The sequence below is a fragment of the Saccostrea echinata genome, unplaced genomic scaffold (genome assembly GCF_033153115.1).
Source record: "Saccostrea echinata isolate AGI-Se365-2 ecotype Australia unplaced genomic scaffold, CSIRO_AGI_Sech_v1 ptg000009l, whole genome shotgun sequence".
NCBI classification, from domain to species: domain Eukaryota; kingdom Metazoa; phylum Mollusca; class Bivalvia; order Ostreida; family Ostreidae; genus Saccostrea; species Saccostrea echinata.
Window position 1 is genome coordinate 17,227,378 of NW_026889758.1, and position 144,179 is coordinate 17,371,556.

At 33.6% G+C, this 144,179-nt stretch overlaps 6 protein-coding genes and 2 long non-coding RNA genes across 8 annotated transcripts in view; 3 read left to right on the forward strand and 5 right to left on the reverse strand.

Moving 5' to 3' along the window:
• Window positions 1–1,665: 1,665 nt before the first annotated feature.
• On the reverse strand, window positions 1,666–74,817 carry LOC133181907 (uncharacterized). The gene is made up of 15 exons (XM_061316562.1): window positions 74,690–74,817; window positions 74,167–74,289; window positions 73,964–74,074; window positions 73,797–73,874; window positions 72,451–72,575; window positions 72,204–72,290; window positions 71,682–71,774; window positions 71,371–71,484; window positions 70,994–71,204; window positions 63,104–63,256; window positions 7,023–7,108; window positions 4,225–4,295; window positions 3,969–4,072; window positions 1,985–2,285; window positions 1,666–1,875 (listed from the first exon to the last, which is right to left on the reverse strand). Exons 1-15 carry the CDS (start codon window positions 74,748–74,750, stop codon window positions 1,779–1,781), a joined length of 1,815 nt encoding a protein of 604 aa, XP_061172546.1. The 5' UTR covers window positions 74,751–74,817; the 3' UTR covers window positions 1,666–1,778.
• LOC133181909 (uncharacterized) lies at window positions 16,328–18,246 on the forward strand. The gene is made up of 3 exons (XR_009720502.1): window positions 16,328–16,478; window positions 17,243–17,402; window positions 18,149–18,246. It is a non-coding gene; the product is annotated as an uncharacterized LOC133181909 (long non-coding RNA).
• LOC133181908 (uncharacterized) lies at window positions 25,257–26,256 on the reverse strand. Its single transcript, XR_009720501.1, has 2 exons — window positions 25,940–26,256; window positions 25,257–25,355 (listed from the first exon to the last, which is right to left on the reverse strand). It is a non-coding gene; the product is annotated as an uncharacterized LOC133181908 (long non-coding RNA).
• LOC133181906 (uncharacterized) lies at window positions 44,526–56,738 on the reverse strand. The gene is made up of 13 exons (XM_061316561.1): window positions 56,630–56,738; window positions 53,809–53,886; window positions 53,492–53,619; window positions 53,293–53,379; window positions 52,964–53,056; window positions 52,762–52,875; window positions 51,524–51,725; window positions 49,554–49,697; window positions 49,315–49,400; window positions 46,654–46,724; window positions 45,762–45,868; window positions 44,871–45,612; window positions 44,526–44,690 (listed from the first exon to the last, which is right to left on the reverse strand). Exons 1-13 carry the CDS (start codon window positions 56,721–56,723, stop codon window positions 44,609–44,611), a joined length of 2,028 nt encoding a protein of 675 aa, XP_061172545.1. The 5' UTR covers window positions 56,724–56,738; the 3' UTR covers window positions 44,526–44,608.
• A 4,174-nt stretch (window positions 74,818–78,991) lies between the features above and the next one.
• Window positions 78,992–80,194, reverse strand: LOC133183391 (rhomboid-related protein 4-like). The gene has a single exon (XM_061318354.1). The coding sequence runs from the start codon at window positions 80,090–80,092 to the stop codon at window positions 79,163–79,165; it is 930 nt and encodes a 309-aa protein (XP_061174338.1). The 5' UTR covers window positions 80,093–80,194; the 3' UTR covers window positions 78,992–79,162.
• Window positions 80,195–98,739: 18,545 nt separating this feature from the next.
• Window positions 98,740–105,982, reverse strand: LOC133182473 (NFX1-type zinc finger-containing protein 1-like). Its single transcript, XM_061317320.1, is given in 3 exon segments — window positions 98,740–99,541; window positions 99,687–102,445; window positions 102,447–105,982. Coding segments are annotated over 3 exon segments (6,849 nt in total). The 3' UTR covers window positions 98,740–98,987.
• Window positions 105,983–117,290: 11,308 nt separating this feature from the next.
• On the forward strand, window positions 117,291–123,273 carry LOC133181905 (lysM and putative peptidoglycan-binding domain-containing protein 3-like). The gene is made up of 2 exons (XM_061316560.1): window positions 117,291–117,644; window positions 118,868–123,273. Exons 1-2 carry the CDS (start codon window positions 117,366–117,368, stop codon window positions 119,444–119,446), a joined length of 858 nt encoding a protein of 285 aa, XP_061172544.1. The 5' UTR covers window positions 117,291–117,365; the 3' UTR covers window positions 119,447–123,273.
• Window positions 123,274–140,586: 17,313 nt separating this feature from the next.
• Window positions 140,587–144,179, forward strand: part of LOC133183392 (synaptotagmin-4-like) — a 12,231-nt gene continuing 8,638 nt past the window's right edge. Inside the window, exons 1-2 of the mRNA XM_061318355.1 lie at window positions 140,587–140,861; window positions 142,060–142,856. Of these exons, the coding sequence (XP_061174339.1) occupies window positions 140,816–140,861; window positions 142,060–142,856 (843 nt within the window). The 5' untranslated portion in view covers window positions 140,587–140,815. The remainder of the gene's footprint in view (window positions 140,862–142,059; window positions 142,857–144,179) is intronic.

Genomic DNA, 144,179 nt, shown 5'->3' on the forward strand with positions numbered 1-144,179 from the left:
CTGAATTTTATGTCTTATTTAAAACACAGAAATTAATACAAGTGAACTTATCTGTAATCTTTCTTACCTATAAAATAAAGTGTATTAGCTAATCCTCTTACATGGTCACCTTATTATGGAAATCAGACCTGAGTACATTTAAACTTTAACGACAACTCGTGATTCGTAAAAAACAGTCGTTTCACTTTGCTGAAGAAGAGAATGTCTTTACCAATCAAACGCACAACATATATGTTTTTAATTTTGATGTCTCCGGAGTCCAAAATGCTTCATTTACGATATGCAGAGGCCTAATTCTTTCCAAACAAAAATTGTCTTGGTGATCTTAATTCAAGGTCAAGATTATTGAGTTAGAATATCTCCGCAGCCGAAGCAAAAGTCTTCTGACTTCAAATGACAATATACATTTATTGACTGGGTTCGAGAGCAACATGCATTTTGTCGAACCCAAGAACCAAACTTTGCCTGAGGCCGTTAGGCCGAAGGCAAACAATTTGGTTCGAGGGGTCGACAAAATGTATTTTGCCCGAGAACACAGTCAATAAATGTTTTGTTATACCTTATATTTATTTATTTATTTATTCTATTATTTTTTTTTGACATACATGTCGACCACCAACGAATGCAAATGAGATCTAGCTGACCCATTATGTGACGTAAGCGGTCCAACATCTCATCGACAGGTCCAATATCTCACTCTGCGGTCAAATCGAATTTTTTATGCGCGCTCAGTAAAACATCGGAAATGTTAGAAATTTATTAGTATTAATTTATATAGGAACAATTTTTTAAAGGTATAACAATTAATATTGCTTACACAGTGAATATGTTGGCTCCTGCAATGTCATTTTCAAAAGGTCACTACATGTGTATTGTCTATAAATAAATAGAAATATATATATATATATATATATATATATATATATATATATATATATATATATATATATATATATATATATATATATATATATATATATATTTAACGTCAAAATCATTGTATTATCGAGTCTGAAGCACATCAATGTCCGTTCCATATCACTGAAATTATAAAAATGATTTAATGTCCTTATACGTCACCAATGGTTAAACCGGGTTTTACATGACGAGTTACATTCTTGTCATAAAATAAATTCATACCTGTGATATATACATGTAGTAATGGTTGCTCAGTCGATAGAGCGCTCGCTCCGTGATTGTAAGGTCGTGGGTTCAAACCACGACTGCGACTGACTCAAGTCGATAAAAAATAGGCAGCTACTGTTCCTTTGCCAAGCGCTCGGCACTTTGAAGTGAAAATTGTGGGTCTTTCGGGTGAGACCTTAAAAACTGAGGCCCCGTGTTAGGGCAACCAGTGGTACGATAAAGATTCCTCACTGCTCAAAGGCCCGCAGTGCCAATTACACAAATATTAGGACGCGTCTATATAAGTGAAAAATCCTCGAATAGGACATTAAACAGCATACAACCAACATATTAATTTTCAGAAATATAAGGAAGACAGCTCAATCGAGTTCCTTTACATGGGTCAATGTAGGAGGAAGTTAAAACTTGCATAGAACATATTTTATACATGTATATCATCGGAAAACAGAAAACATCAACTTTTGCATTCTAAAATAATTTATAATGCATAAGCTATTAATATGTACATCTTATATTTTCTTCGTGCATATTAACTGCAAAATTCAGAGAAAAAAATTGTAGTAGTCTATAAATTACAGACAATAATGATTTCTTTATTTCATGATCATGTCCATGGTATGCTTTGAATTAACTCATGGGAATGGATGCTCTCTTTTAAGAAATCTGATATCTGTGGTTTGTCTTGTCTCGATTTCAATCTTTTTCATCTTTGATAATACAATTCTAAACCTGTAAGATAAAATAATAAATTGAAAAATAGTATGGCTGAAGAGATCTTATGTAAGATCCAGAAGCTGCTGAACATCTCTAAAACGAAACAAAGGGAAACCTTCCATACCAAGAATCATTCATGTTAACCAGGACTGTAGCTCTATTGTTTTTCCTGTAATTTGTGTCAATTTTCTGATGAATTTCCTCTGGAAAGTTTTCCCACTGACCGTCTTCCCCTTTAAACTGCCACTTATCTGTTGAAGGACACTCGGTCTCTAGTTCATCATGATGCTCATCTCCCTCGTACTCAGTTTTACAGAGTGGATTATTGCCTCTCTGACTACTGAGTCTAGAAGCTGTGCTCTGACTCTTTGCCGAGGGAGATGAAAGTTGGGAGTTGGTAGTGTTTGTCTCATCCTGACTCGATTCTGCAGCATGTGTTTGCAATCACATACAAATGAAAAGAGTACAACTATGTATATAATGGCTGAAATAACTCCTTTGTGGATGACTAGATACGAGTAAGTTAGGAACATAATTGTTTTATAATATGTATTACGAGGGTCATTAAAAAAATACGTAGACAAAGTCGCTCTTCGTCGTATTATTTTTAGAAAATTTAACATTAACACATTTTATATGTAAAAACATTTATTTTTCATTCTTTTTGAATGGTACTTATGTTATTATAACCACCCCCGCGTGAAAAGCGGCGGTATAAACTTGATGGAGGTGTCCGTAACAATTTGGGGGTACACATTTCTTATCCGCAATTCCTCATACACCACTGAATAAAATTTATTGATTATTTCACAGATTCTTTATTATAGAAAGTGCAATTGTGCACCTTCTATTTTATGTTCTGATCGGCAGATATTTTGGGGTTTCCCATAGCAAAATCACGGACACTGCTATTGTTTCTATGATAATGGGGGGTGTCCATCTATTATCCGCAACTCCTCCCAAACTATTGAGTGAAATATATTGAGATAACGAACAGTATTTAAGCTCAAAAGTCCATTAAACAATACAAAATAGGAGCAGAGCAAACACGGACCTCCAAAATTAAATGGCACTTTTATATGCAGAATCTTTATTACAAAGTGCCATTGTACATCCCATTTTTTTGTTCTGATCGGACAGATATTTGAGGTCTCCAATAGTACAAAAATTAAAGTGCCATTCTTTCTATTTTATGTTCTGACTGGACAGTTATTTGGGGTTTCCCATAACAAAAAGAGGACTTTTCCATTATATTCATATGGGAGCAGGGGTGTCATTTTGTAAGTTCAGTGCTCACAGTACCTCTAGTTTGATTCTAAAACCAACATGTTTCTTCACCACGGAGCACACCTAAGAACAATGCGACGTCAAAAACAACGTAGTGAAAGTTTCTCAAATATACTCACCCTCGATAGTCATTTGTCACATGGTCTGTATCGCCTTACCCATTAAAAACGTCCACATAATACTTGACCCTTAATTTACTTCACAATTATTCGAGTAACAGTTTGTCATTGTTTTCAAATTATTTGCAGCGTAACCCTGCTTTTAAAAGGTCCAAAACTGTGAAGCGCACAGTAGTTTTCATTATTAACTCTTTTGACCAGATTTTTAACTGTAATATGTTCCTCGCAGACGTGTTTTTGCCATTTATATGCAAATGCACAGGCCGTTTTTGATATATTTCCTGGTTCCTCTAACATTTTCAGAATTTGTTTTAGAGGTTTACCTAGTGCAAAATAAAATTGGATAACTACTCGCTGCTCCATGACGTCCTTCAACGTCATCTTTTAATGCTTTTTTCAAAGAGGACTACCTATTTTTTAAAACTATTGATTTTATATTTTATTTCGTTTAAGCGCCGTTTATAAGAGATACGACTATAGGCATAATATCATTATATAAATTTATGATTTTTTTTTTTTTTTCAAAAATGCCAATTTTTGGATTTATTGTTAAAATATTTCTACCAAAATATGACGTTATATAAAAAAGTATGAAAAAAGTCTACGTATTTTTGGAATGACCGTCGTTCAACATTAATACTATAATAGATATAAGAGGAGACGACGCAAAGTAAAGCCTTGTCACAGTAATTTAAGATTTACCCTTTCTGATGTTGACGTCACTTGCAGTTTTAAATGGTAGCTTTCCAGCAGCTGCTCTTTTTTGTTGCTGGAACCTTCTGACTACATCTGTTTCGAATGGGTCACTAACAAATAGAAATATACTTACTGAAAAATATAACAAATCAAAATGTATATATATTTTTTTGAAGGAAAGAGAATGAATGTATTAATTGTTTAATGTTATCGGCCACAGAAAATCCCTGTTTCTATGAATATAACATCAATATCTACGTACCATAGTCTGACATCAAACTTTCCATCATAACCATATCTGTAATTGCTTTTGTTAGAATTAGACCATCTTACCTAAAATACACATATATAACAATCAAGAATATTGTTTATAATAAATACTCCTTAAGGACGACTGATCTAATTCGAAATTTCATGCCACGGCGCAGAAAACCGCGCATATGCCTTGAATCAAATTGACTCTATTATGGATTGCAAAAGATAAAAAATATACATTTTTAATTCTTTTAAAAGATATTCAAATGTTTCCTCTCAATTCAAAAATATTGTAAATATTTCGATTTATATTCATAAATAAATGATTTATTTGGCAAAGGTATTTTCATTGAAAATTTCCCCCAAAATGTGCCCTACACCTGAGTTTGACATCCCCCCCCCCCCTGAAAAATGTAAGGCGATGACCCATTTATTTTTTGGCATAATTTGCTGGTAAATTGTCTCGTTAACATTGTCCTTTAATATGAATAAAAATTCTATTGCAGAATTTTTTCAATGATCACTTTTATACCCTAAACTGGCAATTTCCCATTACTTCCTATAGTAATTATCGAATTCCATTGCCAACTTTTGAAACCGCTCCCCATTAAAAATCTACATCGATGACCATATGATTTCTTTTATTGATTTTAACTCACCAAAAGTCACATTACCTCATATCAAAATTTGAATAAAAAATCTATTGCAGAAATGAATTAGGCCCGTCGTCGTTAAATACAATAATTTCACAATGTAAAGCAAATATTGACATCCCTATTTTTTTTTTATTTTTGATTAAGGTATGTCACTCGTCAGCTTTTGAGAAAAGTTTTGTCAGAACCTCTAAATTCAAAATTATTTATTATAATTCAATTTTTATGACATATTTGACACATTTGAAATAAACAATACAAATTATACAATACTCAATTTAAAAACTGCTCACAAAATTGTAAAGAAACAAGAAAACAAGATTTATGGGGGACTATTTCTTGTGGTGGAAGGATATTTAGCAGAAAATTATTCAAATCTACACATTTGTTTGATTTAACGAGGTTCGCTCCTGAGCATATTTTTGTCTTAACCTATATTTCAACAATTTTGCATAATGTTTTAGTTCTTACAATAAATTTGAATTCTACAATACCAATTAAACGATATTCGGTTAAAACCCCATGATTAAATTCCATAACAAAAGCATTAAGTGATGAACTATATCTTGTGGCGGATGGATTTTTAGAAGAAAATGATCATTTTTTTCTCTTTCGAAGTATTTAAAATATGTTAAGTTTGGATTCCTATTTTTCCATGCAGCCTGCACACAGAGTTATTCTGTGCCGTGAACTGTTTCATGCTGGTCCTAAATTATATATTAAATAAAGTATCATGAATTCTATCATCATATTTGATAAATATAGCAAATATATTGCGAAAATCCAGAAAAAAATAGCCCTAACCTTTGCTTAAAATTAGCACTATTTTAGTAATATCTAGAAATTAACATCACAGACCCCTACTTTTTATTTTATTTTCTGAATATATAAGGTATTTTTAACCATTCTTCTTAAATTCAGTAAAATGTCATTACTTTCAAATGATTTTATTGCTTTAAAATTCTTAATGCCAGAAAAATGATATTTTTGAGTGCAAAAAGGTCAAATAATAAAACATGCCAAGTAATTTGAAAATTTTTTGTTGTCACAAATTTTAATGTATCTATTCAAGATTAAATAAGACTAAGTGTGTTCCCATAATTTATTTGAATAAAAAATATTGGAAGAAAAACTTTAAAAATTGAATCATTTGTCAGATGTTTTACAGTGCAAAAAGGTCAAACTAAATGCTCTGTAGCGCCAAAAGAAGTGCATTGACCCCCATTTTTTGTTTTGATTAAAATTTAAATAGCTTATTTTGGCCTAAAAATGCACACTTACCCTCCGATTTTGAGTCATAATAACACATGGTCTATGTGTTTAAGGAGTTGTCTTAATAACTTAGGGTTTTCTTATTTAACAAATTTTAATATGTCATTGAACCAGTTCTTGGCATTGTTAAGCAACGTATTCATGATCAAATATTACAAGAACAAAATGCAAGTATTATGAACTCCTCAAAACTATCATTTTATCGAAACTTCTGTTTTAATAATAAACGTGCACATTATGTTGCCAAACTAGAGTCACTGCATGATAGATCTTTTGTAGCAAAAATTAGGTTAAGTGCACATAATTTAGAAATTGAAAAAGGTAGATATGTTGAAATTAATAAAAATGATAGGTTGTGTAAAGTCTGTCAAAACCTTGATATTGAGGATGAAAAACATTTCATTTTGCTCTGTCCGAAATATGAAGCACAGAGAAAAAATATTCAAAACAAAATTATATACTTTCCCTAATTTCAACCAAACAATCCATAATAATGACAATTTGTTAAAATCATTGATGAAAACCAGGTGTAAAAGGGTTCTTAAAATATAATCTTCATTTTTATTTCAAATATCTGATATTAGAAAAAATGTTTTAGCTATAAATGAGTAACTACATTGTTATGAATTATTTAGTATCGGATGAGTACACTACATTATTTGTTACACCGATTGTTTGTATTCTAGTTGTGTTCTACTGTATTATTATGCTTATTATTATGTTCTGTATGGGCCTTTACCAATTACTGTAATTGTGTTTGTGCCAATAAAATATTTGTATTCGTATTTGTAATATATGAGAAGTTATCTAAAATATAATTGATATAACTCAGTCACTAGTGACATACCTTAAGTCTAATTTAATGCTAAAATTAATTTACGTAAACAATGGCGTTGCGTTTGACTTTATATACGACGCCTAGATTTCCTATCCCACCATCTTGATCTCCCCACCTCCAGTCTGGGCCTTTACAAAGTAAGAGAAAATTTGTTAAGAATGAGTAAATTGTCTTTTATAATAATGAAAATCATCATGTGAACATTTCAAAACACCTAAGTCAAAGAACATGGAAAGCTTAACTTTTTGAGTGCATTCATTAATAGAATGAGAATAATTTTACTGCATGGAAGATAAACTTCTTTCAACTATACAGCCTTCAGCTATTAAGTCGTCCTTTAATATTCGAGGTTCACCACATTCAACCACGTCATAGCTCTCAAACAATCCATTATTTCCGTATCGGTAGGGAAGACTCATTCCCCCGTCCCATTTCACTTGTAACACGCCACCTGAAAAGATTAACAAGAACGCTCACAACGCTCAACTTCAGGAGTGGTACAAAACTATGTAGGCTTGTACAAAATTGTACTTTTGTTCTTGTAAACATTTATATTGTTGCTGTCTCTCCAACAAATCTATGTAAAATTTGGATCTCCTCTTATGGCCATTTCAATCAACACAAATAAGGGCGGCTGCACGTTTAAAAATAACATAACTAAATGTGGTCCTGCTTTTCTTGAAAATATTTAAAAAAAAATTTTCTAAATAAACAAGATGTGTTTGTGAAACACTGATGCCTCCGTATAACAACTTATACCGAAGGTATCACTTTATCAAATGCAAATCAAATATGTTGGTACCCAAAGTAAGGTCTTGTCTCGAGGAATATACCTGTGAAATATGAAAACCCTAGCAGCAACCATTGAATAATTATGGCAAACGAGAATTGAATCCAAGCCTACCGATCACGAAGCGAATGTCCAACCACTAGGCTACCGTGACCTGTCATGGCATTAAGATGCTTGTATATTAAGGTAGTCCGATCCTCAGGTTCTGAAAATCAGCTTTTAAGTAATTGAAAATGCTCACAAAAATGTCTTTGATTTCACAGAATAATATGAATTGACCCATGGTATTTCTTCAAAGTTCATCGTTATAGTAATCATATTATATAGGGAAAATTATGAAAATTCAAATATATTTTTGTGAAACGCGAATAAAAGCACCAGCTTTGCATTTTCTAAATGAAAATTAACCAACAAATATATTTTAGGATGAAAAAAATATTATAGGTATCAAGGCATTAGTACATGTAGAAAATTGCATCTTTTATGCTTATACAGTATTTTAGTTCTTCTATTTACTTAAATTGTTACCGGTCACAGCAGCGGTAGGGCGCTCGCTTCGTGATCGGGAGGCCTAGGTTTGATTCTTGTTCGCCGCGCCGCATCAAACATAAGACGTAAACATAGGCAGTGACTGTTCCTTCGCCAAGAGCTCCGCATTAGAAGAGAAAGTCACAGGTCTTTCGGATGAGTCCTTAAAAACCGAGGTCCCGTGTCACGGTAGGCGTTGGCACGATAAAGATCCCTCACTGCTGAATGGCCCTGAGTGCCGTTTATAGGTCTTAATTTGAAGCCCTTCACCGGTTTACGTTAACGTCTCTATATGAAAATTTCTCGAATGGGACGTTAGATAAACACACACACACACACACAATCAATCAATACTTCAATTGTTATTAAATACCTAGAGTAAAATCGTGTGCCATCACTGCTAGATATCAAATATCATCAAATTTCAAAGCATGCTAATAAGCATTGGTATCCAATGCTAGATTAAAAGAAATTCGATTTCTCTAAAAATGAATTAATTTTTTTCCTTTTATGTCATATAAATGTTAAATTGTCATACAAATGTTAAAGGAGATGGGCGAACATAGTCTGCAGAAAGCCTATAGCTTCAGATATATAAAAATCATGTTCAGTTTGTGAATTTAGTATTTAGAGTAAAGTTCTCATTATTGAAATTTATGAAATTATGATAAACAAAACTTTTCTGAGGAAAATTTTCTCGGCAAAATTTATTCTTTTATTAAAAAAATTAATGTGGTATTCGTGTGATTCGAATCCTAGCAATAAAAATCCTGAATATCATTTTCTTTCGAGACTAGCACGCTAACCAATAGACTACACAAGTTCTGATGAAGTGTGGCATTTAAATCATGTTTGTGATATGACCCTTGACTTTATGGACTTCAAGTATTTCTAGAAAAGCTGCGAATGTTATGTCATAAAAGTATATTTTTAATGTATAGTGGGTTATTGCTTCATATTTTTGGTAACCAAAAAATGTATTTTTTTATGCAAACTTTGAAGATTAACTTTCAAAAAGGTGGAGCGAAGACCCACTCAAATCGAAAAATAGTATTATAGTTTGAGAAAATGACTCTTTTAGCCCGCTTTTTGTGTGTCTAATATTTCACAGGCAAATAATTTCAATCTTTGCGGGATTTTTGCAAATTGTAGAAATTTTACATAAAGTATATTTTATGTTAGACGAAATATCAAGGAAAATTTAGATATAATTGAAATTTAATTTTTCATCTTCATGTTTGTCACACTATAGGCTTATCGCTCGTCATGTTCACCCATCTCCTTTATTTCCCTAATTTTCCTCACGTCATACTATCCCCGAGGACCGTAATTTGAGAAACTTAAATTTCCACTCAGTAAGAAAGTGTCAATTTTTTTTTCTTGGGGTAGTTCTTGAAAACATTTTTAAATGATCTCACCCTATTTTCCATATTTCTTGATAAGCCTCTATTGAAAGAGGGTGATCCTTAATTTAATTAAATTTAAATCCAAATTTCCCAAGGATACCTTGTGACGTTTGGTGAAATGCACACTCACACACCCTCACACACACACAATTGTCGATGCTTCTGACTCAGGTGATCCAAGAACGAGAGGAAAAAAATATAATTGCCAATTTTCAAGGCCATCATTAAAAATATCTTTGTTTCCCTAACCCGACCCAAAAATCTCAAGTTGGGTAGGTAGGTAGGCAAATAATTTTTTTTTTTGACAGCAGCTTTGAAAATACATTTCAAACTTAAATGAAATGATACCTTTATAAATAAGTTAAGTACAAAAGAAAGCGATTTGTAAACAGCTAGAATACCATACAACTTCTGAATACCCATGAATAAAAGGCATGATGAAAGGACGTTTGAATTCTATTCACGAGGATGAAATATGCAGGCTTATTTACAACTCTTATGGTCCCATATACATTTAGTAAACATAGGAATACTGATGAACTGTTTATAAGATCAAAACTCAAATTAAATAAAATGCAGTGAAATAGATTGGTTTGTTCACAAGGTGGGCCCCTTGTCTGCTCATGAGGGGTATCATGAGGAGGGCCTACGGACCTAAGCATGCTCTGTACGTACTTAATTTTAAGACAGGTTGGTAAATACAACCGAAACATGCTTAATAGGTTATTGTATATTTCATTTTATTAACAAAGTGTTTCAAGAGTGTAGGATTCTTATATGCAAAAGTCGCCCGCGTGGCGCAGTGGTTAGAGCGTCTGCTCTAGAGTCGCGACGTAAGGAGTTGATCCTTATGTCGCGGGTTCGAATCCCACTGTGGGACGTGGAGACCGGTCCTTCGGATGAGACCGTATAAACCGAGGTCCCGTGTCGCAGTAGGTGCTGGCACGAAAAAGATCCCTCACTGCTCAATGGCCGTAAGTGCCGAGTATAGGACAAAATTTGCAGCTCTCCACCGGCAAATGGTTGCGTCTCATATGAGTGAAAAATTCTCGAGAGGGACGTTAAACAACATACAAACTTATATGCTAAAGGCATAAGGTTGATACGTCGTCTTTCGTTTAAAACGTGAACTAACCCTCCATGACCGAGACATGTTTTGGGCGCCATTTTGTATCCAACAAACGCTTGAAAATCACAGAACAAAATCAGTCGTTCTGATAAAAACGGACTTTGATGAAATTTTATGTTATGAAAGTTGATAAACATAAAAAAAAATATTGAAGTAATCTTACGAAAAAACTTTCCAGTCGGTCGCGTTAGGGGAAACAAAGGTATTTTTTATTTTGGCCCAAGCCTTCCTTTTTTAAATCATTATAAGTCTAAACGAAAAATCCTATTTTACGACTTTCCTTATCTAATAGGATTACTATGGAAACAGTTTTAAAAAATTCTTTTTGTTTAAAAAAAAACTTACGCATTTCACTGTGCTCAACAACAGTTCCTGGACCAGCACAGTCTTGGTCTCCCCAGACCCAGTCTGGTCCCCTTTTAACTCTGGTTCCTAGCGGGAGCATCTGTGGATCATATTCAAAATTCTCAGCTTCTTCGTTGTCTTCTTCGTCAGATTCTGACTTGTAACTTGATCTCTCATTTATGATTTCTAAAACGTCAGCCTAGAAAGTCACATTTTCCATGTTAATTAACTTTACCAAATGTTAATTTTTAAAAAGTCATTTCATTTCAAAAGAATTCTTGAAGATATTTCATATTTCCCGATTTCTATTATTGAATGAATAAAAGAGCAAACATTAACTTTGTCAGTTAAAACACCAATACTACTCAAAGCAACCAAATTTGTAGTTTTCATGAATTTATTTTCGATATATTTTAGAAATTAGAATTTATCCGAATTTTTACCATGTCCTCCTCTGATGATTGATTCATTATTCCGGATGAGCATATTGCTTGTTTTTTATCTACATGTGAAATCTCCAACGATGGCATGCTACGCAAAATCTGTGAAGCTTTTACCTATAAATACCGGAGCATAATTTACTTTTGCAAATTCCTGCTGCCCTCTTTCTGTTTAATACACTGTATATTATATTTTGATTAAAGTGATGTGTACTGTAATTTTACATATTACATGTATTGACTTTGTAATTAGTAAAATTTAGTTGATGTATATTAAAAACTATTTTTCTCAAGGAAATATTCTTATGTATGAATCGAGATATGAAAATTGTTAGTAAAAATGAACGCGAGTCAACAAAAGACCTGGAATTACCAGACGTAACATCTGACGGCCATAAGATGACTGTTGATGTCTCCAAACTTTGATCTATTTTACTTTCTTGATACATAAGAAGATATAAACTTTGTTTTTTATGTGTACTTACACTTAGATTAAAAATAATGAACACTAAATCGCAACATGAAATTAAATACAATGTATTTGTTATTTTTTGCATTTGACTCAAATATAAACAATTAATAAGATTTTCGACATCAATCCACACATTCAGTCATACTTAAGGAGTTTGCAACCTGAGTAGCCTGTTATATTGGATCAAGAGGCCATAATTGATACGATCAAAATTCAGCTTATCAAGTAATCAAGCATTAAGTTAATATTAGTAAACTTCATTTCATTGAATTTTGCAAAGTTATAATGCAAGAACGATTAATAATCGAACCTAAGTAACCTTTAAGTCAGGACCCTTATTTTCATGTTCCTATACAAAAAATAATTTTATTTTAATTCAGCAGGTTCAATCGAAATAAATTATATTAATTTTCAGAATCACTGTAACTTTTTCTATGAAGGAAAAAATACATCATGAAAAAGTCATAGAATAAGGTAAAAATTTCAGTCACTCGTAAAATAAAAATTTATTATAACTCAACTCTTATAAAATTGACATGAAACACGTGAAAAATAAACGATTTTAAATAATTGTTTTATATAAGAAACTCTGACACAGTGTAAAAATTCTGACTTTAAAACTACTTCATGATCCTGGGGCCTGAATATCAAGTACAAGTACTTTCTCCTTCAAAACGTTCGCAAAGTTTTACACAATTACACATTGATGTGCCTTCAAATCTAAACTAAAACAGTGTTTTAAATAAATACTAGTATGGCAAGTTGACCCTAATAAATATGACATTTTGCATATCTAAGGTATCATATACCGAAATATGGAACATATTGCTAGAAAGACTTACTGACCATGTTAAGGTGATATCTTCCGTACTGTCTGGCTTGTTGGGGTTGTATTAGTTTACCTCCGCGTGAGGAATATGCAATTGATCCCAAGAGACACTACAATAAGATTTAAAATTGTTCTTTTTCATATCCTTTCGTTGCTATTTCTTCTAAAAGAATAAAAACTAGCTTTTTGTGAAAACTTACAAAATCAGGATCATTACCAACAGGGATACAATTCAAAGATGTGACTCGTCCGATGGTACCTGTCAAGTTCATCAAAGATTTTCTTGTCTGGAAGTTGAAAGCTAAGATTAAGTTTGTTTAAAATTAAAAATCCAGAACTACATTTTTTCAAAAAAAGAGAGCGATAATAAACTTTCTAAACTCGCAGGTAATGTAAAACAACAACAAACAAACAAACAAAAAAAAAAAAGAAAGAAAGAAAGAAAAAAGAAATATAATTCCAAGTCTCTTCGAAGAATTTAAAAATATTATATCTTTAGTAGTGTTCGCTGAAAGATGTAAATATGGCGTATATATATTTTAGCTATCAACATTTCAACCTCAACAGGGTCCAATACGTCCTGGTCCTCCTCTCCTCCTAACACATTGGACGTCGTGGGTTTGCCATCAGTGATTAAGACAAGTTTGGCTCTCACCTCAAACATAGCAATGCCTTGTGTGTGTCCTGACCATAATTTATTTATAAAAGAAAAAAAAATGAATAAATGAAACATACATTTGCTTCTTTGCTGCTCTGTCAAAGCAATTTTTATGTTCAGCATAATATTTACAACTTTATTCTGTGTGACTAACCTTGCATACTAAACACCATAGAAACACACAACCAAATTCCTTTCAAAGGTTAGAATAAAGATAGAATACTTAAGCGAGGTTTTATATATTATGATTTAAACAATAATGAACAGGAGAGTTTTAACATATGTACATTCAGTAGACCTATCAAATAAAACAGTTATTAAATATTGTTTTAGCGTGCGAAATACTTTCCTCATAATTGTTAAAGTTTTCCAAGAGTTTAGGAAGGAAATATTTGGTTATTTTTATGATGGGTTGATTATGTGACAATTGACTTGGCTTACTTTTGGTACACTATTCTTCAAGCCTGTATAACAAATTAATGGTCGGTCAAGAAGATGGGTGAACAAGGCGTGCAGAATGCCTATAGCTTCAGATATTAATAAAATCATATTCAATTTGTGAATTTAGAATTTAAAAAAAAGTTCTCATTATTGAAATTTATGAAATTATGATTAACAAAACTTTTCTGAGAAAAAAGATCTCGGAAAAAATTATTCTTTTATTAAAAGAATAAAATGGTATTCGTGGGATTCGAACCCCCAATCAATAAAAATCCGGAGTATCATATTGTTTCGAGACTAACACGCTAACCACTACTCCACGCAGCTCCTGACGAATAATGGCATTTAAATCATGTTTGTGATATGACCCTTGACTTAATGGACTTCAAGTATTTCTCGGAAAGATGCGAATGCTTTGTCATAAAAGTGTACTTTTAAGGTATAGTGGGTCTTTGCTCCATGTTTTTGTAAACCAAAAAATGTATATTTTTATGCAAACTTTTAGGATCATTTTTTCAAAAAATGGAGCGAAGACCCACTCATATCGAAAAATTTTGCTAAAGTGTGAGAAAATGATCCTTTTTGTCCTCTTTAGTGTGTGTATGCTATTTCGTAGGCAAATAATTTCAGTCTTTGTGAGATTTTTGAAAATTGTAGAGATTTAGCATAAAATATACTTTAATGTTAGATGAAATATCAAAGAATTTTTTTTATATAATTGAGGTTTTATTTTTCACTTCATGTTTGTCGCACTATAGGCACTTCGCCCGCCTTGTTCACCCATCTTCTTTATTATGCCAGGATATAGTCGGCTGAGGGTGGCAATACAAGAGCGATCTGATAATACCGAGAAAACCGTTTAAAGTCATACAACACGATACCATATAAATATGAGCAAATAGGGATTACTGTTTACTTTCACGTATTTTGGGCCTGCTGGCTAGTAACCTGCATAAAACTTTCACAATGCTTCAGGAGCAGAACAAAGATACCAAAGACATCTTAACAATCTAAGAGTATTCTATACTGAGCATCCACAAGCAACCCTGTTCACATTTTTCAAAACTTTCTCAATAGTCTTCGATTTTTTTTTTATTCTGCCATGATCGTAATTTTTTGTCACCTGCAAATCAGATTGACACTGTCAGGGTCTATCTATCTTTTAGTCCAACTGTGTGTCTACCTGTGCTTGTCTCTCTGTCTTTCTTATACAACATGTATTTTAAACCATAATCTGTTATAGAATGATATCGCAGATGAGGATTGTGCTAAATATGCATCATGATCCGGACAAATGGCCTTCGGTTTGATCACAACAGGATTTTACTGTTATGACCAAAACCTTAGACTTAAATATTTCGACGCCCATGTCCTTAAGCTATGATGTGATCTTTTAAGGTCAAAGTTGATAAGCAATGATATAGCTAACATGTCCAGGCCATCACTTTGGTCACCATTGACTGGAAAGAATTAAAAAATGTCACTGCCTATGATATTTGGACATGAAATCGTATTTTTAATTCGGACAATACGCAATATGTTTATCATCTTGTTGGATGAACTCATAATTTTTTTTAAATAATTATCAATAAATATCAAACCTCCACCAAAGTGCAAGCCAGACAGACAAAGTGTGATCGCTGCCTCGATTGGCGATGGGCCGCAACATCTGACATCCTCTATGGACAAAAATCAAACATATAAAAAGAAACATATAGAAAATATATTCCAACTTTAACAATATGTGCCTACATATTGACTGCTATTGTTGTTTTCAACAAATTTCTATTTAACATGCATGGACATAGCTTGCATTATACGTATCTCAACGTGAGCACATGCATGTAAATATGTCGAAAAGTTAATTATTCTGACCATTAAATACATAATATAAATGGCAGTAGTAAAACAGGTTCGAATAATCGAATTTTCTTCAACAAAAACTTTCAAATAATTAAGCAAGAAATTAACTCAATTTGATATCCCTATTGTTTTGTTTTAATTTTTTTTTACCTAGACATCTTTTCAGTGATTGATAGTTGTTGGAGTAATAATGACGAAATTTAACCTCCTCCCCAAACGTTAAAACAGCTACGTTTTCGTCCATTGGACCCTTGGCGTATTCTTTCAAAGAAAATGTGATGAATCATAAGTAAGTAATAATTTAGAACTAGGCAGTTTTGAGTTGCATGGACCCTGAGGTCCAAGCAGAAAATATATTAGCGGAGTTAAACCGGATGCCATGGGCTTACGTCAGGCTACGCATGCGCGAGGATGCTAGAGAGTTCGCCTCTAAGATAGTCTTGTCCCATGATCCCTTGCACTTCGTTATTGGGGTCATGTAACGGCTGTATCCATGTTTAATGGCGGCGCCCATGACGCATCTAAACGTGCGAAATTCGTAGCCTGTGGAAAAAAATGGAAAGCCGTCGAATACACAATTTTTCACATAAACTGCTTGTAAGTATTGATTTTCCCGGTCTCTGGTTGTCTTTTTCTGAGTTTATTAGGACGTGACAAGCTTTAGTTACTTAAATTACTTAAAAATAAAAATGTAAACAAGTTTTGCTCTACATTTCGTAACAGTTCAAACAAGTGTTTAGAGGCGTAGCTTAGTTTTCCTTTTATCATGTAAAGAAGTACTTTAGGATGCTTTTTAAATTTTCAGTGCCCAAATTTCCAAGACATTTCGAAATAAATCATTTTGGGGCTACACTACGTTCGAATTTTCTCCAAGATGTCGTTGCTCGCGTGTATTGACATATTTTTGGCAGTTCCAAAGTACACATACATGCAGCGAATTTTATTAACATTATTTTATACTCACATATAATTTATTATGTCATTTAAGTTAACAAGCAAAAATCTGATTAAATCAATCAGCATTTTTAACAAATATTTGAGGCATTCTTGCCTTTCTCAGCTGTTTCTGTTCATATGAAAATACTTGTAGCTGAATTCGTGAATTGCATTATTAACAGAAAAGGATCTCTCTCTCAGGAAAAAAATGCATGTAGACCCCCATAACTGATAAGAAGAACCAAGTCTGAGTTCCCCCAAATCCACTGCAACCCCTAATAAAACATTTTTCAGGCACTCTTTTTATCCCTTATTGTTGTACTTTTAGATAAATTAAAACTAAGAAATTAAATACCTGTCTACAGCATAAAATGGAATACATAGTGTCATACTACACAAAAGATGACATTACTTTTTTGTAATAGGATTAAAGTCTGAAAAATATGCTTTCTGAAGATATTCATTCCTGAAGCCAAAGAAGTGCCATAATCTGGAGCCAATGTATTTTGGAATGATTCTGCTCGAAAACCTTATGAACCCTGTGGATCATCTGTAACTGGAATTTTAATGAAGATTTTTATACTGGTATGTGCATATAAATGATGAATTTCAGTGCAACTATGTTTGTTTTATTTTGATATCCTTTTGCAAATATGTTAAAGTATTCCTTAATATATGAGAAAATTACGTACATTTGTGTTGTTATAAAATACATGTACTTTACCTTGCATTTCAATTTTTTTTATGCGCCCGGATCGATAGATCGGGGGGGCATATTGTTTTTGTCCTGTCTGTCTGTTGTCAACTTTAACCTTCACCATAACTTTTGAACCATGAGAGATAGAGACTTCATATTGGGTATGCTTACTCCACTAATTAAGCTCTTTTAAATGACACCAAGGTCAATGACCTTGTGACCTTGACTGTGACCTATATGCTAAAAATAGCTTTTTCGAACTTTGTTGCCACCAGGTGCATAGTGTTTCACAAACACATCTTGTTTTTTACATAATATTAGAGCTTTATTTTTGTTTCAGTTTTACATGCATTTTCATTTTGGCACTTGTTCTCTTTTCTGGTTTGAAGATGTTATTAATTTCTCTTAGTTTTTTTTTTTTTAAAGCATTATTAGCGATAAAATGCTTAGAGTGTTAATTGTAAATTATAGGGTCGTAAACATCAACATGGACACTGAATTATAAAGATATCATGTTGAGATCATCTACAGGATGAAAAGTAATATGTTTTGATAAGAGATTCAAAACATATGTATTTTATTTTATTCATTAAAATCAGGAGTATTTATACTGATTTCCTTCCATTTACTCCAGGTCATCACTGGTCACTACTGTAAGGACACATGAAAGAAGAATGGTGTTGCAGCTTTATCTATAACTTGTCTATAAGCTGTAATAAAGTATTAAATCTGTATTGTTTTTTTTCATTTTAAAAATGAATATATAAGGATTGCAAAGAAGCAGTTGCATTCAAACCTTCCATATTAGAAAGTGGGCCAGCTAGGACCAGTGTTCAATCATTTTACTTGTCTTTGGCCACCCCCTATTTCTAATTACAAAAATGAACAGTATTGGAGAACCAAGACTGGTTATATGCTATTCACCATTGCTTGATTTAGCTAAAATATATTAGACAAATCTTAAAAGTCACAACAGTGTTCAAAATAAAGCAAATTTTCTGCTGTGGCATTTTGTTTCTTTAATTTAATTGTTTTAAATTGGAATTTTGGAAATAAAATAGAAGGTTCAGTTCTAAAATAATGAACCTCTTTTGGATGCTGAACATAAAATGGCAAGGGAAAAATCATATGTGTTCAGAATAATAGAAGGAATGAACAGCCTTTCCAACTCCACTCCAAAGCCATACAAATGTGAGTTTATATTTTACAGTGTATTTGTTTGTTTGTTGTTTAATGTCCCTCTCGAGAATTTTTCACTCATATGGAGATGCCACCACTTGCTGGTGGAGGGCTGCAAATATTGGACCTATACTTGGCACTCAGGGCCATTGAGCAGTGAGGGATCTTTTTGTGCCAGCACCTACTGCTACACGGGACCAGGGTTTATACAGTCTCATCCGAAGGACCGGTCTCCACGTCCCGCAGTGGGATTCGAACCCGTGATGTAAGGATCAACTCCTTACTTCACGACTCTAGAACAAACGCTCTAACCCCTGCGCCACGCGGGCGACAATATATTTTACAGTGTGTAGCTCTCTTAAATGTATGAATAAAATGGGGGTGGTTGGATGGGTCATACACATCTGCAGGCATTCAAAACACTGTCCTCCTACTTGCTAAAGGCTTTCTCTTGCTGATGAAAGTATGAACACAACTTGTGATTAATTTGCAATCAAAAACACAATGGGTTTCATCTATAACAATGAAAGTGCCTTGAACATTTCTTGCTGCCTGCAACATGTGTTGAGAAGAACTCAAAAGATCCCCAGCGTGTCCAAAGTATAATTCGTTTGTCAGAAAAAGGCCAAACATGATCATATCTCTATCTCATATTAATTAGTTAATGTTAACAACTGGTTGATGTCCCAAAGAACTAAAAAGACAACCAGGCTAATAATACTACCTCACCCCCCTCCATTACACACACAGAGTATTTCTGCAAGCATGGTAAGTGTGTGTGTGTACATTGTATCTGTCAGATATATGTCGATACACGCGAGCAACAACATGTTGGAGAAAATTCGAACGTAGTATAGCTTCAAAATATATTATATCGAAATGTCTTGGAAATTTGGGCACTGAAAATTTAAAAAGCATCCAAAAGTACATCTTTACATGGTGAAAGAAAAACTAAGCTACGCCTCTAAATATTTGTTTGAGCTGTTACGAAATGTAGAGCAAACTTGTTTACATATTTATTTTTAAGTAATTTAAGTAACAAAGGCTTGTCACGTCCTACTACACACAGAAAAAGACAGCCAGAAACCGGAAAAATCAATACGTACACGCAGTTTACGTGAAAAATTGTTTATTCGATGGTATTCCAATTTTTTTCACAGGCTATGAATTTCGCACGTTCAGATGCGTCATGGGCGCCGCCATTAAACATGGATACAGCCGTTACATGACCCCAATAACGAAGTGCAAGGGATCATGGGACAAGACTAGCCTCTAAGACAACTTGCCCGTAGAACAATTCACCCTCTTCGAATTAGAATATGCCAATCATTGGCAAACCTCGCTCTAAAATCTGCACATCGTATTTATGTATTCTTTGGCGTAACCAAGATCTGAATTTCTCTTTAACACATATATCCTTATATACAAACTAAATTCTATGGTACAAGCATTTTAAATAAGTAGGAAGAACTTATAGAGATAGCTTAACAGAATTAAAACACTAGGTTTCAAAAGATAGTCTTTGCCATGTTTACCGGCATTAGTTTTGTGCATCAAGGTTTGCAAAATAATTTGATAGACAGCAATCCAAATATAGCTTGATAAAGGCATGTAGCAATGTTTTTCCATGTGGGGGAGAGGGAGAAACATCCAAAAAAAAAATTCTGCGTACTACAGATCTGTGCTACACGTGTACCATCTATCTTTCCAATGATAGGATACTTCCGTATAAATCTAGTACAGATGTCAAGTCCCAGCCGTTAAGCATTACAGGTATCGAAATAACCCGATTTTTTTTTTCAGTTAAATGACAAAACTTATAGGCCAATCGGGAATAAAATTTAACAACTTTGCTATGAAAGTACAATCACTCAGAGTAAGCAGATCATTGTAGAAAATGTTAACGAAAGGTAAACCTATGCCACCTTTCAGAGTAACCAATGAACTCGCTCATGGATGCATTGACGGTCGTTGTAACAAGAATAGATATGGGTTACCCCTTATCCAAAATATTCGACTTTTAATTTACTCCAATTTTCACTAGAAAAAAATCTGTACATGATATGAAAATGGTGTATAGTTCTTCATGTTTGTAGCAAATACCGTCACCAGTCTAAGCGTCACTAGCAAACAATACACACACCTGTGCTTGCAAGACCAAATAGCCTAGGTCTATACACGTGCGATAAGATTCTCAGACCTTCTGCCGAGAAGTTACGATTGCAGGTGTTGTATATTAACCATTCCGTTATTTAAATGAGACAGACAAAAAAAAAACACACAAAATTAATCTCTTTTTTGTGTTTTTAAATTGATCGAGTTAATCGATAACTTAGCATTGTTTAAGATAACTCGAGACCCTTTAGTAAAGGGGGGGGGGGTCTAAGTCACACCACAGGCACTTACATTCAAGCCCGTAGCAACGGTTTTCAAAGGGTGCAACTTCCAAAAAGAGTTGACAAGCAGAAATAAATAAATAAATTAACAACTTGTGCACCACCCTCTAAAATCCTATTTGGGGGGGGGGGGGGACTTCGTCTAACTTTTCGGGTACATTTTGATTTCTTTTAAATGCTTGATTTTCTGTATTTTGAACCGTTCCGCAACAAAAAGTGCGGGGGAGCTTCCAATGCAAATTAAAACTTATATATTCAAATTCTAACAAAAGATATTTTAAAGAAAAAGTGAACCCCCCTCCCCCACATACTACGGGACATTTTGAACCTTTCTCTTCAATGATTAAAATATCCCTATAGTATAATGAGATAAATATTGTCCTTTACAAAAATTTTGATATTTCTTAAGCAAAATTTGTACATGACAATTAATTGTCATGTACACAAATTTTGCATAAGAAATATCAAAATTTTTGTAAAGGATAATATTCTCTTATGGATACTCCCTTTCATGACTTTATATGCATACTTCTTAAAGTTAGTTACTTTAGAAGATGGTCCAAAAATGGCATAGCCGTACGTTCGTTCGCTGGAATCTTCCGATGATATCAAAGTGAAATATTTCAAGTTACATGTGGGTGGTCGAGGCCCGGGACCGGTATTGTGAAGGTACACGGAGGAAGCAATAAGCAAAACTCTATCTAGAGAGCAGAAAGGGCAGAAATTGAAGTACTTCATATTTTACTGAAAATACTAGATGTAAAAAAAAAATATGTATTACAGAATAAACATTCTCTCTTCCTCTTTCTGCAAAAATAAAGGAGGTTCCAACACCCGAACCCCCCCCCCCCTCCCTGGATACGCCAATGGAGATTACGATACCTGCAAGCCTCTTTTAATTCTGTTGTTAATTTTAAAAGCTAAATTACAATTGTGATAGATACCTAGATCAACATTTCATATTCACATCATTTCAAGGTCATGATTTTTCTTATCATTACAGCCTAATTAAACAGACTTAAATAACAATGAAAATTAGAGAAAAAAAGATTAAACTTAATTACAGCTTTGTAAACTCACTAAATCTAGAAATTTTCTTTGAATTTCGTTTCGAAACACATGCATATGGTCCACGTATTGCAGTCCTTTTTTAAAGGACAGCAACTTGTTTTAGTTTATTTTTCTCGAAGAATTATATTACATGCAGAAGTTAAGATATATAAGTAAGAAAAAAGCAGTACCGTCTATGATGTCAGTAAAAGCCTTCTTCATCTCCTGGAAGGCCACCCCCTGCATGCTTGCTGAAGTATCCAGTGCAAACATAACACATGGCCCTTTCCCGTGTTGGTACTTCAGTTTTCTATCTAGTAATTTTATGCTTTAACATTTTTGCAACCTTTTCTCAAAAAGACATTGTATGATACCTTCCTAACCTTAGAAATTAAAGTAGCATAATACTTTAAAAAGATCGTTTATATATAGTAATGAATTTTTATTCTTCTTGAAGCTTTACAAATATATACTAAAATATAATTCTTACTATTTGTTGCCTCTTCGTGAGCTCTGTTCATCCAGTAATCATCATCAACAAATTTTGCCATTATGTAAAATTCTACAACATTTTTTTTATACGTGGTAACTTTAGTCTTTTGTTTTTCCTCATTCGTAATAGTATTTTATTTTATTATCATTTTATTTCCGTATGAGACGATAACTTCAGCTTTGTTGTGCTTTTCCTATGTATCCTTTATTTACGTTTCTAAAATGGGAATAGTTTGAAGAATCCAACACACCATAATCCCCTAAATTCGGTGTTATACAGGTGTTGAGAATCAGTCTGTTTGTTATGTGACGCGACAACTTGAATGCATTTTAACCTCGAGACTTCATGTTTACTACAAAGGTAGAGGGTGTCCAGAGGAAAACACCTATCTATTTAGGGTTTGTGTGATCATAACTCACAACTGTTGCCTTGAACTCGACATTAACATATATCGACGATGTATTATCATTAACAATAGTGACTTTCATTCATATGTCGATTCGATATATCCCAGTGAACTTGAAATTAAAGACACCACAGAGTCTGTCCCATCTGTTTCATATTTGGATGTTTTACTAACTTTAGACGATGGGAGCCAACTAGCAACTAAATTGTATGATAAACGGGATGACTTCAAGTTTTCCATCGTCAACTTTCCTTATTTATGTAGTAATTTCCCGCTATCACCTGCATATGGTATTTACACCTGATCCCACCTCTAATGCTTTGAGGGGTCCATGTTTTCTCTGCTCCCGATTTGTATTGTTTCAATGGACTTTTGAGCTTGAATACTTTTCGTTATCTCAACATATCATCTCCCAACTCATTTGATATTCAAGAGCATGCTTTGAATACGACTAATTTTTAAACCAAAGCAGGTTACTGACAGATAAGTTGATGTTACAGGAATTTCAACAATCTCGGTTAAAATCGGAATTTGGTAAATTCTATGGTCGTTATATGACCTTGATAGCAAATATAACACATGAATGGATCCTTATTTGGCTGACATGTTTCATACCAATTGTTAGGCCGTGTTTTTATTCTGAACTTGACTACGGAATGTTCCGTTTATCTGATCAAGTCCTCTTCAAAGACTTGTATTGTTTATACATTTTTTGAGATAGATCGATTCACCTTTTTTCATTTCATAATCTATCATTAAATTACTATATCTAATTTATTGATTATTATTTTCTGGAACTAAGTACATGTATATAAAAATGTAAATTTTCGTATGAATTCATTGCATCATTTTTTTTGTAGTACTCGATAAAATAGGGGAAAGTTTTGTAAATTTTGACATGCCCCATTTTGAAAAACAGATCGTAGAATTTTGTGTTTCTTATAAATTATGTATGAAATATATGAAGATAACGAACAGTATTCAGGCTCGAAAGTCTATCAAACAATACAAAATAGGAGCAAACACGGACCTCTTAACATCAGAGGTGGTATCAGGTGCCATGGAGGAGTGAGCATCCCCTGCCGACCGGTCACACCCGCCGTGTGCTCCTTGTCATGATCGGGAAATAACGGAAAAAATCCGTCGACAATTCAGTGTGTAAATAATGGCCTAACAATTTGTACGAAAAACGTCAGTCAGCATTTGACTCAATGATAAATTGTATTTGCTGACAAGGTCATTGTATCGACCATAGAACTTACGAAATGATGACTTTAAACGAGACAGCTGATATTCTTGTTTCATCAACTTGTTTGTCAATAACTTACCTCGTTTTAGAAATTGTACATACGTAGAGCATGCTCTTGCGTATCGAATCAACTGAGAGATATATATACCCCGTATGCAGGTGATGAAGGTATATTGAAAAGTTAAAGTCATCACGTTTATCATAAAGCTTGGTTGTTAGATTACCATTAACGTCTTTTTCAAGTAAAATATCCATATATGAAACAGATATCATAGTATAAGACATCAAATATAAAAATGTGAGCAAAAAGTCTAAGATAGTATTTTGATTTGCTTTGAAGTGCAAGAAAATAAATGTAAATGTATTTTGAGACACTCTCAAAAATACTGAGAAGGTATATTTTCCTGAAACCTCAAATGCACACGTAGGCTAGTGTAGGTTACAAAGGTATAAATAGTCCTATTATATTTGTATACGCCCCCCCCCCCTAAACTGAGATTGTTGATACCCTTATACAATCAACATATTTATCAATAGCCCTACCTTGGCTTAGGAATAGTTCTTACGCAGAACACGCCCTTGCATATCGAAACAACTGCATGGGAGACATTAAAACCATATGAAGGTGATAACGGTGTATTCATAAATAAGTAAGGGAAGACGACAATAGAAATAACGTTCACGTTTATCATAAAATTTGGTAACGGAGAAAAATTAGCATATCATATTTATTATTATTTGATATCATATACTTGTGATTTCAAGAAAAACTTGTTGGTTTAAATAGATTAAATTTTGTTTTTATAATGCTGTTTTTAAAGAGCAATTTTCAATATATTATTTATTTGCAAATCCTGTAAATATATCAAAATAACTTTTAAAAAATCTTATCAAATGCCAAATAATTAAAAAACAGTTTAAAATGCTTTGGTGAAATTTCTTGTTTTATTCTGATTCTTCTTATCTCTGCTTTGTCAACGCTGGTATTAAGTATTCCTGCATCTAATGTTGTGCCTTTCTTTTGTTTTTGTGTTGATCTGTATCATCTTTGATGCTACAATTCTAAAACTAATGTAAAAATACATCTGAGGATTAAAACAGAACAAACTGCATCTACATTTCATTATATAGTTTTACTTAAGTGAAGCTATTTCTAGCAATTTCTGCACAATTGTTACTATTTCAATACTTTTTAATAGTGTTATTTAATCGCCCGTTATGCAAATTATCCCACGTTTCCAACTATCGTTGATGCCCTGGCATACTCTACTAACTAGACAGTGATTCCTTATATTTCCATTTCATTGTGAAATAAAACTGTAAATTTAGATTTTAAAAATGTAGACGAATAGATTTAAATTACATGAGGCCTCACATGTCAATTTCAATAGTCCCCGCCCACTGACGTCAAACACAAAGACAGCCGCACGAGAATTACATGCATATTAGGCCTCCTGAGAGTCAGACACAAGACAGCCGCACGAGAATTACATGCATATTAGGCCACCTTAGCTCCTGACCTTTCGCTTGGCGAAAGTTGCATTCCGGTAGAATGATGAAGAAATCAACTCTCCTAACTTTCAAAGAGTTATCACAGAGAAAACAAATAGAAATGGAAATATACTTTGATCAATCGAACACAACATACTCACCTTTCACCATTATAACTAATCAAGACCGTCGCCATGGGGCGCTGTCGAAGTCTGTAGTTTATCAAATTGTTCACGTGGTCAGAATAGTCTACCCAAACACCAGTGTTGTCCTGCCACTGCCAGGATAGATTCCGATTTGCTAAATTTAGTTTAGATTTAGGATCTTTGCTCGACAAATGGTTTTGCGAAATCAGTGCAACGTTGGATTCCATATCTGTACTTGTTTCCACCTGAACATTATCTTTATTTGTTACGGTTACACATAGTTCAGGATTTTTATAAGTATTTTTATTATTTGACAGTATCATTGAGGCATTGATGCTTGATGTTCCTTTGACAGAAACACAGTTTTTCACAATCACAGATGAATTCAGAGAGAGGGGATTGTGATATTCGTCTTGGCTTGCAGATCTATTGATATGTACAGAACCTTTAGATATACGTCCCATTAAGTTGCCTTCTAGACCAATACCATGTGCCTCATCAGTTTCCAGATCTTCCCCTGAAATAGCCATAGGGAAGTGTTCTGTTTGGATGTTGGTAACATTTGTTTTATCATAACACGTTAACTGGTCACGTTGTTTAACTGATTCATACAAGTGTTTGGTTGACTCGGCATCAGTCTCCTCTCGTAATTCCTTACTTCGACCTTGATTTGATTTTTTACTCTGTTGTGAGTAATTTCCCGTATCTCCCTTCATGATGCCACCGCTTCGTTTAGTTGTGTGGTGTGGTGATCCCTGTAATTCAGAATTACCTGCAAATTTCGCATAGAATATTACCGTACTAATAATCCTTAAATCATTTAGATCAAAGGCAAGCAATCTTTAATTGTTGATCAGGTTATATGGAAGTGTTGTTAGTTTATCACAGCAAATATTAACTTGAGAAAAAGTTAGTTTTATACGAGAACCTTTTAAACCATTAGAAGAAAGTTTGTGTTCTGTATTAGACTCAGACGTCTTAATTGCATTCCGTTGTTCTCTAACCGCTTTCATCACGTCTGGTGAGAATGGGTCGCTATAATACAAAATATAGTATTCTGCATAAAGTATATATGTAGGAAGCACTTCAATCAAAAACAGGGCAAAGACTATACCGCTCTTGTAGGGTAGGCTTTCCCATCTAAAATCTTTCCACAGGAAAACTGGCTCTAGAGCAGGATTTTCCCCCGGAAAAGGGCTCTAGAGTAGGATTTTCCCGCGGAAGAATGTCTTAATGAAACACAAAAATTATGAACAAAGTCTTCTTGTGCCTTCAATATTTAAATTTTCAAAATGTCGACCAGTTTGATTGAAACCTACGAAGAAAGAAGATTGAAAATTTTAAATATCATTTTTCTCAGTAACTGACCAACCAATTCTTTTTTTTTTTAAAAATCTAAGTCTTATTCTTTACATCTGGTCAAACTGGTTTCAAAAAAATATGGTACAGTGTTATCGGTTGAAGAAATTTTTAGCTGTAGACATGGAAACAAAATGGAGGAATTTATTTTAAAAGAATTTGTTTCTCCAATTGTGTAAAATATTGAGGTGTGTATCTTAAAGTTTCTGATACGAGTGTCAACGAATAGTCGACTATTCCACTATCAGTCGAATGGACCGACGTTCAAATAATGAAACGACATTCGAATATTATTATAATTAAATAAGTGCAATAATAGAGTGATAACGAGATGGAATTCTCATCACAAAATTGAGAAAACGTCTTTCCTCAGAGACAGTCGATAAGATAATTTTCCTCCTTTCCATGTACGTATAGAAAGTACAGTAATTGTAGGTGCTTCACTACTGCGAGAAGTAGTCAGTAGTAGTTAAACTTCCTGTGTTGTTTTTGTGATAAACTACCCACCAATATACTGGACTTTGTAAATTATTAATTGGACTTGATCTTATACCATGTACCAATTATCTTTCGTTATAAGATTACCCATCCCTTTCCCCAATTCATTTAGTAATAAGCTTTAAAAATATAAGCTGGCAAATTTAATGATTACTAAAATGAAAACTGATTGCATATACAGACAGATTTATAAATTCGATTGACTGGGAAATCATACATTTTGAAGAATTAGGTCTCTGAATTTATTTCATACAATCACTCTTTCCAAGCGTTACGTTGCATTAATTTTGTTTAAACAGATTTAAGTTTCGTTCGAATAAGGCAATCAAATAATCGACTAAGGAAAATAAATATTTTGACATCTCTAGTTTCTGGGTTTAAATATCCAAAATACTGCCGATGCCATAGAATTAAAAAAAAGTCAATTTCTAAAAATTTGAATTTATTAAAATAAAACTTTAACAGAGCATACAAATTTCAAATCCAATATTACATCGCTGGGGTCGTAGACACACTTATGCTACGGCGTCCAAGAGCATTGTTTCTTGTATGTTTGGTTTTTGGCTTCGGCTGCTTTTTTCTTTTTTCTCTTTGAAGAACTACTGGATTCAAATATATGTACTAACGAAATGATATGTGGAACCGATTGATAATGTAAATTTTAGAATTTTCTCAGAATTTCTTTGTAAAAGCACAGATTCATTGATAAAATACTGGGCCGGTAGTGGTCAACAAATTATTAAATCTCTGATGGTGGCCTGATAAACAATTTAACATTAGTGGACAGACAGGAACAGGTGCGCTAAGAGTAGTGCTGAGACATCGAGTCTTACCATTTTACCATTTCCTACGAAGTAAATTTTTGTTTTTGTTTGTTTGTTTACTGTTTAACGTCCCTCTCGAGAATTTTCACTCATATGGAGACGCCACCACTTGCCGGTGGAGAGCTGCAAATTTTGACCTATACTCGCACTCAAAACCAGTGAGCGGTGAGGGATCTTTCTCGTGTCAACACCTACTGCGACACGGGACCTCGGTTTATACGGTCTCATCCGAAGGACCGGTTTCCACGTCCCACAGTGCGACTAAATTTTTCTCATATAAACTTTTGGCTAGAATATTGTCGATATGATTTTAGCATTGATAAAATAGGGGAACTCGTACTCTAAGAAAGAAATAGCAGGAAATTGGGCTCCAGTTTGAGATTTCTTCTCGTGGGAAGTCCTACTCTAGAGTACAGATTCCGGGATGAAAGCTGGCTCGGGGGAAATCCTACTCTACACATTTTTTCTCAGCATAGTTACTTCTTTTTTTCTTTTTTCTGAGAGTTTTATTAATATTTGTATTAAATAATTAATAATAGTAAAGAAACAAACTACCAAAGTTCGATGTCGTATTTTCCATCGTATCCAAATCTGTAATTACCCATTCTTCCACAGGGCCATCGAACCTTAAATTTAGTAGTTTTACATGCTCCTATTATTATGTTGATTAATAAATGTGTGGCATTTTTAATGCCCTTTTTTGTACGAGTAAAAAAAATCTTGTTAAATAGAAAATAAACTTTTCACAAAAAACTGAAAAAATCTATTGTTACTTATTTAAAACATTGTTTCAACTTTTCATTTTAAGCCAAGGATGGAGATTTATTTTAGCAATGACTATAATAAAGAAATGTTAAAAAAAAAACTTACATAAACATTAGCATTTTCCATCACTCGATTACATGTTCCAATGAACTGTTATAAACAGTTAAATTGACCAACACTTGGTAATATGTCCCAATAAAGAAATATTAATCAAGAACAAACATAAACAGTGGCATTATCCATCACTCGATAAAAAGGTCCCAATGAACTTACATAAACAGTTTCATTGACCATCACATTGTTAATATGTCCCCATTAAGAAATGTTAATAAAAACTTACATAAACAGTAGCATTATCTATCATTCAATAACATGTCCCAATGACCTAACATAAACAGGACATTGATCATCACTTGATAATATGTCCCAATAAAGAAATATTAATCAAGAACTTACATAAATAGTAGCATCATCCATCACTCGATAACATGTCCCTATGAACTTACATAAACAGTGACATTATCCATCACTCGATAACATGTCTCTATGAACTTATATAAACATGGCATAATCCATTTTAGCAAAATCAACAGTTTAAAAACTTACGACTTTTCAACTTTATACACAACCATTCCCCACGATAAATTAAAGTCCAGACTTTTTGATATCATTGACAGCTGCTTTTTCCATACAAATGGAACACGTTAATTTACTCACCTTGTCATTGGTCATTTGCAAAATTATTTTGTTAAAAATACACACAAGTACTCTGAAGTTGACATTAAAAAGATACTTTGAGTTTCTGATTGACAATATCTATGTGGTTTTCGGAGACCATGTCTTCCAACAATTTATTGGAATTCCCATGGGTTCCAATTGCTCCCGTTATTAGCAGCTCTTTTTTGTATTCATATGAAGCAGAATTTGTCCAAAATCTTATACGTGAAAAAAAAAATAACACTTGCTGTGACCTTCAACTCGACATTTAGATATATCGATGACGTATTGTCAATTAACAATGGTTATATTTCCATTCTTATGTCGATACGACATATCCCGGTGAGCTTGAGATAAAAGATAAAACAGAGTCTGACACATCTGTTTCATATTTGGATATTTTACTTGAAAAAGACGTTAATGGTAATCTAACAACCAAGCTTTATGATAAACGTGATGACTTTAACTTTTCAATCGTCAACTTCCCTTACTTATGCAGCAATATACCTTCATCACCTGCATACGGAGTATATCTCTCAGTTGATTCGATACGCAAGAGCATGCTCTACGAATGTACAATTTCTAAAACGAGGTAAATCATTGACAAACAAGTTGATGAAACAAGAATATCAGCAGTCTCGTTTAAAGTCATCATTTCGGAAGTTCTATGGTCGATACAATGACCTTGTCAGCAAATACAATTTATCATTGAGTCAAATGCTGAATGACGTTTTTCATACTAATTGTTTGGCCATTATTTACACACTCAATTGCCGACGTATTTTTTCCGTTATTTCCCGATCATGACAAGGAGCACACGGCGGGTGTGACCGGTCGGCAGGGGATGCTCACTCCTCCATGGCGCATGATCCAATCCTCTGATGATTTGGAAATCCTTGTTTGCTCTGCTCCTATTTTGTATTATTTAATGGACTTTTGAGCTTGAATGCTGTTCGTTATCTCCATATATTTCGATAAAATGTCCCAATGAACTTACATAAACAGTGACATTGACCATCACTTGATAATATGTCCCAACAAAGAAATATTAATAAAAAACTTACATAAACATCAGCATTTTCCATCACTCGATAACGTGTTCCAATAAACAAATGTTCATCAAGAACGAACATAAACAGTAGCATTATACATCCCTCGATAACATGTCCCTATAAACTGTTATAAACAGTGAAATTGACCGACACTTGATAATATGTCTCAATAAAGAAATATAAATCAAGAACTAACATAAACAGTGGCATTATCCATCACTCGATAATATGTACCAATATACAAACTTTAATCAAGAACTTACATAAACAGTAGTATAATGCATCACTCGATAATATGTCCCTATGAACTTAAATAAACAGTAGCATTATCCATCACTCGATAACATGTCCCTATGAACGTACATAAGCATTGGCATTATCCATCACTCGATAACATGTCCTTATGAACTTATCTAAACAGTAGCATTATTTATCACTCGATAACATGTCCCTATGAACTTACATTAACAGTAGCATTATCCATCACTCGATAACATGTCCCAATGAACGTACATAAAGCAGGGCATTATCCATCACTCGATAACATGTCCCCATGAACTTACATAAACAGTAGCATTATCCATCACTCGATAACATGTCCCAATAGCTTCTTCTCCACCATCCTGATTTCCCCAATTCCAGTCAGGGCCTGTATTTTTTTTCATTTTTAAATATGAAGGGTTTTAATAAAAATCGTTACTTGGCCGCTTATTCTATAATATGTACAAAAAGTGACTTCCATATAATTTGTTTTTTTTCTATGTGTATAGCAGGAAACTATATTGAACATTTATGATATGAAATACCTCTCTTAACAAAACATCCAACAGCGACAAATCCGTCAACAGGAATCCTGGGTTCATCACAAACCACAATATCGTACAGGTTTCTTATACCGTATTTGTACAAATTGCGATGTCCATTATCCCACTCCACGTGTACTAAACCGACTGTAAAACACATTTAAATAAAATTACCTATTTTTATCCATAGTCTTAAAAAAAATCCTTTCTACTAACGCAATTCATATTCATGTTTAGTCACCCAAGCCTTAAAAGAATATTCATAAGATTTTAAATTTAAGCTTGTCGATCATGTAATCAGTAATATATAATTGATAGAGAGCATTTTAGCTGCATAAGCATTATATATATATATATATATATATATATATATATATATATATATATATATATATATATATATATATATATATATATATATATATATACCGTCTTTCCCATGACCCACAATGGTTCCAATGCCCTCGCTGTCCTGGTTCTGAAAACTCCAATCAGGACCACGACAAACCCTCGTACCAAGTCTGGGAACTATGGAGTATTTTTCCTTAAAACAAACTTCATCCATGTCTTCATCATTTCTATGCTGTGCCCTGGTTATTCTCTCTTTGTTATGCATCAGCTCGTATATGGTGTCCTGAGATTATAAAATTTAACTAAATACTAGTAACTGAGATTTTATCATTTCATAAAATTTATCTCCGAAGTCTTTTGAACGGTTGGTCCTACGGTTTTCATATATCTCATGTTTATTTCTTGTGACAAGACCCTTCTTTGGGTAGCAACATTATTAGCCCCATTATCTTGACCTACATTTGGAAAAAAAACACATTAACCTCGCCTTCAACTTTTGAAGGGTTAGTGCTAGGGTTTCGTATTTAACGAATGATATTTTATGACAGGATCTTTCCTTTGGTACCAACTTTTTTGACCTCAGTTAGCTCATGACCTTGATCTTGGAGTATGACCTACTTTCGAAAATCTAACCTTTGCTTTATTTTCTGAATGGTTGGTATTAAGGTTTTTACATTTTACATGTCAATTCCTTGTGATAAGTCCTTTCTTTGAGTACTAACATTTTTGAAAAAAGTTTTGTCTTAGTTTTGAGCTTCCATACGGAGGCATTAATGTTTCAAAAATACATCTTGTTTTCACAAGTGATACCTATATTACTTCTTTCTGTACTTCATACATGGTTACCCCTTTAAGCAAGAGAAATATGATTCCTATGTTCGCTTTCCTCCGCCTTAAGCAACCATTCCAATATGCAATGATTAAGCGATTTCAACAGAATGATAAATATTGTAAAGCACTCAATTTAATTTTTCTACCTTTACAACAATAATAATTTTAATTTTGAGAAGCTTTATATTTAAACGTTCGATTAATTTACACTGATATGTTTTACTTAACTGATTTGCCCACTTATCTTGATATCTTGATATCAAATACCTGTATGTCGGTATCGGTGTATACATATCGATTTTAACACTATTAAAGACGCCAAATATTATGTAAAATATGTAATTTTGGACTTGAACTGACCGCTGAATCTCCATGTGAATTCTATAACGCACTGAGACAAATAAATTCATGAAATTTCTGATAAAATGATGGATGGACGGAAGCAACACAAAATGATTCCTTTGTACATCTGCAATGCTATGTAGGCGACACAAAATTACAAAAATGACAAATAAATGTATATACCAAATCGTCTTCCTCATGGGTTTGCCAAGAGAGAACAGATTCTGCGACAAATCTCAAATTTCCTCTTTCAATTCCTTCCCTGTTTGTTACTTTGCAAAGAAAATCTGCCGCTATCTTCAAAAAACAACACAACTCGTCTTTGAAAATGTTGGCTAACCATTAAAGCAAACACTTACCGAATTCTTGGGAATAAGAGAAAAAATATATATATTTACGTAATGTAATGTATATCGTCCGAAGCTCTTTGCTTCATAAATTTCCAATACTTTTCCTCCGTTCGAATTCGATGATATTGCATTCAATAGATCCTACAATGAAAAGTGAAGATAACAAGCTCAAAAGTCCAACTAAACATTACCAATAGGAAGCAAACACCGACCTTGAGACATTTAAAAGAATTTTGATTATATAAGCAGATATTTGATAAATATAGGATCTCCCAAGGTTTGTGTTTGGATATTTTTTAATCCAATAATTGTATGTTTTCATCCCGGAGCCTTGGCGACATTCTTTTTTTTATTTTTGTTTTACGAAGCTATTCCATGTTTAACACTGTTTTATATTATATATGTAAATCCACAATATTTGTCTTGATAAAATTCACGCAACAACCATGGATATCAAAACGAAATCCTATGAGCTATATCCATGCACTGTAAAAAGAAGTAAACATGTGATTAATACCGTTGTTGTTTAGTGGAATTTCCCCCATAGCCAGCTCCCCCCCCCCCCCCCGGAAATTGTACTTTAGAGTAGGATTCCTCCTATAGGGGAAATCTCATACTAGAGCCAAATTTCCCCCGCTTTCTTTCTCAGAGTAGGATGTCCCCCTTCTTTATAGATCAGTATAAACCACAGCCGAAATAAAGTATTTCTATGAAAAAGATAAGCGGGAAACTGATTTTTAATTAGCAAATGATTGTTTTTCGATTTATATACTGTTCAATTGTAGTAAGAATTTTCTAAACATATATTTCAAATCATGGAGTCTCAACCCGAATATTTAGCTTTCAAAAGAAATGTAAAACTCCTCAGATTCAATGTCTTAACACCTCTAATATGACCTAGTATGCTTCTATTCCTTAACCTCTTGATTATGCATACTACGCGCACATTTTATTAACTCTACTCCGTTTATTTCCAATTCTTTAATCAGAGACCAGATGAAAAAATACGATTTTAATGCTTTAAAAATTGGATGGAGGGAACGTTGCTGAGAAAAAAATGAGATTTAAAATTTTCATTCTTCTTTCTTCGTATGTTACAATACATCTGGCCACCATTTTGAAGAAGGGACACTTGTAATAATGCATCCCCTTTCTTACCCCTCATAACATAAGTACATGTACAGCCATTATATATATTTCACTGGGGGGAAAATTGGCTCTGGGAGAATTCGCACTCCATAACTAGTACACAAAGTAGAATTTCTCCCAGGAATAATGAACCTGGTGTTGGATTTCCTTGGGGAAAATCCTACTCTAGAATCATTTTCCCGTGTGGGAAATCCTACTCTAGAGCCTATTTTCATTGGAAAAATCCTACTCTAGAGTCAGTTTTATGGGGGAAAGATTTTAGAGGGGAAAGGCTACTCTACAAAACCTGTAATAAGTTGTTCGGATTTTAACAAAAATTATTTGCATATCGTCACTTACGTAATTAGGGTTTTCTCCTACTGGAAAACAGAAAATTGGAGATATTCTTCCTATTTGTTGTGTAATTGAAAAGAGTGGTCTCAACACCTTTACAACAAAGACAAAAGGATTATTGGACTGTAATATTCTGCTTCATGTTTTCATTTCTTTACAGAAAACGTAATTTATATCTTTTTTTACAAAGTTCGTATCACAAAATAGGAAATTTCTCCCTGCAAGGAATATTTACATGATCATTAAGCATGGTATCCGCCTCACTGTCTGTGGCATTCAAATCTGTAAAATCTGTCAGTCTACCATCTGTGAAAACAACCACCCGAGGATGAAGAAGAAAGTCTCCAATTTGTCTTGTGTGGGCTACAATTTTTATATTTTCTGTTTTATTTATATCAAAGCCGACATAGAAAATTTATGCATCGTTTTCATCTACAATTCTTTTATGAATTTTATATTATAGAGAGAAAGGAAACTAACCCAGTAACACTTCGAAATTATTTTCCAGTTTCTTTAGTAAAACCTCCATCAAAACGAGAAGACTGTGAGCCAATGCTCACTAATAATACCCCCGCTCTGATGTGAATACACAGGTTCAGTTATGGACAGACACAGTGATAATCAGGAAATTGCCATCGGATTTGTACAAAATGAATCCCAACATATGGCATGCCTAAACAAAGAGTGTGTTAAAATTTCAAGCACCTGCGATGAGTAGTTGCTGAGAAAACTACGACCAAAATTTGTTATGTATGGTACGGACAGATGCACGGATAAACAGGAAGTTGACATCGAATTTGTACAAAACTGAATCCCACCATATGACATGCCTAAGCAAAGAGTGTGCTTAAATTTCAAGCATCTGCGATGAGTAGTTGCTGAGAAAACTACGACCAAAATTTGTTATGTATCGTGCGGACTGACGCACGGATAAACAGGAAGTTGACATCGGATTTGTACAAAAATGAATCCCACTATATGGCATGCCTAATCAAAGAGTGTGCTAAAATTTCAAGCAACTGCGATGGGTAGTTGCTGAGAAAACTACGACCAAAATTTGTTATATATGGTACGGACAGACAAACGAATAAACAGGAAGTTGAAATCGGATTTGTACAAAAATGAATCCCACTATATGGTCTGCCTAAACAAAGAGTGTGCTAAAATTTCAAGCATCTGCAATGAGAAAACTGCGACCAAAATTTGTTACGGACAGACAGACACACATCTAGACAGACAGACGGACAGACAGACACACAAGGGTAAAACAGTATACCCCCCTCTCCTTCGGAGCAGGGGTATAATTAATACATGTAGTTAAAATTGAATACTGTATACATGGTTATTTTCGCCCTTTCACACCAGGCTTTCTGACATCGATCACAGACAACTGCTTTTTCAATCAAAATTGAACTCGTTAATTTACTTACCTTGTCATTGGTCATTTCCAAAATTATTTTGTTAAAACCATACAGATTGTAGACACAGATACTCCGAAGTTGTTAGTAAAAATATGCTTGAGTTTCTGATTGACAATATCTATGTAGTTTTTTTTGGAGATCAAGTCTTCCAACATTCTTATTTTCATATGAATCAAAATTTATTCAAAAATTCTGCATGAAAAGGAGTCTTGCTGTGGTACCGGTCACTGTAGGACGCTCGCTTCGTGCTCGGGAGGCCCGAGTTCGATTCTCGTTCGCCGCGCCGCGTCAAACCTAAGACGTAAACATAGGTCGTGACTGTTCCTTCGCCAAACGCCCGGCACTAGAAGTGAAAGTCACGGGTCTTTCGGATGAGACCTTAAAACCGAGGTCCCGTGCCACTGTAAGCGTTGGCACTGTAAAGAACCCTCACTGCTCAATGGCCCTGAGTGCCGAGTATAGGTCTAAATTTGAAGCCCTTCACCGCCATACGGTGACGTCTCTATATGAGTTAAAAATTCTCGAGTGGGACGTTGAAGCCCTTCACCGGCATACGGTGACGTCTCTATATGGGTTAAAAATTCTCAAAAGGGACGTTAAACAACATACAATCAATCAATCAGCTGTGGCCTTTAGCATATTATTTACCTTAGATTTATCGACGACATTTTATCAATTAACAATGTTCATTTTCATTCCTACGTTAAAGGTAACATAACATCTAAAGTTTATGATAAACGTGAAAGTCCAACTTTTCTATATTCAACTTTCCTTATTTTTTAGCATTACAATACGATAAACTTTTAAACCGAGGCAAGCTATTGATAAAGTAATTGATGCCACAAGGATAACAACTGCCTCGTTTAAAGTCAACATTTCGCAAAGAATATGGTCGATACAATGGCCTTGTCAGCAAATACAATCTATTGACCGGTCGACAAGGGATGCTTAGTCCTCCATGACACCTGATCCCAACTCTAATGTTTTTAGAGGTCCTTGTTTGCTCTGCTCCCAATCTATATTGTTTCAATAGACTTTTGAGCTTAATTGCTGTTCCTTATCTTCTTATTTCATACTTGAAATGAGTTTGCTTTTAAAAAGTGTGAAGACTTTCTTTTTAGACAGGGGGGTACTACTTCTTACAGTCATCCGAGAGCCAAAAGAAAGCAGCCTTTACCTACTCCTTCGTACAGTTCATCGAGGGCCAACAAGAAAGCAGTCTTTACCTACTCCTTCGAACAATTCATCGAGGGCCAACAATAGAGCAGTCTTTACCTACTCCTTCATACAGGTTATCGAGGGTCAACAAGAGAGTAGGCTTTACCTACTCCTTTGTACAGTCCTTCGAGAGCCAACAAGAAAACAGTCTTTACCTACTCCATCGTACGGTCTATCGAGGGCCAACAAGAAAGCAGTCTACCTACAAATTCGTACTGGTTATCGAGAGCCAACAAGAAAGCAGTCTTTACCTACTCCTTCGCATAGTTTATCGAGGGCCAACAAGAAAGCAGTCTTTACCTATTCCTTCGTAAATTTTATCGAGGGCCAACAAGAAAGCAGTCTTTACCTACTCCTTCGTACAGTTGATCGAGGGCCAACAAGAAAGCAGTCTTTACCTACTCCTTCGTACAGTTCATCGAGGGCCAACAAGAAAGCAGTCTTTAACTACTCCTTCGTACAGTTCATCGAGGGCCAACAAGAAAGCAGTCTTTACCTACACCTTCATACAGTTCATTGAGGGCCAACAAGAAAGCAGTCTTTACCTACTCCTTCATACAGTCCTCCGAGAGCCAACAAGAAAGCAGCTGTAATTGGAGAGGGCCCACCACATTCCACATTCTCTAGAATAAGCAATAAGTACTGGTTCCAAATTTCTACAAAGTACTGGCATGACCTTTACGCCTCATAATAGATATAATGCTATGCATACGCAGCGGGCAGAAGTCAGAAAAACTACTGATAATTTTTCAAGATATTCTTAATTCAAGATTATAGTGCCATCAGATGTTCGTAGACAGCATACATAACCAGGGGTTTTGAAAAGATATCAATTGATGAAAATTTTTGTATAATTTAAAGAAAAATATTCAAAAATTACTAAACATATATTCTACATGTTTTTATTAATATCCAGACTTGTTTTAGAAGAAGTGTACAGCAGCATATATAGACAATAAAATGTAGTACACCGTTCCTTTAAATATTGGAACCCTTCAACTCCAGGGAAAAAGACAATAAAGTTCAAACTATGTTGCGTATGTCCTTTACAACCCACATAAGATCATAACTTAAAAATCATAAATTTCTTTTTTATAATTATCAAGAAACACACTGTTTGAATTGAGAAAAAGGATGAATCTTTTACAGTAGCACAAACTATTCATCAGTTTTTTTAGTTCAAGCGCCATGTGTCTATGTATAAAATTCTACGAACGACAAAATCGACAGGTTCGTCTTTTTGAACAATATGTTTATCTCATTATGGAGTCATAAATGAAATATTAATCATGCTTTATAATTTTCAGACAATTCAAATTTGTGTGAATTAAACGAGTTATAATTACCTATACTTTGTTTTATTGCAGGATATTGGTTCGAATAATAATTAAGAAATGTTGTTTCTTGACCCATAGCTATTATGGAAACATTTTCTTCAAGATCTGAGTGCTGATCAAACTCTACAAATGGAATTAAAGTACCATTATAACTAACAACATATAACTTGGACACTGAATGATTTTGTCCAGTATTAAATTACATACCATCTAATATTGCCGAAACTCCCCTCTTCATCTCTGTTAAAGGTTCCCCTCTCATACTCTCCGAAAAGTCCAGTATGAATAGAACACAGCTTCCTCTCCCCTTTTGATATCGATGAGCTTTCTCTACAATAAAAGAGTGAGTTAGATCATAATTTAAAAGTGATTAGTTAGAACACATTATATTAAGGGTGATATCCTCTTACCATTTTTCTCAATAGAAATCACAAAAGGTATTGCTATTATAAGATTTAGTAACAAATTTTATTCCTCTGATTATGATGTTCTTCCATTTGTGGATGATCATGTATTAATTAAATTAAATTAATTAAAATTAATTCAATTAAATAAATTGGTTATTGTTTTAATTTTTTGATATCTTTGAAACGCCGTTGATTTTAATTGTGTAATTTACAGAAAAGTTCTATCTTTATGTAAAGTAATAAATCAAATAGAAAGATATTTTAAATTTTGGTTATCTGAACTTATAAAAAATACACCATATATGACTTTAATCTCAATGATTAATTTTCATGCTCTATATGTACGAACAATTTCTTAAACGAGGCAAGTTATTGACAAACAAGTTGATGAAACAAGAATATCAACAGTCTCGTTTAAAGTCATCATTTCGCAAGTTCTATGGCCGATACAATGACGTTGTCAGCAAATACAATCTGTCATTAAGTCGAATGCTGACTGAAGTTTTTCACACTGATTGTTATGACAGTGTTTAAACATGGCATTGTTTCAATGGATTTTTTTAGCTTGATTACTGTTCGTTATCTCCATATTTCATTTCACTCATTTTACATTTACAAGCACAATTTTGCCTGCGCTGTTTTAGTTTAATATTCTTGTATAATTTACACTTCCTAAAAAGATATCAGCTTATACCTGTCTTTCCTCTCGATAAGATATCTAGGCAATGTAAAATGTAAGTAATAACATTTCACTGTTTTGTTTGATTGCTCATATAGTTGTTTATCATAATAATAAAACAACGTACGTTTTCCAGCTTCAATTTTGGCCAGCGAGAGCCACATTGCTTCATGCATAGTAGTTTCCATACCAGTGTCCTGAAAACAATTTTGTTATTCACATATCAGAAGTTAACGATTCAGGATAAAAATCAGGAAAATACTAATCAAAGCTGACTAAAATTTTCATTGTAATAGATAAAAACACTAAATAAAAGACTTGCCTTATTTTTGCTGTTAGTTCATAGAGCCCTATACAACAGGAAGTTTTTATGTATCATAATTATTAAACAGGCACAAAAACACAGGAAGGAAACTAATATATACAAATGCAAAAAGCTAAACTTAAGCAACTTTGTTAAATTCAGTTTAAACAAAACTGATGTCATTTTTAATTTTGGCACAATTAAACGGAGAATTTAAGAAACAATAGTAAATAATTTGCTGGATATACACTGAAAACTACAACAAAATATGTCGAGTCGAAACGAGAGGTTGATAATTGTACAATGGAATTTAAATCTTTTGGAATAAATCAACCTCAATGCATCGTTTCAATATCAAATCATCTTCATCCCAAATTAAGATACAATTGTATTATGACAAGTAAAGCACCTAAGTATATAAAAATAGCTTAACTGATATATTAGCTCACTGGAGCTTTTCTGCTCTTTTGTAATGTCTAGCATCTTTCTATATGTAAACTCTACACATTTCCGACTTCTTCTCCAGAACCATTGGACCCACCAAACTTAATACTCAGTACAGAGAATTTTTGGGGAAAAAATAAATTGTCCAAATTAAGGGTCATGTTTCTCCAAAGAGAAGATAATCAAGAAAAGGCAAAAAGGCTGGATCATTGAAAAAGATTTTTTTCTTAAGAACTACTGGGCCAGAAAAGATTATTTTTCAAAACATGGTCCCATGGTATATATTTTTATATGGGCATGTAGGAAAATTCTTAAGAAATCTTCTTAAGAACAGCAGGGCAATGTTTAGTCATGGTAATATGTAAACATCCTCAAACATCTTCAAATAGTGCAGAACAAGAAGAGCTGGGCTATGGTTGATCACCTTAATATAGAGGCATGCTCAGATAGTTAAGATTCAAGTTGATTCAGATCATGGCCTCGGAGGGCAAGGTTTGATGCCACAATGAGTAATCAAAATTTTACAATATATTACAATTTCTTTTTAAATCTTCTCAAAAACCACTTATCAATTTGCAAGCATTCCAATGTAGTGCAGAATCATATTTGTTCACTTCGGATAAGATAGGACTAAAATAGGCAGCCAAAGTTTAACTTGAGAATACGAACGAAGTTAAAATCTTTCAAGGGTAGCAGACCACACTTTACCATATTAATATGCAAACATTCTCAAGTTATATGGAGTCTTTTTTTAATTCTTTGACAACATCTTTGTAGTTTTTGGAGACTCGGTCTATTGGGATTGCAATGGACACGAATTGTGCTCCTTTATTAGCGGACCTACTTTTATATTCCTATGAAGCAGAATTTATCCAAAAACTTATACATGAAAGGAAAACACTTGCTGTGGCCCTCAACTCGTTATTTTAGATCTATCGACGAGGTTTTATCGATTAACAATAGTTACTTAAGGTTTTAGTGCTGCTAGATGAAAGGTCAATGGGAAAAGGTCAAGATTTTATTGATGTGGTTTCCAATATAACTTTGTTAGATTTCTTGTTATTGCAGCACAGGCAGTGAGATGCTAGAACATACTGTAAAGGGTAAGTCATTGTCGCTGATGAGCAAGAACTTTTTATGATCCAATTCCCGAAGCCATAAAATTAAAAATGATTTGATTATTCTAACCGGTCCAGACCATTTTTATTGATAAGCAAACCTTTTACAACCGGAAATGGAAATGGGAAAATGAGCATGCCTTGATAATTTGCTGCAAAAACTGTAATTTTGAACTGGGTAAATGAAATAGTAGTTCATTGTTCGGTGAATTTGCAATAAAAGTGCTCGTTGTGAAGGTGATTTGCTGCATTAAATGGATAAAACAAGAGTACGGATAAAGCGATGCTTTAGCCATTGATTGTCTATAATTGAGTTTTAATTTATCCTGTTATTTGTGGATATCCTTATACATTATATTCAATTTCGTAACGTTTTTTTTTTATTCCACTTAATTTAGATCCTAGTGAAAATGTCGGATAATGTTCTTCATCAATTTTTACAACAATATTTTAATATTCTACATTCCTAGTTCAATGATATTGTTTCTTCTACAATTGCTGTACAAAAGAGAAATTGGACAATGTAAACCAAGGACTGAATGCTTGCTATGTTTAAAACATTTTTGTGACGTCGTTCTTTTGTTTCTAAGTCTCATATTTCAAAGGATGTATTAGCCTAGTCCAATATGATTTTCAGGAGTACAGTATTATTTCTAATATTGTACTCCAAAATAATACCTGACTATGTGAAACAAAGGTTGAGTTCACCTAGCTTTTACACAACGACTGGATAAATGAACAAATAGACAAAAAATATGCATTTTTTTTTATAGAAATCAAGATCTCGTAATCCAGTTGAAGCTATATAGAATCCATTTCATGGTATATGGAGATGAACATCTCATAATTCAGTTCAAGGAAAGAAACTTCCAAAGTAGGAATATCCCAGAAATCCCTTGGAATTTATACCCAGGTCACTGATTGTGAAACTACCGGTATCCAAATAAATCCACGAAAGTGGTTCACTTAAGAATGTTAGCATTCAGGGGAAGAAAAAGCGAAATGCGGACAAGTTTACATTCGATCTGTAAATATATCCCAATACAACTCCGATTTTTTCCCGTAAAATTTAATTTCAATATATATTTCCAAATTAATTTTCCTGGAAAATTTGCCCACTGGTCACTTACTACATCTTCATCTGTTAAAAAAATGAATCCTTCACACTACTCCCAGAATCGCTTGATGTCGTGAAGTTGCTCAGCTCTTTTTAACGCAACCGTAGAGTGCCACAACAATATATAATACATGATTGGGGTTAAGTAAGGGTTTTTATTCATCCCTCTGAAAAAAATGTCTTAAACCCCGAAGCACCCCTATTCATCTGGTTTGGTCACCAACATTCAGTATCGTATTTTGAAAATAGTCAATTCAAAAGTGCATCGAAAAAATGTTTTAAGTAAGATACAAAAACTCAGATGGTCTATTATGTCAGATACGGGACTGAGATTCGGTGCTTCGCATCTCGTCCCAGTCCCGTATCTGACATATTAGACCATCTTCGTCTTGTATTCCTTTATTTCCAATTGAAATCTGAACATAACAAACAGTAACCATGCTCATGAGTCCAATTAAACAATAAAATTGAGAGCAGAGTAAACACATATCAGAGGTGGGATCAGGTGCCATGGAGGAGTGAACATCCTCTGTCGACTGATCACACTGCCCTGTGCCTTTTATCTTGATAGAATTCTTAGACAATTCAATATTAAAGTAATGGACAGAACAATTTGTATTAAATACATCAGTCATCATTCGACCTAACGGCAGGTTGTATTTACAAACAAGGTTAGAATTTGCGGAACGTAGACTTTATACGAGATTTATACAACCATTTGTCAGTAGTCATCTTTGGCTTAGACATTGTTCTTACGCAGAACATGCTCCTGAGTATCGAATCAACTGAGAGACATAAAAACCTAATGTGGGTGATATTGGTATATTGAGAAATAAATAAGGGATGTGGACAATAGAAAAAGATGTTTTCAAGTTTTTCATAAAGTTTATGTTATTTTGCAAAGTTAACATTTTTGTCGATTTAAGGATTAACATAATGCAACGGAAAAAAAAGAAGCATGTCAAGATTTTTTATTATTTTATATCATTTACTTATCATATATATCATCACGTACACGTGTACATATAAATATATCAAAAAAGATCAACTTTTTTAAATGGATTCTGAAATTTGTTTTTATCATGCTATTTCTAAAGAGCATTTTTCGCTATATAATTTTTTAGCAACTCATGTAAATACATCAAAAGAATTTGAAACAAAATCTTGTCAAATGATATCAGATAATTATGAATAGTTTGATGTGTTTCGGTGACATTTCTTGTCTTATTCCAGACATATTTATTTCTGCTGTGTCAACACTGGCATTAAGTATTCCTGCATCTAATGTTGTGTCTTTCTTTTGTTTTTGTGTTGATCTGTATCATCTTTGATGCTACAATTCTAAAACTAATGCAAAAAAATAGGTCTGAGAATAAAAAACAACACGAACTGCAAATAAAATTTCATTTACGATGCTGTATCTTTCCCTAAGTGAAGCTATTTCTACTAATTTCTGCACATTCGTTACTACATGTATTTCAATACTTTTTTCTTATTGCTGTACTTTGTTCAATCGCACACACTCACCTTTCATCATTATTAGAAATCAAGACCGTCGCCATTGGGCGCTGTCGAAGTCTATAGTTTATCAAATTGTTCACGTGTTCAGAATAGTCTACCCAAACACCAGTGTTGTCCTGCCACTGCCAGGATAGATTCCGATTTGCTAAATTTAGATAAAAGTGATTTGTTGTATGATTTTGCGAAGTCATTGCCACGTTTGATTCCATTTCTGCATATGTTTCTATCTGAACAGTATCTTTATTTATTCCAGCTACACATAGGTCAGGATTTTTGTAAGTAATTTTATTATTTGACAATATAGTTGAGGCATTGATGCTAGATTTTCCTTTACCAGAAACACAGTTTTTCACAATCACAGATGAATTCACAGAGAGGGGATTGTGATATTCGTCTGGACTTGCAGATCTATCGATATCTTTAGAACTTCTAGATATACGTTCCACTGAGTTGCCTTCTAGACCAATATTATGTCCTTCATCAGTTTCCAGATCTTCATCTGAAATAGTCATGGGGAAGTTTTCTGTTTGGATGTTGGTAACATTTCTTCTATCATTACACGTTACTTGCTCACGTTGTATAATTTGTTCATACAATTGTTTGGTTGACTCTGTATCAGTCGCCTCTCGTAACACTGTACTTCGACCTTGATTTGATATTGTATTCCGCCACGATAGATTTCCGTTAACTTCCCGCATGATGCTCTGTTCAGTTGTGTTGTGTGGTGTACTTTGTATTTCAGAATAACCTGCAAATTTCATATAAAACATCAATAAACCTTTAATCATATAGATCAAAGGCAAGCTAACTGATTTTCAGGGTATGGTAAAATTCTAGAGAAATATTATATACTTAATCCAAAGTATATCTGCAAGGGAGATAATGATATATAGAAACCTTTCAAATCATTGGAGGTAAGTTTGTGCTCTGTATCTGTATCGGACTTCATTGACGCATCCCGTTGTTCCCTAACAGCTTTCATTACGTCGGGTGAGAACGGGTCGCTACAATACAAAATAAGGTACTTGCGTAAAGTTTATATGTAGAAGCAATCCAGTTTGATAACAGGGTACATACTAAAGAACATTATACATTTCTTGATAACTTTTCATTAAAGAAACCCAGTGCTTTTGACATTAGAGATTATTATACTTTCATATTAAATACTAAAATCTGATTGGTTTAGAAGCATTTAACAATCCGTAATGTTACCCTCAGCGTTAGCAACATACTTGACAACGGGTAACATTACGAAAATATCACATGCGTTCAAATTATGCGCGTACGGTTCACCGTAAAATTTTCAAAACGTCGGTTGTGCGTTTAAAAGAAGCCAAATAAACGATGTCAATCAAAGCTTGCGTCCGATGTAGCTTACTTAAAAACAACAAACGACTGACGAAACATCCTTGTGAGTGCAAACTTTAGATGATAAAGGACTTTTTGAGTAGCAAACAAACAATAAAGAGGTTGGTAAATCTTTTCGGAAGCTTTCTTATTGAGAAAAATAGAAGCGGAGAGTTTGAAAGCTTTCTAGGAGTGAACTTAACGACGATCTCCAAATTTTTTTTTATGACATCCGAAATCAATAAGACATTCAGTATAATAAAATAAATAGTGCATGTTTTTGAGGGTAACAGGTGAAATTGACACCCCTCGGAAAACCATTGTCAACCTCCGCTGACGCGTCGGTTGACAATGGTTTTCCTCGGGGTGTCAATTTCACCTGTTACCCTCAAAAACGTGCACTATTTATATAATATGACATATATATACAGAAACAAACTACCATGGTTCGATGTCATATTTTCCATCGTATCCAAATCTGTAATTACCCATCCTTCCACACGGCCATCGAACCTTAAATGTATTAAATTTTCCTATTATTATTTCTATAAACAATGATGTGTGGGGATTTTCAAAAATCCTTTTATTGTCTTAGTCTGACAAAAACAATTTTAAAAGAAAAATTCAGTTTTTACAAATTAAAAAAAACTGAAAAATGTAATACTCGCATTTCCAAATTTATCTTTAACAAAGATATTTAATTATAGTTTTTTATTTCTTGGATATTTTTATTTCCAGCCAAAAATAAAGATGGCACTCTTTAATTTTGCAATTACAATAATAAATAAAAAAGTTGTAGTCGCCCGCGTGGAGTGGTTAGAACGTCTGCTCTAGAGTCGCAGAGTAAGGAGCTGATCCTTACGTAGCGGGTTCGAATCCACTGCAGTACGTGGTGATCGGTCCTTCGGATGAGACCGTATAAACCGAGGTCCCGTGTTGCAGTAGGTGTTGGCACGAAAAGATCCCTCACTGCTCAATGGCCCTAAGTGCCGAGTACAGATATAAATTTGCAGCTCTCCAACGGCAAGTGGTGGCGTTTCCATATGAGTGAAAAATTCTCGAGAGGGACGTTGAAGAACAAACAAAACTATCCATTAATAATCACTCGACATGGCCGTAGGAACGGGGGGGGGGGTCATGTCAAAGAATTTTTGGTAGTTGATAGCCCCCACTCAACTGAAAAATGTATGGCTTAGCCCCCCCCCCCCCCCAATTGAAAAATGCTTCCTAATGGCCTGCTCGATAACATGTTCCAATAAAGATATATTAATTAAAAACTAACATAAACAATAGCATTATCCATTAATCGATAACATGTTCAAATAAAGAAATGTTAATCAAGAACTTACAAAAACAGTAGCATTATTTATAACTCGATAACATGTCCCAAGAAACCAATGTTAATCAAGAACTAACATGAATAGTAGGATTATCCATCACTTGATAACATGTTTAAATAAAGAAATGTTAATTGAAAAACTTAATATAAATAGTATTAAATACTAAAACTAAATAGTAGCATTATCCTTCACTTGATAAAATATCCCTATGAACTTACATAAACAGTAGCATTATCCATCACTCGATAACACGTCATAATAAAGAAATGTAAATCATGAACTTCCATAAACAGTGGCATTATTCATCACTCGATAATATGTATCAAATAAACAAATTTTAATGAAGAACGTACATAAACTGTAGCATAATGCATCACTCGATAACATGACATTGTCCTTATGAACTTACATAAATATGGCATTATCCATCAGTCGATAACATGCCCCTATGAACTTACATAAACAGTAGCATAATCCATCACTCGATAACATGTCCCTATGAACTTACATAAAGAGTAGCATTATCCATCACTCGATAACATGTCCCTATGAACTTACATAAAGAGTAGCATTATCCATCACTCGATAACATATCCCTATGAACTTACATAAACAGTAGCATTATCCATCACTCGATAACATGTCCCAATAAACAAATGTTAATCAAGAACGTACATAAATGTTCGAAAAGTTCAAAGGTAATGTCTATCTTCGTTATACTACTTTCAAGAGATTTGAAATAAACACATTATTATATGTGAATATATTTATTTTGTTGATGTGTGAAGTTTCCTTCCATTCGATTAAATAGAAATCAATTTACTTCATATTAAAATCAACATGTTTCATAGTTTGATAGCTCCGGAGCACACTTAACAGCATTTTAACGTCAAAAATATAGTGTCATGAGGTTCTCAAAATATTCTCCCTATACATTTCACAGTCTGGTCCAATATCTGCTCATTAAAGACGTGTCTCTATCAATTGAAATTCATTTTGTTAACAATTATTCTAGTAGCATAATTTTGTTTCTCAATGTTTTCGTTTTTTACCGCTTAACTATACATTCACAAGATCATCAACCGTGAAGAGCCTTTCTCTTTCCAAGACTTTACTAACTGAACGTTTTTGGTTAGATTTTTACAGATAATTCGTTTCATCACAGATCGTCCTCGTCTGATACAAAGTCAATATCATTCAAATACCACCTGGGCCATTTGCACACACATGCATGACTCGCTTTTGAGATATTTCGTGCTTCCTGCAACATTTTTAGATTTCATTCTGACGTTTTCCAGAGTACAACAGAGTACAACAGAAAATTGTATCGTAAACTGCTGCTCCGTGACGTTCTACGACTTCACCTTCTTTTTGCCTTTTTCATTGAGGACTACTTATCTTCTCAGAAATTAGTTTTTTTCCATGAAGCAAATTAACTATTAATTCAAAATTTGGAATATGAAACGATGTAACAATTATTTGATCGCCTAGATTTTTTTGGTTTTGAGCTATTTTACAGAGGCACTGACTACAGGCATTAATTAGTGTGTTTGTATTACTAAATTTTGACTTGCTCAGCGAACCAATTTTCGCAGTTTTTAACTCGTAATAAGTTTGAAATAAAATGATCCATCACTCGATAACATGTCCCTATGAACTTACATAAACTGTAGCATAATCCATCACTCGATAACATGTCCCTATGAACTTACTTAAACAGTAGCAAATATCCATCACTCGATAACATGTCCCTATGAACTTACATAAACAGTGGCATTATCCATCACTCGGTAACATGTCCCAATAGCCTCCGCTCCACCGTCCTGATCTCCCCAATTCCAGTCAGGACCTTATAAGAAAATAAAAATGTTTATTGTTACAAGGATTTGTAAATGAAACGTGTGCGCTTATTGATATGTATTGGAATGTGTTCTTACACAAAGGTTTATATATATATGGCAGAAACTGTTTTAAACATATAAGGTGCATGCATCTAAAATACCTCTCTTAACAAAACACCCAACAGCGACAAATCCGTCAAGAGGAATCCTGGGTTCATCACAAACCACAATATCGTACAGGTTTCTTATTCCGTAGTTGTACAAACTGCGATGTCCATTATCCCACTCTACGAGTACTAGCCCAGCTGTTAACCATAAATTTAAAACCAAAGACATGATTTTATCCATTGTATCAGAAAAGGATCATTCCTTACATGGTTAATGTCCAAATTGGTGAATCTTCAAAAACATTTCATGAAGAGATAGTTTGTTTGTTTGTTTATTGTTTAACGTCCCTCTCGAGAATTTTTCAGTCATATGGAGACGCCACCACTTGCCAGTGAAGAGCTACAAATTTTGACCTATACTCGGCACTTTGGGCCATTGAGCAGTTAGGGATCTTTTTCGTGTCAGCACCTACTGCGACAAGGGATCTCGGTTTATACGGTCTCATCCGAAGGACCGGTCTCCACATCCCACAGTGGGATTCGAACCCGCGACGTAAGGATCAACTCCTTACTTCGCGACTCTAGAGCGAACGCTCTAACCACTGCGTCACGCGGGCGACTGAAGAGACAGTAAATTAGATCCCTTGAGAGGAGTGAGAAAGAGTTGATAAAGCAAATTAAATTAAAGAGCATGAAATATATGGAGATAACGAACAGTATTCAAGCTCAAAAGTCCATTAAACAATACAAAATAGGAGCAGAGCAAACACGGACCTCTAAACATCAGAGGTGGGATCAGGTGCCATGGAGGAGTGAGCATCCCCTGCCGACCGGTCACACCCGCCGTGTGCTCCTTGTCATGATCGGGAAATAACGGAAAAATCCGTCGACAATTCAGTGTGTAAATAATGGCCTAACAATTAGTATGAAAAACGTCAGTCAGCATTTGACTCAATGATAAATTGTATTTGCTGACAAGGTCATTGTATCGACCATAGAACTTACGAAATGATGACTTTAAACGAGACTGCTGATATTCTTGTTTCATCAACTTGTTTGTCAATAATTTACCTCGTTTAAGAAATTGTTCATACGTAGAGCATGCCCTTGCGTATCGAATCAACTGAGAGATATATACCCCGTATGCAGGTGATGAAGGTATATTGCTGCATAAGTAAGGGAAGTTGACGATTGAAAAGTTAAAGTCATCACGTTTATCATAAAGCTTGGTTGTTAGATTACCATTAACGTCTTTTTCAAGTAAAATATCCAAATATGAAACAGATGTGTCGGACTCTGTGGTATCTTTTATCTCAAGCTCACCAGGATATATCGTATCGACATAAGAATGAAAATAGCCATTGTTAATTGACAATACATCGTCGATAGATCTAAATGTCGAGTTGAAGGTCACAGCAAGTGTTTTCTTCTTTTCACGTACAAGATTTTGGACAAATTCTGCTTCATATGAATACAAAAAAAGGTCTGCTAATAACGGGGCGCAATTGGTACCCATGGGAATTCCAATAGATTGTTGGAAGACCTGGTCCCCAAAATCCACATAGATATTGTCAATCAGAAACTCAAGCATCTTTTTAATGTCAACTTCAGAGTACTTGTGTGTACAATCAGAATGTTTTTTAACAAAATAATTTTGCAAATGACCAATGACAAGGTAAGTATATTTACGAGTTCCATTTTTATTAAAAAAGCAGCTGTCAATTATATCAAAAAGCCTGGACTTGAATTTATCGTGGGGAATGGTTGTGTATAAAGTAGAAATGTCATAAGTTTTTAGGCTGTTGATTTTGGTAAAATCTTGCGATTTCAATTTTCCAAAAGTTCCTTGGAATTTTTAAGTATCCACGTCTGATTTACACCACTTCTTGAATATATTGTTGCACAGTACTCTTGAAGTTTCTCCTTCACCACTGTTAATATCTTAGTGAGGAGTAAAGAAAGAGGCTTGGTTGAACATTTACTGGAACCCGCTATGTATCTTTGTTTGTAATACTCTAACGTACCTTTATCCCCATGACCTACTATGGTTCCAATACCCTCGCTATCCTGGTTCTGAAATGTCCAATGAGGACCACGGCGAACTCTTGTACCAAGCCTAGGAATTGTAGAGTATTTTTCCTTATGCAATTTTTCATCATCGTCTTCAACTCTTTCTTGGGTCTCCATAATTCTTTCTTTGTTCCGTATCAACTCGTATATGGTGTCCTATGATAATAAGATTCAATCGCATTATCTCCTTAAAGCTTACTTATTGGTATGTGATACTTTCTTTCTCTCTCTCTCTCCGTATGTTGCCTGTGTGATGTCCTCAAGAGACTTCAAAACGTTATGAACGGACTTTAAAAAAAAATCACCGGAATACTAATATCTCTCCCTTTTCCCTTGACAACTCTGTGTTAGATGCCTTAAAGCAAATTGAATATTCGGTCGATGCAGTTAAAATATTTTAAAAGTAAGGATTTTGAGGCCGGTAATATATACCGGTATATATATATATATATATATATATATATATATATATATATATATATATATATATATATATATATATATATATATATATATAAACTTCCGTAACTCTTTGCACAATAAACTAGCTTGATATCTATGAATTCTTTGAAAAGAGAGATGATTGGTTACGGTCATGGCGATTGATACCAGATTTTGTGGCGGATCCAATTTCAGATGCAATTGGTCGCCCGCGTGGCAAGTGGTAAGAGCGTCTGCTCTAGATTCGCGGAGTAGGGCGCTGATCATTACGCCGCGGTTCGAAACCACTGCGGGACCTGGAGACTGACCCTTCGGATGAGACCGTATAAACTTAGGTCCCGTCTTGCAGTAGGTGTTGGCTGGCACAAAAAAAATATCCCACAATGGTCAATGGCCTTGACTGCCGAGTATAGGTATAAATTTGCAGCCCTCCACGGGTTAGTGGTAGCGTCTCCATATGAGTGAAAATTTTTCGTGACAACAAACAATAAATCAATCAGATGCAATTGCAGGATTGTTGTTTTCATTCTGTTATCATTGGGATATAGGAACTAAAGCAGTGGCCAAGATAGATAATATAGTTTCCACAGGAAGCTTATGGTAAGTTAAGGCTAATCAGTCGGTCTGGACAGAGTGACATCTGATCTACTTTTACTATTGCAAAATGTAATACTTTTGATAAAACGTCACACTATCGACTTATTTGAATTAATCATTATTAAGATTAAACGCTATGATTTGCTAAACATACCAAATCGTCTTCATCATACGTTTGCCATAAAAGTATGGATTCAGCCACAGATCTCAAATGTTCTCTTTCTATGTCTGTCTTATTTGTTGCTTTGGTTATCAAATCTGCTGAATGCTATAAAATATTGTAAGAGTTGACAGGTGGATGATTATGGTTTAAAGAACAGAATAATAAAGATGACAGTGGATGTAACATTAATTACGTAATGGAGGGTATATCGTCCAAAGCACTCTGCTTCATAAACCCCTAAAACCTTTCCTCCCTTAGAAACTCCTGATATGGTTTGTAGTAACGGCTGAAATAAATAAAATTGTAATTATATACATGAACAAATCAGAAAAATAATATTTTTAATTCTTTGTTCTTTCAGAGCTTGTACAATTTAATTGAACTGTAAAACTATCATTTGAAGAATTATATTTTTTTAATTAATATTCCAATATGCTTTTCATTTGAAATAATATTTGTCATATAATTGTTATAGCATGAATCAAAGTGTAGAGTTATCATGCTATGCATTAAATGGCTTACGTAATTCGGGTTTTCTCCAACTGGGAAACAGAAAATCGGATGATCTCTTCCTATTTGATGTATAACCGAAAAAAGTGGTGCTAATATCTATACAAATAGAAACAAAATGACTTTTCATTCTGAAATTTATTTCACTATTACACGTTCTATTTTCTTGATTATTACTTAAAGCCTTGCAGTATTTCTGACATATGATTACATGATCATTAGGTATTAGATCCCCCTCAGTGTCAGTAGCGTATGAATCTCTGAAGTCTGTAAGTCGACCATCTGTGAACAGTACCACTCTTGGATGGAGTAGGAAGTCACCAATTTTTCTTGTGTAGGCTTTATGGGATAAATATGAAAAACGCAATAAAAAATTTGTATATATTTGATTTTTTCTAAGGTAAAAACGTGTTATTTCATTCTGGTCAAAATTGCAGTTAAAATAAAAACAATTTGCATTTATATTTCTGACAAATATCAGATATTAAAACTATCTTAAGTAATATAAAAGCTGAAGCCTCTCCTTACCTGCTCCTTCAAACAATCCCCCCAGAGCCAACAGAAAGGCAGCTGTAAGTGGTGAGGGTCCACCACATTTCATCTCCTCTGAAATATTTCAATCACCAGAATGACATTGACCAAAACTGAGTGAAATGATTTTGTATACTTGTCTAGCAATTAAAACTTACTATCTTTTACTCAATGATGAACAAAATGGTACAACTTTTCAGATCATTAAGTCTTTAGTAATGTTTGAAGTTTCAAGCTGAACACGACTCGTACATAGGTATACGCCATATTAGATTCACTATTTTCGATAAAACGCCGCTTATAATGATAGAAATATCATTAAGGACATACGCAACGTACCTTACATACTGATAATTTTTCAAGATATTCTTAATTTAAGATTATAGTGCCATCAGATGTTCGTAGACAAAAAATCAGCAGGCATTACCAGGGGTTTTGAAAAGATATCAATTGATGAAAATTCTTGTATAATTCAAAGAAAAATATACAAAAATTACTAAACATATATTCTAGATGTTTTGTTTATCCAGACTTATTCTAGAAGAAGTGTACAATAGCATATATAGACATTAAATGTAGCACTCGATTCCTTTAAGTATGGGAACTCTTCAACTCCAGGGAAAAAGACAATAAAGTTCAAACTACGTTGCGTATGTCCTTAAGCATTGCAGTGCAACGCTTAAGGTCATAAATTATTGTATTAACAGTTGATATTCTCAACCACTTAATGATATAAATATGTCAACCGCTTAATGATATAATTCTCTCATTAAGCGGCGATTTAGCATTAGCGGTTGAGAATGTCAACTATTAATGCAATGATTTATGGCAATAAGCGTTGCAATTGCAACGCTTAATGATATTTCTATCATTAAGCGGCGTTTTATCATTTAATAGCGGTTGCTACATACCCTTCTTATTCGTTACACCTGACTGCTTTATTGTCACAGGTACCGGTGTGGAATGGACGATACATGTTCCTGCTAGTTACCTTACATTACCGTTGTTTACATTTTATAGCAGTTGACGTGTATTTGTGTTTGTAAACTGCAATGACCTGTGCAACAGTTTTAAGTTTTCTTTCTCTCCTGCCGTTGAAGAACAGTTATTTTTGTCGCTACCGATTGTTTTACAATAACTATGTAGCATACGTCCGTCTACACAGGTGACAACTAATTACACTGAACAGTGACTAAGTGAACAGCTTTTATTGGGGCCCTCAGATATAACGACTGAATAAAAGAATATGGCGAACAAATTCGTTTTACGAATCATGTTCAACTTTTACAAGACTTAAAACATAATGAGCTATATATAAATTGCACAATCTCATATAAAAAAGTCCAGTAACTCTTACAAATCTGTTCTCCTGAACCATATATGTTTTCCTTTCTGATATATATATATATATATATATATATATATATATATATATATATATATATATATATATATATATATATATATATATTAGGGATGTCAAATCGGTCAACTTTTGATAATCGGTTACTCGGACGTTTTTCCGATCGAGTAACCGGGTACTCGGTAAAAATATAAACACAAGTGTGTTAATTTTCATAGGCGTCGGTAACGGGGGGGGGGGGGCTTAGTCCCCCTCCCACTTTTTTTGCAAAGGTAGACATAATATAGGCATTGAACATTGGGGCTTAGGTTTAGCCCCCCCCCCCACTTTCAAGGGCTATATAGGCACATTGCAGTCTAATCTAAGGAAGGTAAGTGGTAGCGTTTGAAAAAAAAAAATGGTATAGAAAGAAGTTCGATCGCACCCCCCCCCCCCCTTCAACGAAATAGGATTTTCTGATTTGGACGGACGATTTTCAAATTTCCTTTTCCTTTTTTTTTCTTTTGCTTGTTAAGTGTTTTTTCAGGTTTAAATTTTTTTCTCTTTCAATTAGCCCCCCCCCCCCCTTCAATTTGCTTTCGACGCCTATGATTTTCTTGAGCCCCGTTAAGCTGTGTTAAACTCCAAAGACGTTTTAATCACGATTATAAATGTATATAAACATCGAGTCCAACGGGAATGATTTTTTGGTACTAAATTTATTTATCAAATAAACACAGAAGACACAATTCATACATCAAAAATCAAAATATTGTTTAGGATCTATTTCATCAACGCAAAAGGAAGACAATCTGTTACGCAGGTTTGTGATGATTAGACTAGCAACGGAAAGAGAAGGTACGGACGTTGTTGGGATTATTTCATATGTTGGTTGTTTCCCCCGTGTACACTAAACTTACTATGCAAACTGACTTTCAACATTTTTTTTTAATCTTTAATTATTTCTAAATATTTCTCAACTTTTGAAGTGGGTAGCAGCATTTCTATGCATGTCCGATTTCGCTGCCATATATTAACATTAAAAATGATTTGAAGATAACAGACCAATTCATACTTAAACGATGTTCACTGAAAACAATCATTGAAGCCATCCAAAAATTAAGGACCACAATAGGTGAGAACAGCTGTGTACAAGGTGACTGGTCACTAATTACTGTATATACACTAACACAGGCGATAACGGGTGTTTTACAGGTGTAGATGACGACACGCTAATTACCGTATGCATATTTAAATTTTTTTTTGATAAGTTTTTGATAAAAATGTGTACTTTGAAATAAGAAAAATACACATCCGAGTAACCGAGTACCATTTTTAGTATTCGATACTCGGACGTTCGATCGAGTACCCGGTTAACCGGGTACTCGTTGACATCCCTAATATATATATATATATGTATGTATGTATACAAGTAATTGTGGGAAACACGAGTAACTGAAATGAAAATGTTATTACCTATGTTTTGTTTGATTGCTGAATATTGGTTTGAGTAGTATTGCAGAAATCGTGTTTCTTGTCCCACCACTATTACAGAGACATTTTCATCCATATCCGGGTGCTGTTGAAACTCTATAAATGGAATCAAAATACCAGTATTATTACGGATTATATTTTACTTGGACACAATGAACTTATATCCAGCATTGAATAACACACCATCTAGGATCGCCGAAACTCCCCTCTTCATCTCTCTCAGAGGTTCCCCTCTCATACTCTCTGAACAGTCTAGTATGAAGAGAACACAGCTTCCCCTTCCCCTCTGAAATCTACAAGATCTCTCTACAATAACAAAACAAAATGACGGATACTTCCGTGCATGAAAAGGCATCTGAAATTGTTACATGTAATAACATATCCAACGTATAGTTGATTTACAAAGATACCGTTTATAGTAGGAAAACAAAATAAATAAACGACTTACGTTTCCCAGCTTCTAACTTGGCTTGTGAAAGCCACATGTTTTCATACATAGCAGTTTCCATGTCCTGAAAAATTTTTTTTTTAAACAAACACATTTTAACATGATTTTTCAAAAATAAATATCAGGGATAAACTAAAGCTAGAAGAAATATTCATCATAATATAAAAATAAAATCACAAACCTGCATCATTTCTGCTGTTAGTTCTAAGAGCACTATACACAAAAGATGGCATAGCAGGAAGTTTTAACATAACGAAGTATAATTCAACAGGCATGAAAAATATTACAGGAAGGAAACTGACATCTACAGAATATTTTTTTTAAAAATCGCTAAATTTTTAGTTATTTTTATTTTCATTTTCAAGCAAAACTGATGTCAATTTCTAATGTGAGCATCATTTTATTGAGAGGAATATTGAACGAAAAATGTTTTCGTTTTGAGTGACAAATAATTTACTGGACATATACTGATAGCTACAATAATGTCCCCTAAAATGAGAGGATGATATTCGTACCATTGAGTTTAAAGCTTTTAGAGTTTATCAGTCCTAACCACATCACAATGATTATTTCATTATTAATCAATTTTAATTCAAAACAGTGAAAAATATAACCTTTTGGTGATTGAAATTTACAACTTTTTTCCCAGAATTATAAGAAAATCTGCCTGTCCGGTAGGTATTGGAAGTTATTTTTTCGATACGATACATTCTTAAATATCGACACGTATCGATTAATCGATATATTGATAAAGCCCTAGTGATTATCGTACAAAAGTGCCATCCAAATAATATCCAAAACGATCCAAAACTCAATAGGATTTTGTTTAAAATCTTTTTAATCTTAATAAAGAATCTCAAGAAGGTTTATTTTGTCTGTTTCCTTTCTGTTTAAGGGAACATAAAGAGTCTGTGTTCCTCTTTCAGTCTGGCGTTTATTTAAACAAGATTGTCGCCCGTCGTCAGGTTTCTGAAAAAGGGGGTACAAAGGGCTTCGAGGAATACCCCTTCCTCTACGCCAGATTTTTGTTTTACAAAAAAGGAACGATTTTTCTGGGTTCTGCTGCATTTCGGAAGTCATTTTTTCTTACTTAATAAATAAAAATCTGGCGAAATTACTTTAAACAGATGAATGAATAAATTATAATGCATATATTATGTTTTCTAGAAAGGGCAATTCACACCTCTAGAAAGGGGTATACACACCTCCCCATCTGATGGCCTTGTTAAAAAACAAAGAAATTTGTCCCTGTGTTTACAGACCAAAGAAAATATTTTATTGGCAATTAATCCAATTTTTAAAAAAAATTATATTATGCTATTTACATCATAAAGAAGATAGGCAAATAAGGCGAGCAAAATGTCTATTGTGCGACATAAATGAAAAATGAAAAACTATAAATCTCAATTATGACAACATTTTCCTTCATATTTCATTTAAAATTAACATATACTTTACGTAAAATCTCCACAAATTGGTAAAATCTCACAAAGCTTGAAATTATTCGACTATGAAATAGCATATATACACCGAAGAGAGCAGAAATGAGCAATTCTTCACACTATAACACAATTTTCCACTTGAGTGGATCTTTTTTTTTTAAAGATTATATTCAAAGTACATTCTTCGGTATAACAAAAACATGGAGCAACGACCCACTATATCTTAAAATTTACTTTCGTAGCACGACATTCCTATCTTTCTGAGAAATTAATCACGCGTCATATCGCAAACATTATTTGTTATGAACAGTATAGCATGGTGGTTAGCGTGTTAGTATCGAAGGAAAAATTGATACCCAAGGATTTTTATATTTTGGGTTGGAACCCCAAGAACATCCCATTTTTTTAATCATAGAATGATTTTTGCCGAAAGATTTTTCTACAGAAAAGTTTTGATTGTCAAAATTTCATACCTTTCAATGATAAGATCTTTACTCTAAATACTAAATTCATAAAATGAATATGACTTTTATACATTTAAAGCTATGGGCATTTTGCACGCCTTGTTCGCCCATCTTCTTTATACATATAAAATACACACATATATTGCAGAAGATCATTAAATAATAGAATAAAGAATCATTACTGTAAAATCAAGGTTTAAAGTTCGTCTGAATCCCTGAAAATGCCAAGAAAACTTCAGAAAGAATTTTTAAATGGGTACTGCAATCAAGAATACCCTAATATCGTTTAAGTGAAACTGTAAACTACGATCAACAACTAATCTTGTCACTCCTGTCATCGAGATATCTGATATCAGTGATGTGTCGTGTTTTAATATCAATCCTCTTCATCTTTGATAATACGATCCTATACCTAAAAGATAAACAACAAGACGTTAAAGATTAAACTTTCTCAAATGCAAATCAAATATGTTGCTACCCAAAGAAAGGTCTTGTCTGGAGAAATATACCTGTGAAATATGAAAGCCCTAGCAGCAACCATTGAATAGATATGGAAAAGGTTAAAGTTTTTCAAAAGTAAGTCAAACATCAAGGTCAAAGTCAAAGGGTCAAAATTACCAGTAATGGTGCCCAAGGAAAAGCCTTCTCACAAGAAATACACATCTGAAATATGAAAGCCGTAGCACAAATCGTTCAAAAGTTATGGCCAATGTGAAAGTTTTTCAAAAGTAGGTCAAACTCAACTGTCAGGGTCAATGGATAACAATTGTTGGTATCTAGAGAAACGTCTTGTCACAAGGATTACATATGTGAAGTATGAAAGCCCTTGCACCAACCGTTCAAAACTTATGGCTAACGTTAAAGTTTTTCAAAAGAAGGTCAAACTCCAAGGTCAAGGTCAAAGGGTCAAAGTTGTTGGTATCCAAAGGAAGGTCTTGTCACATGGATTACATACATACATGTGAAGTATGAAAGCCCTAGCACCAACCGTTAAAAAGTTATGGCCAAGGTTAAAGTTGGTTTAAGTTTTGAATAAACTGGGTCAAACTTCAAGGTCAAAAAGTCAAATATGATATTTCCCAAGGAAAGGTCTTGTCACAAGAAATACACGTGTGAAATATGAAAGTAAAATTCTAACCAAACAAAAGTTATGGGCAATGTTAAAGTTTTTGCGAACAAACAGACAAACAGATAAACAGACAGACGGACGGACAGAACAAAAACTATATACCCCCGAATCTTCGATTACGAGGGCATAAAAAGGAAAAAAATACAACTGTACATTGAAGTTGAACTTTGACAACGACAATAACAACTCAGATACAATATGTATATGTACAACTGCGTCTATTTCACTGGAAGACTAAACTTCTATGAAGTTAGGGGGGGGGATTAAAAATTATAAAACCAGGTAAATGGCAATAAAAATCAGAGTTTTTCTTACCAGGAGTCCCGGATGTTAATCAGTACCGTGTTTTTTTTATTCTTCCTGTAATTTGAATCGATCTTTTGACTCATGTCTTTGGGGAAGTTTTTCCATTGGCCATCCTCGCCTTTGAATTGCCAGATATCTGTAGAATTATCCTCAACTTCATCGTCATTAATAGATCCAGAGCTTCCATTCAAGCGAGAAATGTCAGGATCAGCATATTTTGAAGCTGCACTGGGACGACCAGTAGGAGATGAAATGGGTCCGTTCACAAAGGGACTTTTCGCAGAAGGAATGTTGCATTCGTCCTCCCTGGATTTCCCTGCAGCTGCTTGCAAGGAAACATTTCATGATTTTTATAACATTGTCTTTATCTGAGATTAGAACCACAAGGAAAATAAATAAAACGTATCTCAGATAAGATATTTGATGCATCGCGGGCAACCTTTTGTAGATTTTCCAAATCAAACGTTCACAAAGCAATAAAAATTACATTTTAAATTGTTGATTTCTCTGTCTGTTTTAGATGACAGCATTTCAGCAGCTGCTGATTTTTGTTGTTGCAATCTCTTGACTACATCTGGGTGATATGGGTCACTTAAAAACAAGAGGCCTATAGGCCACGACGCTCACCTGAGTCAGTAATGGTCCTACTTTTCTTCTATTAAAATGTCCCCTTAAATTTCATTTAAAAATTTACTCTATATTGTGACCAAAATCTGCCCTAAGAGGCTGATTTATTCAGAGTTGAATCCACATAAAATGGGATGCATCAATATGACTAACCCCTAATCCCTGCTGGATTTTCCCCTGTACATAGGCATGTATTAGAATTTGGATTTCTAATTTCATCCCAACTTTAACCTTCGGTTACTTAAATAAAAAACATAAAATAAGGCATATTTGCTTATCATTATGATTTAGTGTGGCCTTGCAACTCTTGAAAAGATTTTTTTTATACATACTTCCTTGTAAAACTCTAATCCCCTATTCTAGATTCAACCTATTACCTGGGGCCCTGATCTAAACAAACTTGAACCTAAACTATGCAAAAAGTTCAGATAACGAACAGCGACCAATCTCAAAAAACCCCTACAAATTATGCAAATATGTGAACAGAGCATAAAACTAGGACCTGGAATTTCCAGAGGTGGGATAAGGTGCCTTGGATGACTTAGCATCACCCGCTGTGAGCTCTATGTATTGATCAGGTAGACGGAATAATCTGTAATCAATTTTATTATAAAAACAGAGACCTAACAATTGGTATGGAATATGTCAGTCAAACACAACCCAATGTTAAGTAGTTTTTTCTAACAAGTCATTATAACGAAAAAATACTGACTTTAATCCGAGGATGTTTGCATTTTAATATGGCTAATCATAGATTTGCTATTCTTTAAAAGATTTTTAAAAAATTTTCCGATATACTTCTATGTAAAACTTCATAATCATATCGTAAATTCAACTTACTGCTAAGGGTTAGGATTTGAATAAACTTGAATCTACAATGCTTCTATATTCATATGATTAATCCTTGCTTTGCTGTTCTTAAGAAGAAGAAATTTTAATAAAAATTCTATATATTCCTACTTAAAACTTGAATCTCCAAATGTGGTCCCACCCTACCCCATGATCTGAACATACCTGATTCAACACTACCTCAAGATGCTTCTATATTAATATGATTAATCATGACATTGCTGTTCTTGCGGCAAAGATTTTTTTTTTAAAATTACATGTTCTTAATATTTCAAATGAAAATTTTAATTGTCGAATGTGGCCCAACCCTATCCTTGGGATCATAATTTAAACAAATTTGAACATACACTATCTGCAGATCCTTCAATATTACTATGACCAATCATGGCTTTGCTGTTCTTGAAAAGTTTTTTGCAAAGATTTTTACTATATATTCCTATGTAAAACTCTGATCACGAATTGTAGCTCTACCCTTCCCCTGTGGTCATGATTTGACAAATTTGAATTTACACTATGTCAGGAAGCTTAAAAGAAGTTTCATCTTTTCTTGCCAGTTGTTCTTGAGAAGATTTTTAAGGCAGACGGACTCCAGTCAAAATGTGATCAGAAAAGCTCAGGTGAGCTAATAAAAACGAAATGATATCGTCGTAAAAAAAACTAAAAAAATGAGAAAGTTTCCTTTATGACTTTTATGAACAAGCACATACCACAGTTGGACATCAAATTTCCCATCAAAACCAAATCTGTAATTGCTTTTATTTGAATTTGGCCACCTAACCTAGAACATTGAAAAATGAAATCAAAATTGATAGCCAATTAAAGTATCAAGTTTTATAATGTAAAGCATATATATTTATGTATTCGGTTTATATTTTATTTATTGCTGAATAAATTAATTTGTGACATAAATTACGTAAACAATGGCGTTGCGTTTCACTTTATACACGACGCCAATATTTCCTTTTCCGCCATCTTGATCTTCCCATCTCCAGTCAGGACCTTAAATTATGAACGATCAATTGTCACTAATTATATACAATGATTAACAAAATCATACCAATGAAAATAACTATGTTTAATATAATGATAATATTATAATGATAAAAGGCTGGTTTATAATAAAATATCTAATCTGAGACCAAAAAGAACTTGGCAGAATCACTAGAAGAGAGAATTGCATTTTTTTTCTACCTCTTTCAACAAGACATCCTATAGCTATGAGGTCGTTGTGTAGAATTCTAGGTTCATCACATTCCACCAAGTCAAAGTTTTCAAAAAGACCATTACTACCGTATCGATATGGAAAACTCGACCCTGCGTCCCATACCACGCGTGACCAACCACCTTAAAAGATAAAATCACAAGTAGGGAATAACTTATCATTTTGTAAATTAAGCATTTGAAAACTATGTAAATATAGGGTTCTCGATCTATCGGAATTAAAGACCCCAATGCTTTGTTAAAAAAAGGATTTAACATTTTATTTTAAATTTGAAAGAACCCTCAACAATATTCATTTTTCAATGCTATTATGTTTCCCTTCACTGTAAAAAATGTGTTTACAATTCAAACACTTTTCTAAACACTTTCTTGTCACCTCCTTTTTTATTTGTTTAATTTCTAAACATGTAAAATTCCTAAACATGTATTAGAAAGTGTTTAGAATTTAAACACTTGTGTGCTTAGAAATTAAACATATCTAAACACATAAACACAAGAGTTTAAATTCTAAACACATAACAGCAGATGTGTTTAAAATCTAAACACATCATAAGTTTAATTTGTACCTGCAGAAAAACAAAACACTCTCGTAAATTTAGGCACACAAAGTATATGTTTTTTAAATGCGCATAATTGTCAAAATTTTCAAAATATGTAACCAATATTAATTATTTTCCAAAAAGCCACTGAACGTTAGGATGTGTATTTAATTATACAATGTAATGATCACTGTGCGATGTACATGTACTTAATTTACACAAATAATGTAGGAGGTAGAACTGAATAGATTTGATTAGTCTCAACAATTCAATCAGAATGACACAAGCCTAATTTATAACGTACACATAGATAACAAACTTTTAATCTTCAGAATTATTAAGAAAATAATATTAAGCTGACAATTTAATATCAAAACTTCATTGAACATTTCTAAAAGGCTTTATTAAAGAATTGTTAAACTAAAAATACAAAATGTATATTTATATATATATTTATTATAATCATTATATTTTGAATCGGCTGCAGAGTTTTCCTCATGTCAATCACAAAATATCAAATTTTATGAACTTTCAGCAAGTCCCAAAGCACCACATATTATAATCTATATCCCATCAATAACTGCCAGAAAGTAACCCATTCCGAATGCACGAGGATAATTGTAAACACTGTCGAATTAACACAGTAGTCTTCAACAAATGAAGTTTCAAAGTGTTGATTATGGAACAACAACATTGCAACTGAAGATGACACCAGGTACTCTGATACGTGTATTTTGAGTTCGATCTGGACTACGTACGGTGCCTTTAGGAAAGAAAGCCAGATTTTAGAAAAAGTACACTATCACTGATATTTTACATTTATACTTAGAAAAACAAAATTGTTCAAATTTTAGTGAAACTACACAGATATAAATATAGATGTTTTTAATGACATTTAATATATCTTCTCCTGCAAGTCTATGAACGAATTCAAGATATCCCAAGTCAACTTCATTTACGTTGCTCATCGTGGTTAATTAATGCAAAGACGAAGAAAACAAACCTTTAATGTACTGCAGCAACAAGATGCCCTTTCACGTATTTCACTATTTCGTCATGGTTATTCCTTGAATTGGGTTGTCATAACTCTCATTGATACATCACCTTAGCTTGTTGCGTTTTCTTTGTTTACATAGCCGCTCAAATTAACGTTCAAATGTATGTGTGTCATTTCCGGGAGGATAACTCTGCACTTTACAGTAAAACGTGTTTAATTTCTAAACGCGTTTAGATATAAAACATGTTAAGACATAAGTGTTTAGTTGTTAAACACAATACTATACACGTTTAGATCTAAACATGTAATAGAAGTGTTTATTTCCTAAACACAATTTTTACAGTGTTCTTGTTATAAATGAAAGTTTTTTTTCCCCAAAAAATACTCATCAACCAAGACTCCGAACTTCGTTATTTTACTCCTGCTCATCAAAATCATACATAGCACATCTAGTCAATGTGAAATATTGGAGACAGTGATTGATTGATTTGTATGTATGTTTCTTTTACGTCCCATTCGCGAATTTTTCACTCATATAGAAATGTCACCAAATATCAGTCCTATACTGGGCACTCATGGCCATTGAGCAGTGAGGGATATTTATTGTGTCAACACCTGTTCTGACACGGGGTCTCGGATTTTAAGGCCATATCCGGAAGAAGTCCCGAGCGCGCTTAGCGAAGGAAACAGTTGCTATCTATTTTTGGGAGTTGAACTATGTTCAACCTCCCTTGGTCATCACGGGCTTTCTAAGCGCAGTAATTTATATTGATTATATAGTGGCCGTCCGTGGGGCTTCTGTGTCGACCAATTTACTCCTGTGATATTCAATGTAAACTTGCATAAACGTCCGCCATAAAATAGTCCATTTCAATTTTTCTGAATTTATCTAATTTTGATAAATGATATGAAACTAAATCAATTGAATTTCATTTAACTTAATTTGAATACTATATTTTGATTAAATTAAAATTGATTTATACAGAACTAAAAAAATGTTGAAAATTGTCGTCATGAACCTCCTTTGCAGCACATACAGCGGCACCTATAAACAATGAGAGGGAAATTAACGACAACTCTGTACAAGTGACTATATGACTGCGCGAAACCTCTTTGCATTGACTGACACGTGGTAAAAATTATTTCACAATCAATGTAATACCTTTTTTTAGCCATAAATATTCGAAGTTTTCAACAATATTTATTTGGTAATACAATAAACATCAAAAGAATATAAACAATTACATTGATTTGGATATAAATGAACAATTGTTTGTTTAATATTGAATCCTACACGTTTAACATCGAAGAGGAAGAAAATCGGAGAGAAGGTGATTAACGTACACAGAAAGGTGAAACTTTAAGATAAATTACTAAATTAAGCTTTTTGAGTTTTCAAGTTGTTTTCATGTGGCATAAAATTTATAAGCATTTCACATATGAAATTCTTGATAAAATAAGTCGGAACAGCCAGGTCTGACATTCGAACTACATGTACGTATGTAAATTTTAAGTGAGAAAAACAACAAATTATAATCGTTTACGTTAGATCATATAACAAGCTGAAACTTTTTTTATTGTTATTTTTCAAACTTCCAAACAATTAATAGTTATGTGATGAAGGAAATAAACCATGGCAAAATCTTGCAAATATTTCACCTATGCTTCTAAGTATATTAGGACAGATACAAATGTAAAGTCTATACAACTGTAAATGAATTTACTGTGCAGTGATTTTCGGAGCAGAGATGTCAAAATTTTTGAATCACTGTCAGACATTAGGTCTGACAAAGTCAAATGATCTGTTAGACTGGACAAAGTTTTGTCAGACCAGATACATGTGCTGAATCGCTGATACAGGGAAAAAATAGTAGCACTAAAATAAGATGCCTTTTAAGTTTTATGATATTCGATCTCACAAAAAGTCCTATCTTATGATACAGAGTCTCTAATCAGAGACATGCTTTAACAATTTTGATCGACAATCGTCACCATATACGGACGATTTCGGTGTTTTGTGGTCCTTACCTAGGCACAGCGTTTTAGAAATTTGCATCACGTTCAATGTTTTAAGGAGGTTGGATCCTGTTATCAAAAGTATTGAGAATTTTTTATCAAGTATATTTTTGGAATCTAGACACATAGCTTGATTAAAAATCAAAACCAAAAATGGGGGTCAATACGCTTCTCTCGGTGCTACGGAGCATTAAATATTACCTTTTTGCACTGTAATTACGTCTAACACTAAATAAATTTTTCAAAGTTTTTCCTCTAATAGTCTTTATCCAAATAAATTATGGGAACAAATACAGTCTTTTTCGTCTTGATTAGTCTCTTTAAAATTTGTGACAACAAAAAAAGTTTCAAATTACTTCATAGTTGATTATTTGACCTTTTTGCACTCAAAAAAATGTCATTTTTCTGGCATTACAAATTTAACAAGCAATAAAATCATTTGAAAGTAATGACATTTTTCTGAGTTTAAGCAGAATGGTTAAAATTATCTTGCTTATTCAGAAAATAAAATTAAAAGTGGGGGTCTGTGATGTTAATTTTTAGATATAACTAAAATAGTGCTAATTTTTAGCTTAAAATGGGCTATTTTTTTTCCCAGGACTTTCACAATATATTTGTCCAATATGATGACAGAATTCATGACGGTTAATTTAATATATTATTTAGGACCAGCATAAAACATTTCACTGCTCAAAATGATTTTGTGTGCAGGCTGCATGTAAAAATAGGAATCCAAACTTAACAATACTGTAAATATTTCGAATGAGAAAAATTGATCATTTTCTTCTATAAAACCTTCCGCCACAAAATATAGTTCCTAACTTAATGCTTTCAGTATGGAATTTAATCATGGGGTTTTAATTGAATATAGTTAAATTAGCATTGCAGAATCCAAATTTATTGTAAGAACTAAAACATTATGCAGAATTTTTTAGATAGAGGTCTATACAAAAATCTACCCAAAAGCTCAGGAACGAACCTCGTTAAACGGTCATTTGGACCACTGTTTTCTTGTACGTTATCGGTCCAGAAAATTCCTTACCGACCTTGCCGACAAGACTGAGTGTTTTTGATAACTCTGCAGATAAGAATTACTTATAAAGAAAGAAGTAAATGTGTGACAATTTCAGATGTCATAAATTTTTAATCCTTAATTTCATGAATTTATCAGCATTCAGTGGGTCACGTGTACAACACTAGTACTGAACTTGAAAAATGTGTGTTACATTAATTAATGCATTTCAAATGTCTGCATATAAAAGTGTATTGCAGTAGTACGTTATTATTAAAAAATGTTTCATTTGATTTTATTAATAAAAACAATTAAAATGAATGAATGCATGCGTATGCGGACACAATGGCTTATTAAGACCAGTGATCGATATGCGAGAAAGATCGATCCTCATAATTACAACAGTTTTATTTCTTGCAGCAGCTCGTTAAACTACATCTGATTTTAAAAAAAAAATCAAAACAGATTCAAGACGTTTTAATTCATTGAAAGTTTGAAAAACTTGTCCAGCTCAGCTACATGTATATAGTATACCTGAAATTCAATTACACTGAAATTTGTATCAAATCAAAATCACAAATAGTAAATTTCACTCGCGTCGCACAGTTGTTCAAAATCGTTTGCTCTAGAGATTCAAAGTAAGGTGTTAAACATTACGTCGTGGGTTCGAATCCCACTGCGGTATGCATTTAGAAACGGACCCTTCGGATGAGACCGTATATACCGAGATCCCATTTCGCAGTAGGTGCTGGCACCCCCCCCCCAAAAAAAAATCCCTCACTGCTCAATGGTTCTGAGTGTCCTGTATAGGTAAAAATTTGCAGCCCTAGCCTCCATTGGCAAGTGGTAGTGTCTCTTTATGAGAAAAATTCTCGAAGAGATGTAAAACAAACAAACAAAAGGCAAAGTATTCAGAGATACTTACTTCTATATAGAAATTTCTTGACATGAAATTAAAAATTATGGGATTTAAAAAAATACATAATGATTGAGTTATAAAGATAAAAACATTTTGATAGAAAAATTAAATATAAAATTTCTATAAAAAGTAATTAATGTGTCCGAAAAGAACCAGTTATACCCAAAAGATAATATCAACTGCTTGTTCCAATCAGAGGAAGAAAAAAATGACGATTTAGTGTTTGGTGATGGTAACATTGAAAATAAAAAGTGCCAGTTGGTTGTTGGCACCAGGGATCAGGCCCGTAGGAAGCAATTTCAGTTTGGGGGGACACAGCCATACATTTTCAGTCGAGGGGGCACTATCTACTACCAAAAATCTGAATAAGAACAACACGGTTAAAGTCATTAAAGTTACTCAGGTGAGTATTGTGGCCCATGATCTTCGTTATTCAAACGTTTTTGAAATTATTTCTTATGTTTGATGTTGTATCTCTAGCAAATCTGCAATAGTTGGTTTGTATCTAAAGCATAAAAAAATGTTCCGACATTATAGCTCCTTTACTTCCTGTTAAATCTTTCACATTACAATGTTCAACTCCCATGAGTACTTTCAGTACTTTGATTTTTGACATAGGTCAGCTGCTACCGGGATTTGAACCCACGACCTTCCGATCACGGAGCGAGTGCTCTACTGACGGAGCTACCGTGACATTTGGAGACAGTGTGGTCGATATCGAAATAAACTGCAATAAAACTGATTAAAAATAGCTTGTCATGGTCATCTATAAACTATGGTGGCATATTTCTGCCCCCTACATGCAAGATAAATTATGTTAACATGCAACATAATTATGTAGACATGCGACTTATGTCAACATGCAAAATAATCATGTTGATATGCATGTTACCAATCTCTTTAGAGAATCTGATTTTAATATTGGTAAACATACTAACGCCATTAAAGGACATCATACAAGCAAGATGTAATAGAATTATGTTGACATGCGACTTATTTATGTTAACATGCGAGATAATTATGTAGACATGTGACTTATTTATGCCATGCAAGATAATTATGTAGACATACAACTTATTTATGTTAACATGGAAGATAATTATGTTAACATGCAACTTATCATTTTGCATGTTGACATAAATATCTTGCATGTTAAAATATAACTCGTATGTTGACATCAATAAGTCGCATGTTGACATAAATGAATTGCATGTTGACATAAATAAGTCGCATGTTGACAAATAAGATGCATGTTAACATAATCATCTTAAGAAGTCCTAAATACAGGGAGCCCCGATCTTTCAATTGGCGACAAAAATTCCATTCTATTATAAATTCTGTCAAAGATTATTCCAGGTGTTGGGCTTAATATGAATGGGAAGATATGAATTGTGAGCAAAGCATAACGGACCTCTAAAAACATCAAAGATTGACACAGGTGCCTTGGAGGAGTAAGTATTCCTCCATCGACCAGTCAAACCCGCCGTGTGTCGATCCTTGTCATAACTTGGTAAACGGAGAAATCCGTACACAATTCAATATGAAAATAATGGTTTAACAATTTGTTTTTCTAGAAAATAAAACTCAAGTCAACATTCGATCGAACGACAGATTAGATTTGCAATCAAGGTCATAGTATCGACCATATAATTTGCAAAATATTAACATTAAACGATATGTTGATACCCTTGTATAATCAACTTACTGTAAACGTATTACATTTGGCTGCGTATTCCTTTTAGTGCCTTTGGTGGAAAGAAACTTCTAAATTCAAGTGCAATACTAAATACCTTGCACATATACACATAAATAAAAACATGAAAAAATGCGCTAAATCAAATCTACGGTAACTTGTTTAAAAATCAATTTCTGCCAAAAATAATACATTTGCAATATTTGTCAGTAGCCTGCTTCATTTTGAAAATTGTTTGCGCGTAGAACGTGCTCTTTCGAATTGAATCAACTGGGAGATATAAACCCCCAGGCCCGTAGGAAGCAATTTCAGTTTGGGGGGGCACAGCCATACATTTTCAGCTGAGGGGGCACTCTCGTCTACCAAAAATTTCTTGACAAGCAAAAAAAAAAAAAAAAAAAAAAAAAAAAAGGTCGTCAGATGTTTTTATTGAGGGGGCACAAGCATATAGTATCTATGTTTTCTATGGTAATCTATATATCGGCAAAATTATTGGGGGGCACGCCCCCCCCGTGCCCCCCGGTTCCTACGGCCATGAACCCCATACAAATTGAAATGAAATTCCTGTCAACCACAAATATGTGAAAATTTCTACGTTTGAAACAAATAATTTTAGAAAATGGTCTCACTGCAACCGTAATTCAGAGCTTAACATTGAAAATGCCTTTTTGAAAGTAAACGTACGCTTTCCGTTGTCGTTGTGGTTAACAACAGTCCCTGGACCGTGACAGTCCTGATCCCCCCACCTCCAGTCAGGTCCCCGCCGAACCCTTGTTCCCACTGGAAGCATCTCTGGGTTAAATTCACAATTTCCATCATCATCATCTTCGTCATCGTCTATACCAGGATGATGTTTATATGCCGCTCTTTCATTTATAATTTCTAGAACGTCATCCTGTAAAAAAAAAATGTTCGTCCATTTTTTTCAGTAAAATTACAAAAGACAAGAAACTATCCCAAAACTAAAATGAGTTAAACAAGTCTAACAAAACACAAATACAAAATATTTCAAATTTGAATTCAACACTCCAAAACAAAAATTGTAAATATTAGATTTTTACCATATCTTCCTCCAATAACTGATTGATCATTCCAGTAGAAGTCATGGCTAATTGTAAATCTTCATGAGAAAAATCCTCCTTTCGTATATTCATTAAAAGCTCCGCTGCTTTTTTCTGAAAGTACAATTTACCAAGCTGAATCAAGCTACATTAAATATATTTTCATATTTTACTTTTTATAATCTGCTTTCTAATTTTTGTTGGGAGGGGGATGATTATTTTTTTTTTCATCTTTTGACTTTTTTTCGGGTAGGGGGTTGTGGTGGGGGCGGTTTTATATTTGACAAACGTATGAGTGCCTCTACACTGACCATGTTTACGTGATACCTCCCATACTGCCTGGCTTGTTGGGGTTGTATTAGTTTACCTCCACGTGATGAATACGCAATCGATCCCAGTAGACACTGTATAAATAGTACACAAATCAACTCATACATCCTTGATTAAGCAAGTAATGAAGTGCATTGTAATTTTAGGTATTGCTATCTGTTTTGTCCGTCATAGTGCGTCGTCCTTCTTCGTCGACTGTAAACTTTTGATCAATTTTAGCTCTATTGTTCACCTATAAGACAATTTTTACTCTACTTTTGAGAGAAGTTATTCCCCCGGTATAAATTTTGTAATTGATAGGTCATTTGCATTAAAATATATAAATTTTCATACGTAAAATACAAGGAGTACTTTAATAGTTTTTAACGGTCAGGTTGATTTGTAGATTTGTAAATAATAAATAAACATAAGAAAAAAAATACCTTGTATTTTGTGTTATAAATGGCATTTTAAAATCCAGGTTCCAAGAATATCATGCTTAACTAACATTTGCAAAGACTTACAAAATCGGGATCCTCTCCTACGGGTATACAGTTCAGAGATATGCCTCGTCCAATATCTCCAGTAAAGTTCATTAAAGATTTCCTCGTCTGTAATCAGTGTAAAAGTATGCATATAGGATCAGCAAGATAGCTTTTCAATTACCTTTTTTCATAAGCATAGACATTATTTGGACGCATTTTACTTCATTTGATTGTTAGAAAACTTTTGATTTTCTATTTAATTAAAGAACGTTGAGATATCGTTGACCTCTACTGGGTCCATAAAATCTTCGTCGTCCTCTCCTCCTATCATGTTTGAAGTTGTGGGTTTGCCATCAGTGATCAATACAAGTCTCGCTCTCACTTGGAACATTCCTATCCCTGCTGTGTATCCTGACCAGATGAAAATTAATAACTAATTACAATTTATGGCCAATACAAGTCAGTAGCTACGGTTTTTAATTGAGGGAGGGGGGGACTTCAAAAGAAAAAAAAAACTTGAAATCCTATTTCGTGGCGTGGTGGGGTGTGGGGAATGGAACTTTCTCTAACTTTTTGGTACATTTTATTCCAAATGCTTGAATTACCCACTTTTTGACATCAGGCAATTAAAAAAAGAGGGGGGGGGGCAACCAACATTCAAAAGAAAATTTACTCAACAAAGGACTTTACTCGGAAAAAAGTGCCCCCTGCGTTCTACGGGCCTGTAATCAACGCAACAGTTGTTTATTAATTGAAGGAGCATTTCGGAAACTTTGCTGCTACTTTTTCTAAAAATAAAATAATAAAAAAAAAAACAAGATGTGTTTGTGAAACACTGATGCCCCCGTATGGCAACTTATAGCGAAGGTTAGAAATCAAATAAGCTGGTACCCAAAGTAAGGTCTTGTACCGAGGAATATACCTGTGAAATATAAAAGCCCTAGCAGCAACCATTGAAAAGATATGGAAAAGGTTAAAGTTTTTCAAAAGTAAGCCAAACATCAAGGTCAAATGGTAAAAATTAATGGTGCCCAAGGAAAGGCCTTCTCACAAGAAATACACATGTGAAAAAATGAAAGCCCTAGCACCAACTATTCAAAAGTTATGGCCAAGGTTAAAGTTTTTCGAAAGTAGGTCAAACGCCAATGTCAAAGGGTCAAATGATGGTATCCAAAGGAAGGTCTTATCACAAGGATTACATATGTGAAGAATGAAAGCCCTAGCACCAACCATTCAAAATATATGGCCAATGTTAAACTTTTTCACAAGTAGGTCAAACTCGTAGGTCTAAGTCAAAGGGTCAAAGTTGTTGGTATCCAAAGGAAGGTCTTGTCACAATGATTATACATATGAAGTATGAAAGCACTAGCACCAACCGTTCAAAAGTTATGGCCAAGGTTAAAGTTGGTAATTTTTTGTAAAACTGGGTCAAACTCCAAGGTCAAGGTCAAATATAATGGTACCCAAAGGAAGGTCTTGTCACAAGGAATACACGTGTGAAAGCCATAGCTCCAACCAATCAAAAGTTATGAGCAATGTTAAAGTTTTTGCGGACAAACAGACAAACGGACAGGGCAAAAACTATATACCCCCGAATCTTCTATACGGGGGCATAATAAAACATATGCTTACCTCCACCTAAAGCCAAGCCAGACAGACAGAGTGTGATGGCTGCCTGAATGGGGGAAGCGCCCCGACAGTTCACGTCATCTATATCGTCAAACATTATTTTTAGTTAAGTAATATTTAACATGGAGAAAATGGAAAATTGACTGATTAGCGGCAACAACATTGATTACCCAGACATCTTTTCAGAGATTGGTAGTTATTGGAATAATAATGACGAAACTTGACTTCCTCTCCAAAAGTAACAACAGCCACAGTTTCATCCATGTGGCCTTTCGCGTATTCTTTAAAGGGAAAGTTAAAGCTTTAAATCAATATTTGAATGTGTATATTTATTTGAAATGTTGTGATTTTATGTTTTATTTCGAAGCTTTACCATCTATGATATCAATAAAAGCCGTCTTCATCTGTTGAAACCCTTCTCCTGCCATACTTCCTGACGTATCAAGAGCAAACATCACACATGGTCCCCCTCCTTGCTGATATTTTAATTTCGCATCTAAAAAATGTATGTTTAGTACCTTTAATGTTACTTTGCATTCTTTAACATCTTTTAACTATTTATGAGGCATTTCCCTCTTCCATTAAACATATAAACAGGTGTATTTTCTTTATTTTTTGTAGCGTTTGAAACAAATGTCACCATACAAGTTAATTAGTCGTAAGTTAAAGAAGTTGATGCAAAGTTTTCAACGGGTTTTTAACTGTGACTAATCTTTATTTTCTTTATGGAGAATAAAGCTAATTTTCGTTTCATTTTAATTTTTTCAAATTGTGTTACAATATTCGTAAAGAATTAAAAAAAAAAACAACTAAAGAACAACCCTGTTTTTTAGAGTTTAAAAATCAGCAGAAATCACTGACTTTTCAGTGTCATCAAACCGTTCTAGAACACTTACTCTCCACAGCCTCTTCATGAGCACGATTTACCCAGTAATTATCATCCACAAATTTAGCCATCGCTGAAATATTTCACGCACAAATCTTCAAACGCAGTAACTTAAGTTTTCTGTTTACTGCAGTTTCTTAAATCAGAAACAATGACTTTACTTCCTTATCATTTCTGGCAACTTTTTTTTATTGTATCGAGTTTTTCCTGTAAATCTATTATCGCAGTTCCAAAATTAGATTCATTTCATTGAAATCTACACACAGGATGGATTAATATAAATTCTAATATTATGTTGAATACATTTCAAAATGAATATAAAGCATACAAAAAAATGTTCTATCGAAACAATAATCTTGTATAATTTTAGTAAACTCTCTTTGAATTTCTAACTTGTCTAACTTGTCATATGAAATGTGAATTATGTAAAAGGTTAAGATAACGAACAGGGATCATTATTATAAATTCAGTCAAGAATACGAATGCTGAACAGGGGGGAAAACGTAATCTTGGAAACCCCAGAGAGGGGATTATGTGCCAAGGATAAGTAAGCATCCCCTGTTGACCTGACACACTCGGGCTGAGCCTGTATGATCAGGTGAGATGTATGTCGGTGAAAATACGAACAACGAGAGATTGTATTAGCAATCAATGTCATTATAAAGACCATAGAATTTGTGAAATACCGACTTAAAACGAGATAGTTAAAATCCTGTAACATTAACTTAATGTGTTCCTTAGCCTGCCTCTGCTTAAAAATTGGTCGCACTCATTAATCAAAACATGCTTCTGCGTATCGAATCCGTTCGGAGACAAAAACATTAATACCATATGTGGGAAATATGTAATAAATAGGGAAATAAATATAAATAGGGAAAAATGACGAAGGGAAAATTGAAGTCATCCCGTTTGTCATATTAGTTGCCCATTAACGTCTACAGTCTGTAAAATGCCCCAAGTTTGGAACAGATAGACTAATTCTTTATTTCGAGTCAGAGGGTATATTTGAGTTGACATATGAATGAAAATAATCCATGTAAATTTATAAAACGTCGTCGATACATGGAATTAAAAGCCACAGTAAGAGACTGATTTTTCTCATACAGATTTTTTTTTTAAATAAATTATGTTTCATTAGAATATAAAAAGTACTAGTACGTCAGCTAATAATGAAGCACAATTAGTGGCAATCGAAATTCACTTTATTGTTTGTTTATAAATCATTTAAAAAATCCCCGAATACGTGTTTAAAATCATATTTTAAGGAAGAATTCAAATTCTTTAGGTTGGGTATCATTTTTCAACATTGAAAAGAGATCCACATCATTTTCAACGAAATTTTTATTGACTTGTCAAATTGCTCAGCGCCGGTAGAATTTATGAACAAGAGGCCCATGGGCCACATCGCTCACCTGAGTAACTTTGGCCATGCTGTTCTATACCAGATCCCCCCCCCCTTATAATACCTATTGTGGCCCCGCCCTACCCCCCAGGGGTCCTGATTTGAACAATTTAGAATCTACACTACCCCAGGATGCTTCCACATAAGTTTCAGCTTTTCTGGTCCAGTGAGTCTTGAGAAAAAGATTTTTAAAGATTTTTCCTATATATTTCAATGTAAAACTTGGATTCCCTATTGTGGCCCCGCCCTACCCCCCAGGGGTCCTGATTTGAACAATTTAAAATCTACACTACCCCAGGATGCTTCCACATAAGTTTCAGCTTATTTAGACAAGTGGTTCTTGAGAAGGTTTTTTCTAATATACATGTATTTTAATGTAAAATTTGGATTCCCTATTTCGGCCCCGCCCTACCCCCCAGGGGTCCTGATTTGAACAATTTAAAATCTACACTACCCCAGGATGCTTCCACATAAGTTTCAGCTTTTTTAGCCAAGTGGTTCTTGAGAAGAAGATTTTTAAAGATTTTTCCTATATATTTTAATGTAAAATTTGGATTCCCTATTATGGCCCCGCCCTACCCCCCAGGGGTCCTGATTTGAACAATTTAAAGTCTACACTACCCCAGGATGCTTCCACATAAGTTTCAGCATTTTTAGCAGAGTGGTTCTTGAGAAGAAGATTTTTAAAGATTTTTCCTATATATTTTAATGTAAAATTTGGATTCCCTATTGTGGCGCTGCCCTAACCCCAGGGGTCCTGATTTGAACAAATTAGAATCTACACTACCCTAGGATGCTTCCACATAAGTTTCAGCTTTTCTGGCCCAGTGGTTCTTGAGAAGAAGATTTTTAAAGATTTTTCCTACATATTTTAATGTAAAATTTGGATTCCCTATTGTGGCCCTGCCCTACCCCCAGGGGTCCTGATTTGAACAATTTAGAATCTACACTACCCTAGGATGCTTCCACATAAGTTTCAGCTTTTCTGGCCCAGTGGTTCTTGAGAAGAAGATTTTAAAAAAAAAATTCCTATATATTTCAATGTAAAACTTGGATTCCCTATTGTGGCCCTGCCCTACCCCCAGGGGTCCTGATTTGAACAATTTAGAATCTACAATACTCTAGGATGCTTCCACATAAGTTTCAGCTTTTCTGGCCCAGTGGTTCTTGAGAAGAAGATTTTTAAAGATTTTTCCTATATATTTTAATATAAAATTTGGATTCCCTATTGTGGCCCTGCCCTACCCCCAGGGGTCCTGATTTGAACAATTTAGAATCTACAATACTCTAGGATGCTTCCACATAAGTTTCAGCTTTTCTGGCCCAGTGGTTCTTGAGAAGAAGATTTTAAAAAAAAAATTCCTATATATTTCAATGTAAAACTTGGATTCCCTATTGTGGCCCTGCCCTACCCCCAGGGGTCCTGATTTGAACAATTTAGAATCTACACTACCCCAGGATGCTTCCACATAAGTTTCAGTTTTTCTGACCCAGTGGTTCTTGAGAAGAAGATTTTTTAATGACCCCACCCTACTTTTGTCTTTTCTTGATTATCTCCCCTTGTAAGGGGACCTGGCCCTTTATTTTAACAAATTAAACTCCCCTTTACCCAAGGATACTTTGTACCAAGTTTGGTTAAAATTGACCCAGTGGTTCTTGAGAAGAAGTTGAAAATGTTAAAAGTTTACAGACGGACGGACAGACAGATGGACGGACAGACGGACGGACGACGGACAACGGGTGATCAGAAAAGCTCACTTGAGCTTTCAGCTCAGGTGAGCTAAAAAATGAAATATGAAGATAACGAACAGTAATCAAGCTGAAAAGGCCATTGGAACGAGATCATATGAATTGTCTAATAGACGTGGAAAGAAAAAGAGACGGAATGGAAGTGTTTAAAATTTCCAGATATTTATTATCTACCCTGTTCTAAGGAGGCCAATACCTTAATCTGTCATAGTAACATTACCTAATACCCTAAGCATGCATGTCATATTTGTTTTGAAGTAGGAAATATGGAATTGCCCAGTCTTCATGCAGTTTAATGATCACTGAATTCCGTTACTAGTATTTGCCGAAAATAAATTCTTGAAAAATAATGGCTAATTAGGAAAACTTGCATTCATCAATCTTTATTTTTTATTACTTTCATAACAACCACTCTTTTAACCTTCCACCAACCTCCTGCCCAAAATATATTTATCCTCTTTTCCACCAATCATATTTGAAGTAGTGGACTTACTATCAGTGCTAAATGTCAGTTTTGCTATAATTTTTAACCTGTTAACCCTTACAAAAAATACTATAGTCAACTATAGTTAAATTATAGTTAACTATAGTGATAACTTTGACATTATGAAAACTATAGTTAACTATCATAGTGATAACTTTGACACTTTGATTAAGTATAGTGATAACTATGAAAACTTTGATTTGTTATCATGATCACTATGACACTATAGTAATAACTTTGAAAAATTTGATTTACTATAGTGATCACATCTTCGCAAGCCAAGGGTTTTCAGTCTGCTTCACTCCCCACAAAGCCAACCAAAAACCCTTGATTTGTAAAGATGTATATGTGGTGCAAACATCTTTTCATGATGTACAAGTTTTATCTTGTTGATAACATTGACGTCATCTTTTTTCTTTCTACATATACAACAACAGATGACTCAAAAATAATCGGACATGGATATATTGTTTGAAATATTCCTCTAATACTAGATTTCAATTCAAATAAATTCCAACAGAACCATTCACCCCAACAAAAAAGAAAAAAAGAGAAGAAGTCTAAATTTTGGTAAACAAAAGGTCAATATGATAGTCATCAATTCTGATTAAATTTATACAGGTTACATGTATACTCAAAACAGATCCATACCAAAAGGAAAGATACTGAATCACAGACATTATCATGAGCTTTAATAAATCATTCAACAAAGCTTTCTGTGCTGTATAAATGAAAAAGGATAAACATAATCAACATGGTAGAAGAATTTTCTCTTTATAAAAACGTGTAAATATGATAGAGGTCCATAACCATGATTGGTGTTAGTCTACTTGGTTTGATACAATACACTAATTAAATCGATCTGCTCTCCTTTGTCTTAATTCGTCAAGGTCTGGATAAAGTCTCTCAGAATTTCTGGTACCTCTGAGGCTTTCCTCCTGGGCCCTTCTAATCTGCTCCTCCTCAGACAACCCTCCTGTATAATCACTGTACCTGTCATTTCTATAACCAGGGTAGTTATTATTTCCATATCCTGCATTGTATCTGTAGTCCGAGTAATTATTTGTTGAATATCCACCACCATAGAAGCGCCTGTAATCAGAAGGCTGCAGAAAGCTATCCATGATCATTTTTAATGGTCCTTTAATGTATAGCAGTCCAACAAGAATTCCTGCCAAATGACCCACAAATGAAGCATTGGGGGTAATTAACTGGATAAGGACAAGTTCTGCCCAGAATATGTATTTGCTCGGCACTGGTATAAATCCCATGGCATACTGGGTACCTGAAGGACTGTAATGAGTTACCAAAACTTTCAAACCAAAAATGACTCCAGAAAATCCAACAGCACAAGTCATTCTGTAAGATCTATCATCAAGGATTTCTGACAGAGCGATGCTAATTGCTACATACACAACACTGGTTAATACTGTAAAAACTGCCAAGAGAAATCCAAAGTACGGGGTTCCGAAACGCCTTTCCAGTATCCTTCCTTTCCAAAGGAATGACGCCATGTTATAGTAAAGATGAAAATCGTGAGCATGGTATAGAGAACCTAAAACAATTCGGTTCCATTCTTTTCTATCCCATACGTTGAATGCACTTATACACACATGACTTGGTGATGGAAACCATCTAAAGAGATCCCCTAATTCCAGAAATATAGCAATTTGAAGGATCGTCGTTATTAAAGTAACTGGTGGTATATTTTCTACACCTATATTCATCATCTGCATCGCGAGTAAAAACACACCAAGATTCTGTCCTCTCCTTGCCATGTTTGTTGTCTTATCTTACCGACTTACGCAACTCTGACAGGAAATTGCCTACAATAGTCTAATCATAATGAAAATCACTTGTCTTTAAACTCTTTTTCATCTAAATCAGTAAATGTACACGACATCCTTATTTTTGTGGTTAATAATAATAAGTACAACGTTCCCGACCCAATATATTCAACATAGCTCATCATCTGCCAGTTGACGTGCTAGACGATTTTAATATATAACAATAATGAAAAGTTTCAAAACATATGAATAAATTTTTTTTCCAAAAAATTGAATTATTAATAATTATACATATGTTACTAAGAGAACAAAACACAAGAGAAATTAAAATAATTTTTAAAATATGAAAATACTGAAACCAGAGGAAGAAATAGTTAATTAAAAATTTATCAAGATTTTCAAATATTTAGAAATTTTAAATCAGAGTTTGTTACATTCTATATTTTCTTTTAATTTAAAAAAAAACCCACACACAAAAAATTAACACATTCTTATGGAAAACCAAAACCGGAATACCCTAATTCTACAGCAAATACAGATTTATTTATCTTCCCTCTCTGAATAACACTGACCAAACTTGTGACCCTTACCAATCCCATGACATGTCTCCTACAAATATTGATGAAAGAGAGTTTGATGACTCTGTGAATAACTCCAATCAAACTTTTGCCTATATTCAGTCAAATGGTTTTTCGCCTTTCAATAATGATGAACATGAATCAGATGACCTCTCTGACATTAGTAGCAAACCTCATTCTCAAATGAAAAGTGAGCAAAAACCTGTAAGTCCTGTCCACAATGAAAAACATGAGTCCAGCAACTCTCCTAGGGACATTAAAAATTCTATGGTAGATGACACTAAATTCATTGATAATGATTATTTACGATAGGGCGATCAGGTACAGGGCGAACAAGAATAATCATGGTAGAGAGGGCGAACGGACCCAATACCGAAATATAGCTGTAAACACATCGTAGCAGATTTTCACACCTAAAAATTTTGTATAACAACCCCTTGTAATCTATATGGAAACCCAAATTAATGCGTGTATAACAACATGGCTTGGATATCTAAAATAATTTCATCCACAAAAGTCAACTGGTCAAAGTCAATTAATAGAGCACTTGTCCGTTTAATCAAGCAGTAATTTATAATGTAAAAATGTAGCTAATAATTTTTGTATCCCTATCATATTGATCCTACAGCCTACATCTTTCCAAATGGAATAACAATTATTATATACATGTAAATAAATGTATAAATTTTATGGTAATCTTAAAAAATCTCTGGTTATATAATGTAAATAATAGTTACTTCAGTGTTAAAGTCTATCTATATCTATTCGAAGTAGAGTTTTGCAATAAACTTTCTAGCAATTATTAAATTAGAAATTTAATTTAAGTATACTTTAATCGAAATATTCAGAAGACTTTAGAACATCATTAAAAAAATATCAAAAGATCGAAATTCACTCTGTTGTATTTGTTTCATTCTAAAAATACTAGATTTTGACCCGTGCGTGCACGGGTTGACATTGTTATGAATGCATCCATGTGCATATCGGATATTTTTTTGGAGGTGAATTTAAAAAAAATGTTTTCTTTGATGGTACACGTGGGAAATGCACGGCGCAAGCATTGCAGAAAAAAATTACATAATCTGCTGATACGGGTTACATGTTTTTTTTTCTGTAATGCTACTTTTATGCTACTGTCATGCATATCTCACATGAGCCACTTAAGAAAGCATTTTGTTATTTAAAAAAACAGCTACGAATGCATGGTACATATCCATGGACATACATGCGGACAAACAGGCAGGACAATAAACACAAAGGCATACATAAAAGACAGGAGGTACGTGTTGTTGACAACATGACTATAGGATTTGATTGGTTATACCTGGGCCCCAGGTAACTCGGGGGGTGTTCACTGTGTTCACTCTGATCAGGGTCAGAGGTCATTACATGTATTTACATAACAAAGCTATAAGCCTACAATAATGCTATTAATTTCACTACACTCTCGTAAGAAATATAATGTGAATATTTTGCATGGAATCAAATATTTCTTTGCCCTTAGTTTATGTTTCATATTTATCGCGTTATAAATCTCAGCAGTGGTAATAGTAAACATGGCGAACAAATTCAAGTTGGAATCATTTATACACATTTCAAATTGAAAATATCGGTTATATTGACGTTATTTGATTATTTCGATTTACAAATTTGTAATAATTGTATTTCAAAGTTAAGAAATGAAAATAATGTTATTGTAATTCTTGGAGGAAAAAGAATGCCTACTTCACTAAGATGTGATTCTAGCTGGAGTTGTAACCCCCCCCCCCCTTTCCCCTCAAAAAAGGATAAAAGAAAGGAAGGATAAAATAAAATCGGGTAGTTACATTAATATTGCTCCTACGATCATGTGCTTTTTGCCTCCGTTGAGATGGCCAGAGACATAAATAACATATAATAAACAGGTCTGGGCGGCCTCCGTTTTTGGAGGATAGCTAAATTCAATATGGCGGCCAAAATTTTTACCATATATGGAAACCGCGTTGCATTGTGGGATAGTTTATCCTCCGATTTCAGAGGATAACACAGGTAATTTTCAAACACCTCGTGCCTACCTTTAATCAAAAAGTGCAAGCACCAGAGTACATGTAAATAAAAGTTCAAACATTAAACTATCGATTGTATGTGGCGATTTTAGATTCTATGTCTAGATATTTTGCAATTTATTTTCAAAGTTAGCACTTTTTGCGCTCCATTATTATTGAATATTTCTTGTTATTTTGTTTTATTTTTTATGATTTTTCCCTATTTAGACAAATAAAAAAGGACTTTATATTTCTTTTATATTTTCTTTTAATTCAAAAAAAGGAAACACAAAAGGAAACGCATTTTAAGCATATTTAAAACGCAAAATATACTCTGCCTTAGAATTTAAGCAAATAAAAGTATAAATGGATTGAATGAATAATTATAAAAATAAATAATTTGAATAGTATAAGTAAATAAAATTAATAATTTAACATGTTTACTAAGAAATTAACATATATTCATACAGCCATGTATATACATAAACAAATAAAATATTACAAAGTGATGTGCTTAATAATTATGAATGAAAGAAATAATAAATGATTAAAATTAATTTTTCAAAAAAAATTGTTTATCAAAATTTCTAAACTGCTTATCACATAATTACGGTACTGGAAAATCAGCATGGTTATAATTAACCTCAGTCACAGGTATAGGTAAGCGCAATATTTATTTTCCAAGCTGTGTACCGAATAAATGATTGACGGCAAATTACAAAAATATAGTTATATTGATGTAATATCTGGAATTATCCATCATCATATGAAATTGTACCTTTTATTTGTTTTGATTTCGAAGTCAGCGTACGGTTCAAAAATGCAAGAGTTGCTGTTATTTGTTTGGTTAAGAGTTAACTGCCCTTAGTTTTGAAAATTCCGGTAGGTGGCAAGACCGCTATCCTCTGTTTTCAGAGGATAAAATCTATCCTCCAAAAACAGAGGCCGCCTAGACCTGATAAATGTGTCTCCGAGATGGCGAATGATTACCCACGTGGCCACAATATCACATTTGCATGGATAAACTCAGAAACGATAATACAAATACATGTAAATTTTCATTGGAAATTTGCGTTATATTCTGTTCATATATATTTATGATTTCTTATTAGAGATATTATAAAATAACAAATATATAACTTCTTAGTACTTTTGTCTCCTCTAAACACCGTGACTTAGCGTGAATGTAATGCGCATGCGCAAGATTGTAAAATCCAAAAAATCCAGATGATTTCCGGAATTTTTTGAGGAATTTTCGTTGATTATTAATTAGCGAAACTTAATTGAGAAAAAATAAAAACAAATTGGTAATCTTCAAGTACCAATGATGTTTAAAATATATAAAACAAAAGACAGTACTCTTCCGATTTATCGGTATTAAAGGCCAAAAATTCGAGTCTATAATTTTAATATAGTAGTATAGATTTCAGCTCGATAAGTTACGTATATAAACATTAAAAAAAGAGAGAAAAAACGTTTTAAAATAGCACCTGCATCTTGGTGCGTTCCTGATACATGTAACATATACATCTTAGTGCGATCGGTATATATATTTTGGGGCGCTCGTTACTGAATAATTGTTCATATTAATGTTTATTAACATCGACATTTAGTAAAAGTAATAATCTTTACTAGTTTACAAGTCTTGGGGCGCTCGAAATGCTCATTTGGGGCGCTCGTGAAATAAGTTTGGGGCGCTCGTGATTTAAATTTGGGGCGCTCATATTAATTTTGTACTTGGGCGCCGGTAAAACACTCTGGGGCGTTCATGCCATGCTGGTTTTGGGGCGCAGTGACTAGCACTCAGACCCCCCCCCCCCGGTTCCTATGGCCATGAATTCAAGTTCAAATAAAAATAAGATTTTTTTTTCTGCACGATCCGCGAACGAGACCCCCCGAGTTCCGTACCCCCAGGAGTTCCTCGACTTCTTTAATAAAATGTTTTCCTTTGACACATTCACAAAGCATTTTAATTGAAACCTAAAAATAACCTTTATATAAAAAAAATCACACTCTATGATCTAAAATTATCATTTGAAATGTATTGAAAAATCCCTGGTAATGTGTGTTGATTTTTTGGCGAAGAACATCTGATGATACTTTTAAGAATATCGTCAAATCTTCAAAAATTAACAGTGGATAATGGTCAGCAGAATGTATGACGTGTTTTGTTTTTTAACGTCGGGATCGGAGTCCTTTGTGATTTTCTCAGAGTGAATCAGAATCAACTTTATTTATCACGTGGAAAAAAATGCCTATGTCAAGGGGAAAAAAAGTCTGTCTCATAATTGTAGGAGTATTGGAAAGGGGGGGGGGTCATGAAACTTGGCAGTTAATATATACAGTTTGTATGTGTACATGAAAAAATGCCTTCTTCTTTGTAGAATAAAAAATGATTATTTTTTGAGTGTGTGTGACCATTTTTATTTCCGAATAGACAGGGTAGCTTATAGCCTGCAGAATGAGCTGACCTTTTTTATGTATTGTAGTAATTAAATTAAAAAAAAGAAAGTGTTTTCTACAAGGATCATTTGTTATCGACGTGGTATTCAACTTTGTATTCCCATGGTCGATGCATTTGGGTACATCTTTTTTTTTTTTATTTGCTTTCAATGACATCGCATTCAATATCCCAATCTCATGTATACTTGTCCAATACTCCAAATTATACCATTGTAAGCTAAGTCAATGCTTTAAATTTATGAAACCAATCTGTAGATAAGCGTACCTTTTGAATACAGAGCTCACGGCATATGCTATTAAAAATAAAATTTAAAAAAAACTATGAATTAAGAAGTCTATTAAAGGAAAAGGTAGTTAAGGGCCCTCTCTTGCTCTCTTTTATGGATGTCCCCTTGAACAATCAATTAGTCCTGTGGATTGACTGACTGTATTTTGTTCAGCATCCACTTTTTTCACTCAAGTATGGATGTCTCCTGCGTTAGATGAAGTGCCACAAATTTTGACTTATGCATGGTGTTTATGGCCATAGCAGTGAGGTTAATTGTGCCAAAGCCTACAGTCAAAAAAGACCTCAGTTTTTAAGGTCTCACCCAAAAGACCCATAACTTCTGATGCTGGGTTTTTGGTAAAAGAGCATCACTACACATGTTTTATAAAGTCTTAAGATTGATGCACAGCTAGGAAATAGAATTGATCCTAGACCTCTTGATAACAAAGTGAGTGCCCAACATAGGCTTCTGGAAAACATCCAAAACTTGTGGATTCAAACGAATATTTTTAGCTCATCTGAGCCGAAGGCTCAAGTGAGATTTTCTGATCACATTTTGTCCGCCGTCCGTCTAGCTGTCTGTCCATTTGTCTGTAAACTTTTCACATTTTCGACTTCTTCTCAAAAACCACTTTGCCAATTTCAACCAAACTTGCTACAAAGTATCCTTGGGTGAAGGCGATACAATTTTGTTCAAATGAAGGACCATGTCCTCTTCCAAGGGGATATAATTTCAAATTAATGAAAAATTTATAACATCTTTTAAAAATCTTCTTCTCAAGAACCACTGGGCCAGGAAAAATGAAACTCATGTGAAATCATCCTCAGGCAGTGTAAATTCAAATTTGTTCAAATCATGACCCCAGGGAGAAAGGTGGGGTTACAATGGACGGTCAAAGTTTTACATAGGAATATATAGGAAAAATCTTTAAAAATCTTCTTCTCAAGAATAGCAAAACCATGATTGGTCATATTTATATGGAAGCATCCTCAAGTAGTGTAGAATCAAATTTGTTCAAATCATGGCCCCAGGGGGTAGGGTGGGGTCACAATGGACGATCAAAGTTTTACATAAGAATATATAGGAAAAATCTTTAAAAATTTTGCTGTCAAGAATAGCAAAGCCATGATTGGTCATATTTATATGGAAGCATCCTCAAGTAGTGTAGAATCAAATTTGTTCAAATCATGACCCCAGGGGGAAAAGTGGGGTCACAATAGACAATCAAAGTTTTACATAGGAATATATAGGAAAAATCTTTAAAAATCTTCTTCTCAAGAACAGCAAAGCCTTGATTGGTCATATATATATATTGAAACATACTCGGGTAGTGAAGATTCAGATTTGTTCAAATCATGACCCCCGGGAGGTAGGGTGGGACCACATTGAAAGTTCAAACTGATGTGGAAAAAAGCCAGTGACAAAGAAATATTTAAGCATCCTTAGTGTAGATTCAAATTTGTTCAAATCATACCCCTCCCTTTTTTAAAGGGTAGGTACCACTTAAGCTTTTCAATGCTGAACTGATTTTTGCTTTTTTAGTAAAAGCAGAGTAAACTCAGGTGACCTATTGCTATCTGTTTTCGTCCGTCGGCGTGCGTCGTCCGTCATGCGTTAACATTTGAACATTTTCAGCTTCTTCTCTGGAACCACTGAACCAATTTCATCCAAATTTGGCATATAGCGTCTATGGGTGAAGGGGAGTAAAAATTGTGAAATTCATTACCCCTACCCCCCTGGGGCCAGAGGGGTGGGGCTAAAACCATCAAAATTAATGCAATCTTTAAAAATCTTCTTCTTTACTCCTGGACATCAAGCAGTCAAACTGTTAGCATGATTGTAATAAGCATTGAGCCCTCTACGAAAATTGTGAAATTTATGGTCCCAGGGTCAGGGGTTCTGGTGTTAGGGCAGGGCTCTGTTGAATATATAGTGAAAATGCATTATTTCTTAAAAAATCTTCTCCTCTGCTCCTGGGTATTAAGCCAATGAACTAAGTTCATAGTTATGATGAGGAAAGGTGCCTCTTTTTAAATTGTGAATTTCATGGCCCCTGGCTCAGGGGTTCTGGTGTTAGGGCGGGGCTCTAATGATTCTATAGTGAAAATGCATTAATTCTTTGAAAATCTTCTTCTCTGCTCCTGGATATTTGATAGACTAACTTAGTACATAGTTATGATGAGGAAAGGTTCCTCTTTTAAAATTGTGAATTTTATGGCCCTGGGTCAGGGGTTCTGGTGTTAGGGCGGGGCTCTAATGATTATATAGTGAAAATGCACAAGGAACATAGTTATGATGAGAAAGATAGCCTCTTCCAAAATTGTGAAATTCATGTCCCCAGGGTCAGGGGTTTTTTGTTAGGGTGGTGCTCTAATGATTATATAGTGAAAATGCATTAATTCTTCAAAAATCTTCTCTGCTCCTGGGTATTAAGCAAACAAAAATATACATAGTTATGATGAGGAAAGGTGCCTCTTCTAAAATTGTGAATTTCATGGCCCCAGGGTCAGGGGTTCTTGTGTTAGGGCGGGGCTCTGTTGAATATATACTGAAATGCATTATTTCTTTGAAAATCTTCTCTAATTCAGCGCAAACAAACTGAATGCATAGTTATGATGAGTAAGGGTGCCTCTTCCTATATTGTGAATTTCATGGCCCCTGGGTCAGGGGTTATGATGTTAGGGCTGGGCTCTAATGATAACGTAGTAAAATTGCAATAATTCTTTGAAAATCTTCTTTTCTCCTGGGTATTAAGCCGATGAACTAAGAGTATATAGTTATGATGAGTAAGGGTGCCTCTTCCAAAATTGTGAATTTTATGTGCCCTGGGTCAAGGTTCTGGTGTTTGGACAGGGCTCAGGGCAAAGTTGATACATGTTACTCAGGTGACCTATAAGGCCCGTGGGCCTCTTGTTTCTTGGCCACAGATAAACAAATAGCATATATCAAGAACATAATATTTTGGCTTAATCACCCGAGGTTAAGGTTCAAGTCATCTTTAATTTTCTGATAAAAATTTGTCTGTTGTCTAATGTGCATTGAAATGGAAATTGCGAAAGTTTTGATTTAATTTGTTTTAGTTTTTCATTTTTTGTGATCTGAGTGAATGTTGAGAATCAATTTTATCTTTTTGTATCTTGTCCTTTATCACGTTTACCTGTACTTTCCTACTGCTTTACAATATTGCATAAAAAAAGATGTTCCTTGAAAATCTTGATTGGTAAAAATACTTCTCTTAAATTTTTTCATAATTATTATAACTTAGCCATACTACAGGATATGCAATTCCCATTTAGTTTCATGTTGGATTATGCTTAAAGAGACGCCGTGACAGAAAAGCGGGAAAATTGACAAAAGTAGAATTTCTGCAAGACACATGCAAATTCTATTCAATTCTTGAAAAGTATTAGGTTTCAGAAAATTACCGGTTTCAGAACCTTAAAAAATCTACTTTTATGGAGAAAAATATGTTAAAAATAATTTTAGTTTGCCCCAACACGAACATATTGCTTCACTTCTTCCTCTTTAAGGTAAGCATGGGCAGAAAAGTTGAAGAAGTTACCATGTTGTCTATTCCATAGATATAAATGTCGAATGACCGAGGATTTTGCTATAATCTTCAAAAAAGATGATCAGAACTTATTCCTCACTTTTGATTGCTGCAATTCAGTGTTGTTTACAAGTTTCACGCTAAAAATAAAAGACACATGACCTTGACATTGTTGACATTGACGATAACAACCACGCCATAGATACAACTTTTCTTTTTCTGGCACTAAATTACATTTTGCAGTCTTTTCTTGCTTTTACCGTGGAGTTGAGATCTCAAAACTCCACTTTATTAAAATTTTTCATAAATCTTAGCTTAGAAACCATGATATTGACTCACTATGTAACTTTAAGGGTAATTGACTGTTGTCAAATATTAATTCTTATGGGAGTCAAGGTTATTCAAATGAATACCCAAATACATTGTTGTAAAGTGAAACCAGGATACATATACCGTTATCTGCTAATATGACAATTTTTTTTATTAATTTAAAATATGTCTCCTTGTGGAAGTATACAGATTTAGAATCTTGCATGCTGTTTTATAGATTGATTGATATTATAGTGTCAGAGAGTGCAGAAAAGGTCTCTTAGTGTTGATTTCCTGTCTTCTATAAATCTGTCATTGACTTATAGTATTTTAAAGACATGATGTAATAGTTATTGCTTCCAGTATGTCAGAGAGAGAAAGAGAGAATAGAGTGTGTTTCTTTGTGAAATGCAACAACTTTTCTTGAACAACTATTTCTAATGTTAAAAGTGCATGTCAATGCCACAAGCATCATCCACCATGCGAGTATTTGTAGAATAGGAGGTACATTTTTATTTAACAATTAAGATTGTTAGTGTGTCTGTATAGATATATATAAAGACTGGTGAATGATTATAGATCTGCATGAGTTTGTTTCTGACAGCAGCATTTTATATTTTGAAAACAAAATTTCAGAAAAACATGAAGAAAGTCTAAGAGAAACATTGACTGGGATGTTGAAAGAAGATGAAGTCAGAGTTATTCTGGTGAATCATTTGCTCTCTCAGCTGAGTTCAACTAAAACATTTGACATTGCAAGTCAAACTGAATTCAAAACTTCCAGGTGTCCATGCCAAAACAACTGTTTTGACACGATAAACTATGCAAGAACTGGGTTAGGTATGCCAATAATTTCATCTGACTCTCTCTCTCTCAATATATATATATATATATATATATATATATATATATATATATATATATATATATATATATATATATATATATATATATATATATATATATATATATATATATAACTCTTCTTTTGTAGAACATCTGAAGAATAAATAAAATAATTAATTTCTGCAAACAAAATATGATGTTTAAACTTTTTTGGCACATTGATGCATGTATGTGCAGGAGGTATTCCAGACCAAATGGTTAAATATCTTTTGTAACATATAATTTCATCATTTAAAGACCAATATAAGCTCTTGATTATTATAAAAGATTCCTTATTCATTAGAATAACTTTGAAGTACAATGTACTAGTAATAAATTTATTTGTGTTTATTTTTATTTTTTATTTCAGGCTCTGTTCACTTATGGTTTGGCCATCCAGATGTTGTTTTGTATCCTGTACTTAATAGTGATTTAAGCTGTCCATTGGATGATACATGTGAATTCAACAGAGAGGAGCACATTCTTAGACACTATTCATCTCAATGCTTAGCTCAGGTTATCACTTTTTCTTTATATATGAAAAATGTAAGGAATAACATGATTAATTCACCCCAAATTTTGAATTCTGTGCCTGTGCCAACTATTGCAATATCCCCACAGGATTTTGATGTTTATTTATATGAATCGAACAATTTATATACTCCTTAGAAATGTTGGATCACCTATTCCATTATGGTATAATACGTCACAGAGTATTTCAAAATGGAAACTAAGGCTGTCTTCTGTCCTCAGACTTTGGATGCTTTCTCATTCGAGTCCATTTGCGCCTACATTTTCAGAGGAGAATTCAATAGCCAACACCTGCCTGCAGTTACAAGATCAAGTTGGCAGGGAAAAAATGAAGATGATAATGGATGACTTGCACATGGGACATATCTTTAGAATGTCAAAAATGGAAGAGTTTGATAACTTAGAAAAAGTTAAATTTTTATGAGATGTACATGTAAACTGAAGTTGTAAATCTTTATATATATATATATATATATATATATATATATATATATATATATATATATATATATATATATATATATATATATATATATTTATATGAAAAGTCTTATCCCTTATTCTCTAAAATATAATCATTAAAGGTTACAACGGGTATTTTTATGCCCCCACCATGAAATAGCCAGGGCATATAGTGTTACCCCTTTCTGTCCGTCATTCATTAATTAGTTATCTGGACCTTTTTTCCTTTGCTCTGCTTATAGATAATGAGCTGATTTTCAGCTCAGGTCAACAAAGTTGAGGAGAACATATGTTATACCCTCGGAGTCTGTATCAGCATCCAAGGTCAAAGTTTTTGAAGCAGATTTTTTTTCAAGTACTTCAATGCCCAATATTAATCAGAGATGCATAAATGATGCTTTTAGTATGTTTCATTGTACCAGTCAAGATTTCAGTCGCTGCAATTTCAGCTGAAGAATGACCAGGTTAATGTTTTTTGGGCAGGTTAAAGTTTTTCGAGCAGTTTTCATTTCCAAGTAACTATAAGCCCTAGGCTATGTTGACCAATCTTGCATGGATGATACACATAAGGATATACACTACCAGGCTTGCTTCAGATGCTTCTTCTGACCTACATGTTTTGGATGAGGGACCAGGTTCAAGTTTTTGGAGCAGTCAATTCTGAAGTAAGTATAAGCTCTATGCTAACCAACTTTGCAATGAAGATACTGTTATTGATGCACACTACCAGAGTCGCTTTGAATGCAGGATTTGACCTATATTTAACAGATGAGTAACAAGGTTAAAGTCTTTGGCCTACCTGAACCAAACTTGCATAGACAGTGCGTCAAGGGATGCACACTATCAGAGTTGCTTCAGATGTTGGATGTGACCTACATTCTACACATATGACTCACTCCAGAGTAACGTTAAACCCTGTGTAGACAAAACTTACATGGATGATGCATCAAGGGGAGAATACTCTCAAATGCTTCAGATGTTGGATTTGACTTACATTTTCTGGATAATGAGTAGTTTAAAAGTTGACAAGTCCATTCCCAAATAACTGTAAGCCCTATCTGACCAAAATTGTATAAATGTTGCATTTAGGGGTGCACACCACTGGCGGATTTAGAGGAGGTCACCCCCCCCCCCCTTTAAAATTTCCAAAAATTAGGTTACATGTGTATAAATGTAAAGGAAAGACTGGCATGATATAAACTGAGCATATTATAATACTTTGAAAATTGAATTAGATAAATGTATAACACACAACGTCTGGCACTCTTAGTTTCGCAAAAGCAGTATTGCGTGGATTTTACTTTTCAAGCAATCAATATAATAGGAGAAATAATTTCCTTAATCATTTACTAGTATTTTCACAATACAGATCTGCCATCAGTTTTAGATACCAAAAAATTCTTTAGACAATAACCTACTAAAGATGTCGATTTGCTTTTTAACCTCGAAAAGTGAAGAAGAATGATTTTGTTTACAGGTGAAAATGGCGCTTGGATCGGCAAGAATTAAATGCACTTGCTCTTCCGTTGCTGATGAAGGCAATTTAATTGAAGAATTTTTAGGGAAAATAAAGTGAAAACAGCAGTTTTAAAACATTTTAAGAAATTTTGGCATAAAATACTCTGAGATAGGCCGTTTTAGGAAAACAAGTCCGAAAATATATGATCTGCCGTCTATTTTTTCATCGAGTTGTTGTGCATCTACATGTAATTGTCTCGATGCATTTCATCATTTAAAGATCTGAAGTAGACGGATGACTTCAGCACTATTGTCTCTATGTTTACAGGTTCTGCTTTACAGAAAAGATCGAGTGTCTTGTTCAATTTTTTCCAAGGACAGACTTCTTGTGAAGTTTATCAATGTGTGCGATTCCATTTACATAATAGATCCGCCGCTCTGTGGAACCTACATATGTACATATTAATACATGCTTTTTGCGGGATCGTAAATGATAACAGTGATCTAGGCCTGTTTATTCTTTTTATGGGAAGGATTTATGTGATTCTGTTGTTTTCAAATTCAGTGAATGGATTTTTTTCTTTAAAAATACCTGTTGGGTTAAAACAAAATAACTCTGAACTTGTACTGGAAATGGAACTAAAATATGTTTTGCATATTGCATAAGGGTTTGTATTAAAATGTAAAAATTGAATTCATTTAGTTGTGATTAATTTTTTGAGAGTTAAAATTAAGATGAAATGTATGAAAAGCGCTTTTAAAATCATACAAAATGATGTTCTCATGTCATTATTGAAAACGTCTAGTGACATTTCAGGAAAGAGGTATCGATGTCATTGCGACATTTGGGTAAAATGTTTTAAACACGATACAAAATCACGTGAATATAACATTTACAAAACTTTTTTTGTAACATTTTAGGAAAATGTTCTGATAACATATGCTGAAACATTTTGCTAAAATGTTTTAAAAATGTTAAAAAAAAAAAACATACAAAATCACGTGATTAAAACATTTTTGAGAAATGTTTTGTAACATTTGCTGAAATATGTTGCTGAAATGTTTTAAAAACGTTTAAAACCCATACAAAATCACGTGATTAAAACATTTTTGAAAACGTTTTGTAACATTTAAAAATGTTTTGTGCTAGCTTGGTCATACTCGAGCATCGAACGGCTGTAGAGTTTTTCGTATATCTTGGAAACTCCTTTGCAATAACATATAATAATTTGTACAAGGTTTATGAAGACAAAAGACTTGTCATGAATTGGATTAATTGTTTTAGTGAAGGAAGGGAGATGGTTAAAAATGATGTTTGTTCTGTTGCCCAGTTAAAGCAATCTCGGGAAGAGATGTGTCCTTAGTTGAGCAATTTGTTATGAAAGATCGCCAATTTACAGTTAGAAAAATAGTTGAATATCTTAATAATGCAATCATTAAATCCCTAAAATATCGTTTACTTTAGACTTTAAACATATGAGATATGATAAAAAGAAGGCGCCCATGCTTTATCCACATTGGATAAACGACGCTCCCAAGACAGAGGACTCGGGTTTTGATGGTCACCATGCTCAACCTGGGAAATGATGTCCTTATCCATAATCCTATTGCCGAGATTTAGCCATTTCTGACAATTGGACTGTTCTTGTTATAAAAAAAAAAATAATTTTCGTGGTAAGAAATATAAGAAATATAAAACTCGGAAAAATCGATAAGCTTCTGTGAACAGAAAGACTCGGAGCATGTCACGCGCATGGGCAGAACGGTGGCAGATGTGCATTAAAATCGGAGAGGACTACTTTAAAAAATAATAAACACTGAAACCGAATTTCATTTCTTGTATGGAAGCAATTCAATTATTTTGCGAACTATTTGATCACCCCTCGTATTGTCCGTCGCTCTACACACTGATAGTATCAATTATAATTCATAACACAATATTTAAACATAAATAAATGCACTGTACAAATTAATATATTAATTAGTATAATTTATACGCTCATTAATATTGTGTTACACGGGGAATGGTGGGGCCACAACAGGGGATCAAAGTTATACAAAGGAATATATAGGAAATATCTTTTAAAAAAATTTCAGTAACAGCAAAACCATGATAAGTAATAAAAGTACAGAAGCATCCTCAGATAATGCAGATTCAAATTTGTACAAATCATGATCTCCGGCGGTAGGTTGGGGCCGCAACAAGGGATCAAAGTTATAGGTATGGATGTATAAAAAATGTCTTTATTTTTATTTTTATCGAGAACAGCAAAGTCATGATTAGTCATATCAGTACAAAAGCATCCTCAGGTAATGTAGATTCAAGTATGTTCAAATCATCACCCCTGAGGTATGTTGGGGCCACAACAGGGATCAAAGTTATATATATGAATATATAGAATATATCTTAAAAAAATCTTTTTCTCAAGAACAACATTTCTCAAGTCATGATTAATCATATTTGTACAGAAGCATCATCAGGTAATTTAGATTCCTGTTCAAATCATGACCCCTGAGGTAGGTTGAGAAAAATCTTCTAAACCCATGATTAGTCCAAGAGATATTCCATTCATATGTCGAGACGATATATCCCAGTGAGCTTGAAATAAAAGATACGACAGAGTCAGACACATCTATTTCATATTAGGATATTTTACTAGAAAAAGACGTTAATGGTAATCTAACAACAAAGCTTTATGATAAACGTGATGACTTCAACTTACTTCCCTTACTTATGTAGCAATATACCCTTATCACCTGCATATGGGGTTTATGTCTCTCAGTTGATTCGATAAGCTATTGACAAACAAGTTGATGAAACAAGGATATCAACAGTCTCGTTTGAAGTCATCATTTCGATGATCTTGTCAGCACATACAACCTATAACTAAGTCAAATTCTGACTGACGTTTTTCATACTAATTGTTAGGCCATTATTTATACACTGAACTGTCGACGGATTTTTCCGGGTTTTTTTATCATGGCAAGGAGCACACAGCGGGTGTGACCGGTTGGCAGGGGATGCTCACTCCTCCATGGCACCTGATCGCACCTCTAATGTTTTTGGAGGTCCGTGTTTGCTCCGCTCCCGATTTGTATTGTTTTAAGAGCTTGAATATTGTTCATTATCTCCATATTTTATCTCAATGATATTCAAACAGCTCTCGTAGTTTAGAAAAACAAAATATGTTTGTGATACATTGATGACCCCATATAACAGCTCAAGACCAAGGTGAAAGTTTTCAAAAGTATTTCAAACTCGAGGTATATTCATGAGATTAAAAAATGGTACCAATGGTCTAATCACAAGAAAAATACACTTGGAATATGAAAGCCCTAGAACCAACTGTTCAGAAGTTAAAGCCAAGGTTAAAGTTTTTCAAAAGTAGGCAAAAATCTAAGGTCAAGGCCACGAGGTCAGAAATTAATGGTAACTCAAAGTAAGGTCTTGTTACAAGGAATACATATGTGGAATATGAAAGCACTAGCAACATAAAATTATTAATGGGCACATGGTTGTAAAGTTTTCATTGTGAGGGAAAAAATACCAGAAAAAATATTACACCCTTTACAAAAACACCTAGAAGAGGGTGGAATATTATTTTCCGGTATATTTTTTTTTCACGTAAAAGTTTTTCAAAAGTAGGTCAAACTCGAGGTCAATGCTACGAGGTCAGAAATTAATGGTACCCAAAGAAGGGTATTTTCAGAGGGAATACACATGTCATGTAGAAAATGAAAGCACTAGCACCAAGCTTCAGAAGTTATGGTCAAGGTTAAAGTTGGTTAAAGTTTTACAAAAATAGGTTAAACTCTTACGTCAATTTCATGATGACAAAATTGTCGGTTCCCAAAGAAAAGTCTTGCAGGGATTTATCAGCCTATTTTGGGAAACGCCATTTTTGGGGAATTGGAAAAAATTATCGGCTATTTGAGGAAATTGGGAAAAATTAAAAATGTTGCTTAAGTCTTGTATTCAGGTGTAATTCATTTAACATTTCAGCATGAACTCTAATTTGGGCATCCAAACAGACAATTAAATATGATCCAACTTCATCAAACAAAAAGAAACAAAAATATCAAGTCTGCTGTTTAAATTAAGTGATACCGTAAATCAAAAGACTAAGAAGATTACTTGGATAAATAATGTCTTAAATATCTTAAACGATTGTGGACTTTCAAATATTTGGAACAGTCAAGCCTTCAATCCAAATTGGTTAAGAGCGAAAGTAAAACTAACTTTAATAGATCAATTTAAACAAAAATGGAATTCGGATGTTCAAAATTTATCAAAGACCCTAAATTATAGAATATACAAAGACGAACTAAAATTTGAAAAATATTTAGAAATTCTATCACGAAAAGAAGCCATAAATTTCTGCAAATTCCGTACTTGTAATCATTATTTGCCAATTGAAACTGGACGTTGGTTAAATGAACCAAGAGAGATTAGACTATGTAAGAAATGTCAATTAAATGAAATAGGAGATGAATTCCATTACATATTAAATTGTACGGCAATGACACGTGAAAGAAATAAATGTTTAACACAAAAACAATTACGATTCAAAAATACAATTACATTTAGAGAAATAATGAATTCAGATAAACAGTCATTTTTAAGAAAACTGTGTATATTTATTAAAAAAATTACTAAAACGTGCTCCCCAAACTAGTAAAGACCTAAACCTATAATTGTATACTTGCCTATAATTGCCTACTATTTGTCTATCCTCATACTCACGCATGCCATATAATGATATATGTGTTTTTTTTTTTCATCATTGTAGTTTACATTTATATCTCGCTATACAATTGTAAAATTGTGAAGAGATCAATAAATTCAGTTCAAACAAGATCAATTATGAATAATAGACTAATAAATTAAAAAGTAAAATTGACTTCAAAGAGTATAAAGTATTTACCTATACAACTTAGGGTAGTACATGTGTGTGTGAGATTCCAATTTAGGTCATTATAGAATCTGTTTCTGGAGATTATAAACCTCGTGCAAAAATATATTAAGTATACATTTTCTCAAAGTCCTATTTTAATATGTATTAAAACATTGAAAATATATTTTTCTATCTGAAATAATGCCTACAGTCCTTACCATTCACTTGTAGATCAATTGAGTAAGTGGATATAACTTAATAAATCTATACAATTACACAATATCACCATTTTCAGAAAAACAGAGGAAATTCGGATTAAAAGTTGGCGATGTTTTTACAGTGTTTTTAAACATGTGTTATGACTGTAGCTTTGCTAAATGAGTTAAATAGATGAAAATTACAGACAATCTGACAATTTTACTCTGTGTTTTTCCAAGATAATTAAATATAAAAGCATTGTTCACCAATTGGAAAAAAATACTTCTAAACTGGGAAAAGCTGAACTTATTTTCAATTGGGAATGGAGCCGAATTTCGGCCCCTGAGAAGGTATTGATAAATCCCTGGTCTTGTCACAAGGGAAACAGATGTGAAATATGAAAGTCTAAATAGACAATAAAGGCACAAGTGCTGTACATGATATTGTAGAAGAAAAAGGTAGGCCTAGTAAACACTTGGTTGCGTTTCCTCTGAAAGGGAAAATGACTGCAACTTTCATGAGGGTCGTACTTCATGTAATTTGGAGCTAGATGCCTGTGTTATTTTTATAATATGGGTACAAACCTTAAATACAGAAACAAATACCTGTGGTTAATTATATTGACTATAATTCTGTATAGTTTTAAAAATAAGAAGTTTTGGAGTATTGAAAAGGTCTGCATTTTTGACTCCTGTAAACATCTCACTGAAAGCGATGGTTCACATCACCTTACTCGAATAAATTTTAATCGCACAAAAATAATGATAACGCATTTAATCACATAGCTAAAAATATAACATTATCAATAATTTTTAGTAACAAAAATGCCTATCCTGTCCTGTAATATAAATTGGAGATTAAACGGATTTACATAATTTTATGTACATTTATTTATTTGTTCCAGGTTATATTCAAAATTTAAAAAATGTATTTTTTATCATTTAGGGTATCTTTATATAAATAAAATATAAAAAGGGTGTTCCTACAGTATATATTGTAACATTGCTCAGTAAAAGTTTGTTTATATTTTAAAAAAAAAATATTTTTAACCCTGATACGTAATGTTTAAAAATCGTCAGAAATAATGTGTCTTTCTTAACTTAATGAAATGTCTCGTCACATAATTCATCATTAATTTCTAAAATCAAATTGTCTTTCTTCTTGCAATACTTTTCCTTTTCTCTCTTTTTAATTTTAAACAATGTTCTTGATGTTTTCACGCTAGAGATTAAACAATGACATAAAATCCATAGCAGGCTTACTCTCAGATTAAAGTCTGAGGTTGAAATCCTTGATTATGCGTTTCCTTTTTTTCCAAAACCGGAAAATCTTCCAGTTGGATGGGTCTGTTGGGTGAATTATTATTCTGACCACTACTGAATCCTGTTAAGGTATCCCTTTTGGTCGTTTGTCTTCGTTCTTGTATCCTTCCTACATGATTTTCGAAAATAAATGGAGCGTAATTTGTATTTTTTGTTTTTCGCTTGTTTGAACGCTTTCTCTTTCTTTCTTCTTCATCCTGGCCTTTGTTTTTGATAGGATTGAATGGTAAATATCCTTGTTTAAGTTCTTGACCCTTTCCGTGTGCATCGTTTTTGTGCTTTGGACTCCACAATTCCTCTTCAGGGATTTTCAAATGAACAACATTTGTCTCTTTGTTTCTTCTTGTTTTTAGCTTAGCTCCTTGTCCAATGTGGTATTCTCTTTGTTGTGGTCTCCCTTTTCCGCGCAATTGCTGCAAAGGTTGCAGAAAAACTCCATCATGCCTGCAATCAAATAAACATTTATCCATGTCCTTCATCTTTGAAAAGGGATGACCTAAAATATAAAGTAATGTTAATTTGTTAAATCCTCAGTTTATTATACACTTACATGAATATGATGATACACTGTATACATGTATAATGAAAAACAAACAAGTTCCGATGAATAATTTTTACTTTAGAAATTAAACCTAACTTACCATTAATACAGATTTTCCAGGTACTAGCGTGAATATCAACAACTGCAGTCAGTTTCGGAAACTTATCCGCAGCCTGTGTCCATGCTTTACCAATACTTGTAAGAAATGGTATGAAATATTGTAACCTTTCTAGAACATCTTCTGTACATTCGCTATTTTCCCCTTTAAGTTTTACAAAATACTTTTGTATGTCTTCAACGTTTTGTTTAAAATCTTCATATTTTTCACAAAAATGTTGTTCATTATGTAGACGTTGTTTCTGTTGATAAATCGAGTCCACATCTAGAGCAGAAACTGGTTCATTATCAGTGACCTTATTCTCAGAACTTAAGTCTGTGTGTGACAATTTGACATTTTTTTCAAAATAAACGTTATATAGGGTTCCACTAAAGAATTTCCATAAAGCACTTACAGTATTCATCTTTTTATATATACTTTCAAACGTCTGATTTCCTGGTTGTTTTCTCGTCATCAGATATCTTGAAGATGTTAAAATGGATTTGGCAAATGAAAACAACACGGTATTTGTCTGCAAAAGAGAGTTTTCATTTGCAGCCAAAAAAGTTCCAAATTTTGCAATATAGTTTAAGCAATCTTCCCCGTTACTGATAAGAGCTGGAAAAGCAGGAAAGATTAGCTTTACTGATGTTCTTTCTACCTGATTTCTAATCATATTAAGTGCGAGTTTCTGCTTCTTAAGTTCAACATTGTAACGTGGGTGCCACCTCACAATCGTAGAACATTTTGGACATCGTTTTATAGAGAAAAAATCGCCAAAACTTTCCATATAATCATCAATACTTTTGGAATCAAAAATATGCCCACAGTCTTGAAGCTCAACAAAGACAGTTGATTTGACAATTGAAATCTTCCCAAGTTCGTTCTTGTTGCACTTTTTGCAAAGTCTCGGGCAAGGATCTCCACAAAAGCCTATGCATTGATGACCACAAATCAACTTTTTATTGCATCTTTCATTACACTTTGCACGATTGCAAATCTCAAAACATTGCTGAGAACATTTGTAATGGATGCATTTCCAGTCGCATGGTCTAATGCACATTGTACATACTTGGAAGCATGGATGGACACAAGCATGATGACAACATCCGAGACTGCATATACCAGAACAGGGTCCACAATAACCACACGTACTACTTAAGCACTGGTGGCCACATATAAGAAACTTTTCACAAACCTTTTCACATTCCTTGTGTTGAAAATTATTTTCACATTCTGGGCATGACCCCTGACAAGTGTGGCCACATAAAAGATCAGTTTCGCATGGTTGCATACAACGAATGTTTTCGGCTTCCTGTTCTGAACATATTGCTGATGATGTGTGTCCGCACGCTAATTTTACAAGTACGCTGGTTTTGCACGGTGAAAATCTGGAAAGTTCAAAGCCACTAAAATTTTTCAGGAAGCAGAATATTTCATCCTCATGTTGACAATCTAGTCGAATGATTTTTACCTTTTCTTTGCATGATACATCAGCAGGGTTTCTACAGCATTCAATGCGTACACTGTGTCCACAGGATGGTATTGTTTTCGTTGTTTCTTTCCAACATTTGATGCTTGCATCACAAGGATTTACATAGCATGGTATTTCAAGAGAGTGATTGCATTTTAGCTTTTTTAGAACCTGAACTTCACACTGTATGTTAACGTCTTCGATATCTGTGTTGCAAGGTAAAGTTTTGACATGTCCGCAGGTTAACTTTTTCTCTACCGGTTCTTCACATTTTATTTGTGAAATGTCCTCACAACATTGAACATCTAACAGGTGGCCACAGAGCATTTCCTTTTTCACTCGAGCTGTGCACACACAGGGCTCTGGATGATGACATCCTTGATGACATATATGTTCCGCTGTACACATTTTACCGCACATTGACTGGCATTGTGCATTGTGTTTCTGGTAACATGGAACAGGCACATTCTCATGATGACAATTAAATTTTGACATTACCGTTTCCATACACAGGATTGGTTCGTGCTGTTGATTACAAGCGATTTCAATTTCATGTCCACAATTCAGTTTTTTCTTTACAAGTTCTTGGCAAGGATTCTTTTTCTGATACATACTTGGCAGTTCGTGACATTTTCTAGTATAGAAATGATTACAGTTGCGTTTTATGTCCAAAGCAATTGCCAAGGTTAATGATGATCTGTGCAAAAATCTCAAATTTCTTTTCTCTGTGACATCTTCTACGCATTTGTAACCTATCAGACTCATGTAACATGGTAACTTGGCTTCATGCCTACAATTGAGTTTTTTAGTGACCATTTGTTTGCACTGATATTTTTTAACATCAACATGACATTCAAGCTTTATTTCATGTTTACAGCTCAAAACCCTCTTCACCATTTCTCTGCATTTATATTTCTGCGGACTTTCACTGCAATGCATTTCCACTTCATGTTCACATGGAAGTCTCTTAACAACGACCTCCTTGCATTTATATTTTTCATGATCAACATGACAAAGAAGCATACAATGATGGCCACATTTTAAAATTCTTTGAATCGAGACATCACATTTATGTTGTATCGGGTCTTGAAAACAACACATTACACCTCTGTGTCCACAGGGAAGGTCTTTACATACTTGTATTTTACATCTAATGGTTTCTTGGTTAATATGACAAGCCATTACAAACATATGATTGCAAGGGAGGCATTTCTCTACTTCTATGCTGCACTCACAATCGTTGGGATAATGACATTGCTTTTTACAGTCATGACCCCTTTTACATTGAACACTGTTTATTGCATGTTATTTCTATGTGACGAGGGTCCCTTGGGTGACAGTATAAGTTACATACATGCCCACATTTCAATCTAAATTCACATTTGAGGGAACATCCTCCCTCGGGCACTTCGTCAAAGTCATCGAGATTTACAGCTTGTATGCATGTTGATCTGTGATTTCTGCAGACTAACGGAACTCCTTTTCCAAGTGCTCCACTTTGTTTTAATGTTTTTAAAACAGCTGTCCACAGTTTACATTTGTAAGAATATTTCTGTATGAATTCAAAGTTGCCAATGACGTACAGACCAATTTTGGCTCGGGATAATGCCACGCATACCCGATTTTCTTTATCGAGGAAACCAATTTTTCCTTCCCTATTGCTTCTGACGAGAGAAAGGAGAATAATATCATTTTCTTCTCCCTGATAATTATCAAGAATTGAAATTCGAATTCCTTCAAATTCACTCCTTGGCATACGATTTCGTATCATAATCATTTGTCCAGAGTAGGGTGTGAGGATAGTAATTTGTTTTGTGTTATAGCCTTGCTTTAAAAGATATCGCGTTAGGCGTTCGATGTACAACACCTTGTAGTCATTTGAATATGTTTGGGTGTCTTCTTTCTTAAGTTCTTCAGCATTGTGTGACACAAAATAAACATTTTTTTCAATACCCAAGACGTTCTCGTAATCTAGTACATTTTCATTGTCTACCAGCTTCTTGTAAACAGGACGTACCAACTGCGAGATTTCCGGACGCATACGATGCTGTCTCTCAAGACAAACATATGGTAATCCTAGATTTATCATTCTCTCGAACAGTGATAAATCTAGATGATATTTTCTAGCTAGTTCAAATACCGCAGGTTTCGGTTCTAATTGCTTATGATCGCCGATTAAAATGAGATGTTCACAGTATGAATTCAATGTTGCAATAATGTGTGCCTCTAGGACCTCGGCTGCCTCCTCTACTATAATTATTCGGGGACCTATTTCTCTCAGAACATCCTGATAACGAGCCGCCACTGAAGTTGTCATGGCAATAATTGCTGAATGTGAAAGGATTTCGCGATCAATCTTCTGTTTCTCACGTGCATATTTTATTGAAATTTCTTCATATTTGATTCTCCCTGCATTCAGGAGGTGTTCCGCTTTCCTTCTTAGTTTTTGGATGAAGTATCGATACATCCTCCATCTCTGATCTAGGGGTATTCTGCAAGGTGGGCTTAGGAACTCTTGAATTTCAGTCTTTTTCATAACATCACCTTTAAGAATATTATTTTTCCCCTTTCTGACGCACTCTTTCAGCAGTTTTGTGAACACTTCATCAAAGTCACCATTCTTCAAAACTGTATCCGCTATCAATTCGAAACTGACCCCTATTTCTTCAAAGTCAGTACAAACATCGTAATCGTCGTCATCGATATACCGCTCTTTATTAATACGCTCAGCCTCTGTTTCTATGACAATTTTTTCTTCGTCTTCATAATGGAGATCTTCAGGTATGCTTTTGTTTTTTGTGGATTTTGTTATTTCAGATTTTACATAATCTTTCAATGTAGTTTGAAGCAATGACTCGCAATCAATTTCCAACCATTGTAGCATATTGAATTCATTTTTGCTTCCTACTAATGTTTTTACTTCTTTGACCCAATCCATTAAAATTTTTTCACCAAATATATTCTCATAAGATTTTTTCAGCATCCATTTGATTTTCAGCATTCTTTCATGGCATTCTTGAAGCTGATTCAAAAAGCCCTTTTCATCTATTTTCAAACCAGCTAGGTGTCTTCGTTTGTACTTTAAAGAGAATGCCTCTATTGTGGGATTTAAGCATCTTGAGCCAACACGAACAAGTTTTGGTGCCCAGTGACTTTTATTTTTAGGATCTAAAAACTTCACGATACCCTCAATGAATTGATCTAATGCATGATTTGTGTAACAAACTATCAACATTGCTGGAGATGTTTCATTGAAGTGTTCTGTTTCTCCAATATTGTTCTTGGACGTTGGAAACGCTTGATTTATTTTTCGTTCATTCATCCAATGCTTTCGATTGTGAAGCAAACATTTTGCTATCGTTAAGCCAACATGCGTCTTGCCTGTACCAGGTGGACCTTGTATAATCACAAATTCTCTCGTCAGAGCGCATTGCAATGCCCTACATTGCGATTCATCAAGATTAAGCTCGTCTGGTGAAGGCCAGTGTTTTGAATTTGATTTGAACAGGCGACAGTCTTCTTCAGATCCCCTAGTATTCTTCTAAATGTAGCCGCCGGAAATGATCGGACCCAGGTCGTATTCTATATCAGTATTGTCTTGCACGTAGAGCGGAGGATAAATGTTCTTCTGACCCTCTAATAAGTATCTACCAAAAGGTAATTCTCCATCGTAGATGTTCTGTAAAGAAGACAACACATGCCTGTAAGACTCAAAATAGGCTGCACTTTCCACCATTGTCATCGGTAAATGCATGGGAACATCTGATTTATCCTGTCTTCTGATTTTTATTTTCAAGGTGCAATCTTTTTTTATCCTTTCATAGTCAGTGTTCTCGATTACAGCAAAATACAGTGTGTGAAAGTTATCAAGCGACATGCACAGTAGTGATCCGAACAATAATCTTTTGCTTCTTTCCCAGTTAATGCGACTGACATGGGTTTCATCTAATTTGATTTGATATAAATAGCCACCAGTGCATGGTTCTTAAGAAATGATAATAACATTTTTGTAAAGTTTTACGTCTTGCAACTTTTTTATTTCTTTGTTTGTGTTCAGTGCTTTTGTTTTGATGTATTCATAAATACCACTTCTCAGCTGAGCAATGCAGTCTTCCCTTAATAGCCGGAACTGGACGTCTAAATAATGGTCTAAATTATCGTAATACCCCTTTGTTAAATTTTTCCTCAGGAATGGCTCATGGAATATATCACCCCTTGAAGGTAGAATCGGTATTTTCCGAAAATTATTTGGTGGTTTCCTCTTATCCTTTTTGTCCTTCCATTTTTCTACGTGGGATTTGACTGCTTTGACAGACAAACTATTTTGGATGGCCTCAACCTCATCCTTTATGCTTGATAATCGGTTGGTCAAGGTATCAGTACTGCTTGAGAGTATAAGTCTGGCTGTCGCTGACCTCAAATAAGTACAAAGTCCTAAACAGTCTAGAGCTATCGATGGAATTTTGCAACATTGCTGCCGTAAAACAACAAGAATATTTCCTAGTATTTCCAGCCATTCTTCGTTAGCAATTGGTGACCTTATCTCGATTCTACACAAAAGGTTACTTATGTGAGAGTAAAACTTTTGACCAGTTATTCTTGAGAGAATTTTGTTCACTTGAATTTGATATAACTGGTTATCACAAGTAACAATTATGGCAAATACACTCAGAAATAATAAAGATTGGTCAATATTATCAAAGTCTAAACCGGTTTCTTGAAAGCGCTCTTCAGACCAATTGGTGCTCTCCAATATTTGATAAACAGGTAGGTTGCTGAAAAACTTAAGATCTGAGTGGGAGTATCTTTTCTCACTTACGTCCATCGTTATTATAACCTCCTGGTAACCTACAAAAAATTGACAGTTACGATAAATTTATAGTGACATTTCCCCCTAGCCAACCCCCTCTCCCTGAGTTCAAGCCTGTCTATATAATAAGAGGATTCCTTCACTGAAAATAATTTTTTTTTTTCGTAATTATAGACAGGTTTTTCCCTGGGAAGTCTTATTACGGTATATTATGGCCTTTCATCCTGCAAACATAAGAGTTTGGAATATATAGTGAAATAACTTCACAATAATATAAATAAATAATGCAACTTTCTATAAAAATGATTCCCTGTTCCGTGCAAGTGGTGTTAAGTTCTCTTGAAATCTTTCTATTCGCCATTTTTTTCAGTAACATTATTTAACATTAAAATGTGAAAGATTTTTGAATTGTTTTACGATCTCGTTTTGTTCAAGATTTGTTGGCGCTCAAGTGAATTTTTTAAATAAATTGTTTTTCACAACGAAATATTTTTTCTTAATAAGAATATTTTAAAATCAAAACTCGAAAGAAACATTATACATTGATACACGTTTTCATAAACTCTTTTTTTTTGTTTTGTTTTGTTTTTTTGTTTGTTTCTTTTCTTTTTTTTTTTTTTTTTTGTAAGTGGGGATCCCCTGGAGTTTGTGCCTTTAAACATACATGTTTAGAAATACTTCAGAATGATTGAATAAAATCTGCATTCTGGTCTAGGCTTCAGGGTTGAAAAAGTGTCTACATTGTGTCTGCCTATTGCAACAATTAGTGATCGTGCATTTCTTAATTTTGTTAAAACGTTAGCTTTGATTGTTCAAAGCTTTCCAAAGGAAAGTTACTTAATCCTGTTATTCATATTCATTGTAAGATTTTGCTACAGAAATAAAGTTTTCATGAATTAGATAATGAGATGTTGCTTAAAATTTGTGAACAATGGTACTTAACTAACTTATGCGTGGACGCTTCATGAGAAATGTTCTAAGAAGTCAATTTTAGTTTTTATTGAAGATCGAAAAGCTTATTTTGCCATGAAATAGAGGTCTTTTAGGAAGATAACTTTGTTCTGTTTGAAAGCCGATAATACGTAAATGTGGAACCTATAATTACATATTTCCTTAATATCAGTAATCTCATGTAGAATTTGAGCAAAATAGTAGAGCGGGTAACATTAATTGCTAGATTTGATGCACTCTTGTTTTTGACAGTTTTTGTGTTCACATTAAATCTCTTTAAAAATGTGATTTTTTTTTCAAATAAACAGCATTTTTAGGATTTAATATCCTATTTATAGTCTATACAATACTAGTAAGTTTTAATTATTGATTGAAGAAACTTAAAACCATTTCTATATCACACTCAATATAAATACAGTACGGTTGTACTATTAAAAAAGGACACAATCATCATGTTTTTATTTTTAAAGAAGTTAATGTTACCTGTAAAAATCTTCCGCAATTCATTATATCACAGTAAACAGCTCTGTTGTTAGTTACATGCACTTGTTTTGCTTTCGATTTTGATACCGAGTAAGCCAGGCATATTCAGAAAGAGATTACGTAACGTTTCGCAATTTTTAAAACTTTCAATGAGATATTGTAGTGAATTGAGTATATATCACAGATACATAGCATCGTTTTTGAAAATTGAGGAGGCCGATTATAAAACTCGAAAATCCTTTTTTGTGTGGAGGGGTGAACGGTTATGTTCCAAGTTTTTTAATAAGAGAAAATTTAATGTTTTTGAATGCATTAACATTGGAGAACTTGACTATATAGCAACAAAATACAAATGAAGGGGGGGGGGGCAGTCCTTTCATTGAACATTTTCATAAAAGTGTAGGGGTGGAGTGTGGTGGGATTTCCAACTTTTTTTCGCAACCAAATTTTATTAATACATTATTAATACCATGATTTAACTATACCGGGGGTAGGGGGGCAACCAGCCTTTCAATGAACATTTTTTACAGAGAAAGTTATGCATGTTTGGGGAAAAAAGTGGGGGGCACCCCTTCCTGCTACTACGTACCTGTTTTTGTTAAATAATATTTGCTATGAATGTCAATCTAGCAAAAGACGTCAAAGCAATAACTTAAGGTTTTGCCAAAGGTCAAGACGTCCAAAAAAAGTATTTTTACAATAGCTCCAAAACTATGTGAGGTATAAAGTTAAAACTTTTATAGTTTATAAATATATCATTGATTAACAGATAGAAAGTATAACTTGAAAACAAATATTAAAAAAAATAATTTTCTTGAGAAAAAAAATGTAAAAAATTAGCATATTTTAAAAAAAAATGCACCTGCTTAATTCTGTACTTTTAGTGAAAACCATCATTGCAGAAATAATATATGTTTATCAATGAAGGGCAAGTTGGACGTGAATGGTCTCTGAAAGGCTGTTATTAAAAGCATGACATGTATAAAGACAAGACCCCTATAAAATCCGCCATTTGCAATGTACTTTCGGTTTCAAATCTTTACATTTGGACAAAATAAACAGGGAAAACTATGGAACGCCAAATTAACATATATTCAAATATTTGAACCTATTTTCAAATAATTGTACCTATCTTCAAATACATGTAATTGAACCTATCTCTAAATGAATTGAAGATAGGTACAATTGAATTAAAGATAGGTCTAAATGAATTAAAGATAGGTGTAAATAATTATACCTATCTCTAAATAATTACACCTATCTTCAATTCAATTAAAGATAGGTTCAACTGAATTATACCTATCTTCAATTCAAATAAAGATAGGTTCAATTGAATTATACCTATCTTCAATTCATTTGAAGATAGGTACAATTGATTTGAAGATAGGTACAATTGATTTATAGATAGGTACAATTGATTTAAAGATGGGTACAATTGGAACATATCCACAAAGGATTTGAAGATAGGTACAATTCAATTATACCTAGGTTCAATTCTTTTTCTGTTATTGAAAATAATGAAAGCTCCCTCTAACAGTTCCCTCCTTGTTCAGTTGTTCAAGTCGCTGCGCAAAGCATTTTATAGGGAGTAGTTGTTATTGTCAGTGTCTTAATAATTAAAGATGGGTTCAATTCAATTGCACCTATCTTTAAATCCATTATACCTATCTTTAATTCATGGCATTTGTACCTATCTTCAAATCAATTGTACCAATCATCAAATCAATTGTACCTATCTTCAAATCAATTGTACCTATCTTCAAATGAATTAAAGATAGGTAAAAATGAATTAAACCTATCTTTAATTTATTTGAAGATAGGTACAATTGATTTGAAGATAGGTACAATTAATTAAAGATAGGTTCAAATATTTGAATATATGTTAATTTGGCGTTCCGTAGAAAACAACTTTCAAGAGGCTATCGAAGTCCAACTTGCCCTTCATTGATAAACATATATTATTTCTGCAATGATGGTTTTCACTAAAAGTACAGAATTAAGAAGACGCATTTTTTAGAAATATATGCATTTTTTAGACAGAATTTTTCTCGATAAATATTTTCTTTTAACATTTGTTATCAAGTGATACTTTCTATCTGTTAATCAATGATATATTTATAAACTGTAAAAGTTTTAACTTTATAAACCACATTGTTTTGGAGCTATTGTAAAAATAAATTTTTGGACATGTTGACCTTTGACAAAACCTTAACACAAAGCCATCCTGGCATAATATCACACACATACACATATCAGAGGCAAGATTATTAATTTGTTAAGATTACTCACTTCTTTGTACCGCATATGCTAAATGTCCAATGTACACATGCAAACATGCATTTTGAAGCTATAAAGCCTTGCGCAGATCTGATTATCTAACAGATATCACATGATGCCCGATTTGATATATTGCCAGCAAGAGGCCATGGGCCGTAACACTCACCTGAGTCATGCTGGCCCTACTGTATTTAATAAAATTTTTAAAATCCTTCTTTATTTACATGAAAATTTTTGCCCCATATAGTGATCCCACCCAGTCCAAAAAGGGTCATAGCTGCGACTATGATGTCCCAAATTTTTGTTGCAATATTGTAATGAACTATTTCAATGACAGAAAAAGAATGTTTAAATAAACTTCTGTTGGTCATATTTGCAATGGAAGAACTTTTTTTAGGCTTTGATTGAAGCAAAATTACATTTGTGTCGTCCTGTACAATAATTTTTTATATCATACTACACATTCTATTGTACAGAAATCTTTCTTCTGGAAAAAAAACAAACAAACAAACAAAAACAAAAAAAAAACCTTTATTTTAGTGTAATTGATCATTAAGGTTGAAATTACATGCAGATTTATCATAACAGCACATTTTAACAGCAAAATAAAATTCTCAAATATGCAGCTCATATTGCTTTATTCCACAAAGTAACATTGAGATGCTTCAATATCAATATACTAACATCAGCATCAGAGACTATCAGAGAAGATACTTTTAAATGTTTTCTTTCCTGCATACATGCATTAGTATCAATTGATCCCTTACTTAAGCCCACCCTAACTGAAAAAAAGACTTGTATCCACACAATTTGAGAAATGTTTAATCTTAGTACGATTTAAAGGGACCACTACTCTTGTTAATGCTTTGATCCCCGATTGTGGTCCCCACTACACTTTCAGTGTTCAGGATTTACATACATAAAATTGAATTTTATTGAAAATTGAACTACCTGAGGATGCTTGCAGATTACTATGACAAATTATAGTTAATTTGTTCTTGAAAAGATTTCAAAGATGTTTAAAAAGACATTCCCGGGGAACACTTTGTTCCCCATTTCCAGCCCCACCCTACCCCTCTTGGGCCATGATTTCAACAAATCTGAATCTACACTTCCTAAAGATGCTTGTCTATTAACATGCCTAGCTGCTCATGTAAAGATTTTTTAAAAGAATTTTTTCATTATGAATTTAATCCCCGATGTGGTCCGATCCTACTCTGAGAGCCAAGTTGAAAATCTTGAATCTGCACACTACTTGAGGAATATGACCAGTCATAGTCTATCTGTTCGTGTGAAGATTTTCAGTATCTATTCCAATGCAAAAATTTGATCCTTGATTGTAGCCCAACCCTACCCCGGGGTCACAAACTCGCAACTACACTATCTGGGTATCTTTATATATTAATATGTCTAATAATCATGTCCTTTCTGTTCTTGAGAACATTTTTAAAAGATTTTTTCTTATAATTCATGTAAAAACTTTGATCCCCATTGTGGCCCTTCTTACTCCAGGGGGTATGATTTGAACAAACTTGAATCTACACTAAGTAAGAAATTTTTCATGTTTAGTTTCATATTTTCTTGCCCTGTGGTTCTTGAGAAGAATTGGGGTATTTTAAGGCACCCACCATATTTTTGCATTTTCTCTACCTTCTCTTTACCTTCCCTTGGCAGAGGGTGTAGTCCTTCTTTTGACCAACTGAATCTCTATATCCTAAGGATACTTTGTGCCAAGTTTGGTTGAAATTGGCCGAGTGGTTTTGGAAAAAAGATGAATTTGTGAAAAGTTAACAACGACGACAACGATAGACAACGGACAAATTTCGATCAGAAAAGTTCAATTGAGCCTTCTACACAGGTGAGCTAAAAATGAAAATAGGCAAAAGACGGTTTAGGCATCAGTCTGGCAAACATAGGCAAGTAAAAGATGCACCCGGGTTGTTGCAGATTACCAGATTGACCATTTATGTTATTTCTTGATGTCCTTTCTCTCCCTCTCTCTCCTTTTGAGCAGCGTATTTTACTCTTAACTTTAATTTGCTTTATTTCATAGATATTAAACTGCCATTTGTGTATCCTTAACAGGTTGTATTATACTCAGGTTTTGTTTGTTTTGAACATATTTGTATACACAAAATATACAAGGTGGCCGTTAAAGCCCTAGGGCCTCTTGTTTAAACGAATCAAGAGTCTTCAATATGAGCTTCATTTAATCTGACGCTTGTGTTCCTCAACAAATCGTCCAGTTTAATCAAGAGTCCGGATTACTAGAATAAACTTCACATGTTTTATAGAGTATTAATGTAAACTGTTCCTCACAATTTTGATCTGAAGGTGAAGCGCTTGGATAACGAGGATCTACTGTATACTTACAATGTGTAGTTAAGTTCGGTAGTTTTGTGTGTGAAGGTGTGGGTGTGGTTTTTTTTTTTTTTTTTCTTTTTTTTTTTTTGTTTTTTTTTTTTTTTTTTTTGTTTTTTATGTCTGCATTATTGACAAAACCTAAAATCTTATGGCAATAATTTACAAAATCGCTTGAATTGTGATCATCAGTGAATCTGGTTGGCACAGCTTATCAAAATTCCGTTGATACATGTATATAATCAACGCAAGCTCTATAAAAAATAAAGGCCTTGTTGATAAATTCAGCATCATGGAAGGGGGTTTCAAGGGGATATTGACCTCCTAGAATTTTCAATGCTAATAAATCTAAGTGAAAAAAGTGAACAGGGCACCCCTACCCCACTCCCGAAAAAACCCCATAAAAACATAAATGCGTAAAAAACAATACAAACAAGAGGCCCATGGGCCAAAGCGCTCACCTGAGTAACTTTGGCCTTGCTGTTTTTCACCGAATTTCTCTCACCCCCCCCCCCATCCCCTGTAGTACTTATTATGGCCCCGCCCTACCCCAGGGGTCATGATTTGAACAATTTAGAATCTACACTACCCAAGGATGCTTCCACATAAGTTTCAGCCTTTCTTGCCCAGTGGTTCTTGAGGAGAAGATTTTTTCTGCATATTTCAATGTAAAACTTGGATTCCCTATTGAGGCCTCGCCCTACCCCTGGGGGTCATGATTTGAACAATTTAGAATCTACATTACCCCAGAAAGCTTCCACATAAGTTTCAGCTTCTCTGGCCCAGTAGTTCTTGAGAAGAAGATTTTTAAAGATTTCTATATATTTCAATGTAAAACTTGGATTCCCTATTGTGGCCCCGCCCTACCCAGGGGGTCATGATTTGAACAATTTAGAATCTACATTACCCAAAGATGCTTCCACATAAGTTTCAGTCTTTCTGGTCCAGTGGTTCTTGAGAAGAAGATTTTTACTATATATTTCAATGTAAAACTTGGATTCCCTATTGTGGCCCCGCCCTACCCCTGGGGGTCATGATTTGAACAATTTAGAATCTACATTACCCAAAGATGCTTCCACATAAGTTTCAGCTTCTCTGGCCCAGTGGTTCTTGAGAAGAAGATTTTTAAAGATTTTTACTACATATTTCAATGTAAAACTTGGACTCCCTATTGTGGCCCCGCCCTACCCCTGGGGGTCATGATTTGAACAATTTAGAATCTACACTACCCCAGGATGCTTCCATATAAGTTTCAGCCTTTCTGGTCCAGTGGTTCTTGAGAAGAAGATTTTTAAATGAACCATCCAAATTTTTGTATTATCTTGATTATCTCCCTTTTGATAGAGACTTGGCCCTTCATTTTTACAATTTAAACTCCCCTTCACCCAAGGATGCTTTGTACTAAGTTTGGTTAAAATTGGCCCAGTGGTTCTTGAGAAGAAGTCAAAAGTGTAAAAGTTTACAGACGGACGGACAGACGACAGACAACGGGTGATCAGAAAAGCTCACTTGAGCTTTCAGCTCAGGTGAGCTAAAAAGCCCATGGGCCATAATGCTCCCCTGAATCACCTTAGTTAACTTACATGTACTTGGCAAAAAGTTGACAGCATACTATGGCCCCTCCCTAACCTAAAGACATAACCAAACTTAAATACACACATCTTAAGGATGCTTCAACATCAATATGACTGACATGGCTTTGCTATTCTGAAGGAACAGATTTTTAAACTTTTTTTTTACCTATTCCTTCCCATGTAAAACTTTGATCCTATTTTGACAATACCCTTTCCCAGAGGCCATGATGGTTTGTACAGACTTGAATCTGCATTACCTGAGGATGCTTGCTTATTTAACATGTCCCTGCTGTTCTTGAGAGGAATAAATTTCATTCTTTTTTTTCATATATATTCTATCCAAGGGCCAACATTTGAACAAATTTGAATATATACTATCATGACAATATTAGTACACTTTCATATAACTAATATTTTATGGCCCAGTGGTTCTGGAGGAGATTTTTAAATGACTCCATCAATTTTTCCTTTTTCTTAATTCTCTCCCCTTGAAAGAGAAAATGGCCTTTCATTTGTATAAACTTAAATCCCCATTCTCAATAATGCTTTATGGCAAGTTTGACTGAATTTGGTTCAGTAGTTCTGGAAAAGATGAAAAACTAAAAAGTTTATACCTATAACAGCCCTACATTCGACACCATCTGGAAAAGGAAGCAAGGTAGACCACGAACAACGTGGAGAAGAACCATAACATCAGAGCTAGAGGAAATGGGCTACTCGTGGGGACAGGCACAGCATGTGGTGGACAGAGGAAGATGGCGACAGCTTGTTGAAGCCTTATGTCCCATAGGGGATAAAGAAGATAAGTAAGTATATGCCATTGATATTAAAGAACAATGTATGCTGAGCAAGACATTTACATAATCATAAGAATCATCTCATTACTATCATGATATGCATAAACTACAACTAAAGGTATACATGTACATGATGTACAATATATTATTTAAAACAATTTATTGATATATAGATCAGAACAAAAACAGTCAATTTATATGATTTATTTAATAGTGTAATCACTATATAAACAATGTAGGTGTGATTTTACATCATTGTAATCTTACATTGGATGTGATGAAGGAAGAAATACTAAAGAATGTGACTCTCGAATTTCTCACAATTCTTTTATCTGCACATGTATGTAAATGTTTTTATATTTTGTACTTATTTGAAAAAAAAAATCCATCATTACAATATAAGTATATTGATTGTAAATCCATCAATACAGAGGTATACACTTTTAGGTTTCAGGTAATGGTGGTAAACATTCATTTGGCTATTAGAATCATGTAAATAAAAGAAATTGTATGTCAAACATGGTTGCAGAAAAAATGATAATAACCAATACTAAATAAAGCATCTTTCAATAAAAATCTACCAATTTTAAACTTCTCACAACAATTCTCTAATTTCAATTTTCTCCTCCTGATTATTTCATAAAATTTTAAAGTCTGGTTAATATAACTTATATATCAGATTTGTTTTCTCACAACTTTCCTTAGTCCACTGAAAACCAAAATATATAGGATCAATAATTTATAAAGTACATTCTAACAATTTTGCATAAAACTCCTTTACATTTTAGTTTCAAAAAAAGAAACCAAATCTGTAAGAATGAAATTCAGTATTTAGTCTTCGGTGTATGGCTTCAGTATTTGGTATGTGGTGACAGGTACTACCACAAAATTTCCGAGATGAACAAGTAAAACATGATGACACAGTTATTTGATAGTGGTGGTCAGATATCAATTCTCCTTTTTACTGCCACCTCCTCCTGTTGACTCTTCTAATTTTGTTGCTGTGCCATTTTGATGAACTCCATTTTCTGTTGGTTTAGTCTGAATGTTAAAAGAAAACAAAAATAAACCCTGTATCTTGTTCTTTATATACCAGGTCCGGCACAATCTCTTGATTTAGCTATATAACTTTATTAAGCTATTCAGAATAGCTTGATTTAGCTACTTTATCACACGTTTTTCTTAAATGTGTTACATTTGTATTTTCTCACCATGCACAAAAATTCGCACCTTGGTGCAGTGATAATATTCAACCTTGAACTCTTCTAAAAATAGTGTAAGTAAAAATCAGTCATCAAATTGCATCTCCTTGAGAGACTTTGTACTCAAAGTGTTAAAAGTTTTGGGGCTATATAAAGCAACTAATAAAGTGCCATGTTAGAACTATCTTTGATTTTGCTTGTTGTCTTGATAGCACATAGTACATATAAGGGTAGTCAAATACATGCGACTTTGTCTATTTCTTACAAAAAACATTTTTCTGACAAAATGCATGCATATAAATAGCTTTATCAAGCTATTTTGAAAAGCTTAATAAAGCTATAAAGCTAAATCAAGAGATTGTGCTGGACCTGTATACTGATATCTTGTGTTTTTTTTTTTAAATCAGGAAAATAAACTTATGAACTATTACTGTTGCAATAGCTAGAATTGTAGTGTATATATTATAATGTTTAGGTTTCTGCATTTATCAGGTCCAGCACATTATATCTCTTGATTTAGCTATAAAGATTAAATTAGCTATAATATATCTTTATTAAGCTTTTTAGAATAGCTTGGTAAAGCTATTTATATGCAGTTTTGAATAAATATGTTTTTTGTAATAAAAAAATATAGACAAAAAGTGTCAAGTATTTGGCGAATCATATATGTACAGATACACTATGGACTGTTAGAAAAGCAACCGACATCAAAGATAGTTCTAACAAAGCAGCTTTTGAATACTTTTAAACAAAAGATGAATTTCCATTGTTTGGATAACTGTCCACCACTTTATGTGCGTTCGGGCATGGATAAGTAATAGATTGCTTCACATTGTACTGAATTATCTTGTTGATCAAAATTGACCTCCTTTATAATTTCATTCAAGAAGTAACTGTGTGGTCACAAATCAATGCATTATATAGCCCCAAAACTTTTAGAACTTTAAGTAACAAAGTCTCTCAATGCGACACAATTTGAAGAGCGATTTTTACACGTACATGTATTGTTTTAATTCAGAAGAGTTAAAGGTTGAATATTATCACTGCACCAAAATGTGACTTTTTGTACATGTTAAAAAAAATAACATATTTAAGAAAAAAGTGTGATAAAATAGCTAAAATCAAGCTATTCTGAATAGCTTAATAAAGCTATAAAGCTATATTATTTTATACTATATAGCTAAATCAAGATATTGTGCTGAACCTGTTTATAATACCATTGAATGTGCTAATGAAGTTACATAGGTGATTAACATACATTAAAGCCATATTAGAATGAAATCAAACAAACAAACATGTATGATAAAGAGCTAGGTTATTCAGTATAAACACAAACAAAACGATGTAAAGAGGTAAAGTACAGTTGACACTGCTAATTACCGGATCTGTTTTTATGCAGCCCTTTTCATCCTTGATGCTCGATGTTTTACTCCATGGCCAAAAAGTTGAGATGAGGGGTTGAATAAATTTGTGGAAGACCCACAGAAGTACAGGAATTACAATACAGGGTATACACACCATTGCTCTGAAAGTTGACACAATACCGGAAACGATCAATTGTCTCGGGCTCGGTATACAGTATTTTTTTCATTGACGCGTTTCGTCTTCCGGTTTTACTTTCGACACATCACAGGGATAAAAATGTGACAAATGATACAAAATATAGGTTGAAAAAATATTTCTTATTGAATTTTGCAATAATATGATCAAATTTACAGAGTTTCTGTCATGATACAGGCATAGTCGATGTGTTATGAATTCAAGAAAGTCGAGACAGAATGCTAACAACAAACCTTACAGCTACCAACAGTTAGGTGCAGAGGTTCAAAACTCGAAAAAGTCAAAAGTTTATGTGTTTGGTGATGCAGATGTCCATGAAGATGAGATTGTTGAATTTGAAATGTCTGATGTGCGATCGCGCAAAGGGGGGCCAAAGACCATTGCTAAAGAGGACGATGAACAGCTTTATTATGAGAGAGAAATTACTGAAGGCGACACATTACGCAGTCTTTCATTACAGTATGGATGTCCGGTATGTACTCTGTTCTCTTTACTATATTTTTATGTCATATTGTCTACATGATTATTAATGGGTTTACATTTTTTTTAAGCTTGTAAATGTGTCGTAAATTCGTAATTACTTAAAGCTGCAGACTGCAGTGATCTGTTTATGTGAAAAAGTCATGACTGCTTATTAAGATTTTGGCTAGATGGGAGTGCATCACTCGTTCAAGAATTCTGACATTCTGATTCATTGCTGGAGTCTCATAACACATTGATTTCGTGCTTTGACAGTCTACAGCATTTTATTGAAATTCTGTAAACCAATTATTATTTGCGACATATTTTATTCATGATTCCTAAGTTTGAAATCCATCTTCGATATTTTATTTTTGTGACTGAGAAGAGGTTCTTCACAAAACAATATAAACAATATAAAAAGTAATGATTTGTGGCTAGAATTATACGCAAGTATTATACTGTGGAATCATTTTAATTCATGGTGGTCAGTGTTTGTCTGCAATCAAAATTTTACTGATTTTGTGGGGACATAATTTCATTGGGAATTTGTATATACCCCAGGGGTGTGCAATTACCGACGCCCGGGGCTACCAATTTTAGAGGTCGGGCTATCATAAATCTATACTGCGTTAGCCCGTCGGGCTAGTAAATCTAAAACGAAAGTATACATATATTTACGTCGACTGAATTGATGTACGAATTAACTTTGTTGTAAAATCATAATCTTTAATTCGTTTTAACCTATATGTATTGTGTGTTGCTATCGCCAGTCGTTTCAGTGACAGTTATAGTCAATAAAAATAGGGAGAAGTACCTGACAATAACAAAGCGCAAACCATTATTTGTTTTATTTATTTCAACTTAAATGTTTTTTTTTACCTTTTTGTTATACATGTATTGTTTTCGATACTTAATGGGCTAGTGACTGGCAACCTCGGGCTAGTAACTTTGTTACTGCCACTAGCCCAACGGGCTATTAACTAATTTTTGTAATTGCACACCCCTGTACCCTGTACTGAAGATTCAATGAACCAATACATTAGCAAAGTTAACGTTCATGGGGATGTAAATTCATAGGTAAGGCTGACCTACATGTACGTACACATTGTTCCCCCATTAACAGTGATGATTCCACTGTATTTAGCTTTACAAGTCATAGATATAAAACTTTAACTTTTACTAGTTCATTTAAATTTTCTTAGAATATATAAAATATGTACATTTCTCTTATAGGTGGCTGAAATCAAGAGAATTAATAACATGATTCAGGATCAAGAGTTTTATGCTTTCAAAAAGATAAAAGTGCCAATTAAAAAGTATTCATTTCTGACAGAAACACTTAAAACAAAGACAGAGTCAGAAAAGCCTCAGTTCAATGGATTAACAGTTGTGGATGAAACTGACACAGAGCATACCTGTAATGAGTCGGACTCTGAGTCTACATGTAATATGAGTGACCCAGACACTCAGAGGTTGTTAATAAAAAAATCTCTCAGCATCAGAAGCCAGACTAGCAACCAGTCGAAAGATGCCAGGAGATTTCTGCGCAGCATGGATAAAGACTTGGCAAAAATCTGTAAATCAGCAAAAACAAATCACAAGTCATTGGATGAAGTTGTCTCTCTTTTGACCAATAGATCAATTCAGCCCATTCCTCCACCCAGAAGGAAGTTTTTCGGTGCAGACTGTGGTATCACATGGTGTTCAATGATAATTGTCATGGTCATACTTGTTATTTTGATACCTTTAGGAATCTTAACTTATTTATGGTTCACAGGCCACTTTAATTCTACGAATCAGAATGAAGGATGATGAAGAGGGGCTTTAGAGATTAAACTTAAGACATATCATTTAGTTGAAAAAGTAAAGCAATTACAAGCACCTATTAAATGTTTGTGAAAGTGGGGCTTATAATATTTATAAAGATATACATGTATGTTTAGGTGCATATCAATCAACTTGCAAGACACTGATAATAATTTTCAAAATCTATAATTTTGAGCGGTAACAAATTGTACATTATAGGTATCCAGCCTGTATGACTTTTTAGTTCACCTGAGCTGAAAGCTCAAGTGAGCTTTTCTAATCAAAAAGTGTCTGGCGTCTGTCTGTTGTGTATTGTCTGCAATTTATTTATTTTTTTTATATATTTTTTTTATATTTTTGACTTCTTCTCCAGAACAACTGAGCCAATTTTAACCAAACTTGCCACAAGGCATACTTGGGTGAAGGGGATTCATTTTTTTTTTCAAATGAAGGGCCACGTCCTCTTTCAAGGGGCAATAATGTAGAATAAGTGAAAAAATTAATGGCATCATTTTAAAAATCTTCTTCTCAAAAAGCACTGGGCAAGAAAAGATGAAACTTATGTGAAAGCTTCATTACATTGTGAAAATTCTGTTTAATTCAAATCATTACCCTCAGGACTAGACCGGGTCAGAATTGGTGATCAAAGTTTTACATAGGAATATACAGGAAGAAATTAAAAATATTCTAAGCAAAGCCATGATTTGTCATATTGATATGGAAGCTTCCTCAGGTAGAGTAGATTCAGTTTTGTCAAAATCATGACCCCTTGGGCTAAGGTGGGTCCACAACAGGTGATCAAAATTTTTACATAATAATGTATAAGAAAAAACTTTGAAAATCTTTTTCTCTGATGAGAACAGCAAAGCCATGATTAATCATATTGATATAGAAGCATCCTCAAGTATTGTAGATTCAAATTTGTTCATATCATAACCCCTGGGGTATGGGGGGCACATCAGATGATCAAAGGTTTACATAATATTGTAAAAGAAAAAGTTCTTTAAAAATCATCTTCTCAAGAAGATTAGAGCCATGATTAGTCATATTTATATGAAAGCATCCTCAGATAGTGTAGATTTAAGTTTGTTCAAATCATGACCCTCAGGGTTAGGGTCGGGCTACATTTTTTTATGAGCCTGGGTTTATTTTACATTGTGCATGTATACAGGAAAAAAATCTCCAACAAAACAGCAGGACTGTGTTGATTGTATTGATATTGAAGTATCCCAATGTTGTGCTGATTTAACTATGAATAAATCAAAACTCATTTAGTCCACAACATGGAGTCAAAAATCATATTATGAAATTAAAGAGGGAATTTTAAAAAAAAAATCTGCTTGGCTAAAGTGACTCAGGTGAGTGTTGCGGTTCATGGACCTCTTGTTTATATTCAGAGACTTTTGTCTCTTAGAAAATCATGATTTTGATTACCATACAAAGTTAGATATCTGATTAATATTTATACAGCTTTATGATATTTAAACGTGTACACTACATACACTAAAATAACTGACGGAGTAATTCTTCAAAAGAAAAAGGGCAGTATGTGTTGTACATGTCCAATTTAATGATTTTTAAAGAATGTACTGTTTTGTTTTAAATGCTAAATACATTGCTTTTATGTCAGTGTTCTTTTCGTGGACAGTACAATTACTAAGTATATTGTAATACAACTGATTGTTTATATTTTAATTACCAAAAAAAAGAAACAATTGCATAAACACTGGTGCCAACAGTGAATTTCACAGTGTGAAATTGTTATAGAGAGTGTACATCTGAGATGCTGACCTTTGTAAGTGTATGATTTGCACATTCGTTCATGTTGTAAAATGTATGTACAATATGTTGAGAAACTGATTTGTTATCCTTTTGTTGTGAACCTGACACTCATGTCTTTAAAACGTAAAAATCTTTAAAAAAAAAAAAAAAGAAGAAATTATCAAAACTCACTAAAATGTCTGAAGTTCAATGAAAATTATTCATTACACTTTGGCGAAGATTGAGTATCTTTATAAAATGCATATATCAGATATTAAATGAAGCCAAACTTGTACATTAACTTGTTTATGTGTTGAACACAGTGTACAATATATATGATAGTTTTGAGCATTGTAAACCAGCAACACATTACCTGTTTTATGCATATTATATATGGATTTCACTGTAATTGCCAGTTTGTTATATGCTTTGGATTATGCTGGATCCATGTGTGTAATTCATTGTGAATATACAGATGAACATAAATGCAGTGGAAAATATTACCAATAGTAACAAATGTGTTTGATGTCAGAACCTCTTTTCCATCAACATAAGCATATATACTTACTTATGGCTAATTCAAGATGTCAAAGTGTGATTATGGAAATTCAGGTTAAATATAAACAACTCTCCTTGAATGTGCAAAAGTAATATTTATTGAAACTTTTTTTCTCATTATATATGAGATTCACTTCCACTGTTTCTGACAGATTAAGTAAATCTGGCTTTTTCAGCTTTGCAGAGTCTTTTCATCTGTTATATAATTGCATCATCAATTTCTTTATTGATCATTATTATAAAAACTTTGCAGATTCATCAAATTAGGAACTCCTCTTTACACAGCACACGAGTTCTTGTTTCATGGTACTTTAAAGAAGTTAGCGTGAACTGCACTTCTGTTAAAAATTGAATAAACTGGTATCTACTGTGTAATACTGTGAAATCACTAATTTTCTTGGGGTCTTAATTTTCAATGATTTTGAGGTATGAAGAGACCCACAAATTCATGACCACCACAAAATGTAAAATGTCATATACATACCTCAACAATTCTTCAACCACAAAATCAAATCCCCACAAACCTGTAGGTTTTTTGCTCAAACCATGAAAAATTTGACCCCAAGAAAAATGTGATTCTAAAGTACATAGTATTTATAACAATTTAAGCACTTTTAATATTATATTGTTCAAATTGAAATAATTGAATGCTTTATTTGCATATATTTTCCCTATTTAAATAAGTAAGCAACAGTGATTTCTGTTTTGTTTTCCTTGAACATTTTTCCTGGGGGACAACAACAGGCACTCTAAGTTGAAAATGAAAGAAATCAACTTAATATTTTCACCTTCTATAGTTTATGTAATATAATTTTCTCAATGTCCACAATATATTTTTATTAGTGTATAGAGGGTCTTTAATTTTTGATGTCATCAGTGATAAACAGTTTTTTTTATAGTGTATTACAGTCGTCAAAATTAGGCTTTTCAAGTAACTGGCCCAAGCACTTTCAAGTGTAAATTTTTATTGAAGCGTATGAAAAAAAGTCACTACCCGGACTTTATTTTCATTGACCATGCAGTGTCCATCAACCACTGTTAAAGTGGATGACTGGTGTTGTGTTACTATCTTGTTTTTCGTAAATATTCATTTGCTTTTGACAACAATTTTTTTTTTGCAATACATGACTGTCATTTTGCTTTTGCAATCAAACTTCTTTTGAAGTGGATATTGATTTTGAAATTTGCTTTAACAGGAAGTGGCTGGAATTACCCATCCTGAAAGCTGTTGCAGAAGTATGGTGTACAAAACATATCTTTGGGCAATTTGTGGTTTTACACAAAGTATTACAGTTCAATAAATGGATATTATAAGTGTACTTTTTTTCATTTTAGAAGTACATATCCATGATCAATGCCTATCATGTTCAATTTCTAGGTTGTATTACACCATTGAATGTGTAAAATTGTACATGTAATTTCATAATTATTACATAATCTGTGGAGTCTGTGATGGTGTTGGTGATACGATCAATTAAAAATCTGTCAAGAATAAAAGAGACAATATAACAATATTAAGTATTGATTTTATATATAGTCGATTAGTAGAAAGTACTAAAAGGTGAGGATGAGAGAGAGAACACTTGTTTGGTATTTGGTTTTTAATCTATTTTGACACACAGTAGAGTTTGCCTGTGTGTTCCTCATGAAATATTAGATGTAACAGTTGTTTCAAGGTCTACTGGTTGTGATTTACTACCAGCAGAGACTTGTGTTTATTTTTATGCCTCCGTATTCAAAGATTCGGGGGCAAATAATTTTTGCCCTGTCTGTCCATCCGTCTGACAGTCTGTTTGTCTGCAAAAACTTTAACATTGCCCATAACTTTTGATTGGTTGGAGGTATGGCTTTCATATTTCACATGTGTATTCCTTGTGACAAGACCTTTCTTTTGGTATCATTATCATTATATTTGAACTTTTGACCTTGACCTTGGAGTTTGACCCAGTTTTGCAAAATTTTACCCAACTTTAACCTTGGCCATAACTTCTGAACAGTTGGTGCTAGGACTATCATACTTCACATGTGTATTACTTGTGACAAGACCTTCCTTTGGATACCAACAATTATAGCCAATTGACCTTGACCTTGGAGTTTGAGCTACTTTTGAAAAACTTTTAACTTGGCCATTACTTTTGAATAGTTGGTGCTATGACATTCATACTTCACATATGTAATCCTTGTGACAAGCCCTTACTTTGGATACCAACAACTTTGACCCTTTGACCTTGGAGTTCGACTTACTTTTGAAAAACTTTAACCTTGGCCATAATTTTTGAACGGTTGGTGCTAGGGCTTTCATATTTTACACGTGTATTTCTTGTGAGAAGGTCTTTCCATGGGCACAATTAATTTTGACATTGACCTTGATGTTTGACTTGCTTTTGAAAAAGTTTGACCTTTTCCATATCTATTCAATGGTTGCTGCTCGGGCTTTCATATTTCTTAGGTATATTCCTCGAGACAAGACTATACTTTGGGTACCAACATATTTGATTTGCATTCGAGAAAGTTTAATCTTCGCTATAAGTTGCCACGGGGACATCAGTGTTTCACAAAAACATCTTGTTTTGTTCTGTCACTCTTACAGGAGCAATAGCCTTTGAACATTTTAGATATTGTGACCACTGAATGCATAATGGAATTGTGTAGTGGAAATAGCAGTTGAAACTACATGTATTGGAAAAGTATTGTGCACTTTGAGTTGAGAGGTATCCAACAACTAATTTTTCGCTTATGTGGCGGTCAGACGGGTTCGATCGCCAATGACTCAGTTGGTAGAGTACCTGACTGGAGATTCAGGGGACCCAGGTTCGAATCCCAGTCTCCTCTCCTGTTACACTTAGATAATATAACCTTAGAAAATGTTTCAACAATAAGAAAAGGCTACAAAGGGTCAAACAGATCAGAAAGAATCTGACACATTGTTTGCTCCCAGATATCCAAACTGTGATATGATTTGATCAGCAATATACGTACTTATTACAGATGCATATTTCGAAACTTCACAGGTTGAGAAAGAGGTGTGCTATGCATATATTGTTGATACCAAACGAATCCAGTTACTCTTGCACAACTGAGAGAATGCGGATAAACTGAAAATGTTTGCCATAACTGCGAGAATTACATAACCATTGGAATGTCATTTTACAATGAATCCTAATGAGACGTCATTATTAACTGCTTGGTCTCTGTATCTCACCGCATTATTTTTTTAAAAAAATTCTATCGGTTATCAATGGTGGATGACCTTATAGAACTACATGATGTATGTGGGAATGTGTTAAAAAAAACTACACGACAAATAAATATGATTTTTCAAATCGCATAAAATCTCAGATTATACCACTGATATAGATATCCATGACTGCAAACACGTCAATGAGCAAACTTAGTGGGCCATTCATAATATGATATGTGAACAACAGTTTCACACAGACAATATAAAAATCTCAAAGGAATGTACCAAATAAAGAAAAGCTGCTTCTTAATTGTCTTCTCTCTAACACAAAATGAAAGAAAAATAATATCGTAATATTTTAGATAAAAACAACATTCAATGGTTCTAATTAAATATATGAATATATTATTGTAGACATGGAATCAAGTAATGTCATTTTGTTTATACATGTACTTTAAACGTACTTTTTTTCCGCGGGGTTATATAATTCTGCGGAATCATAATTTCTGTTCAATCCGCGATTAGAAAATTATGCTGATTTCTTGGATTGCCTTAGTTTTCTTATTTTTCTATTTCAATCACCAACCAATTACATAAAAAATAACTTTTGAAAATAAGTTATCTGTCATTATAAAGCCGAGAGCTGCTGCAGTTGTGCAGTGTTCTTGCAGCAGCTTTTGGCTTAACGTACCGCCATCGCTTAATTAATTAATATAACTATACTCATTTCTGAATTATGTATACCATTAACCAATTCCTTTTAAGCTCCTACTGTGTTGAAAATATAATAAAAATCGCATTTGATAATCTTAATATTGTTTAAAGACTAAGAGTTTATCTTGTCAAGTCTAGGATGAAAAAAGTGGTAAAGTATCCTGTCATATCTAGGATGGAATTGATGGTAAAGTATCCTGTCATGTCATGGAATTGATGGTAAAGTATCCTGTCATGTCATGGAATTGATGGTAAAGTATCCTGTCATGTCTAGGATGAAATTGATGGTAAAGTTTCCTGTAATGCCTAGGATGAAATTGATGGTAAAGTATCCTGTCATGTCTAGGATGGAATTGGTGGTAAAGTATCCTGTCATACATAGGATGAAATTGATGGTAAAAAGTATCCTGTCATGTCTAGGATGAAATTGATGGTAAATTATCCTGTCATGTCTAGGATGAAATTGATGGTAAAGTATACTGTCATGTCCAGGATGAAATTGATGATAAAGTATCCTGTCATGTCTAGGATGGAATTGGTGGTAAAGTATCCTGTCATGCCTTGGATGAAATTGATGGTAAAGTATCCTGTCATGTCTAGGATGAAATTGATGGTAAAGTATCCTGTCATGTCTAGGATGAAATTGATGCTAAAGTATTTTGTCATGTCATGGAATTGATCGTAAAGTATTTTGTCATGTCAAGGATGGAATTGATGGTTAAGTATCCTGTCATGCCTAGGATGGAATTGGTGGTAAAGTACTCTGTCATGTCATTGATGGTAAAGTATCCTGTAATGTCTTAGGATGGAATTGGTGGCAAGGTATTCTGTCATGTCTAGGATGAAATTGATGGTAAAGTATCCTGTCATGTCTAAGATGAAGTTGGTGGTAAAAGAATTTTGTCAAACGTAGGATACTGTTGGTGTTAAATTATCTTGTGACGTCCAAGATGTACTTGTTTGTAAAGTATCTTTTGAAGAGTAGTACAGAGTTGGCGTGAAACTCTAAGATGATGTTGGTATGATAAAGCAGTTTTTTAGGAAAGACTTAAGTAGGTGGTAAAGTATTATTATAAAATTGTGGATTATATTTACCACTGTAGTAAAGTCGTACAAATCATTGAAGACTAAATAAGACAATGTGTAATGTGCTGATATTCAATCATTAATTTTATTATTATTCGTTTCTTTTATTATTCTGCTGTTTGTAAATTTTTTCCTTAAATGGTAAATAAAGGAACCATATCTATTGTCCCTGTATGTTTAATTTTTGCCAGGATTGCGAAGCAAACTCATATATACTCGTATCAATCGGTGTGTTCTCCTCCGTTATTCCTTCTTTCTTTCCGCCTATTATTTTCTTTACCAGCTGGTTCGGTTATGGTGAAATATTCACATTATAATATTCCATGTTTCAATGTGGATAGATATCTAAATGTGTCGCTCCTTGATGACGGAAACGTTTAGCATTTCTCTTGCTTATACGTTCCATAGATATTGATTGATTTAGCCAGGCAAGCTATTTTAAAAGCTATTACTTGTTATAGAATCAAAAAAGGTAACACAATAATTTCCACGCATTGATTGGTAACATTTTTTCAATAATATATTTTATTTAAACTATTTTTCATAAAATAAGATTATATTTATTGCCATGATTATATCTGATGAAATATGATCGAGATTTAAGTTATTATCATATAAAAGATACAATTTTAAAAGTGCAAAAAAAAGTCAAGTTTATTCTACTGTTGCTCAGATAAATGCTCACTGACCTCAATTTCTTTCTGATTTTGAGTTGTGCCGTATGAGTAGATACAATGTATTTAAATTATACTTCTTAAAGAAAAAAAGACTTGATATAATTGGTGTCAGGAGTGCCATACCTTAAGGGTGAAGTTTGTCATCAGCTTTATTAGTATGATGATCATCATCATTAGCTTTATTAGTATGATGATCATCATCATTATCATAGGATCGGACAATAAATAACAAGGTTTTAGATCAACTACATGTATTTATTAATATTTGTACAAATATTCAGTATATTTAATGTAACTGTACAATATAATTATGATTTAGTCCCTTTCAACATAAGCGATGACTTGTTTTGTTTTCTTGTCCGAAAATACATAATCAACAAAAAGCTTTAAATTCTAATGTGATTTTTATGCCCCCGAATCGAAAGATCCCGGGGGTATATTGTTTTTGTCCTGTCTGTCTGTCTGTCTGTTGTCAACTTTAACCTTGCCCATAACTTTTGATTGGTTGGAGTTATAACTTTCATATTTCACATGTGTATTCCTTGTGACAAGACCTTTCTTTGGGTACCATCATATTTGACCTTTTGACCTTGGAGTTGACCTACTTTTGAAAAACTTTAACCTTGGCCATAACTTTTGAACAGTTGGTGCTTGGGGTTTCAAACTTCCCATATGTAATCCTTGTGACAAGACCTTCCTTTGGATACCAACCAATTTGACCCTTTGACCTTGACCTAGGAGTTTGATCTACTTTTGAAAAACTTTAACCTTGGCCATAACTTTTGAATGGTTGATGCTAGGGCTTTCATATTTCACACATGTAAATAAATCCTTGTGACATCACCTTCCTTTGGATACCAACCACTTTGATCTTTTGACCTTGACATAGGAGTTTGACCTACTTTAGAAAAAACTTTAACCTTGGCCATAACTTTTGAATGGTTGGTGCTAGAGCTTTCATACTTCACATATGTAATCCTTGTGACAAGACCTTCCTTTAGATACCAACCACTTTGACCCTTTGACCTTGATACAGGAGTTTGACCTACTTTCGAAAAACTTTAACCTTGGCCATAACTTTTGAATGGTTGGTGCTAGGGCTTTCATACTTCACTTATGTAATCCTTGTGACAAGACCTTCCTTTAGATACCAACCACTTTAACTTTGATCTTGACGTTCTACTTACTTTTAAAAAACTTTAACCTTGGCCATAAATTTTGAACAGTTGCAGCTAGGGCTTTCAAATTTCCCAGGTATATCTCTCGAGACAAGACCTTTCTTTGGGTACCAACATTTTTATCTTTTGGCCTGGATTTTGACTTGCATTTGAGAAACTTTAACCTTCGCCATAAGCTGCCATACGGGAGCATCAGTGTTTCACAAACACATCTTGTTTCATTTAAAATTTGTTCATCTAAATGAAAAACGGATATGTCATGCAAAAGATTTTTTTAAAAAAAAAATCATTATACAAAAGAGACATCTCTTGGAAATAATGTCTTGGTATATGAAAAATGTTAAATAAATGAAGAACGATTTCTCTTATACTAGAAAGATATCTTTTTTGTTAGATACCTATAATAATTAAAGAGATATTTTGCTTTGTGAAGAACTAATAAAACTACTTGCAGTACGATCATGCTCACAGTCATTTGAAGAATTAAATGGAAACGTAGCATACTTTGGTAAAGGAGACAATAAAAGACCAAAGACTAAAATTTCTTTTTGACAACAAGGAATGTCAGGAATTTGAGCAAATTTCATGTCAAGGTTATTTGAAAAAAGGTTGAATCTGGACCATCAGGTTGTTGGGAAAAATGAAAATAAAACATTTAAGTAAAACAATGGCGGCTTAAGACAATGGATAGTGAAATGACCCTGACCCAAGATGGTCAACATGTTTTCCGTAAGAGTATGATATTGACATCTTCTTGGTTTGTTGATCTTCCTGTTGAAATCAAAATGTCGATAAATTGAATGCATGCAGTATTTGTGAATATTGACTCTAATCATATACTAGTATGCAAATGTACTACATAAACAATTGTTTTGGAAACTTAAAGATTCAAAATGCATTATATTGATGGTCAGAATATCGTTGAGATACTATAATATGGCATGTCAAACGCAAACTTCACTCTTTTCCATTTGTATTGTATAATTTTCCATTTGCATTGTATAATTTTTCATTTGTATTGTATAATTTTTCATTTGAATTGTATAATTTTTATTTGTATTCTATGATTTTCCATTATAAAAAACAAATGGAAAATTATGCAATACAAAAAATTATACAATACAAATGAAAAATCATACAATACAAGTGTAAAATTATACAATACAAATGAAAAATTATACAATACCGATAAAAATTATACAATAAAAAATGGAAACTTATAGAATACAAATAGAAAATTATGCAATACAAATAAAGATTATACAATACAAGTCGAAAATTATGTAATACAAATGGTAAATTATACAAAACAAATGGAATATTATAGAATACAAACTAACTTTATACAATACAAATGGAAAATTATAGAATTCAAATGGGAAACTATACAATACAAATAGAAAATTATAGAATACAAATAAGTTTTACAATACAAATGAAAAGTTATACAATACAAATGGAAAAGATCGAATATTGCAACATTTGACATGCCATACTACAAGAAGCAAACAGTGGACAATTTAACCTAAAAAAAAGTCTTCGTCAATAGGAAAAGCGGGTTAAGTGCAAGACAACCAATTTTCTTGAGATTATAATAGGCAGGAAGTGATGACACCTCGTTTCTTCAGATTGTGTTTTAGGAGAGAATATATAAATGCAATTGTGAAAAAAAAATTGTTAACATTGATAGAATCAAAGCGGTGCGACTCCTTTCGGCTGAACCATTTGCAGTAAGGACAAGGTGCCATTAACACTCTAACAGAGATGACATGAAAATCATTTTTGGATTGAATATGTAGTGATCAATATGTCGATTATTCTGAGTTAACTCTCATTAAGCTTATTCAGATTTCATTCCTACTTAAGGACAGATGATACAAAAACAAAAATGGATGTCTTGGTTGGTTTATATTTTTGGGCCTATTTTTGTTAAAAATGAAGCGAATATTATATTTCTAAAATATTAAGAAATTGTAAACTTTCTTTGATGCTAAAAAATCAACCTTTCTGTAACCACCCTTATTCGTCTATTCAATTTTTTGTCACTAATTAAATCACATTATTGTTAAACATTGAATGAAAAACTAAAATACATTTGGTTAATCTTATTCATTTTACTTATACAAGCACGACTCTAGTTGTTATTTTCAGGATTATTGATAAAAGTTTATTTCATCTGTCTCTAAAATATAGAGCATTCCAAAATAAAGAGCTTTGTGTTTCAAAGCTTTTGAATGGATTTGTCCTAGGCTACATAATGAATTATGAAAAAATTATTTAAATTTAATAGTCTGCGATTAAATGATATGTTAGTATCTTTGTATTGCGCAAGTAAATGAAAACAACACATTACTGAAGATGTCTCATCATTCTCATGAAACTCGTACTCCAATAAATGCAGGTCCATTTGAAATCTTAAGGATATATATCTAGTTAAATGTCTGGGTTGCGCATCATTCATCATTTTCCCAATATCATAATGCACTATTAATTTAAAAGGAAAATTTATTTAAATGTGAAGGCAAATGTAACTTTACTAGATTTAATAAGCCATGTTTGAATTTGCATATTGAAAATCTTCGTTACAGCTGTGGCACATTTCATAGTATACGTTCTCAAGTTTTCATTACAAGTACAACGACTGATACCCTCATTATAATAAACAGGGTTTACTTGTAAAAATATCACCAGTCAGCCAGAAGGAAAGTTATTACATATTCGATCGCTTAGAAATTAATCTGTAGTATTTAGTGTACCGATAAATCTCTTAAAGTCGTTAAGTACACTCTGAGGCGGCAGAGGATGGGTAGCTCTACTAAAAACAAATTTTCAAAATCAATATCAATTTCAGTGATTGTCGAATAGATAAGGGAATGACGGCCATGAAGTGCAAAACATTGATGTTGGCTGATGTGGTTAACAATGCTGCTGAAAACAACTTAGTATGCTAAACAATTTTTGACAAGTGCATGTTTTTTTTTAAATTATTGAAATGCATACCATCGATCATTAATCCCTTAGTTTAGAATTCCTAGGCTGTATTGGCCAATTGAGAGTTCAGTCATAAAAAACAGTTTTAAATTACTTGTGAATTAAAAGCAAACAATAATAATATTTTTAATTACATATTTTTACCTGCTTACTTTTTTCCACGTTATGGATTTTGAACATTTGAATCAGTATGAACGAGTGTTGGGATATAGTGTATTGAAAAATAGAGTCAGTACTAAATCGTATATGTTGCTCTCCAATTATGCTAAACAAATTACAAATATAAACAGGCGATTATGGAACTATGTAAAAGGGAATGAGAACAATAAACTTCAAAGGGTGTCTTGTGTCCGTGATGTATACGAGGGCCGTTCAAAAATTACGTGGGCTCGTGAAACCCCTGTAACTTCACAATATTTGTCGGTAGCCTGTCTCTGTTTAAAATTGATGGTACTCGGAGCATGCTCTTGAGTACTAGTATCGAATGGGGGAGATAAACCCGTATGAAGGTGATTGTGGAATACTGCTACATAAACTGGGAAAGTTGACGATGGAAAACGAGACAAAATCGTTCTGAAGACAATGAGTGACGTGAAAGAAAATTGTGAGAAATACAATCTAAGAATGCTTTAAGAACTAATTTTCCAATTTATTCTGAAAGACTAGAAGATTTATAAAACAAAACAAGAAATAATCAATCCTTGAAACTTAGGACATTGAGATCAGGAGAATAAAATTTAATTTCAATTCTAAATGAGATAGACAATATTGATAAAACGACAGCTTTTCGTAACTGTTATTTAAACGACCGAATTTAATGTAGATGGGATTCAGCTCACTGTACAACCTTACTCTTAAACCTACTGAGAGAAATGTGAAACGCCATGGAGTAAAATATTACTTTTAGCACGTAAACCCAAAGCCTATACTGTGAATGTATTTTGAAACAAATGTGTTCGGTTGTAAATGGAACGATATGAAGTCGACCTGCAAGCGTCCAAGATGGAGGACATATTGAATTGTCACAAGAAAAGATTAGAGTTCATAAATTTAACAATGGTAGTTCGACCTTTCTCCATAATCTATAAACTTTATAATCCAGCGCGGATCCTAGGATTTTGCTTCTATGTGGCAAGTGGTCCGGGGACCGCCGAGGTCCTTGTTCGGTCCTTGTAGTGTACAACACATGTCCGGTGAGGACCGCTATGTTTGCAATAAATTGCGTTGGTTTTAGTGGGGGCGCGCGCCGGGAGCTCCCTCGCCTGAATCCGCCTACTTCGAATTCGTGTCAAACAGCTTTAACAATCCAAAGCATAAAGTTTTAGCCTAATGTACAATTAAAGAACATAGAAGTCAATCTGAAATTGAGGTTTAAAAATATGAATTTTAAATTGGAAACTAATTAAAAAAATTAAAGTTATGTAGTTTATTTCGTTGTTGCTCTTGTTTTAAACGCTAAGCCTTACATCTCATCCAATAATTGAGAGATACGTTAACAATTTACCGAGCATTCAAAAGAAAGATATGCATTGCATGACATTAAGTCATCCAGAAACTTACTAGTAAGTTAAACTTTTAAGATCATTTGGTAACTTGCTGTACTTGGAAATGTACTGTAAACCAATTTTGGTACGCGTGAAAGAATTGTCCGCGAGTTTAGCACCCTTCTTTCATTGATTTAATTTAAAGATTGGAATCTTCTATATAGGTGATTCAATATCAGCTTTGTTTCTTTATAGTACCAAGTATCAAGAATGAGCGCAGACGACTGATTTACTTTGAAAGGCCAGGAAACAGGCAGACGGATTTGGTTTCTTAGTGTGTATAATTGGTCATCTCAAACTGCAAGGAGTATATGACCATTAAGACACTAATTCACGTCTTACTTTAGGCATAAAATTGATTTTGTGTCAAGAAAATCTACTGACCATTGTCTCTCATTTCTGTTTTGAATTACTTATATCTGTCCATCTACCGTGGAAGACGTAGAAGCAGGTATTTCAGAACGTAAAAGGAGCTAATGTAAGGGCTTATTGATCAGTTAGCACGTCAAATAAAGGTGATTTTGTAGTTTTAAAAATGTAGCAAATGCGTAGTATGTCAGATTAAACTATGTGTTTTAAGGTATTGGGTCCTGTATACACCAAATATTTATTCATTATCGAGTGGTTAGGCTACAGAAACCAAATTAATATTTTATTATACTTTGGTAAAGCAAAATGATTAATCAAAGATTTAAAAAAAGAATTCTTGAAAATCATCTATTGCTTCAGTAACTTAAATTCATTTCTGTAAAGTTAACACATGCCTTAAAAAATCTTAAAGTTAATAAAATGATACGGTCTTTAAGTTTTAAAAGATATTTTGGAGAAAGAAGAGGGGCGAATAAGAGAGAAAAATGCCTTGGTTTGACAAGTAAAAAATAAAAATTAAATCTCATTTAAACAAAATTTTCTATGATCTTTCAGTTAACATAAATGTATATTTTCAATAAAATCCCGACAATATGCAACGATCTCACAGGAAATAAAATTAATTATTCGTCATAAAATAACATGCACACACCAAAGAGGGCAAAAATGACCACTCTTCATATTACATGTATAAAATAGCTTTTTCCACCTGAGTGGAACTTTGCTCCATTTTTTAAAAAGTATACCAGTATCTTCAAATTATGCATAAAAAATCTATATTTTGCTTCACAAACCCAAGCAATAAAAATCTTGAGTATTAATTTATCCATGGAAATTGACACATTAACCACTATACCACACGACTCATAACGAGTAATAGGAAACCCGGGACCTACCTAAATCCCATAACTCGTTATGAGTTGCGTGGTATAGTGATTCAAACCCCAAGAAATCCGCAATTATTATTATATTAATTTTTTTTGCTATGGAATAATTTTTGCTCTGAGAATTTTCAGCATAAATATTTTATTTGTCATAATTTCATAATTTTACATTAATTACTTAGTTCACAATGAATTGTAAAGCATTTCCCAAGCTTTATTCACCCACGTTCTTTTGGTAACCGGGTAAGAAATAAATTCTGATGAAATGCCCCCTTTTCTTTTTCATAACAAGAGAAAATGACTTCTAATGAAAATTTAAGAATATGAAATCATAAGTTACATATGAATCAAATCGATGCATATGATGTAACGTAATTTATTTTGACATATACATACACTGATTGTCACATTGAATTACCAAACTTTGTCTCATATTTTACATAACTATAAAGCTAGGCCTTTCATATTACACTTGAGTATTCCTAGTATCAAGATTTTCCATTGGGTATCTTTAAATTTGACCTTTTGACCTTGTCCTTGGTGTTTGGCCTACTTTTGAATAAATTATAATCTTGGTCATAACTTTTGAACGATTAGGGTAAGGGCTTTTATATTTCACTATGTTTTCCTTGTGACAAGACCTTCCCTTGGGTACCAACAAATTTGACCCTTTGACCTTTGAGTTGACCAACTTTTGAAAAATTTTAACCTTGGCCATAACTTTTGAAAGATTGGTGCTACTTGCCTGAAACCAGACTAAACTTTACCAAAGGTGACACATAAGAACTAAACTTAATAGATAAATCGACTACGTATTATCAATTAACAATAGTTATTTCCATTCATATGTCGACACGATACATCCCAGTTAGCTTGAAATAAAAGATAACACAGAGTCCGACACATCTTTTTTATATTTGGAAATTTTACTAGAAAAAGACGTTAATGGTAATCTAACAACAAAGCTTTATGATAAATGTGATGGCTTTCACTTTTCAATCGTCATCATCCCTTACTTATGCAACAATATATCCTAATCACCTGCATATGGGGTGTATATGTCTTAGTTGATTCGATATGCAAGAGCATGCTCTGCGTATGAACAATTTCTAAAACGAGGTAAGTTATTGACAAACAAGTTCATGAAACAAGAATATCAACAGTCTCGTTTAAAGTCATCATTTCGTAACTTCTATGGTCGATACAATGACTTTGTCAGCAAATACAATCTATCATTAAGTCATATGCTGACTGACTTTTTCATACTATTTGTTAGGCCATTATTTACACACTGAATTGTCGACGGATTTTTCCGTTATTTCCCGATCATGACAAGGAGCACACAGCGAGTGTGACCGGTCGGTTAGGGATGCTCACTCCTCCATGGCACCTTATCCCACCATTGATGTTTTTGGAGGTCGATGTTTGCTCCTCCCGATTTATATTGTTTTAATGGACTTTGAGCTTGAATACTGTTCGTTATCTCCACAACTCATTACATGTCAATATCAATGAAAATTTGATTATCATACATAGAACATCGGGGGAGGCGGATCCAGGCCGAATTTTTTTTCGGGGGTTTGGGTGTTCTACATCAACTATAAGAATTGTCAGACTGGGATTTTTTTTTGACAAGTCAACCAATAAATAAATAAATAAATAATTTTAAAAAATATTTTAATAAAACCTAAAAATTTTCCCAATAAAATTTGAAAGTTAATTATCTTCTGTTTGTTGACATCTCCCTTTCGTCCGGGGGGGGGGGGGGGGGTCTAAGTTCACTTTTTCGTTATTTATTTTTACACAGAAATTTAACAACTCTGGAAATTACAGGCTGGCAAGGGGGAGGGGGGTCCTGACCCCCAAACCACTCAAGATTCGCCCATGAATATCACAAGTATAATTGGGTATAACCATTATCGGGTATTTATTTCAATAAGTAATATTAAAAGCTCTCAACAGACACAGAGCTGATATGAATGTTATCACTCCGATCAAAGTAGTTTTATACAAACCATACAAACCACCAATATATATTTTTTCATGTATTCTCAGTAACATTATGTTAGACATTCAGTACTAATTTCTGCATTTTCTGAGGTAGCATAAATAATTGTCTCTCTTCAGGTCAGCAGACATTACAATCCATGATTCTTGAGACAATGGTTCGGGAGAGAAATTTCATTACAATTGTAAATAAAATAGACCTATTGATAGATCCCACAGCTATTTGACACAGATGAAGACCGAATTCATTGAATCTGAAATCCCGTTTCTTAAACTAACAAAGATGATAACTACTTAGAAAAACTATGGTGGCATATTTCTGCCCCCTACATGCAAGATAAATTCTGTCAACATGCAAGAAAAGTACTAGTATGTCAATATGCAAGTTAATTATGTACACATTCAAGATAATTATTTTGACATGCAAATTACAAATCTTTAAAGAGAATCTGATTTTAATATGGGTAAATTTACTTTCTAACGCCAGTATCTGACATCATAGATGTCACATAATTATGTTGACATGCGATATAATTATATAGACATGCAATATAATTATCCAGACACGCATCTTATTTATGTTGACATGCAATTTATTTATGTCAACATGCGAGGTAAATATGTTAACATGCAAGATGTTTCTGTCAACATGCGAGATAATTATGTTAACATGCAAGATATCTGTGTCAACATGCAAGATAATTATGTGGACGCGCGACTTAATTATGTCAACATGTGAGATAACGATGTTGAAATGCAAGATATTTATGTCAACATTCGAGATAATTATGTTGACATGCGAGATAAGTATGTTGACATGCGACTTATGTACGTCAATATGCGATTTATGTCAGCATGCGAGATAATTATGTTAACATGCAAGATAATTATGTCGACATGCAAGATAATTATGTCGACATGCAAGATTATTATGTTGACATGCAACTTATTATGATTACGCCAAGCTTCCCTTTTAAAATGACCGATTTTCATATAAACTTTAAATGTTGCATAAATAAGTCGCATGTCAACATAATTATCTCCTGTTATTTACTGTTGTTACTTCCTTTTCTAAACACATTTTTAAGTGCAGCGCTAAACGCTTAGTGTCAGCTTACAACTACTTCCCCTCTCGTTCGAGCCCACTAAGCAAGTTAGATAACTCTCCTGAGTCCACTCTCTTTCGGCTATTTTAGTGTAAGACAGAGTAGCGATTATCCTTCATACAAAATCCGGTGTTAGAGGATTCTTATCTCTGGTAACAGTGTAGTTCATTATTAAAAATCATGTCGACACATACCACTTTATGTCTTCTAATGCTTATAGGCAAGCTCACCGCAGCTAGTTTTTGCTAATTTTGTACAAGTCAAATAAAACACTTTCATAGAGATGAATAATGTCATTTATTAAAATGACGGTATAAACATAAACAATTTAACACACAAGAGGGGGATCAGATTCACAAGTTTTGGTTATCAGTTACGTAAAATATGATAATGTCTGATTCCCCAAAAATTACTAGAAAAAAGTACCTGTAAAACACGACAATCAAAACATCATAAGAAAAAGTTAGCAAAAAGATGGCACATCAAAACAAAATAGGTCAACACATCATAAGAAAAAGTTAGCAAAAAGATGGCACATCAAGAACAGAATAGGCCAAGTTAGCAAAAAAATGGCATATAAAAACAAAATAGGCCTAAATATAATTTTACATGACACCTTAATAACCATATTAAGGGGTAGGAATGCTGGGGTGGAGGTGGGTCTTCAAAATAGACGTGCCTCGTGTAAGCGGTGGTCAGCGTGCGGGTATCAAAATACAACTGAATGCCTCGCTGTTTTGACCACGTTACCTTACACCATCATTGGCTAAAAGCTATTGATACATCAGCCAGGGCGTGGATCTAAGAATTTTCACAATTTATAAACATAAAATCCTACTAAAAAGTTCTAAATAAATTACTGCATTAAATACATAAATACAATTATTATTCTAATAATTGTTGTTTTTGTATAACCATTTGTACTGATACAAATGCCTGAAAGACGTGTCAGTATATGTAAAGTAATGTAGTGATTAATTAGGTACATTTATTTAAAACTTTTTTATGAGTATTTGAAACTCAAATGGGAATTAAATTATTCAGTACAAAATTTTGCACTTTTTTGACTTACGCTCTTTCAAATTTATATTCTTATAAACTAACCTATTCTCTACTGAACCCTTATTTCAGACAATGCGTCTACAAAGAAATCTTTTTATTATCACCGTTGCATCATGCAGAGAGCTATCAATGATATAGATTTCGCATCTCAGTATCAGAAACAGATAATTGTAACGCATTTGTAGACAGTCTGTACTTGAGTTGTAGTCTTTACTTGTAACATGGATTTAAAAAAAATGATTCTGATAAAGTACTGGGTCCCATAATATTACAAATGGTAGTCATAAAAAGGTCTTGTCACAAGGAATACACATGTGTAATATGAAAGCCCTAGCATCAATCGTTTAAAAGTTTTGGGCAAGGTTAGAGTTATCAAAAGTAGGTCGGACTCTAATGTCAAGGTCAAATTGTGTCAGAAATGTTGTTACACAAAAAGTTTCGTCACTAGACAAGACATGTGAGTTATGGGCGCCCTACCAAAAGTTAAGGGGAAGGTAAAAGTTTTTTTAATTTTTTTTTTTCAAAAATAGGCCAAACTCAAAGGTCAAGGTCATTAAGTCAAATATGTTGGTGCCCCAAAAAAGTTATTGTCATGAGGAATACATATGTGAAAAATGAAAGCACTAGCGTCAACGGCTCAAATTTTGAATTTTTTTTTTACCTTTGCTCATAACTTTTGAACTTCAAAAGTTATGAGCAAAGGTAAAAAAAAAATTCGACATGATTTTTTTAATAAGAAGATTAACAGAGAGACGGACAGACCAAAAATTATATGCTTCCGAATCCCGGATTATGGGGTCATAAAATTAGTGTTTTGTGTATAGAAGGGTTGATTTATGAACTAGTTAGAGTAATATATTAACATTAAAATTGCAGATTATAAATAGAGTCAAATCGGTTTATATAAATTGCATCCAAGTCACGTCCTTTCGGTAAATCCTGATTTGGGAAAGATTGATTAAAACATATTCATTATATATGACTTAGACTACTGAAAGAATTTGGTACTTGCCTATCATGATAAATAAATCAGTAAGAGGTAAGATGGGCGAACAAGGCGAGCGCAATGCCTATAGTGTGACAAACATGAAGGTGAAAATTAAATCTCAATTATAACAAAATTTTCTTTGATATTTCATCTAAAATTAAGGTATACTTTATGTGAAATCTCCACAATTTGCAAAAATCTCACAAAGATTGAAATTATTTGCCTATAAAAAAGCATACTCACAATGAAGAGGGCAAAAGGATCATTTTCTCATACTATAACACAATTTTTCGATAATAGTGGGTCTTCGCTCCATATTCTTGAAAGTTTATTCTCAAAGTTTACGTAAAAATAGACATTTTTGGTTAAAAAATAATGGAACAAAGATCCACTATACCTTAAAAATACACTTTTATGACACAATATTCGCATCTTTCCGAGAAATACTTGAAGTCCATTTAGTCAACGGTCATATCACAAACATTATTGAAATGCCACCAGTCAACAGGAGCTGTGTAGCATAGTTGTTTGCGTGTTAGTCTCAAAGAAAAATGATACTCAGGATTTTTATTGCTAGGGTTCGAACCCATGAAAACCATATAATTTTTTTGATAACAGAATAATTTTTGTCGAGAAAATTTTCCTCCGAAAATTTTTTTTTAACATAATTTCATAAATTTCAATAATGAGAACTTTACTCTAAATACTAAATTCATAAACTAATTATGATTTTTATACATCTGAATCTATGGGCAATTTGCGCGCCTTGTTCACCCATCTCCTTTAAAGAAAAATAGAGATCTAGAATTTGCATTTCTAAATGACATACTTAAAACCCATGGGATTATAATTTTTATATTATTTATGAGATTGGAATATCTGACTCCAACATTTACATATTATTATCCTGGTGGTTCAACTGAACCCGCAGATCTAATGACGTTACAATCGGCCATCAGATATCGTTATTGATTTCTCCAGAGTTTTGATGGCATCAAAAAATTGGAAGATTTTTCTCTTTCTCGAAAATCTCAAGACCGCGTCACGAGTAAATACACAAACAATGGCGCTGTTGTCTGCCGTGACTACCGGAGTCTCTGACTATCGATTTATTCCCAGTTTTCTGTGGAGGCTTTTGGAATAGCATCGCGATTGTTGTTCTCTAGAATTGTTAGTGTCACTTTAATGAAAATGTGAGGGACTCTGTTCTGAAAAATCAAAACACTTTCATTGTTTTGAACCACTTAATTTGGAAAAGGTGATTAAAAGATGAAAACCGTGGAAGTACACCCTGTTCATGAAAAGTATCACTTGCGTAAGTACTGGATTTAAATTTACTAGAAAATATTTTATTTACATGGAAATGTATTTCTTTCTGTATTTAATCATACTTTACGGGAATTATTTCTGAAACAACTTTAAGATGTAAATTTACATGGTTGAAGGAGGTTCGTCTAATCAACAAAAGTCGTTACCCTTTCAGTATTAACTGTATTAATCAAACCATTATTATTCAACAAAATTCAATATATATATATATATATATATATATATATATATATATATATATATATATATATATATATATATATATATATATACATAATTTTTATCTTTATTTCGTTAATGTCTATTTCGTTAATGTCTATTGCCCTAAAGAATGTTACTCTTATTCCAACTGTAATTTTTTATTCGTCATATTTGTAAAATCCGATCACAACGATGTAATATTCATTACCATCTGTTGGATCTTAGTGCTAGAAATAATAATACATAGCTAAAAATATGTGTTTGGCGACTTTTTATTGCAGCAGACAATCCTTTAATAATGTATTTATTCATGGCGCAGTGTTGGGTACTAATCCGTGTCAACATCAAAGTTATAAATATAAGTGGTATCATTTGATGTCCGTAAATTACTCAAGAGAACGAAAAACGTAAGATTTGTAATTAGTGTCTCAAAGAGACAATGAAATAAATGACTGGGATTTTTTTAACCTTTCATTTACGTCTGTTATTTTCTATTTACTCTGATGTCCTGGATTAAAAAATATGTAAAACCGAAGTCAAGTGATGTTCAAATCTATAATCAAAATAAAGACAAAGATTTTTTCTATATTTCTTCTATAAATTGGTATGTTACACCTGAAAAGAAAGAAATTCGGCAAAGAAAAAAAATTCTAAAATGTGGTTTAAATGAAAAAATAGATAACTTGTTATACGTTACTAATTCAAGTAGAATGATGCCCCATAAAGTAAATAATCTTCAAATTCTTAGTTTAGAAGCATTGATTTCTTATTCTTTGTTCACGAGCTTTATAATATACATTATTTTTTATCTCTGATTATAGTAGATGTAGTGATGGTAGCTCACAAATGTTTTCACAAACATTGTAGATTAAATCATAATTCATTGAAATTTCAATATCCTCAAAGGATTTCCATCCCCTATTGTTGACACCGAATGAAAATCAAGTATGATAATGCATCTAAGACATAGATATCTATTTCAGTCACAACAGGGGCTGTAGCAGGGATCTGTATTGGCTCTATTGTTTTTCTTATTGGAATAAGCATCATAGGATACCGATGCTATCAAAGAAGAAGGGCGAGGGATGTACAATACAGACTATCGCATGCCATTAAAAAGGGTCTTAAAGAACCAACACACGGACGAAGAAGCAGTTCATCGGTCAAAAGCACACCACTGAAGCAACACAGAGCAACCAGCCCCATTATACCACCGCAAGACAGCATAATAGATCGCTCATCAGAGCAAGGCTATAACATTCCATCAGAAAGAGGGCAGTGCTCTTCGTTTCCTGATCAAGCTTTTTGTGAAAATGAAAAAGAGTCTGTGACTACACCAAGTGAGAAGGATGTAAGTCTCAGAGAGAGACAGATAGACGAGAAACAAAGACTGGGTATGTTATATTTCTCTGTGGAGTACGATGAACACAATACAGCCCTTCTTGTCACTATTGTTCGCGCCAGTGATTTGCCTCCAAGAGATCCTAGTTTAGGCGGATGCGATCCATACATTAAACTACAGCTTCTTCCAGACAAGAAACACAAGTGTAAAACCAGAGTTTTGCGTAAAACCCTGCACCCTGTGTATGATGAGACTTTTACTTTTTATGGCATCGGCAAAAATCAAATACCTGGAATAACCCTTCACTTTGCTATTTTGAGTTTTGATCGTTTCTCTCGAGATGAAATCATTGGAGAGGTTGTGTACCCTTTGACAGACGTCAGCACTGAGCAAAAAGAGCTTCTCCTTTTTAAGGAAATCAATCCTAGACACTTGAAGGTAGGTCATAAGCCTTAAGAATCAATATACCTATATGTAATTCATTGGGTTATAAGAGTCTTTATGCACAAATCATGATACCAAATGAATAACAGTGCTTTTTAGAAAAAAGAAGGAAAAAGAATTTCTCAATTACCATAAGCTCATCACACTCTGGGGACCAATATTCCCCTGAGTAATAAATTAGAAAGAAAATGCCCCCTCCCCCCCCCCTTTAGCATAACCTTGGGAAATGGATATTCAAATCAAATAAGTGAATAGTCCTGTGAAAGTGGGGTCACCCTGAAACAATTACTGTACAGTAATCGTGTTGCGAGTCTATGTTCAGCGTGTAGATGTGGGTTCATTCACACGACCTGAAAATACTAATAAGCCAGACAATATTTTGTATAAAAGCTCTTAAGAACATCTCATGCCTCTATTGGATAATTAGAAAATTTCTGTCTAGAACTTAGGCATATTGTGAGAACCAATGCAATCTTATTCAATTTTTGACGCAATGGTGATTTTTTTTTCTTTAGGGGGATACGCAATACGCAAGTGTATTTGTTAAAATTTTTAAATTATTATTATTGTCTTGCCATATGGCAGAAGTTTGGGTCTCAGTTATCCTGTTATTGATCTGTTATTGACGTACACTGGACAAATCTGGCTTTGTTCATCAGATTCATGTCACATTATTAGACTACACTCCCACAAAATGCCAAGGATTGATTGAGAGATAATAACAGCTTCAAGACTCTGAAGCAGTTTGCGGATGTTGTTAGCAAGAATCATACCCTTCACAAAATATTTATTAAAAATAAATCTGTCAAATTTCCACGTCCAACATAGATCCTAGACAATAGAGAATTCAATTAATCGTGGAAGAGAAAGATAATTAAGAAAAAACTTCATACTGACCCTAATTATTTTCAAAAGAGAAAAAAGAATCGAAGGAGAGGAACTTATAAACTGAGAGGACTCTTTCCCGACCCTTTTATAGAACACTTAAAATTCAAATAATACATGATTAAACCAAAGGGAAATGAAAACAGCATGGCACATCTAGATAATGACGGAAGATATTTGATGTTGTGCTAGTTTTTAAAGTGTAATATAGATTACAGATTAGTGATGCAGTTACTGGATGAGTAATGAGACATTTTTGAAAGCAGACAACTTATATTAAACAAAGGAATAAGTTCACTGTTAAGCTCAGATTGCATGTAATTGAAAGTTTTATTAAAGTCTCGATCAGATAGCATATAAAAAAAAAAGACTTCAGAAAAATTGCAAAGGAAGATGTAGGCGTAGATTTGATTGGTTACTCTTCATCAGAAT

What these genes read in the sequence shown, in the direction of transcription:
- LOC133181905 (XM_061316560.1), top strand. Translation starts at nt 117,366, where the DNA reads ATGAATTCAAGAAAGTCGAGACAGAATGCTAACAACAAACCTTACAGC. An exon ending in CATTACAGTATGGATGTCCG is followed by an intron (nt 117,645 to 118,867) that starts GTATGTACTCTG and finishes TTTCTCTTATAG; the next exon opens with GTGGCTGAAATCAAGAGAAT.
- LOC133181907 (XM_061316562.1), bottom strand. Translation starts at nt 74,750, where the DNA reads ATGGCTAAATTTGTGGATGATAATTACTGGGTAAATCGTGCTCATGAA. An exon ending in CCACAACGACAACGGAAAGC is followed by an intron (nt 63,257 to 70,993) that starts GTACGTTTACTT and finishes TTATCTTTTAAG; the next exon opens with GTGGTTGGTCACGCGTGGTA. An exon ending in GTTAACATGAATGATTCTTG is followed by an intron (nt 1,876 to 1,984) that starts GTATGGAAGGTT and finishes TTTATCTTACAG; the next exon opens with GTTTAGAATTGTATTATCAA.
- LOC133181906 (XM_061316561.1), bottom strand. Translation starts at nt 56,723, where the DNA reads ATGGATGAAAATGTCTCTGTAATAGTGGTGGGACAAGAAACACGATTT. An exon ending in GGGATTGTTTGAAGGAGCAG is followed by an intron (nt 53,620 to 53,808) that starts GTAAGGAGAGGC and finishes TATCCCATAAAG; the next exon opens with CCTACACAAGAAAAATTGGT. An exon ending in CGTATGATGAAGACGATTTG is followed by an intron (nt 51,726 to 52,761) that starts GTATGTTTAGCA and finishes TTATTATCATAG; the next exon opens with GACACCATATACGAGTTGAT.
- LOC133183391 (XM_061318354.1), bottom strand. Translation starts at nt 80,092, where the DNA reads ATGGCAAGGAGAGGACAGAATCTTGGTGTGTTTTTACTCGCGATGCAG.